Source organism: Pezoporus occidentalis, unplaced genomic scaffold, assembly GCF_034315485.1.
Source record: "Pezoporus occidentalis ecotype Australia unplaced genomic scaffold, CSIRO_AGI_Poc_V1 ctg64, whole genome shotgun sequence".
Classification (NCBI taxonomy): Eukaryota; Metazoa; Chordata; class Aves; order Psittaciformes; family Psittacidae; genus Pezoporus; species Pezoporus occidentalis.
The window spans coordinates 2,454,015-2,598,193 of NW_026915987.1; the positions used below are offsets into that span (position 1 = coordinate 2,454,015).

The following is a 144,179-nucleotide window of genomic DNA, read 5'->3' on the forward strand; positions in this document are numbered from 1 at the left end:
GCTGTAAGGAAAATATTCTGCTTTCTGAGTCATTTGCCCTGAGCTGACTTTCTTCTTGAATGGTTCAGGGGTTTCCTTCTTTAGCCATAAATTGCATGCAAATTCTTAGTGTGTGTGTGCCTGGGGATGACAGTGTGTGTGTATGTGAGTGTGCCTGTGTGTCTTTCAGAAGCTAAGCCAAAGAGAGGGGCTGTTCCTTTAAAGCAAAACTAGGGGGAAAAAAAAATGCCTTCAGGCGTCCTATTACAGTGGAATGAGCCAGGGACCGGGATTTGCAGCTCAGCTATATAAACCCTCAGAATCTGGCTGATCTGACCAGTTCCCTTCGCTGTCAAACGTTTCTGCCTCTCGCACACTCACCTGCACGTAACTTCGCCGAGTTTTTGACAGGACGGCCGCGAAGTCAGAAGCCAGCAGCTGACTTTAACATCCTATTTATTTCATGGAGACTGCTCACAGCGGGATCTGAGCTCCGTCAGTCTGTAAGGTAAGTCCCTCCTGAATGAAACCCTCTTCTCCCACACAAGTTTGAAATGCCATAGTCCTCTGTCATGGCACTTGTAGACACTGTCTGGATGGGCAGGGGTCTTACTAGGGGCTAGTTTTGAATTGGGGCACAGCTGTTTTTATTGCCTGGTGCAACAAGAAATGTCTCAGTGATATCAATCTGATCTAATGAATGAATGAAGGATGAGTTAGTTGGATGCTGGACACCTACAGAAATACAGGCAGAAACCTAATTGGCAGGAAAGGTAGAAAATCAGATCTGGGGCTTCCTCTTGGCTACTGAAGTGATGTAAACGTTTCCCTCATCCTTACCTCGTGTGCCAGACTAAGTTCACTCGCAGTTCTTACACCTCCCAGGTAAACTCTTCCTCCGCTGTTGCGTCTGACCCGAGAAGTCAGGCCCCTTCCCTTTGCAGTTTGCTGTCTGCACACTTAATTGCGCTGGAGCCTTTGTCACCTCCCTCCCTGCCCCCCACTGGGCTCCAGTTTCTTTTAAAGTATAGTTAACACCAGTCTGTAGTGGGGAGCAGAAGACAAAGGAAGATTCAGCTGGTATCTAATTACCGCTGCTTAAACGGGAGGGCTCTGGGAGCCGGGTGCGTGAAATTCTCCATCCTCTTGGAAAAACGGAGACCCTTTACGATGTGCCTTATCTACTTGCTGCCTTGTGCACAGAGATTTTCTGCATGACTGTGTCTGCACTTACCGGTTAGGCTCAAATTGGCTTAAAATAAAGAAGCGGATGGGGAGAAGGTGATCGCCCTCAGCTTCGTTTAGGAGCTAAGCCCACTTAAAACTTGATGTTACATCACCTCTGCAGAGTTGTTCCTGCCTGATTTGCTCTCTGGCTCCTAGAAGACAGAGGTCTGGGCAGTTATTCTAAACTTTGGAAAAGTATGTGTCATCCTATGCAAGAGAAGCTCGTGTTCAGATTGAAATGATGGGACATAACCTCCTGCACAGCGGAGACCTCATAAAATTAAGAAGCATAATGAAGATATTTACCAGATTTTCCTTCATGTAACACATAGAAACCAGTGAGGTACATGTAACTATGGACTGGGTAAAGCCTTATTGTCGTGATGCTGTCTTTGGTTTTGTCTCCCAGTTTATTTTTTCTTTTAAAATCATATTAAGTAATGGGAATTCATTTTACACTCTTCCTGATTATCATTATATGTGTTGGTGTTCTTTATTATGCTGGGGTTGTTCATTTGCCTTTCAAAGCTGTGAAATCGTAAAGGTGCTCTAGTCTGAAAATGAGTTTTCTTAATGGTTCAGGGACAGTGGGGGCTTGTGACAGCCCTTTGAATCCCAGGAAGACTGTCAGAAAAGTGTTATGATGCCTTTTAGTTTCTTTTCTTTTACTGCTGTTGGGAGCTTGGGAGCAAATGCTTGAGCAAATGAAATTGTTCAGCCAAAATTGAATCCATCTCTCTGCAGTTCACCCTTTCTGGCAGTGAATTTTGAAGGTACTTGGAAGAGTTCTCAGGGTATTCCCTTACACCTCTGCACCTTTACTCAGGAAAGGATGCACATCTAGGCTGAGCAGGACCACTGGCAGCTGGAAAGGGGCAGAGTAAGGGGGCTGCTGTACAGGGGATGCTGTACGGGGAGCTGGTTACCCCCACCCTCACGGACCCTCTCACAGTCACTATCCTCAGCACATTGCTACTCGTTTCCCATACTTTTTTGCTCATTAATTTTAACCTCTGGCTCCTTTCAGCCCAGGGAAAATTCTTTGCAAGTTCCAGTCCTTAATCCTATGCCTACAATTACTTTATCAGTGTTTCCAAAGCTGTAAAAGAGCCAACGGATCTGCTGAAAAGCATACAGCCTGCAGATGAGAATGTCATGTCTCATTTGGAGGGGAAACTGATTTTCTGCTAAAGAAACCTCATCGAGGTTCATTGGTAGTGATAGGCATGTGAAAAAAGAACCAGCCAGATCCAAACCGCCTTTTGAAATAATGATGTTTAATGATGCTTAGAATTTACTAGGAATATCCCTAAACTCAGATTAAAAGTCCACAAAAATTATGAGTAACTGTGTTAGCTGGAGACTTTTGTTAGTGCAAATTATATATATATATTTAATCCCAGCTCTTTAAGACTGGATCATTTCTCCTCAGTGTTCACTTAAACTTAATTATTATGTTGCTAGAACAGCATTTCTGAAGGTGTTTGAAGTTCAGGTCAGGTGGCTTATTTTTCATATTACTACTTATTATAAAATATCTAAAAAAATCCCAAACCTACTCAACTATGAAGATGTTCTGACATGTTCCACTCTAAAGGGACTGTCAAAATCTGCTCTTGACTATTGTTTCCCTTTTTGATAAGAAAATGAGACTAATGGCTGAGTCTGCTTCTTAGGACTTTTCTATCCTTTTTAAGATAGAAGTAGAACTGAGGAGTGTGGATTTGAAACACTTGAGAAGTGATGCTGCTTTGGAGCCTGGGTTTTAACCCTTTCATCCTTTCTGGTGATACTGTTTGAAATACTGGACTTGCTTGTGCAGTTCTCTGCCCCTTTCCTGGTACAACACAGCAGTACATCTGTTCATCCAGCTTTGTAGGCTGTGTTCAGAGGTTTGGGTGGTGCTAACTGGCAGTGAAGTGTACTGGGGTGTATAATGCTTGTCTGCTTTAAATTATGTCCCATATTAGCAAATCTATAAGGAAGAAACAGCGTTTATTCAGTTGGCCATTTCCATTATTGAACCCACATACCTTCTACCTTGAATTTGGAATCTAGCCTGAATTTAGCATTTGGAAGTAAGTGTAAATGCAGAGGGTGGTGTCTGCTTTATCAGCAGGGACACACACATCTGTCCTACCCTATTTACTGAAACATGAGAAATAAGAGTGGTTAAAAATTACCCTGGTTTGAAGCTTATGACTTGATATATTCATCCTTGGACATATGCCATCACAGTCTGCTAAACTGAAGGGCCATTGACAGTTTTAGGGTCCAGTTCCTCATAAAGCTCTAGCCTTAGGAGTGGATGATTTACATCACTGGAACGTAAGAAATTTCAGCTTTCCAGTAATAACAAGGTATTCGTTTTGAATTGTGGCAGTTTGAGATATTGGGCTTTAAAACTGTGCTCTGCTTTACCAATGTGCACTTTCTCAGGCTTAATTTCTGGCGTGAACTTAGCACACCCTTCTCAAAGACTGCTCTCTGTTATCAACCCCCACTATAGAAGCCTGAAACTACTGTAGAAGGTAATAGCTACCCTTAGTAGTTCTAAGGAAGTTGCTGATGTAATGTTGTGGAGGGATCTTTGTTATTGAAGAAGGAAACTATGGAAGGTAGCAGTCACAGTGAATTAAGTTTAGTAGATATTGTCATCACCCAGGCTCAGAGATATGCAAAACTGGTGCAAGCAGTTGTAGGGCTAGTAAGTTCTGGGCAGGAAACATTATAACCTGAAGTCAAGAGCTGAGAAATAAGGGATGTTATTAAGGAACTTATGATGAATTTACATAAGGTGTAATTTAATGCATTAAACTGTTTGATATCAAAGTGGGCTTGCTGGCCATGGCTTCTATTGGATTTCTGTAGGAGTTTATTAGAAGCTGATGATGCTGTTACTATTGCAGCAGTATTTTAGGCCTTCATTGTATTAGAAACGGTGAATAGACATAGTAAGCAATGCTCTCTGCCACAAACAACTTACAGTTGCTATTATTAGCTGTTCAAAACAGTTCTTTGTGTAGTAAAAAGAAAAAAGGAGGAGGAAGGCAACTCTGAGGAGCAGGACTACTGGAGGTAAGGACAATGAACAACCCCGAGAGACAATCTTGAGTCATCTCCATTTTCACTGAGCTGGGGGGTTTATACAAGTGTGAAACTTTCCCTAACTCGCCACTTACTGTCCACTCATGCGTTTGACCCTTTGTCCAAGCTGAGCTGAAGTTAAATGCCTTCCACATGTGGGAAAAGTTAAAACCTGGGCATTCTTCCAGGTAGTGAAATCTTTCTCTGTATGATGTAACTTACTGTGTGGAATGGGCGGGGTGGGGAGGAGGAGTCAGCCTGACGGGAGAACTGCCTGACAAGAGATGCTTCTTGATCCAGCAGAAAGTGTTTGGGCATTGAAAGGAGGAATATAATACAGAGTCTTCTTCTTTTTCTGCCAAAAGGGAAAAGTTTGAATAACTTAGTGTCTCCTTTTAACATTGACCAGAATGAGATACATGCCTTTATAACTAGGCATGGCCCTAATGAAATATTTTACTGGATTTCTATAGGCATCATTTGTCTGTCTCCTATATACTGCGCATCCTGTTAATGACAAAACATCGTCAACAGAAAAAAAACCAACCCTATAGCTTCAGTGAGTATATCTGGATACAAACTTTAAGAAATACGAGTTAATATACATGATATCCCATAAATTGCCCTTCACAAAGGTCAGGCTTTGCTACTCAAGGGTCGATGAGAATAACTTTCCATTTCTGTTTTTGTTTGGCTTATGCATGAGTCAGACATCAAAGATAAATTCATCCCGAGTAGCTCTTGTTGCAAGAAATGTCTCCAAATTCACATCCTTAATTGTCTTGCCACTGTAGTTTCAATTAAACTAAGGTGGGATGGTGCCAAGTTTTCAAAACCTCCAACTAGAGAGTGCCTGTATGCGAATAGCCTCTGGCATTTTGTATTCTTTGGGTAGCGGAGAACAACGTTGCCAAGTTTGCATTCAGTCATCCATCACACATTAGCCTACTGGAGGTCCATTCTTCCCTAGCAATAGGGGAGCTCTGCTTCCTACTTAGAAAGATTACTCACACAGAAAGCTCTTTCCCCGTAAGCAGAACCGCACAGGGAAGAGAAAGGAAGCTTTCTTCAGTTCACAGAAGTGCTTGGTTTCCAAACTCTCCACAAAAATGATATTGTTTCATGCCTAGAAAACATATTCTTTTTAGTAATTGAGTTGAAAGTGCAGGATGGTGGAACAGAAATCTTTAATACAGATTTTAAAAACAATTGCTTGAATCATAGGCACAACAAAGGGTTGTTGTAGCAGTCTGCCTCATCCCCATGCCAGGCTGTGGCATTGACTATATGTGTATAGATGTTGGCTGAAATTGGTGCCTGGGGAAATTCCACTGTAATGATTTTGCTTCAACTGCCTACTTGAGCATTTGCCTGTGCCTTATCCTCAGATGCACTAGAACATAATAAGATCAGAAATCTAAACTTACAAAAGCTAATTTTCTTATGGGATTAGGATATTAACCATAATTTAATGTAAACTGTCTTGATTCTTCTTTAATTTTATGCTCTTTCATACCATTCAGTCAGCACAAAGCTAAAAAGGGACATAAATATCTTCTTCAGAGCATACATAAAAGTTAAATTGAGATCGTTTCCCTGCTGGCCCATCAGAACAGGCTAAACAGTTATTTCCATCATTAAGGAGCTCCTGCTAGAAAGGGATTAAAAAAAAAAAAAGATATTTCCAGGAAAGGAGTTTTCACTTTTCATTCCCAAGAAATCAAAAGAACTGGAAACAGATTTTGTCCATCAGTTTCGGGCTTGCCTCAAAGACAGGATGCTGAGCAAGCAGGTAAGTGCCAATTGCAAGCTCAAATACTCTTGTGACTGTGGTTTTCTGCCTCTTTGGTTTGATGAAAAGCCTTTAGTCAGACAGGAAGGTTTCACTTTCAGTATGTGTTGTACACTTCAGTACAAGTCCTTAGTGGTTATCCTCATTCTTGGCCTGGCATGATCTCATTTAGTCAGAAGTCACTTTGTTAGGCTTTCAAAAGGAGCTCAGTGTCCACTTTGCACCGGTTCTTTGTTTTTACTGGTCCTTTTGGAAAGCCAGCTTCTTTTGGATATGCTGAATCCTCCTAAATAGTTTCCCTGTGCTGTGTGACAAAGGTCTATGCCAAGAAAGATATAAAGGTAACTTATGATGCGTAGGCTATCCATTCCTCTTAGTGAGACACAGTGTAATGCATATTTTTCCTTTACTTGTGGCTTGCACTTCCCTTCTGCATTGCTTGCACTACAGTAATTCACATCTGGCTCAGAATGAATGCTGCGCGTTGTACCCTACAAGTCAGAAGAGAACAGCATGCATATCAAAGGAAAGGTCTCAGATAATTTTTCTTCCTGAATTATTTTGGCAATATAAATAGCTTCCAGGGAAAAAAGGCTGGCATTTCCCATGGCGAGCACTCCTTATAAATGTCCTATCTATTTTTCCAGTTTGGTGGCCAAGTGCAATGTTTATAGGAGGATATGCCATCTACAAGCCAGGGGATTTATATTTCCACTGACAAGTGTTAATTATGATGTAGACTTATACACTTTATGGGTTAGCAAGTCAGTCACAGGGATCCAGCACTATCAGTGCTGCAGTTCCATGTTTGATGCAAAGAGTACAGGACCTAAAGGGAGCACTATTCTCAAATGCATTAACATGATTTGTACTTTGGCATTCTCAGGTGGTTATTTCATACACTGTTTATCTGCCTTAGCAGTACTACACTGGGATTTGTCAGGATTGCTGGTAGAAGTAAGGACATACAGTTTACTACCAGCCAGCCATGTGTCCCCTTTTCCATGCTTTCTCCAACACTGGTCTGTAGGCTCTTGCATCTCAAGGTGCTCAGAGCCACTGCCCCATCTGTGCCAGCAGAAGCCCCATGCCATGTCAGCACTGAGAAAGGTGACTTTGGACAGAGTTCATTTGCTTTGGTTTGGATCCCTCTAGATTTGTAGGGGATTACATTTTCACATTACTAATCATCCCTCTGGCACTATTCAAATGGGTGTAAGTCTCCTCTGTAAGAACAGGGAATTTATCCTGAATCAATACAGTGCTTTCCAGGCTGTGGCCTGACTCTATCTTGTACTGTTTATGTTGCTCAGAACATGTGCAGGAATCCTTAAATGATGTTTGTTTCTGTGTGTATACATAAACTTCACATTTGATGTAAGAAAAGTGCAATTTCTATCAACAGAAATATGCCCTATAAACCCTATAATCCTATGAATTTGCCCTACGACATTCGTTAAAGGGGGCCTTAGTGTAAATAAAAATTGAGTCTATGCAGTCTAACCAGTGGTTTCACATGGGCAAAGAGCTTTTTCTGCTAACATGAGCAATTATTTCACTTTGATACAAAGGGTTGAACATGCATATAGTACAGCTGCTTGATGTTGGCTTAATTATATAGCAGAGAAATCCTTTTTTGTAGAGGATGCCTTGTCCAGCTCCAATTTGGTTTGTGCTCATATAGGTCAGGAGTATTGCTCATGGAGTAACATGAGGATAAAACCAGACTGGCAGAGAGGAAATTAGAACCCACCAAGCACTTCTCATGCATGGAGCAGCACTTCATTGTCTGCATTATTCCCTGTCCGCTTCACTCCAGCTTGCATTTCTTAGGGGATGGATTCTCCCATACAGACCGCAAAGGCTGCCAGCCAAATTCTCATGTGACACAATTGCATTGATTTCACTGGAGATCTGTTGCTGGATAATTGAGCTCCACATCCCTTCTTGTATTCCACAGCTCAAATTGCTGCCAGCTAAGACTTTAACTCAGACAGGTCTCAAGTCACTGTGGGTTAAGAGAAGGAGGTCAGAACGCTGTTGGTGGAGGTCTCTCAAGTCTCCCATTAGTGTAACAGTGCCCAATTTGTTGACATTTGAAGCAGCAGTGCAGATTTTTGTCCGAGTTCAGTCACCATCACAACTAATCACTTGCTCAGGGCTGTGTATATGCCTGTATTTTCCATTCCATTACATAAGTGCTTCTGCTTTACATCAGAGCACTGAGAAACACTTTTTAGGAACGTTCTTCTCTCTTTTTCCACATGCCTTGCACTCAATTTGTTTCATATTTTGTGAATCTAATTTATCTTTTCCTTTGTCTTGCCAAGCCGTGGTTGATTTCACTCCATCTTCACTCTTCATTAGGTATATTGTTATAGCATGAGTTTGCTACCCTACCCTAGGTTGCCAAAGATGCACACTGATGCTACCACATCTGACAGAACCAGGCCAAGTACATATCTAGCCTGGGGGCTATTACTGGAAGTCGGGTTTCAAGGAACTCCTTCTGTGTTGAGGGGAGTTGGAAGAATGTGCACATTCCAGCACATTCCCAGTGCTAGTACCAAGGACAGAGGAGCTCTGGAGGGGAGGAAAAGCCACCCAAGTAAACTAATAGTTGTTTTAAAAACAGAGAATTGCCTGGTGAAGGGTTACCCCTGTGCTTCCCCAGCTTCTTTTCAGATGATGACCAAGGCTGCTAATGACAGGAGGCAAGTAATAACATTTCTGGTGGTCAAGAACAGCACAGGCTTTTATGCCCGAGTTCTGAGATGGTTTTAGAGATGTCATTTTTAGGGCTTGAATAGGTACATAGTTAACTGAAATTAAAATTGCAGACCGTATGTAAATAGTCACAGTGAGTTCTGAAAGCATCCTGCTGACCAACATAATCTGTAGCAATTCATGCTACTTAAACACTGTTATTCCAGATGAATATACATGTAAATTATTTGTGCTCTTAGTTGCAGCAAAGTCATTAAAACAGAAGAATCCCACATCACTTTTCTCTGTATGTGACTTTCATTTAACTAAAATCACTTTAAATATGGAAAAATGTGATGCTGGATGTATGGAGCAGGGTTTTGGCTCACCTCTTCCTCCTGACCTTCAGGAGGAAATGTGAAAAACAGCTTCATGAGAGATGCAGTACAAAGCAATGTGGCCTCAGTGTGTTTAGCTTATTCACTTGTGCACTATGTATTTGTTTAATACGTCAGTGTTTCGTGGTTCTTTAAATGCAAAGATCGTACTTTCTATTGCATAGTATTCACCAATATTTTTGTTAAACTTATTGATTTGGCACCTATTCACCTCCCCATATTGTATTTATTAAGAGTGTTGGTGACTCTTTTCTTACCTCTTATTATCTGTAGAATAGCTGGTGTGTGAATCAGCTGTGAATTTTAGAGACTAGTGAGACTAAGCTCCTATTTCCAGAACTGGCTGCTGCTTTGTTCTCAGAAACTCTTGTTCAATATGAAAGGAGTAGGAAGTAAGCTCAGAGCTCCTGAATTTCTGCTCTTCCCATCTCAGCACAAACCCATCTAGGACTTTATGAAATAGGCTTTGGAAAACCTATAGATGGTTTTGGAAGAAGCACTGTGGTGAAGGGTCTGGAAATGAAGCAGAGCTTGCTTTGTGGTTTGAACGTAAGCTGCTGTGATTCATGCAAAAAAGCACCCAAACCTCATAGTTTGAAACTGCATCAGCAAATCCCTCAGACTAATTCAAAGTGAAGTCTCCAGTGTCTACCCAGAAAATAATGAGCTCCTGACAAAGTGTAACTTGGCAAAGAAACTTTCCAAAGACAAGTTTAGAAAACTGTAGCTCCTTTCCAGCTATAGAAGCTCTGTAGAAGTTTTCCAGTCTTTGCTATGAGGAGGAAAAAGCCAAGAGACCAGACGAATGCTTTTGCTATTAGGAAAGGCTTCATTAAAAGGGACAGTATGTACATAGGAGGCAAGAATGATTTCTGATGAGAGATTATGTGCAAAAGTTGCTTTTGCTGTGAAAGGGGATTTTTATATTGAAGAAGGCACTGATCTAGGTTTCAGCGTCTGTGGTAGCTCTGCTATGGACCTGATTCAATTCTGCATTTAACAGTCCAAAGTTCTGCATGTGTCTTCAGAGACTAATGGGTAAAACTCACTTCTGAGCTGTCCATGTGAACAGGGGGTTTGGTGGGAAACTGTGCAAAAGGAAAGTGGGAACCCTTCTGCTTTCCATGGAGTCCTTTTGAGACGATCCATTTCTATAGTCCTGCTTCTGGATTTAGAACATGATGGTTTTTCTGAACCCATTGTCTTTGTTGCTGTTCACACCACTTGTGTCCTGCTGTTTCTAATCCAGTCTAGGTTGTAACTGCTAGTGGCTTTTTTCTTACAGCTCTGAAAGCTACAGTAAGAACAGAGGTTGCTTTGCAGACAGGAGGAAAAAAAGCACTTAGCAGATGCGTAGTCCTCTTTTTTTCTCTCAAGTTTGTAGCAAATTGCTCTACTTGGCTAGTTGCTGTGCACCCTGCCATTAGTCTGAATGCAGCTCAAAAGCATCCCGCTGACCTGCTTGTTTCGTTCCTTTTTTTCTGAGTTCCCATTTCCAGAAACCGGTGCTCAAGTGTCACAGCTCTTAAGAAAAAACAAGCTCCAAGGACAGATCGAATCCCCTGTTCACTTGTACCTCATCTCAGTCACTAGGAGCTGGACCAGATAGGGCTGGTGCTAGATCTTCCATAGTTACCTCTTCTAATTCTGTTTCTCTTTTCTAGTTTATATGCAACACATTTGAAAAACGTGCCCCATAAAATAACTAGCTTGTTTCTTGTGGCTCCTATGAAACTCTATCTGTGGTTTGAGCTGGACGTAGTATTCTTCTTTACATCCTGTCTGAAAGCATGAATCATTTCAATTGTATAACAGCAGAAGACGTTGCTACACAACGATGCATACAGCTCGTCATGGAGGAAGATTGTGTGTATGAATGATCCGTCTGAGTTCATAAAATGTCTGGAGGCTGTTAGAGATGAAAGGGCATTCTGTAGATAGAAGACCATTAGCTGCACCTAGGAATTCTGTTTCAGTTGCACATTTTTCTCCAGTTTTCTGGTGAGTTTCTGTGTGGGTTTTGTTAACCTTATCATTTATTTCCATGGATTCGTCCCCATATTCTGGTGATTGGCTTGCCTGTGCTTTGGCTTCAGAATAAGTCTTCAATTTTCTAGTGTTACCCTAGCATTTCAGGCAGTCCTGTAGTTATCTGCATATTTGCTGCACATCTCTGGTCAGACTTTGTTCTGCAGCGCAAAAGGCATTTCCCTGTTGGTGATTCTTCCTCCCTTACATTGCAGGAGATACCGATTCAGTTTTTTGCTTTATACTTATGTATTTTCTAGCCTTTTTCTAGCACTTTTCAGGAAGACTTTTAGTTATGGAAATGAGGGTTTAAAAATACTTTCCCTGTGAGCTCCTTGGAATACTGAATTCCCTGAGATGTACATTCTCCCTGTGAGGTTTTACCAGTGGATAAACTGAGACACGCCAAATGATTTATAAAATCATTTCAGTGCAGGATGTCTGACTTTCAGGCTTCAGTTCTAACCACAAGACCACACGATTAATCCTGAAGTTGTAAGCACTTTCTGGAGTCCCTGTTGAGAGTTTCTGTGGGAACTCCACAACTCCAGCCCTAACAACACAGCTCTATTTAGTTTCATTTCTGTCATTATGGTTCAGAAGACTCAGAGGTGACAGACTCTTGGTTGGGAAGCTTTTGTCTCAATTACTGCTGAGATGTAGTTGTTCTGGGCCTGGGGAATCCATTCATAGGGAGACCTCTTCATTTCTCAGTTCCTATAAGGTATCTTATGGGCTACGCCTCACCATTCCATTGAACAGGTAAACATACTCTTTGTCTACCCTATATATCAAACTTCATTTTGATTTTCCCATCAGTCAGCAGCAGACTGACTCCCTACTAACTCCATCTGGCAGTTTATGTTCCCAGTCTTTAGAAAGGAGTCTACTGTCTAGAAAGATCCATCCTCACGGTACCACAACCCAAGGCTCTGGTAGAGCAGAAGTGAGCCGCATTGTTCCTTTGCCTGCCATCATCTTCCACGTGTCCTTGCAGGACAAATCTGGAGGATATTGCTCCTTCTCTTATACTGTGTGAGTAGGAGGATCCAAATCAAACCAACATACAAGGCACTCTTGTAAATGTCACCTCATGTATATATATTAAAAACCTCACTCGAACATTTATTTGGCTTTTTCAACTCAACATTCACAGAAGAAAGGGAATAAACCTAATACGTAAGAAACCCTGTGCATTTTATGCAGGATTTTCATTTCCCAGGCTTTGCACCTCTTAAGAAGCAGCAGCGTAACCCATGTGAGACATTACTTCAGCCAGCCTACTACTGCTTGCATCATTCCCTTGAACTCATTCAGCAGCATCCTTCTTACATGCTCTTATCCTTATTCTGCCTCACCCCAAAACTGTATTTTTGAAAAAGTAATACAGAGACATATTTTTAGCTGCTGTGAATCACTGGAGTGCCCCAGGTCAAATTCACCAGCTGGTCTAACATGCTTTGTAGGCAAAGAGAATGTGGAGTTGGCTCATGCACCAGAAGAGCACTACAATCAGCAGTACTCAGTATCTGTCGTCTCTGCTCCCCCTCCAGGTCCCTCCTCAGCTTTTCTCTCTCTTTTCCCAGTCTTTCAAGCTGTTTGTTTCCTTGCCAAGATGATTTCCAGCCAAACATGCTTGCAGGGTGTAGGGGGAGTGTTACTTATCTGTAGTTACGATTTTTATATTATAAAGCAGTACTATATTTTTGTATTATAAAGCAGTATTATATTTTTGTATTATAGGCAGAACTTGCCTTGCAAACAGAAGAATCAGTGTCCGCAAAGAAACTGGTAAGAAACAGGAAGGTAATTGGGCACGGAGTCAGACCTCAGTAAAACCCTCTTTGCCTCTTGGACTGCTGTTTTGAAGTATTTTGCTGCCTGAAACTTTTGTTTAAAATGCATTGGCATGTCTTCCTCATGGATACATCTCTACACTCTTAAAGGTGTAAATGATCATAAGAGTCATTCTCCTCCTCCTCCTGTCCTGGGATGGAGGAGAGCATAAGTACTGTTGTTTCACTTTCATAAATGGAAGTCCAGCCTGGTCTGTGTTTTATCAAAAAGGAGGTTGAAGAAATGGTTGTGTGGGGTGTGTTTTCAGAAAGGCCATTTTGCTCACAGCAAGCCCTAGCAGAGAAACCTCTGGTTTCAAAAAGGTTTTTCTCAGAAGGTCTTTCAGGGCAGGCTGGATTTGTTTCTTGAGCAAAAGAACTCCTGAAATGCTGCTGACCATATTTTAGTTTTCTTCTTTCTGAGTTTTCAGACTTGAGCAAAGAATGGCACCTTTCAATGGCAAAACGTGTTAGGAAAAAAACTTTCAACCGGTTGTTACCTGTTAATTTATTATCACTCAGTCACAGTTCTTTTGTGTTCTTTTTATAGAGTCAGCCTTTATATGTCTGTCTGGTTGCTTGGACATCCAGTGGAGAGGACAGAGAAACACTGAACGAAACAATGCAGAATGAGAGGAACCGAGTTAATTGTTTTTTCTAATATAGGACATCACTGACACCACCAAGTAACTAATGTGGAACAATGTAATTCTGATGAGCACGGGTATTTAACCACACATATCTTAATGTTTATAAACATCTCTGAGTGCTTACAGACAAATCAGTGCAAACTAACTCAGGCTTTGCTGCTCTTAGACTTCCCAGTATAAGCTGACCTTGGGTGTGTGTCCTGCAGGGGAAATTAGTAATGGTGTAGTTACAACTCACTCTTTCCCTGCTGGTGTTCCTGCCACATCATAAGGGGTACTGCAAAGCACTACTGAAGTTGCTTGACCTGCAGGGTGATAAATATTCTCAGCCTAGGGCTAAGTCAAATAAAAACGGGGCACAGTTTACCTCCCCTGTAATGGCACAAAAGCCCAGTGTTTTTGGTAGTGGATTTCACTCCTGCAGAGGGTAGGTGCTGTGTGGGGAGAGGCAGAGGATGCCTTCTAGATGGCTTGTGCCATTGGGACAATGCACTGTGATACCTCAAGGTGCAATTTGCCCCGTGGATGTGTCTAACCAGTATCTGCCATGGTGCTGGGCTCTCTAGAAAATTTAGAAATAGATCAAGAAACTTTGTCCTGCAATGCGAGAACAATGAACCCCATTCTTGTGCCCCTTTCCCATCTTATTCCAATCTCCTTTTCCTGTTGGGGAAAATGAAAAGAAAAAACCCAACCCCAAACCCACCAATTTATTTATTCACTTCTCAATTCTGCCTCAGACTGTTTCTTAAAACCCCTTCTTTTGTGAGTTTAATCAGATGCTTGATAACAGAAAAAGCGTTGCTAACTAACCCAGGGTACAAAAAGCCCCTTCAGAGGAACACATGACCTCACCCAGGATTACTCTATCACATGAATTCAGACTCCACCGCACACCCAAAATAAATGTTAAGCTCCATTTGCAGTGAAGTGCTTCATTCACCTCCATTCGCAGGGCATATGCTTTGCCAATGTCTTCTTCAGTCACTGGGACTAAACGTGTATGGAAATACAGCACAAGAGGCAGATTTTCCTGGTCACAAATAGCCTGCTGTGCACTCAAAAGCTGCTGGCTGGATGGTGCCTTTGGGCCATTGCCCTCCTGGAACCAGCGAGCTCTGGCACAGGTTTGCAGTCGTGGAGCAAGCCTGGTTTTCACTCACAGCTCCTATTGTCTGTTGGTTTTGTTGGGTGCTGAGAGCCTTGGCAGCCAGGAGCTGCCTCTGGGAATGCTTGTGGGCTCACACACAGCACTCCCCAAAGTAACCCTTTGCCAGAAGGTGGCATGCAGCCCTCTAATACATACGAAGTGGCACTAATATATTGCCTCTGTGCTGTCAGGGTCTCTAGCACCTAATAATGGGCAGCATCAACATCCTTAAGATATCCTTTTTGTAGGCACTTTTCAGGGAGTGTGTGGATTTCTAGCCAGGTGCTTTGAAATCTCAGTCTGGGTGTAATAACAGCTTGTATGAAGAGGAAGGCGTGGAGAGCAGTGCAGCTTCCCACCCTGGCATGCTTTTGTTGGGTGAGGTATAGCAACAAAAACCGTAGGGTGCCCAAGAAAAGGCAGAAAAGACAGGAAAGGCTGATGAAGCTCTTTGAAGTAAAATAAACTACAAAGGCAAGATCCTGCCAAGTCGCAAGCTGGAGGCATATTTGGTATCAGCCACGTTATCCATAGGCGGGAGCCCACAAGCATGCTGGAGGGCAACACATCTGCAACTCAGGCTGAGATGTATCATTTGCTTCTAATTATGCACATTTAACAGTATATTACATGAGAGATTAAACACCCAGTTATGAGCATCGCCTGATTAATTCTGCATTGCACATCAATGCTCTCAGCAATTATCTTAATTCATTTTGAACTCGGATCATTTTATTAATTCTGGTGGTACCAAATATGGGTTGTTAAGAGCTTTTGATTCCTGTGTTTGGTAGGGGTCTCTTCCTGAGCCTGGTTGGCTCCATGTAACTTAACATAGTGCCGCACTGGACACTTTTCCTATAAACAACTGGGTTTAAACAGCCTTTAAACTCTGACACAGGCCAAGGGAAGCTGAGATGTTCTAGGATCCAGCAGATGCCATTTCCTTCAGGTCTGATCCTGTACATGTGAATTCTGTGTGACACTTGTGATACCTGTTGGTGGGAAAACTGATGTTGCAAACCCTATTTTTTTTTTTTTTGAGGTTTTCCAGTTGATATTTGTATTCCTTTTGAGGGTTCAAGCGTTTTGAATGTATCATGTAACAATACATACTGTGCCTTTACATTTCTTCAAGGGACAGAAGGCTGCTTATAGCGTGATGACCTGAATGTACAAGCTTGCGAAGTTTGCTGCAGGAAGCCACATGGAGGGGCTTGGTTTTTAATTTCCTCTGATGGTGGCTGGGCTCTGGAACAGCTCCAAAGGAAGCATTGAGTTTATTCTATAAATAATTGTGTAGGCACGGCCTTAACAAAAGTATCTTATACCTAGCAGCCCTAAACAGTATGGTAGTTGTTTCAGAGCAGCTCTGCTCTAGTCAGATGATTGTATAATTTCCAAAGGCATCTCACTTGTCCTTTCCACCATCAATCTTGTCTCCTGTCTATCTGTGGCCTATTTAGAAGATGGCTGTGATTAAAGCTTGTTAAGAACTGTAGCCACTTGGCCACTATTATTTAAAACAATTAGGGCTTCCTCTAATGTAGGTAGTATATAGAAGCATTAAGAGACAACCTCTAGCACAAAGTTAGGCAGAAAAATTGATGGCAGGGAAGGTCTTTATAGGGGGAAACTAAAGAATCTCTCTTGAGGAACAATTGGAAACATAAAAAGAATGAAGTAATTAAGTTCAGTTACTTGCATTTTGTTTAGGGTGCAAATCTCCCTATTAGAAATCAGGGTGGTAATTGTCTTGGCTAAAGTCATGCCAGAGATTAGGAATGATCCCAGCTCTCCCAGGTCCCAGCACAGTGTCATTTCCACACACCTGGCTCTTCTCTGAGGTCATTCTCCTTTGCTCTTGATGGACTCACAATAGCAGCAGCAGTGTGTTCAGGCAGAATTTCTTTACTTTTCTCCTTGCAGCCAGGTAACTACTAAGAAACATAAATCAAAAATGTCTTTAGGACTGTGAAACTGAAAGGCACCTCTTGGTTGTTGAGTTCAATATCCTGTCATTGCAGCCACCTCAAGCATAATCCGTTTGGCACTTCTGGTTAACTATTGCATGTGTTCAGCAGCCGTTTTCTCCTAGCTGACTTAATTTTTCCTTTAATTCATGAGATTCATGAAACACCCAAACTTACTGTTTCATTGGGAGAGGTCTGTTCTCGCTCTGAGATCCTGAACAAGGATAGACCTAGAGAGATTTGCCATGGGTAAGAGTACAAAACTTTCGAGACAAAGTCGTTTATAATGGAATAATTATGCTAATTTAACTCAAAATAGTCACTGTACTACAGAAGGTTTTGTCTCTCATGGGGCTCCTTTTTATGCTTATCATTCAGAATTTACCATAGCCCTTTCACATTTTTATGGATGTTGGCTTCAGTGGGTTATTTTTCCTTCTCCTTTTGTGGCACTGTCATGCTGATGGCTTTGAAATATGAGCCTTTGCTAAATTCTAAATTGTACACAAAGCAATTAATTAAAATTCTTTCCAAACAGCCTTGGTAAAGCTTTGCTATATTCAGTTTTTCAGCCAAGGTAGAATGGGCAGAGGTTAAAATGAAACCAGAAGGTTTTATTTAAAGATGATGTGCAGTAGAATCTTGTGAACCAGTAACCAGACATCTTCCCTGAAACAAAAACATCATCTAAGAGCTGAAGCCAAAAGTGATAAATTAGCTGGAGTGAAGAGTTCACCCTTAGCTGAGGGATGTTTAATGCAGGAACTCAGGGGCTAGATGGGGTAAAAAGTACCTATGTGTTTGTTTTAATTGCTGTTCTTTGAATCAATCTGAGGTATAAATGTCATTGCAATTCTAGTGATCACCAGGATGCTGTAGTATGGTAATCTATGGTAATCCGAAAGTTGTTTTGTGTTTATTGGTAATTCCAGCAGTGTGGGCAAGGCCCTCAGAATGTGTGATGGATACATTCTGCACATGAAAAACCTGATTTATGAGAGCTCAGAAATTAACTGTGCAAATCAGTGCCCGTCTCTGCATTTGGGTGCCCTTAGTTGTAAGTGCTCTCCCTCCCGCTAAGGGGGCTGATCTCAAACATGCAGGGCCAGCACTAGATGAAACACAGGTGGCTTCAGGGTGTATACAGAGCTCTGAGTTGTGAGTGCTTATCCACATCGAGCATACAGTGGCAGTTTGCCCTTAAATAAGAAGAGTTTAAGTGTTGAAGGCAGACTCATGAAAAGGACAGTATGGTATCAGGGTCTGGTGCTGTAAGGTGCTAAAACGCCTCTGAGAGGTGCTTGTGTTTGAACACCTCTGCATTCAAACACTGTGATGGGACTCAACAGAGATGATCAGCTTAATCAGTCTTGCAGTGGGTAGAAAACTTAGGTCCAAATGCAGAGGCTTCTAGGAGCTTGGGTGTCTCTATGATAGCTCTCTGTGTCTCAGTTTTCCATATTTAAAGTGGAGGAATGGCATTTGTCCATTATAATGACAAAATCCTCTTGGAGAAAAGGCTTTCTGCCACACCTACACCACACGTGGGTGTCATGGGGCCCTTCCTCTGGGGCTGTGGACATCACCAAATCCCTTCTGTAACAAGAAGGGATTTTAGTACCTGTACCAACTTGTATCTTTAGACATCACACTACTCTAGTTAAGCAAACATTGCTTAAAACTTCATTCCCAGTTGGTTCCTCCCTGCCTCTTTCTCCATGCATTTATTCCAGAGGGTACTTTCTCCCTCTTTTTCGCTGCTGTTGGGTATCCACAGACAGCAAGATCTTTTTTGGTTAATGCTTTTCTTTCCTTTTAGCTTCCAGCAAGAAGTTCAGTCAGCAAATCTGGAGCAGGGCAGGGTGGCAAAGGCCTTCAAATAAGTGCCTGTGCATTTTGATGGTTATTAAGTGGGGGTGTCACTGAGTCTGGATTCGTTGCTGTTTATGGGTTTTCCAGATGTGGGATTTCTTACATAGAAAACTGCAGAGTACATGCGGGATGCTTTTTCTTCGTCAACTGACCATAGAGTTAGAAACAAAGTTGTTTGAATATAGATTAGAGGTAAGCCTTCACAGTGAACTTGGAAGCTGGATGTAGTACAGCTTATCACACTGCATTTTAGCTGTTAGAAAGAGGGAATCGGGTTCTTTCTTTCTTCTTTGACAGTTACAACTCTCTTTTCCTCTCTTCATGAGGTCCATTAAAGACTATGAAGAAAAATTCTGAATTATGAGTATTTCCCTTTGGAGCTTCACATCCCAAGGTCCTGTTTGCATCTGTGATGTCTAAGTGGTGTTGAAAGAATCACACTGTGCACATGTTCTCTATGAACCTTGGGGAACACAATGCAGTTTTTGGAATTACTCTAGATTTGGCTGCCTTAAAACTCTTCTCCTTAGGATGAATACAATGTAAACAGAGAAGAAGAAACCAAAAAATAGCAACAAGTTGGCTTTGATTATTTCTGCTGGAAAGATTCAGTGCTGATGGTTTAGGAGTGTTATGAATTTTTGCTCTCCACTGTGATTTAATCTAGTTTGACCTACACTGAGCATCCCTGCTGTTTCCTTTTCCCTGTTGGAATTGGGAATGGAAAGAAAATGATTTTCTGCAGTTACAATTGTATGGAAACAGCAGCGAAAGATGAAGAGGTCAGAACTGTTTGTGTTTTTGCTTGCCATGTCAAAACTTTCACACTCCCTCAGTCTTATTGAGAGCATTTCCATTTACTTCAGTCTTAATCCGTTTGTGTTTGAGAAGATGCCTGGAGCCTCGAGAGTCGCATGCTCTTGGCAAATCTGCATTAGCACTTTTGGCTGCATCTTTTGAAAAGCCTTGTAAAAATGCACTCTGACAGACAGTTTCATTTTAGTAATCCTCTGTAAAAGCACCGCTTGTATTCCCTGTGGAAAATGCACATGCTCTCCATGTCTGCTCCAGGACAGAGCACATTCCTGACATCTTTTGTCTGTATGGCAATAGATAAAGAGAAGAGCACCATGATGCCAGTGCCCACACAAGTGTGTTGCTGGGTACCATGGTCTTGAGGGAGCAGATGACCAGGTCATGCCTTGGTGTGAATTCTTGAACCGTGAAGTTTCTTCACTTAACAGATCACACAAAACTCTCCTGGGATTAGCAATTCACCAACCCTAAAATGCCCCTTTCTGTGGTTCCTGTAGAGGGCTGTGGCTCTCAGCCCTCTCTCTGGCAGTACCTGCTGCTTTAACGCAGATTTGAACTGGAGGTGCTTGAATCCAATAGATGCTGACAGTAGTTGATCCCCTCCTGTAACATTGGAAGTACCTGATTAGAGAGGAATTGTTTCCTTTTTTATTTCCTGTTTTTCTTTCTCTGCCTTTTTAAAGTCTAATTTCCAAGTCATGGCATGTATGGGGTGTCTGAGCAACTCCCATCAGCCTTCTGCCTGCTTTAAGAAGGACAGCTGAGATACTTTTTAGCACCTCCATTGCTCCATTGCTGCAATCTGCTTTGATTAAAATCGCAGGGTTCTTATCTGCATATTTATCACTCCACATACCCACAAATCATCTCACAGCGCTGCCACTCCTGAATTTGCAACAGAGACTCGAGTGATTCACTAGGAAATTGAACTGTGCAAGTATTAATTTAGTTTCTCACACCTGCTGCTTTACAACAAATGTGTCTTGGGGCGGGGGGGGGGATATATTCTTATATTACCTTTGCTCAGTATTCCCCAGGAGTCAGGATTCCTGGGGGTTTTCAAGATGGATTGAAAATTTCCTATTAAGAAACACATTTCTAATTTAATGGAAATGTCCTGAAAAAGTTCTGATGTCTTGGGGTGGGAGGTGATGTCTAAACAAAAAAAAATAACTGTAATACTTTTTCAGCTTTTGACAGCCAGACCGTGATGAGCATTCAGGTCCTTGGATGAAAGGGCTGCAACAGAAGTGAAAATGATTCCTTTCCTTTGTGCTATTGACAGGCTAGCTTATTTCCATCATATAGCACCAAGAGCATTAGTAGCTAGTGATCAGGGACTTAACAGGGTTTTTCTAGAAACAGTCTCTTTTTTTTTCTCTTTGGAGAAGTGTTTCTACAAAAGAAGGAAAATGTTTGTTCTCCTGATTCTCTTTCTGCATCAGCTGGTGCTGCATAGAATTAGAATTAGCTTCTTAAGTGATAGTCTCTCATTCTTGTAGTAGGCCAGAAGACTCTAAAGTGAATAGTTACATGCTGTGAGCCAGTCAAGGTGGAGGAGTAGTGAGGATACAACAGTTCAGGCTGTGGCTAGGATGAAAAAATATGGATTATCTTCAGACTCTTCTGACTTGAACTGAACTCTCCTTGCAAAGATCCCAAACTTTCAACACCACTGCTGCCACGGTGGCTGAGTCATTGCCAGATGCCCTCTTCCCCTGTCACAGTGATACAGAAAGCACATGTGTCAGAGAGAGGGACTGACATCTCTATCCTGGGCACCTAGACCAGTTGTTTCAGATACATCACTCATGAAGTTAAGGTGCTGTAAGGAAGATCTTCCACAATTAAACAAACAAAAAGTGTTCTTAGGATGATAGCTGGTGCATCCAGTGTTAGTGGTCCAAGGTTTCATTACTCAGCCTGTACTTGCACAAGCTGTACTCAGGTTCTACTCAGATGGGTAAGGCTACCTAAGTGTTCTTGGAAACAAAGATAATGCACAGCAGACCTCAGATGACTCCAGGTGATATACCCTTGGATCTGTTTTTTGTCTGGTGCCGGCATGCAAGTCAGTAAGTGAGAGGACTGCAAAATGCAATCACTGCTGGTTAAGGAAATTAAAGACGTGAGAGACCATAGCACCTTCTGTTATCATTTATATAGTAACAGGGATCATACAGGAGCAAGAGAGAAGTAAAAGATAACTCTTGCCCAGTGAGGGTGATGGTTGTGGGAAGATGCCAGCGATCAGACTGGGAGAACATGAGCTCTAGACTTTATTGTTTTGCATGACAAGAAGAATATTTTGCAGATCAACCACCCAATCACTGCAAGATTTTTGGAGCAGTCATGTTGTAGTCAGGACAGCAGGGAGGCACAGTCCATTAAGATGAGTAATATTCTGTATTATACAAACTGCTTGTCAAAACTGGACACATTCTGAGTCATACAAGGTTCCTAATGTACCTGAGAGATATGGTACAAACATCACCCCTCTCCTTTTGTATGCATTACAGCAAGGTCAAACTCATGATAAGTGTCATCTTTTGCAAACTCCTGCTGCAAGACTTTTAGGTGCTTGTAAAGAGTCCCAGAGCTGATTCTGCAAAGCAGATATTGAGAGGATGTCTCCAATTAGCATGTTTAAAATACAACCTCCATGAACCATTCTGAAGGAAAGTAGATGAAGGAACAGTTGCTGTGGCTTCCATTTTTCTCTCTAACAGCCTCTCCTGGGTGGTCCCTTGTGGTCTGAACTGTTGTTTAGATACATTTGAGGAATGGAGTTGGAGAGAAGGATGTCACCTTTGCTCTTCCAGCCAAAAATATGGCTAATGTCTAAAATAATTGAATGAAGGTGTCTCATGTTGTAGATCTCAGATCTAGGAATGGAGCTCAGCTAGTCAGACAGGTCCTTAGCAGATCAGATGAGAATCTGATCTGGTTTATCTCAGGTATCACACTAGGTCAAAACACAGAGGTCAGATCAAATACTGGGGAATGCTTCTTCATAAATTTCAGCCACGGTACATTAAGTCTTCTAGTATCATCTGTAGGCTGAGAGGTTTGGCTGACTCTAACACAATGAGTTTCCAGTAGAAGTAATGGTGTTCATATTCCTTTCACCAATAGCGAAGGCAACAGTGACAGCAGCTCTTGTCAGAAGTAGGTTTTTCGTTTTGCTGGCATACTAACAAAACGACAGTTTGTACTGTCATGAAATGATGTGTAAACTCCCACCAGTCAGCAGAAAAACTACAATCAATTTTCTTGGTTTGGTCAAGGTCCAAGTTCTTGTAGGCTGGGATATTTAAAAAAGCCATAAGGAAATCGATGCTCGACTTCCACTAAAATTCAGTGAGAATTAGATGCAGACCTGCTTCCAGTTTGTTCCATTTTCCCTTGGTGGTGCATCTGTCAAGCAGCCTGTCCCCTAAATAACTACTTGAGGATTAGGCACTGATTTTAGCTATGTGACCTTGTCTCAGAGTAAGAAGTGGATAGCACATGGGATCTCATTGCATGGACAGCAGTGAGCAAACCTCATGTGGGAGTTCTCGAGAGTAAAATCCCACTTCAGATACTGTCCTGAATGTATTTCATGAACTTGCAACCCAATCTAGGGGTTGGTCTAAGTCACAGGTAAGATCTGGACTGTGTCTGTCTCTGTTATTCTTCATCAGTGACCTTGTGATTTCTTCTGGTGAAGACGGGGTTCTTGCAGACTACTTGATCAAATATGGTGTTAGAAATGGCTTAAAGCTGAATGTTTTTCCATGGCAAGAAAAAACCTCCACTGCTGCTTGTTTACTTCTGATTTATTCCCCAATAAAAAGGGGTGAAGTCCACTTTTTATGAGCTCAGCATTGTCTAAAAAAGCATTAACTTCAGTAAAGTGTCTGATGTATTATTGTCATCCTTCCACGAAGGCAGCTGGGGTAGCATGGGAAAATATTACCTCTGTGCTTTGGGGGAAGCAGAAGGGTGGAAGAAGCTGGTTTCTCATCTGAAAAATTAATTATCATCAAAAGAGTGTTGTTTGGAGAACAAAAGTTTTCTATGTTACTGGCATATCACTAACTTACAACTAGTGAAAGCACAGTCAGTGAGCTAACCGCTGAATGAAGCTGTTCTGGGAGTATAAGGGGAAACAAATGCTAAGGTGACATTTATAAGGTGTGCTTGTTTAGTCAGTCCATTTGCTATTTCTGGTTCTCTACCTGCTGAAGGGTTGACCCTGAACACAAGTCAATAGCTGTCCTTCAGCTCCCCTGGTTCGTATTTGAAAGGAACAGATACAGACTGAGGAGGAAGAGGAAGTATTGTAGTTAAGTGGAAAGAATGAGTTTCAGGAAGAGCTACTACAGTGCAGCCAGGTGCTTGTAACCTTAAGCAAACTATAGCTAATAGCTAATAACTAATAAATAAATAGCTAATAGCTAATAACTATAGCTAATAGCTGATGAAATATCAGACAGTGGGAAATACTGCCAAGTGAAAAGGTTGCTAAAAGGTGTTTTTACACCTGTATTGTTGTAAAGCTTCCTCTCTTGAAGGACTTAGATAATCAAAAGATTTCTTGTCCTCCTCCTCTCCCTTTTTTATGTATGTGTACACACTGCTGTTTCTTATAGTCTATCTCCTGTGCTGGAGTCTCCTGTTGTGTCTCACTACTTCTATGCTAAAATACTGGTAGCTATGATACAAGCACTGACTGTAGACCCTTCAACCAGCAGTGTTCTCCAGAGAACTCCATTTATCAACATGCTGTAGACAAATCATCAGTATAGTGAAACTTGCTACTGGGCTACAAGCCCTGGAGCTCAGATTCCCAAGAAACTGGAGTAATTTAAAGCATATGGAAAAGGGCTGCAGTGAGCTTTTAGGGTTGATATAACTTTTGACAATGTCTTGAACTTCTTTTGCGATCCAGCTTTCAATAACCTTCAAGCAGTGAACTAAGGAGTGAAGGAAATACAGACTTTTAATGTAATATACCTGAATTATGACAGAACACATTTATTTTACCTACCTCTGTCTGAAAATAGTTATTTTCAGTCGAGATGAGACTCAGCAAGCTTCCATGCCCTAGCCTTCTGCTTGAGGAAGCTAAACCTTCCGTTTTACACTATACTTGCTCTAAATTGGAAATAACAGTAGCTTCCTTTCAGATTCATGTCTTGTGGCGTTTAGTTCACAAGCACACTGAGATCCTGGAAAACAGGGTAATGTCTGTTGTTATATATGAGAGCAAGCTCAGCAGCTCAGGTGAGGTGAGATGGTACATTGAGTAGCACCCCAGTCAGGACACCAACACACATTCAGTGTCGTAGGCCTTTCAGTGCAGGGTGTAACTGTGGTTCATCCCTTATACTGCTCCTTCTTCTAGGGAACAAGTCTGCCAGGAAAGGAAAGGATATCCAACTTGGTTTGAACTGGCTCTCCAATTCCTGCTCCCGAATACAAAGGCCAAACGTATATAACACTCCATCAGCTTTGAAAAGGACCTAAACACCGCAATGGGACTCCCCACCCAGGTTTTAGCCTGTGCGATTTTGGCTTTGCTCTATCAGCATGTCAGTGGTGGGCTCATCAAGAGAATTATCCGGCAGAAACGGGAGACTGGGCTAAATGTGACCTTGCCAGAGGATAATCAGCCTGTGGTTTTTAACCACGTCTACAACATTAAGTTGCCTGTTGGCTCCCTTTGCTCTGTGGACCTGGATGGAGCGAGTGGTGATGCAGACCTGAAGGCGGAAATTGAGCCCGTCAAGAATTACGAGGAGCACACAGTGAATGAGGAGAACCAGATTGTCTTCACACACCGGATTAACATTCCCCGCCGAGCCTGCGGCTGTGCAGCTGCCCCAGACATTAAGGATCTGCTGAGCAGACTCGAGGAGCTGGAGGGGCTGGTATCCTCCTTACGAGAGCAGTGTGCCAGCGGGGCTGGATGCTGTCCCAATTCCCAGGCAGTAGAAGGTAAAGCAGACTGGGGGGAGCTGCTCTTGGGGAAATTCTTGTGCTGGCTGTGGGTCTTGTTTAGAGTAGATACCCAAATCTGTTTCAAGAATGAGCAAAAGTCAACCTGTTGAACTTGAAACATAATCAAAATCAGGAATGTATTTGGCCAGCTTGCAAGATCCATTCATTCACAGTTTTGCTGGTTTATGAATCTGTGGGTCAGAAGTCTGCCTGGGCTGCTTTGTAGCTGTGGCATTGAGCATGTACAGTACTTGGGCATGGTGACAATGTGTTGGAGTTGAGATTAAAACTCATGCAGTTCAAGCTCTTGGCTCCACATTTTGTCCCCTTGAGTAAGCTGCCAAGGTAACTGGTCTCGTTTCCAAGTTTTCTTTAAGAGAGACTGATAAAAATACAGCTGGACATAAGGCAATAGACAAGCCCAAGTAGTCAGGGAAGGGGGGAAAAAGGTAAGGGCTTGGTCATACAAGAGAGAAAAGTGGGTCTTCTCAGTATTAATTTGTCCCTCCGAGCACAGAGCTGGTCTCACAGCTGATGATACAATTGCTGCCTGGCTTTTTATGTTTGGGAGTGAGTTGGGGAATAATGATTCATGGTGCAAGCCCTAATGAAGCAGTCAGGAAAGCTGCTCAGCCAGTGGAAGAGGGATTTGGAGAAGGGCAGAGGAATCCAGCATCCTCATTTAACCAAGCAGTTGGCAGGGGCTCTTCCCTGGCATCAGTGTGAATTAAAGCACCCCATGTAAAGTGAATCTCACTGGAAAAAGAAGGATTTATTGTCATTTAGAAGCTTTGGTGATACTGGAAATTATATCTTGTACAGAGCTAGGAGCATTAGGCCACTTTCAGGTGGTCTGTGCCACACTGGCGTAGTGCATCCCAGAGAGAAGGGGAGTAATTGGTTTTCTGGATCATTGGTACAGGTCGCCTGGACACAACACCCTATTGCAGTGGACACGGCAACTACAGCATTGAGATCTGCGGCTGCGTTTGTGAGCCTGGCTGGAAAGGTCCCAACTGCTCTGAACCAGCCTGTCCACACAACTGCTTCAACCAGGGCCTCTGCGTCCAGGGCAGATGCATCTGCAACGAAGGCTTCACGGGTGAGGACTGCAGCCAGGTCTCCTGCCCGGCCGACTGTAACGACCAAGGCAAGTGCATCGATGGCGTTTGTGTGTGCTTTGAGGGGTACACAGGCACAGACTGCAGCGAAGAGCTCTGCTCCCAGGGGTGCAGTGTGCACGGGAGGTGCGTGAACGGGCGATGCGTGTGCCACGAGGGCTTCGCGGGCGATGACTGCAGTGAGCCCCTCTGCCCCAACAACTGCCACAACCGCGGGCGCTGTGTGGATAACGAATGCGTCTGCGATGAGGGTTACACCGGTGAGGACTGCAGTGAGCTCATCTGCCCCAACGACTGCTTCGACCGCGGGCGCTGTGTCAATGGGACCTGCTTCTGCGAGGAGGGCTTCACCGGGGAGGACTGCGGCGAGCTGACCTGCCCCAACAACTGCAACGGCAACGGGCGCTGCGAGAACGGGCTGTGCGTCTGCTATGAGGGCTTCGTGGGGGATGACTGCAGCGAGAAGAGGTGTCCCAACGACTGCCACAACCGCGGGCGCTGCGTCAACGGGCGCTGTGTGTGCCATGAGGGGTACCTGGGTGAGGACTGCGGTGAGCTGCGGTGTCCCAACGACTGTCACAACCGCGGGCGCTGCGTCAACGGGCAGTGCGTGTGCAACGAAGGGTTCATTGGGGAGGACTGCGGCGAGCTGCGGTGTCCCAACGACTGCAACAACCGCGGGCGCTGCATCAACGGGCAGTGTGTGTGCCATGAAGGGTTCATTGGGGAGGATTGTGGCCAGCTGAGGTGCCCCAACGACTGCCACAAACGAGGTCTCTGTGTCAATGGGCAGTGTGTGTGTGATGAAGGGTACACAGGGGAGGACTGCGGGGAGCTGCGGTGCCCCGAGGACTGCCACAACCGTGGACGCTGCGTGGAGGGGCGCTGTGAGTGTGACAATGGCTTCACAGGGGAGGACTGCGGCGAGCTGTCCTGCCCCAATGACTGCCACCAGCGCGGGCGCTGCATCAATGGGCGCTGCGTGTGCCACGAGGGCTTCAGGGGGGAGGACTGCCGAGAACAGTCCTGCCCCAAGGACTGCAGCAACGTGGGCCGCTGCATCGACGGACGGTGTGTCTGTGAAGATGGTTACATGGGGGATGACTGCTCCGATGGTAGGTTGCAATGTCTCTTTTGAACTGCTTCCCCATGGTAATTCCCTGTGCCCTTCCAGCAGCTTTGGAAGCTCTGTGAACCTTTTACATGTAGCCCAGCACTGTTGCCACTCTTATTTATCATCACCCAGACAGCTGAATTGGAGAAGTAACAACAACAGTAGCAAGATTTTGACCTCCCTAACCTTTCAGGGCTATATAGTCTAGAGCTTACTGGTGATTTTTAGTGGTCAGCAAGCCAGCAGGCTGACAACTGTGATGCAGTTTGCTCCCTCACAATGCCACTGGAGCCAGCACTGGTTGGGATTTGTCACCATGACCTTTCAGTTCCTCATAGCACCTCTTGATGCTTAAAAACCAAAATGCATCTGAAAGAAATTGTTCTAGATGTGGAGAAAAGGAAGATGCCTCCAGGGTCATCTTACTAGGAATTCAGCAGGATTAGTCAAAAGGATATGGGCCTAATTTTGACTAAAGAATAAGGCTTTGCAGGAAAGAGATAATATAGACAATGGATGCCAGTGAAAAAGGAGCCTGGATATCAAACATTTCTTGTAGCCAGGTTCTGGTTCCCAGTCTCATGCTGGATGGATAAGAAAGGGGTTTGGATTTATAATGCCATCACTACTGTAGGCAGCTGAAAATGAAACACACAGCCCTGACAACACTAACAGACCCACTCCAGGGGCTCAGTGGCCTTGTTCTGAAGACAGATCTCTGAGCTGGAGCCCTGGTGGAGGCAGAGGGTGTAGTTAGTGGAGACTGGGCACACATGGGAAATAATGTTGTCCCATCCGAGTGAGACAACTATCATAATGGAACTGCCAGATGGTGCAAATATTGCAGTTCAGGCTTTCAGGATTATCACAGGGGCCTTGGCTACCTCTCATTTTGGCCAGATAGATCTTTATAACTAAAGTAAATCTTGATTTTATATATATATATAATATATATATATGTGTGTGTGTGTGAATGTTAGACCTGATAAAAGCTTAGAGTAAAATCATGGAATCAGCTGGAGTGGAAACTTAGCTGTGAAGCCACATGCTTAGTTTCCCAATACCACTGACTTTATGGAAATTGATAGAAAATTTTGGCAGCTAGATAATGACAGGCATTATGCTATAAATGAGATTGTTTTCTTTAGTAGAGCCCAGGGGAGAAATTTTAGAACTAAGATCTTTGTAGAGTAATCAAAGAGTACTTTGGGGTTGGGAACATTATAAAAGACAATGAATACCCTTGAAAAGAAATCCTCATTTTTCATCTCCTCCTTCTGGAAGACTCCTAAGCCACATTTTGTGCTCTTGCACTTGCAATTTACAAAAATAATAATGTTTAATTTTACTTTGGAAAATCCATGCAAACCCCAGGACTTACAGCTATAAAACCATGTGCTGCTGGCAGTTGAATTGAATGTCTGAATCCCTAGGGACCCAGCTATAGTCTTGTGCAGTAGCTATGAGAGGAGGAGCTGGAACACAGTCAGCCATAGGCTGTGTGCAAGTGTGAACGTAGAAATTGGCCTTTTGGAAATGTCTGTAGTCTTCACCAGCTGAACATTCCTTTCTTCAAGCAGCTAATTTGTGGGACATGGCTTCCTCATTCCCTGTTTGTTAGATGATTCTTACAAACTGCTCCTGGGAAAATGGGGAACTGGGTAAGTCATTATTTTCTGAGCCTTGAAAACTTCTTACACGTTTGTTTTGGGTTTTCCCCTCCTTAGTGTCTCCTCCAACTGAGCTGACTGTGACAGACGTAACAGATAAAACCGTCAATCTGGAATGGAAGCATGAGAATGTTGTCAATGAGTACCTCATCACCTATGTCCCTACTGGCAGTGGTGGCTTAGACATGCAGTTCACTGTGCCAGGAAACCAGACAGCTGCCACTATTCACGAGCTGGAGCCGGGTGTGGAATACTTTATCCGTGTCTTTGCAATCCTTAAAAACAAGAAGAGCATTCCAGTCAGTGCCAGGGTAGCAACATGTGAGTTTTACACTCCCTGTCTTCTTTCTTTTGTCTATAATGTAGTATGTATTGATTTGCATCCCTTTGGAGGGGGGGGGGTATTATTTCTTTTGTATTTTCCATTTTCAATTCATCTTCTGCTCTGGACAAAGCCAGCTTTCTTCACTTTCATTTTCTATTATTTTCCAGTACCAATGACTGCATTCAAAGTTACAGCTCTCTCACTCTTCCACTCTCTGCGGTTCCTCCCAATGAATATCAGGGGGTCTTTGTAAATTAAGACCTTTGGCTCCTTCATAATTAGCTCCATTTTAAAATCTGGTAATGCTTCCTTTAAAACCAGGAAAATGTAACAGTGTATAAGAGGAATGTGAAATCACTTGATTCAAACTGTTTTGGCTGAAATTGAGATTTTATTTGTTTTGTATCTTCTGTGTGGTTTACCACAACTTACTTTCTATCTGCCTGTCCATTCATTTGTTGTTCATCTTCCTTTTTGTATTGTGCACATCACAGTCATAGCTAAACACCCCAGCCTCAAAAGATGCTCTTTGACTTCTGTCACTATGCTCATTCCTAGAGACCTGGGACAGGATTCATGTCACCTGTCTTTTAATGTCCATACTAGGCTTCCTTCAGGAGGGCAGAAAAAGAGTTTTTTTAGGGCAAAATTCATTTTACTCTGACATCTAAACCAGGTCAGAGGAGTGTCTCTCCAAAGACAGAACAACTGGCTGTGAAGAGGGTTTAAACATCTCAGATGCAGATAAATAGGAGGCAGATATTTATAGTGGTGGAAAGATGTCCCCCTCCCAGGGTCCTCTTTGAGAGACCTTGTCACCAGGTAATGATATCCTTCTATTGTCACAGATCTGCCTGCTCCAGAGGGTCTCAAATTCAAGTCTGTTAGAGAAACATCCGTCCAGGTGGAGTGGGATCCTCTAAACTTCTCATTTGACGGCTGGGAGCTGGTCTTCCGTAATATGGTAAGGGAGCATATGGTAAGAGGCCATATGCAAGTGGAAGAGCCTGGATTTTTTATGTTAATACTAACTGAGTGTTCCATGTGTTACAGAAAAAGGATGATAATGGAGATATAACCAGCAGCTTGAAAAGGCCAGAGACATCTTATATGCAGCCAGGTTTGGCACCAGGACAACAGTATAATGTGTCTCTTCATATAGTGAAAAACAATACCAGGGGACCAGGACTATCCAAAGTGATAACGACAAGTAAGCACAACCTGTACTTGGTGTAGGGTCACCAATAAAACAGCTGCTGTTTGGTGTAGGGAGCTTTTAAACAAAGAGAATGCCAAGTTCTCTATACTGTAAATCAATAGGGGGAAAAGAAGTAGTAGTGGAGCTGCTAATGAAGGATACATGAAAAGAAATTAATTCCTTTCCAAATTACCTGTTTGAAGAGGAAATGAATTATTTTTTAGCTAGAAGGTAGCAAGGAGCATTTTTATTCTATTTCCCATTGTACATCAACAGAAAATAGAATTTCTTTCATCCTAGTATTATTTGCATGAAGAAATTGGTTAAAGGAGAATCTGTATTGTGCAGGGGGAGAACCTCTTAGGGTTCCTGCTTGTCTTTGCTTGGCAGCTTCTGATGTTAATGAATTTTGATGAATCTGCTTCTGATGAATTGACTCCATTTTGCATTTTCTTCTGCAGCTATGGAAAGCGAAGTGAGAAAGTAGATGAAGATAAGCTTCAGTTGGTAGAAGCCACTCATTTTAATTTTGAATCATAAATTGAAAGCACAAGAATGTGTATGATTCTTATGGCAAGATTTCTTTAAAAACCACTTTTCTCTCTTTTTGTAACAGAGCTTGATGCCCCTAGCCAGATCGAGGCAAAAGATGTCACAGACACCACAGCTCTTATCACATGGTCCAAACCTTTGGCTGAAATTGAAGGCATAGAGCTCACTTATGGCCCCAAAGATATTCCAGGGGACAGGACAACCATTGACCTCTCTGAAGATGAAAACCAATATTCTATTGGAAACCTGAGGCCACACACAGAGTACGAAGTGACGCTCATCTCTCGTCGAGGGGACATGGAAAGCGATCCCGTGAAAGAAGTCTTTGTCACAGGTAAGAGGCTTGGATGCCAATTCCAACCTCTGGGAAGGTAATGCAATCACCATCAGTCTTCCTGTGCTGTTTGTGTTGTGTTGCTTGAGTTGATGAGTTACTTCATCAACACAGAATCAGCAGTACTATTATAGAGGTACATGAAAGTAGAGAATGTTTTTCTGTGCCTTATATACCCTACTGGCTCAACAAAATATACTCAAGTATCTAAATGTATTTTGAAAATGAGAATTATGCTATTAAGTCTCTTAAAAGCTTTTGCTCATCATATGCTGAATCTCCACTTCAGGAAACAAATATCCTCTAGGTTACTTATCTTCTATGGTTTCTATTCCATCTAAGACCTTATTTCTGTTTGTCTAAAGCATAACAGACTAGCAGAAAACTGCTTTGTTTTCATACTGCAGTTCTTCAAATGTTTTCTGTCATGTTTTTTATAAATTTACTTTGCTCTTTAGTGACCCTGAGAATGCTTTATGAAAGTGTGAGTCCTTTAGCATGTCATCAAGGTCTGATGCATTAAGGGAGCTGAGTAAATGGTACATAGGAAATAACTTCCCTTTTCATCCTGAAATGTAATTGTTCATCCAGAGCAGGATTTGAGCCTACTATAGGTGTGAACAGCAAAAGCCCATTGAACTTCTGTATAATATTCACCTTTTCTTTTAAGCCTTAGAGCTCCTTTCAGCTATGAATGCAAGATAATTACTGAACAGAAATCTAGACATGATCAGCAGCCTTGATCCTTTTGAAAGCTGATGTATTTATAGAGGAAGAGTAGTATTTTCATCCAAACGTGTTTTTCCACAAGCCTATTTTGTAAAGAAAATAATTGCTAAAGTTGAAATTGTTATTTTTGTCTTAGGAGATAAAAGTTTAATTTCTTCCACTGATCTTTTCTCCACAGCCAGTGAGCTCTCCACTTCGCGGTAAAAGAAATTGCTTGATGTAGTTAAGAACATAGATTTATCATGTGAGAGGACACTTAACTTCAGCTTGGTGGATCATTCCACCCTCTAAAAAGTACTGTTATAAGAGACTTCTGTCGTAAGAGAATTATTCCTATGTATTTATTTATTGGTTTATTGATTACAGACTTGGATGCTCCAAAAAACCTGAAGCGAGTGTCGCAGACAGACAGTAGCATTACTTTGGAGTGGAAGAACAGCCATGCAAATATTGATAACTACCGCATTAAGTTTGCTCCCATCTCCGGTGGGGACCATGCTGAGATCACAGTGCCAAAGGGCAACCAAGCAACAACCAGAGCTACACTCACAGGTAGGAGAATGGTGAGCTAGTCATCAATGTCATGCCGCTGCCATCACCGAGGGCACAGTAATGTAGCACAAAAGTACCCTTTTGGTCACTATACAGAAGAGGTACAAGCAGAGGTTGTGCATTTTGAGTATAGGCAAATATCACATGGATGTCTATGTGCTTTTCTTTGGCAAAAGTACCTGTACTGCAAGCTCTTGAAAATAGAAGCTATGTCTGATTATGCATTTGCACAGTGTCCAAAATGTGATCTCAGTCATAATCTTTATATTTAAGCATGTACATGGAAAAGGATTTATTAACATCAGGTCAGCTGGAGGGTCAACTGGAACCTCAATTCTCTGCATGCACAGGAAAGCATATATCTTAACTTGCATACATTCAGGCTTCTTTGTTTAAACAAATGCCTATAAGCATATTCTGTGGACAGAAACTCATGCTCCTATTTCTCTTCACTTAGGGTTGAGGCCTGGAACTGAATATGGCATTGGTGTGACAGCAGTGAGACAGGACAGGGAAAGCGCTCCTGCTACTATTAATGCTGGCACTGGTGAGTAACTTGATCCCCTTTTGCTCTGGAGGAAGCAGCAAATCAAGTGGATAAGCCTCTGAGCTGTTGCTAGACAGCCAGTATAGATGCTAATCTGTCAACTCTGCTTTTTTAACCTGTAGATCTTGATAACCCCAAGGACTTGGAAGTCAGTGACCCCACTGAAACCACCTTATCCCTTCGCTGGAGAAGACCAGTGGCCAAGTTTGATCACTATCGCCTCATTTTTGTTAACCCCTCTGGAAAGAAGAGTGAAGTGGAGATCCCCGTGGACAGCACCTCTTTTATCCTGCGAGGGTTGGATGCAGGGACAGAATACACCATCAGCCTGGTGGCGGAGAAAGGCAGACACAAAAGCAAACCCACAACTGTCAAGGGTTCTACTGGTGAGTGACAGCTTTTGATGAGTGCCGTGCACCAGGTCATTGGGCAATGACTAGCCCAAGTCTTCACCTCATTTTGTAAGCCATGCCTGGACAACTGCTTAGAAACATCAACTGCCTACAGAGCAGACTTAGCTCTGTCTAACATGATAGGCTTAACTGAGGGATAGCTGTGCATTTCCCTGCCTACCATGTCTAGCTCCATATTCTCAATGATTTCTTGCTTAACCTTTGAGAAGACTTGCAAAGAACACAGCTCTTTGTCCTGCATGAAATGCAGATCTCATCCTTTGTTTTAAATGAGGCTGTTCTTTGTGTATTATGTCTTGTAACTTGTTTTGTTTTCTACAGCCAAAACCAAAAAGGAAGAGCAACCAGAATGTATTTAACATTACTTGTTTCTGCCTAATGAATTCTCTTCACAGCATGCCTCCACTCATCACGCTTCAGCAGGGTCAACAGGGCTCTGATGCTGCCTTTTTTTTCAGTTTTGTCATCCAAAAGCTAGAAGGGCCTCCAAATCTGGTCACAGTCACCACTTCCATGGAGACCACGACTGTTACGTTTGTCTACAGAGAAAGGGGGCATTTCTGTCATCTTCATTTGTACAAACCACTCCGAATAACCATTATCAGTGGATTACTTACCACACAAGGTTTTATTCTTTGTGAGCCATTTTAACCCAAAGTTTGTTGCACACAGAATTGTATCTTGGTACAGAGCATAAATAAGTCTTGAATTTTTACAGGCATTCAGGCTAAATTCTGTGAGGCAAAGCCTGAAGTGCTGTGAGCAGAGACAGTGAAATCAGAATCAGCTGACAATTCCTGTCCTTAGCACTGATCAAAGGGTTTCTCTTTTTCTCCCCAAAGACCATCTATGAGGTAAACATGTGACAGAAGTTATGGATTTTACAAATTAATAACAGTTTAACAAATCAAAACTGGTTTCATATTCAGTGGTGGTGTCCATCCAAGCACAACCTCTGAGTGCTTTACAGATTTCACTGTAGTTTACAGATTTTTCTGTAGTTTATGCTATGATGCAAACTACAGAAAACCAGCAGTACTGAATTACTAGTTTGATGCAAGGCCTGTGTCCAGTGTTGGGAAATAACAGGAAGCCTTGAGGTATGCACATACAAATGGAAGCCGAAGGTTTATGTGGCAAGAGTGAGCTGACTTTGATTCTTCCCAAGTTACCAGATGCTTCCCTATCTGTCTGAAGACTGAGTGGTCTCAAAAGGAGTATGTATAGATGCTGAAACGGCAGAAACAACACGTTGTGGAATTTCACAGCCTGGCCTTTTCAGCACCAGCTTCCCAAGTCTCACAAGGTAGCTTCTTTTTCCTGATTTAGAGCTCTTATAAATCCATTCATCGGGCAGGGTATCTGTTTTACACCTTTACTCAGAGCAGACGGTAGAATTCTTTGTAGTGGGCTCTTTAGAAGCATCAGCAGTAGTTAACAGAGCCTGTCTCTATGACCTTCCTCCTGTGTAGGAATGGACAAATCCAAACACATGGGCATGGGGAGGCAGAAACGCTCTATAAGCCTGTGGGGTGTAAGAGACGAGGTCTTTCCTTCAGTTTACTTTTTTATCCACCCTCAATACCATACTCTTTATCTGTGTTCCCAGTACCTGGGAGGTCCTGAAGTCTTCAGGCTAAGCCAAACAAACTTGGTTTGCCCTCTCTTGCAGAGCTATGGGGGCTCTCACGTCCATTGCACTGCTGGGGTAAATACTTGGAGCAACAAGGGAGACAGAGGAATGATTGAAGTGGAAAATGCCAGTAGCACAGCTAGAACTGGACTAGCTCTTCTCAGAGGGTGGGGGAGGCAGTCCTGCTGTTTGGAGGGGCATGTGCCACCCCTGCTGAACAAGGGGGCCAGGGACTGCAGAATGGGTGAGAGCTTTTCTTCTCAAAGTTTCCTTTGCTTCTCCACGTTGCCAGTTTTTCATCTTACTTTCTTCCCAACCTCTTGATCAGAGTCAGGCATCCCTGCCAGCTGCTGTTCAGGAGCCTCTCACATGGTATTATTTATTTGTATAGTGGATTTTCTATTGCTGAGGGTAAAGCTTTTTTCAGCCCCAGGGCTGAAGATCTTCTGTCAGTACCTTCTCTCCCTTCTTGCATTCTTCTTACTATCTTTTTTTTGTATATCAACTCCCCACACAGAGCTGAAATGTTCAGAGCTCATGAACAAGGAACGTGTCCCAAAACCTTCCATAGTATAGGATGACAGCTTTCTGATGTTTCTGTCTCTTCTTATAGATGAAATGCAGCTCAAGTGACAAAGGTTTTTGCAACTGATGTCAACAATTCTGTATTCAAGGGATGAAAGGGATTATAAAGTGAACAGTTTGCTAAGGGTCATTTTATTGTACTGAAAAGGGAAGACTGAATATTTCACACTGCCATTTGCTTGTCTGTTTCTTCATGGCTTTATATAGGCAAAGCCAAATGCAGTCAATGACTCCTTACCCAGAGGAGCTTCCTGGCTCTGGGAGCTTTCATGCTCCAGAGGCCTCAGGGATGCAAGAGGATGCTCTGAGGGACCTTGTGGTCTCAAGGATGACTGACCACAGCTTTAGTGTCTCCTGGTATGCAAATACAGGAGTCACAGTAGTTCTGTGGTGGAATACAAGGATGTGCCATTGGCAGCTGAGCCCCCTGCAGAAACCTCCCTGCCCAGAGAATCCCTAAGTGCTGTGATTGATGGCCTCCAAGCTAAAACTTCCTATAAAATCAAGGTGTATGGACTGGTTGGAGAACAGCGCTCTTCTCTGGAAGGTGTGGCTACAACAGATACCTCCTTTCTGTTATTAACAAAGGTGTCACAAACTAGGGTACTACCTGTTTGTTAGAGGTCCCACCCAGCATCGCACTAAGGTTTTGGTTTAGAACTGTTTCTGAAATCAAAGAACATGAGCCATTTTACTAGTTGGAGGGACCGTTCTGGCAGCATGTCTTGAGGATGTTTCATCAGATTAATAACTAATTTGTAGGGTGAGCATGTAATCCTGCTCTGAGGAAGCTGAGCAGCCAGAGTCCAGCTTTGTTCTTGCTCTGGTTTGGAACCCTGCCTGCATAGCACAATAGTCCTGGAGGAGGATGGATGGTAACACATCAGCCACGAGAGGCCTGTGGAAATAAATGAGTGGACATTAGAGAAACCAAGCGCCAACCTCGAATTCCTCTGCTGAAGGACCCAGATTGTGCAGCAACTGCTGATGAATCGTGGTTGTGATACTGTCTTGCATCTGGAAGTGAGTTGCAATAGGAGCATGGCTCAGAGAAGTATCTTTTCCATTCTGTTGAATGTTTTTAAGATAATTTATGCTTTTACCAAAGACTGTTGTCTGCACTGTGCTTCAGTTCCCTCTTCCTCTCCTGGCTTCTACTTATCTTATATTGCTCCACCCATTTTTATGCAAACTCAAACATTAGGAAGAATGATTAGGTGAGGCAGTTCAATGGGAAACTGCCGTGCTGGTGACTGGCAAACTGAGTTTGCCAGTAAAGATTGTCCATTTATTCAGCTGATTCCTCTGCTGAAAATACCTGGAACCTGACTTCAGTAGGAGCTGCTGTAGCATTTCTGGCTTATTACTCACTGCAATGTTTTCTTTATGAAGTTCAGAGGGGCAGAGGCACTCTAAGCCCAGTTTAATCAGCTGCTTGGCAGAGGGGAAAGCTATTTAGCCAGAGAGATCTGAAAAGAACCAAAAAACCTTGATAAACCATCATATCTTACAGTGTGCTTGAGCTTATGAAAGACTCTGCAATGAAACCGGTTCACAGCTCCTCTTGGCAAATAATATAAAATCCAAAGAGCAAGAAATAATACAGAATACTGTATTATGAATACTGAATCCCAAGGAACTGGGGAAATGTCCTGGCAGGACATTAGCATTCTTTTTAGTAAAATTGCCAGTGAAGCATTGCGGTGGAATTCCTCAAAAGGCTATCAACAGCAGTATAGATGTATTTAGGCCATGTTCGGCTTGGAGATTTTACAAAGAGAATTAAACTAAGAAGTATTGCAGTCTGAGAAAGAGCATATGTTTGTTGTCCATTCAGTTTCCCCTCTACATTGCTTTCAGCTCTTTGGCATCAACTTTCATTCATCTTGCCACCACGAATCACTCTATCTGGTTGTCATCCACCCACCTAGGGCTCCTAGAGCTCTCTTCTCTCCATATATTCCCCTGGTTGCCAAGTCAAGTGTTTGAACTCCATTGGTCTTATCCTACAGTTCAATGGTTTTCCAGATTTTCTGTTATCTGTTATAGTATTCCATGTGCTAAACAATGAACACTGATACTGCCTGTGGTATCAGAGAATTTCCTATGTATTCCTATAATTTTCATTTTCCTATCTGTTGTTTGTACAAAAAGCCACATATTCCTCTATTACACGTGAACTTTATGTGGCTTATATGAGTGTTAATACATGTGTGTAGAGGGTAGACCACTCTCATCCACAAATTCATTTGTGGAGTCATTAAACCCAAGGTAGTATTCAGAATTAGGTCTGAAAAATAGTCAGAGGTAATGTAGTTACATATAATTTGATATGCTCCATGAGACAGGCTGTGCATGGCAACCTGCCATGTAGTTGGCAAAGTTGGCAGAATAAAATTAATCCACTTGTGACAGCGAACTTCAGAATTAAAGTGTCATTTAGGTAGTTGGTACCTCAGTTTTGGTATAATACAGTTGAACAGCTGCTGTATTTTCCATTCACATTAGAGTAACCAAGTTCTTGTGTGGTTATACTACAACTGGATCTGGGATAATGTCAGGAGGATGGTCTAGTAAAATGAGGGAAAATGGGGAGCCAGTTTTGACTCTCATTACACAGAGTTTTCTGATAGATCTTCAGTTTATCAGGAGTGTAATGTCAGCCTTTTATTTTTCTTTTCTATTTCTCTTGTATTCTTTGATGTTTTCCTTTTGTTTCCAAATCAGGGTGCATGCCAGTTTCCTAGTGGGACCATCCAGAGCATGAAGCTGTACCTGTACCAAGTACTGCTGCCCTGTCCTCCCCACTGGTCTGTTCACTCTACCTATGCATGTCTTCTGCAGAAACACTCCACAGTAAAGCCCAGCTACCACTGTGCATGTCAAGTAGACAGCCTCAAGGTTGAACAAGTACCAATTGCTTGATGCTTGATGGTTTTTAGCCTGTTCCCAGAATAGAAAAGAGCTGGTTGACATCTAATTGTGCACAAGCAGCTGAGAGTCCCAGGTGGCTAATGGTTCCTCACTGCATGTCTTCCTACTTCACTACATAAGCACAGTAACCCTGGTGCAGTCAGTTCTGACAGCTGTTTTACTGAGGAAGAAGGAATTATGCTAGTGGTTATATTGCAGGTAAGCTGGGGCGATGGTTTTTCAAGTTACAGCATAGAAAGGGCCTGTTTCAGACTCTGTGCTGAGGTAATTTAAAGCAGGCCCTCACCTAAGTCAAGAATATCAATGATATATGTAAACATAAATCACTGTTTGCCTCACCTGCTTCTGCTCACCTTCCTGGAGGTGAGCAGAAAACAACGTTTTTACATCTGCATTTGACCTGAGAGTATGTTTTCAAGGTAACATTTCTGCATTTACATTGACATACATTTTTAATTGATTTTTCTCCTCTGAAAACTTCTTTTTTTTCTGATACATGTGTGAATTTGGAGGCAGATATTGAATCCTGAGTATGTATTTGTGCTGATTTGATTGATGATGGAAGATGACTTGCTCTCTCTTAATTGAATGCAAGTGGAGCATGTAAGCAAGGAAGTCACTGAGGTGTGAAATGATGTGGTTTGCCACTAATGAGGAGATAATTCTGCATGTCAGAGAAATCACCTGCCTCTTGCCTTGCAGCTGTGATCAGGAGCACATTCTCTGTCACCTCCACGCTACTCAGATTCTCAGAATCTGACTGTGCTCCAGGATGCGTTCACAGATCATTCAGTATGTTGAAGGCCAAGTCTTTTTCCCTTCCATTCTTTTTGATCTCCTTAAAGAAAGATTGTTCAAGCTCTTTCTGTCCTAGTTTTTAGGTAAGGATGTGTGTCCCCCTCCGTTTTATGAAAATCCTATATATATCCATATGAATCACTCCTCCAAGCCTGTTTTTGCTTGGGTAGGATAAGATTTAGCATGCTTCTGCTGTGGCCGATTTCTCAGTCTGGACTTGGATCTGTTTGCAGTATTTGGCATGCATTCCACTTATGTTTTATATCAGAAGTAGTAACTTATGTGCTGTAGTAAAGATAAAAGGCATGTTCAAGAGATTTAGGGTTCAAATCCTCACCAGTGTGAATTAGCAAAGTTCTTTGGAGGTAACCAGAGTGTACTGATTTACATCAAGTGAGGGTGTGCCTGTTTCTCTGCTGGGACCCTTTCAGCTCACTGTAAAATGGTTGTTGCTCTGGATCTCCTAGTTAGTGTTGTCGCATGAGGATCACACTGTGCTTGGTGCTGCTACCTTTCCTTGTGGCTTGGATTCAGTCCCCAAAAAAGACAAACCCATCTGTGTTCTTAGAGCTCTTTAATGCAAAGCACACAAACTGTTTGTAGTGGATATTAGCTGGCTTTTGGTGTATTTGGGAGTTTATTATCAGGAAGTTCTAACTTGTAATTTACCTGTGTTTAACACTTCTAGTCACAACACCTGGAGGATCAATCAGTGAAGCACCATTTAATCCCACCAGTCCTGCACCTAAAGAGATAAGCTATTTAACAAACCCCAGCACTGATTTTCATGCTCTGCTTCTGGTGCCCACTGACTTTCCCATCTCAGAAGCCGCTGGTGCTCTTCATGACCTTAACATAACACACAAGGCTTTCAGTAGTCTCACCCTGTCTTGGGCAGCACAGGATGAGGTCTGGATCAGTTCTTTATCACTCTGAAAGACCTGCCCAGTTTAAATAGAACACAGGAAATCTTTTTGCTGAAAAACCATTGTGAAACAGAATTTACCAATCTCAGCACAAGCACACAAAACCAGATTATCCTCCATGGAAGCACTCAGAGTCAGCTCTCTTGGTCCCTGGAAGCCCTAGCTACTACAGGTATTTTCTATGGATTCGTTAGCCATATGTTTCTTTTCTGCTTTGAAATGCAGAACTTCATTTCGTACTGCTGTCCCACTGCAGAAATGCTGGGCTTTGTGAGTGATGCATCCTTCCTTAGTTGTTCTTTTCTTTCTTCCTTTTGCACGGGATAAATGTCTTATTGCTGTGGAATGAGAGCCTTGAGTGGTGCAGCACGGAAAATGCCTTTTATGCTTTTAAGGCGATGTAGCATCAATTCTCTCTTTCAAATTTCATGTAAAGAGATGTTGATGCATCTGCTATTTTCAAGGCACATGAAAATAGCAAGAGGCTGCAGGTTATCTGCATTGTGGTTCAAGCACAAGAAAGATTGCAAGGATGTTGTGGATTGCAGCATTGGCATGGAAGTGGTGATGTCAGAGAAAAAAAAAGACTGTAACGCATTGGGAGTATTCCTTTTATGTTTTATCCCTGTTACATAAATCTCATGAGGAAACAGGCCTATAGCAGCAAGGCTCACTTCGATAATAATCAAAGTGCCAGTGAGTAAGGTCATATTTGGAGAACCTAGCTGGAGCTTAATAACTTTACCTGCCCATCGTCAAACCCAAATTCACAGCATGAGATAAAATATGTACATAGAAACGCACAGATTATTTCACACATACTGCAAGGCTAGAGCACCTAATTTCTCAATGGTTGGTTCTCTCTTTTTTTCTTGTTTAAGCAAGAAACATCATCCCTTGATATTATTTACCATGAAACAGTTATTGTTTCATCATCTATATTGGATGCTTTATGTATGAGGCATTTGGAGTTTTCCAACAGTCCAAGTTGGTGCATGATCTTGTATGAGAATCTCTTGTTCCCTAAAAAGCATGATGGGGTTGTGTGCACTTCCATTGCAGACACGCATGAGAAAGGAACGGGACTCTGCATCTTGGAGATGAATGAAGCTGAGCACTCGTCAGAGTAATCTGAATTGCTTTTAAGCTGTGATGATTACTGCATTACTTATTATAATCAAGCTTTTACTTTTCATTTGAAGGCAATGTGTTTGCTTGATTTGTTTCTGTTGCCACCAAAAGATCATTATTTCTGATACAATTCTTTTCTGTCCTGCTTTCTCTTTTTCAGCTCAAGGGTGCTATTTCAACAGGATTCATCTTTTACCCCAATGAGTCTAATTTCTGTTCCTGATAAAGCAAACCAGCTCTGAATTCATGCTTTTATTTTTTTGGTAGAATATCACTGTTATTTCATGAAAAAATTATTCTTTCCAACAGGATGGGAAAAGCTCATAAAAACTTTTGTGTTCCTGAGTAGCTATTTACAATAGCAATTTATTATACATTAGCGAATCTCACTGCAGATAACTGACTGTGATCTGTGAGTGCTCCACCTCTGAAAATACAACCTCAGCTACATATATAAGGCTATGCAGCAGTCATACAATAAGCACTCTTTTTTTACAGGGGGGTAGTGATGTTGCTGAGTCTAAATTTCACTTATTCCAGGGCCACTTTATCTTCTGCCCTAGAATAGGCATGAAGCTTAACGCTGCAGTTTACAATTGACAAATCAGATCCATTTCCCTTCATGCATCATCTTATAAATTGTTAGGCGTTCAGATTGGGATGATTCAGATGGATTTTGTTCTTGTTATAATGCTGATGTGTCAAAAGTACAAATAAATAAGTGCTAAAATATCAGTAAAAACAAAGGCCAATGCTAGATCGTATAGGAAGTTTTTCCATGCAGAAAAATCCAGGTGTTACTCTGTCATTTTCCTGTATGACCACTAATTTGAAGGAACCAGTTGTATTTTCAAACAGAGGACTTTCTATTCTTGCTGAGAAAATGACCTCAACTTTCAGCTTTAACAGCATCAGAGTTAGTTCTGATGGTTGCCAGCTTCCTCTGCCACCCTTGTGGTGGCTTATGAGAATGGTCATTTCTATGAATGCAGATTTCAGTTTTAGGTTAATATCAGTAACACTGAAAATCCAAAGCACCCTGTCCCAGGAAGGTTTTGTGGACAGAATACTGTAATAAAAGGAAGACAAATCCATTAAACAAAAGATATGCAGACTTGGAAGAATTTTCCCCTTCTTTATATTTTTGGATTGGAAATAGTTTGGAAGAGTAGATAACGTCCTTCATGCGGACACAACTAAAATCATAAACACCTGAATTCCAACTGCTAAACTCGGTGTCTTCCTACCCTTACAACTGGGTGCAGTATTCACTTCATAATGACAAACACTGTGTTGTTACTAGTGCAGTACAGTAGTTACAGTAATACTTACTGATCTCATAGTGAGTTGTAATTAATGTTGGCAAGCCACTTGCAGCTGTAAGGTGGTCTAAAAGCTGCTTTCTGTAAGCAGTCTTTCAGCATTAATGTGGTTATTATTCATTATTACAGTTCTTTTCTTACAGTTCTGTTGTGCCATGCCTCTGAAGAGATTTTACAAGTTATCTGAGGCAGCTGAGAATGTAAATGTGTGTGTGCGGGTGCATCTTTGTGTCACTGATTATAAGTGACATTCTTTAACGTGGAACAGCATTAAATAATATGTCATCACCAGCAGTCTGTAATGTGAGTAACTGATTGACTCTCTGTCCTTATTCAGAGGAGGAACCTGAGCTTGGAAAATTGTCAGTATCAGAGACTGGCTGGGATGGTTTCCAGCTCACCTGGACAGCAGATGACGGGGCATATGAGAACTTTATCATTCAGGTGCAGGAGTCTGAGAATCCCGAAGAAACCCAGAATATCACAGTCCCAGGCGGACTGCGCTTTATGAATGTCACGGGCCTCAAGGCTAACACACCTTATAATATCACGCTTCACGGTGTGATTCGAGGCTACAGGACCAAACCCCTTTCTGTTGAAACCATGACAGGTATCTTTTCAAGTCACTCACCCAGCCTGGTGGTTCCCTTTCTTTGCAGACAGGAATGGGAGCCAGAGCTATTGCAACTGCTTGGCAAAGCTTGCTCGCTTTGCATGGGGAGCACTGAACTCATTAAAGCTTGGCTGAACATCTCTGGCATGGAAATGTCTCTTGGTCAGACTTTCCAATAAGAGTCTCAGTGCCCCCATGGAGCCTTTCACTTTTAGGACTGCTTTCCCCCCCACACCTCTGAATGCCTTGTTTTGTTCCCTTTACTTGCTTTTTGCTGGTTGACACTAACAGCAAACCCCAACTCACTGTTGTACATGCTTGCAAAAGCCCAGGTTGCCTTTTTAAAATTACAAAAATCCATTCATTATAGCCTAGAGAATTAAAACCGAAGATCAGGTCTAGTTTTTACCCTTTGGAAGCTACCTGTGAAATGATGCACTAGTTTCCATGTAAAGACAAACTTTGGTGCATAGTTTGTGCATCTAACTCAATGCAAGGCCAGACACCTTCTGTATGTTCTTATATAGAAAAGAACACAAATTAAGTCCTACCAAGAGCAGCGGCACATAATAAGCTGTATAAGGTTGTTAAACAACCTGGTTGGTCTGAAAAAGATACAATGCAAGAAGACCAACTTCAGCAGAAGTGCCTTGGCATAAAACTGACCTGAAGGAAGGAAGGTAAGCCCCACGTTATGGTTGCCCCACGTAAGGTTGCATGGAACTAATCATAAGCCACAAAAATCATTTTCTGGCTGATACTGTGAAAGATGTCAGTTTGAAATGAGAGCTTATCTTGAGCTTTGCGAGGGGTAAATACGTACCTCTGTCTATCCTGTATGGCTCAGTGGCTCTTCCTTCAAATAATTTTTGTTGGACAATATCTGATGCCTTTGGGCTTCCTTACAGACCTGTGCAGCCTCCTGTGATTCTGAGATAGCCTGAGCTGGCTCATATTTGATTTCCCCCAGCACAGAAGGGGATAAAAGTACACAATAAGAACTAAACAGAGTTAAAACAGTAGAGCTTGTTTCAATAATGCTTTAAGCAGCCTGGCTTAGGTAGAAACATGTCTGGCACAAGGCACTCCCCTTGGGCTGTGTCCTGCTGCAGAAGTCCTGTGCTTCGAGAGTCCTGAGTGTGAGCTGGTAGCAGACTGCCCATTGAAAACTGACAAATGTGGCTAGACAAAGGAGGCTGTACAGGGACAAACAAGAAAACAGACATCATGGGTGTCCTGCCTAGCTATGCAATGTGCTCTGCTCTTATTAACTTCATAAAAGCAGCAGAAGATGCCCTGCTGATGTTTTCCCTTCCCTTTCTGGGTCATGCTCAGCACCCGGCTTTTCAAAACTGTCCCTTCTGGGGATTTCTAATTGTCAGAAATTTTGGAGTCTTCCTGTAACATCCGAGGGATGTCTGCAGAAAGGAAGGAACCCCAAGGCAGCAATCACTGTTCTGCATTTTGGCCCCAGCTCCAAAACTTCATGCCAGCTTTCATAGGCTTAAGCTAAGAGGGAAAATAAGAAAGCAAACAAAACACAACCTTTCCCTTTGGATAAAGAAAGAGCTCTAGGTTTAGCTTCTAAAACTGGAAGCTGACTTTTCCAAATGCCCTGGGGGCATTCACAAAAGTTCTGCATCTGCTTTCATGCTCGGACCTCGAAAACACATGACTGCTCCTGGAGGAAAAGGGAAATAGCCATAGCTATTTCCTTATTTAACATGTTGAGATGCTTTTTGATTTCTTCCCCTTAGTAACTGTCTGCTTGTAGCAAGCTTTTACCCAAACCCTCTTCTCCAGCGGCAGCTGGGAGTGCTGCCAGCATGAGCAGAGAGTACAGTGTTTCTGAGCACGAGGAGGTCCAGGGCTGTTCCTTTCTGACCTGTGTTGTTTCCCTTCTCAGGAGCGCACCCAGAAGTTGGTGAGCTAACAGTTTCCGACATTACTCCTGAAAGCTTCAACCTTTCCTGGACAACCGCCCATGGGGACTTCGACGTCTTTACGATTGAAATTATTGATTCTAACAGGTTGCTGGAGCCCATGGAGCTCAACATCTCAGGCAACTCAAGGACTGCTCATATCTCGGGGCTTTCCCCCAGCACTGATTTTATTGTCTACCTCTATGGGATCTCTCATGATTTCCGCACACAGGCAATAAGTGCTGCAGCTACAACAGGTATACAAAACTACCTCAATGCTAACTCTCCTTTCTTCTAACTCTTCCTTACAGGTTGTGCCCCTTTCCCTGCCCTCAACTACCCCATCAGCCTACCCATTATCAAATCCTCTACCTCACTGTTTGAAACCTTCTAAGGAAGACCTGCTGGAGACATTTTGAACTGTGAATGTTAATCCACTACCCCATCCAGCGAAGTCAGTCTATCACATTATGATGCAATTTCATCAACACAATAGGTTTGCTCTTGTTTAAACATTCAGGCTGGGGCAACCTCTGCCACGGCAAAATACATTTCCCAAGAGCCAAGTGGGAGATGATGCATTGTGTTAGCCTTGTATCATGTGTTTGCGTCTGTCACCCACATACAGGAGACACTGTTCCTCTCAGATAAGCTGATTTCTAGATACAGCTTTTATCCTGATTCTTTAAATAGACTTCAGGCACATTTCCGTCTGTGGCGGCAGAATCCTATAAGGTAGATGCATTGCCTGAATTCAGCCTCAGAATTCAGGTTGCATTGGGTGAGAGATTGAAAGAGCTCATTTGTCTTGATGTTGGTGAAAGAAACAGGAAGGCATTTAGCTTCTTGGCACATTGCACATCTTCAGGTTTTACAGTTGGCAGTTTTTCTAGAAAAGATGGGGAAGTCAAACGTTCAATGTGCTCTAGGTAGTAAGAGTATGAAAGTGGAAGGAGAGGAGTAGACTACAGAAACAGAAGGTGCATTCTCATAGTAGGCAGATAATAGTTCATGTTGTGATCATTTAAGTTTTGCCTGCTCCTATGACAGTTTTTCCTAAGATCATGTCAATTTATCATAACAATGGATGAATGTGGCCCGTGACATTTAGCAGAATAGCAAATTTCAGTGATCAGATAATACAGAATTGCAGTTTCCAGCATCAGCGATGGGTTTACATGGGCAGGGCTGCCGGGGTAATGGCATGAACAACATTGAGAAACACAAAGCTAGATGATCTTTGTGACCCATGGCTCATGTGTATTCAGACTTCTATATTACTTTATTTTCTTGCTTTGGGTTTTAATGATTGCAATACATTTCCATTTGTTTTTCTTTCCATAGTAGAGGAACTTCTCCTTAGCAAACTCAGTGTATCAAATGCTACCTCAGACAGCATGTCACTGACGTGGGAAGCGCAGGACAATGCCTTTGACCATTTTATTCTAGAAGTCAGAAACTCTGACTTCCCTTTGGACTCCCTGGTGCACACAGTGCCAGGGGCCTCCCGGCGCTATGTAGTCACCAACCTCAAAGCTGCCACTAATTACACTGTCCAACTCCATGGTGTAATTGATGGGCAAGGTGGTCAGACCTTGACAGCACTGGCAACCACAGGTATTTCACCTTCCAGGTTTGCTTTTTGCTCTTCTTTCTTTTGCTGTCCACCGAACTGCTCTAAAACATGGCTCCAACTCATCGTCCTGCCTTTGGTAAATTGTAGGGAGATCACTATGAGGGGAAGCTGAAAATGCTGGGCTTGAGGGTGCTTGGAAAAAGATCTCAGACAATGGAAAAGGCTGAAGAAGTGCCCCCAGCATTAAGGGAGCCAGTAGTAAACCATGATTGGTTTCTTTATATATACACTTACTTGCAAGTTCTGTGTATATATAATTGACTTGCTCCAGAAGGTCAATGTTTTTCAGAGTATCTTTGCACTTGATCTGGTAAAAAGTTCTTGCTCATCCCATCCTCACATGCTTTGTTGTGGGTGGGAAGCCTTTGTGTCTTTATCAGCCTGGAGAGGCACCTGCATGCCACTTTTGTTCTTCATTCTTAAACCCAAATGTCTTCCATGACATTTGCGTCTCTTGTTGGAGTTTCATGCAGCATGCTAAATGACCAACCAGAACTGCATGGAGTGGTCTGATGTTCTGATGTTCTTCTCTGCCTGGTATTTTCATGTGTTCCCAGCAGAGAGCAGGGCTCAAGAAGCAGCTTCACCCTTTTGATGGTCAGTCCACCACTGTCACTTGCATTGCTGCCTTTGAGTCTCTATGACCTGTTTCACTGGATGTCAGAGCTTTTCCTGTGGTGGCGGTGATTCCAGGATGGCAGGAGATCACTAGGACTTGCCTTTTGCATGTAGTGTTCTTTGGAGTCTGGGTGTCTTGATGTTAACGTGCCTGACGGGATGTAAGCAGCATGTGAAGGAATGTGGCCATTTCAAGATGAGATTGGAAAGGACTGGTTTACCCTCTCTGACCTGCATGCAGGGCTGATGGCTCCATGCTTGGTTTCATGGGGTTTTACACCCAAGCCTGTTTGCTTTGGGGGTATTTTCTCATCTCCTCCCCTGTCTTCAGAAGTACCATGCTTACATGGTGACATCCTCACTGTCAGCCATGAAGGCATTGATGGTCACTGGTTGATAGCATGATGACAGCATGTGTCCTTAACTGGGGCCACTTGGATTCACCTGTTCCTAGTCAATCCCAGAGAAGAAGGTGGACTGTTTGAAAGTCTTGCAATGAGGGATGGGAGTAAAAGTTGGAACATCTCGCAGCAGTTCATGTTTTAGTTAAGAAAAGGATTTCATTCTGTCACTGTTCTCTCTGTCAGTGGGATACAGCTTTCTCACTTTTCTCCCAGCATGAATCACTTGCATCATTATTTTCCTGTATCTCACTGCATTTCCCAAGGTGTTCTTGGTTCATACTCGATTGGCAACAGGAAAAAGAGAAAATCAGCCCAGAGAGCAGACATGGGATTCTCTGACCCCTGACTGCTGGGTTGTGTTTGTGCTCTCTCTGGGCTTTAATGAATCTTTAATGATTTTATGCTGAATGGAATAGCTTTAAAACAGGATGGGCAAGGAGCTCTCCCCCTACTATAGCCTGAAGGCCAAGTTTGTCTCCTGGCAGGGGGAATATGTGATTCTGAACCTCCTATAGCAGACAAAGAGAGTCTTTGCTTCTTAAGGAAGTGCTCTGACCACTGAACAGTCAGGAAGGAGAGCAACAGCAGTGTGGTGGAGTTATTTTTGGTCAGTCTGTTAGATATTCTCTGATTGTGCCTAATCAGAGGATGAGGAACACCTTATCTGTGGAGTCCAGGGAGGTTTTGGCCTGAGATTAGTGCTGAGATAATAAGTTAGGATTAAAACTCCTCATAAACTTCAGGGTCCAAATAGAAAATGCATCTACAGCTCCAGGCAACAGAAATGCTAAACAGAAGCTGAACTGGGATTTCAAGATGTCTGGTTTGGACTCACCTAATTCCTGCCTGAATCCTACTTTATCTACTTTGGAATTGTTGTGGGTTTGTATTCCCATCAAATTCCCAATGTGAAGTTCCTGCAATTCCTATGGTTTTACCATTTTACCATAGGACCATATACTGCTGGTGCTTCTGTAAATCAGGCCCACATTTCATTAGGAAAATGGAGTTTATTTAAGAAAATGCAATGAAAAAAATCAAAGTCAGCACTAATTTCAGTGGCTTCTTTCCAAAACCTTACAAAACAGCTCTTGCAATGCTCCTTTTTTTAATTCTTCAACCACTGCAAAACAGAGCTGATACATTCAGCCTTAGCTTTAAGCTTCTATAGATCCCCAGTGCTATCCCCCAGCCCCGCGGAGTAACGCTGTGTCTTCACCTATGTTCCTTTCTCCTTCAGAGGCTGAGCCACAGCTGGGCACACTCACCCTCACAAACGTTACCCCCGACAGCTTCAACCTCTCATGGACCACGAGAGATGGGCCTTTTGCCAAGTTTGTTATACACATTAGAGATTCCTATGCAGCACATGAACCCCAGGAGCTCACGGTGTCAGGAGGTGCTCGCAGCGCTCACATCTCAGGCCTGCTAGATTACACTGGCTATGACATTAATATTAAGGGGACCACCAGTGCAGGTGTTCACACAGAGCCCCTCACTGCTTTTGTTATGACAGGTACCTGCTTAAAGGTTTGGAGTCTATTCATTGGCTCATAAAAATAGATATTCCAGCATGGATAAAAAGAAAGGCTCTCTACAGCACTGAATATCTTGTCCAGCAACAATGGTTTTGTTTGCAAACTTATGCAAGGATGGGTCAGACCAGTCATGTTGACCTTAAAAGAGATATCCAGTAGGAATACAAGTTTAAAGAGGTTTAAGAGCCTTCTGGAGTCATAGAACCATAGAATCATGGAATGGTTTGGGCTGGAAAGGACCTTAAGATCATCTAGTTCCAACCCCCTGCCATTTCTAATAACCTATTCCCATGTCTAATAATCTTGAATGCCTGAAGTTTGAGGGGGCAGTTTACCTAATAATGCAGCATTTGCATCTAAAGAATCCAGAGGGGTCTGGATTTTAGAACAGCTCCTGCCCTGTGATGTTATAGAATCACAGAATGCTTTGAGTTGGAAAGGACCTTCAGGTCATCCAGTTCCAACCCCCTGCCACAGGCAGGGATGCCTCACGCTAGGCTGTGTTGCCCAAGGCTCTGTTCAACCTGGGCTTGAACACTGCCAGGGATGGAGCATTCACAGCTTCCTTGAGCAGCCTGCGCCAGGGCCTCACCAACCTCACAGTAAAGAACTTCTTCCTTATCTCCAACCTGAACTTCCCCTGTTTCAGTTTGACCCCATCACCCCTAATCCTATCACTACAGTCCCTGATGAAGAGTCTCTCCCCAGCATCCTTGTCACCTCAATACACCCTTTATGTCTGAATATTTTGGTCAGATTTGAGTGGGATTGTCTGTACATTACATGCCTCCTAGATGACCAAATAAATGCCACAGAATTCATCTCCTATATGTATTATGTGGCCAGTATGTGCTACTAAGGCTTGTCACAGACACATGGATGGGACGCCCTAAATAGGATTAATGGAGAAACTGAGGCCTTATTCACCTCTCTTCACTAACATGCAGTGGAAACACCAGTTACAGCAGCTTTTCGTGGCTTCCTGTGAAAGGCAATATCCATGGTCATTTTCCTTAAGGCAAATGGTTGTTTTACACCAGCTCCAATCTGCTCCCTCCTGGCAGTCAGTCACATAGCCAGAAGTGAGCAACTACTTTCAACCCCCTGCTCTTTTGCTCCACCAGAGCCCAAATGCTTCCTTCCTGAAAATAAACCATGGACACTGGTATTTGGAGAGGAAGCTTCCCACAGCTAGGTAAACAGCAGAAGGATGTGCCAGCAGTTCACATAAATCTGCAGGGCTTAGTGTGTTGGTGTCACTCAACACCTATCCCAGGAAAGTAATTTCAGCTCACTATTTGTTTACCCACCCTCCCAAAGACCTAACCAAAATGTGAATCTTTGGGACTGCTTGATTAGAAGTAAGTAAGCTGCACAAATGACTCCAAATTGAGTAAATTTGAGCTGAATCTCTGGCACCCAAATGTGTAAACATCAAAACATAAGGACTTCCAAATTATAAAGCTTCAGGAGGGAATTTTCATACCAAGTTCTAACAGAGCATCGATTTCAGCTGTTATGAAATGTCAAAACCAAACCCAAAACCCTTTCCCAGAGAAAGTTCAGTGTTTAACCAACTGGTATTTTCTTAAGTGAGTGAGATGTGAATGATTGGAAGATGGGATGAGTTTAGCTCCTGCGCCAATGCATCAAGGTTTGATTAATAATGTAGAGAAATACTAGTAATGCCTTGGATTCAGGATCATGACCAGGGCTTAGCAGAACCAGTTGATCTTCCTATCTATCTGACTTGTCAGATTTTGAGTGAGCATTTGGCCTCTTTATTTAACTTTATGGGAAAGTTTTGAGGAGCTGATCCCCAGCTTTGACAAACGTCATGCTGATGGGAAACACAAGAACACAGCTCACTGGAATTTCTTGAAGTTGTCAACAATCCACACTAGCAGCTGCCTGTGAAGCTCTTTGGACACATTAGCTCTGTTCTGCCATCGTTAGCCCCTGCCCTTAGCCAGTGCAAACTGGCTTCTCTCCCATCCCCAGCAAAACCCAAAACATTTAGTGCTTGCACTGGCTATGACCCTGACTGATTAATGTCCTGCTTCTGGCAACTCTGACCCCTCCACCACTGAAATGAAAAGCTGGAGATATTCATGTGAAGTAGAGAGATAAAGAAGCAAAATACAGGAACCACAAATGCCAAAGTTGAGGCTTTGTCCCTAAAACACCAATGGTAGAGACAAGTGGAAGGAAATGACAGCTTTATGCATAGCATTTCTAAGCCAGTTTTGGTTATAACTGTCTTGCAGTGCATGTGTAACAGGAAAAATGGGCTAATACAGTGAGCTTGGAAGGAATTTCAGTAGAGCTTGTGAATTAATGGTGCCTAGTCACCCTTGATGAAAATTTAGCATCTAACTTCTGGAGGCTCCATTGAAAACCCTGGTCTTGTGGTCCTGGCTATGCACTTCTATTAAATCCATACTTGGGGGAAAATGTGATTTATGTTTGGTGAAATCTGTGACACTTTATAATTTGCAATGTTTTTCGCTTCTTTTTTTGTGTGTGTTTTTGCACCTTCCCTTCTTTCAGAGGCCATGCCCCAAGTGGAAAACCTCACTGTCTCTGATATTAACCCTTATGGGTTCACGGTGTCGTGGATGGCATCGGAGAATGCCTTTGACAACTTTCTAGTAGTCGTGGTGGATTCTGGCAAGCTGCTGGACCCACAGGAGTTCCTCCTTACGGGAGCCCAGCGGCAACTGAAGCTTAAAGGCCTTATAACTGGCATTGGCTATGAGGTTGTGCTTTATGGTTTTGCCAAGGGGCACCAAACAAAGCCCTTAAGCACTGTGGCTGTTACAGGTATTTTAATGCGAACAAATTGTTCTCTTCCACCCTTTTTTTCTTGCTTTTCTTCTCACACGGAAGATGTCTCATGCAATCCATTTGCAAAGCAAACCTTGGCTTTTGCATCCTTTTCTGCATCATGGCTACACTTAACTCCTTGTGATTGATAGGTTCACCAATGAAATTCCATTCCTTTTAACTCGATGTTTCCCTTTTCCCTTTACAAGGGATCCTGTAGAGGCGCATGAAATGGGTTGAGGGGTGAAAGTTTCTGCTGTGGTCATGCAGGTTCTTCTAACTGAAGTCTTTAAAGATAAAGGGCTGCATGTGGGAGCTCGTCTTGTTAATAGCTGTTGGGCACGTCAGCATTCTCCAACTTACAACCATCAGGACCTTCAGAAAGAGTCATGGGTTTCTTGCCCATGGCCTCCTTTCTACCACTCTCTGCGTGGGTTCCACCCAAAGACCATCAATGTGTGATCAGTGCCACCTTTAAGGTTGGCTGGCATCTCTCTCCAGAAGCTCATGTGTTCACCTTCATCACAGCTACTGTTTTCCAGCAGCATTTGAGCTTTCTTGAACAATCATAGCAGACCTATTCTCTAGCCCCATAACCATCCGGTCTCATCTGCATGACACTGTCTATGCAGTAGTAAAGCTGGGGTTTACCTCATTAGAGGTTCTTCTGTAGAAGAAAAAAGTGCTTTGGAGATGCTTTAAGACAGTAACGACTCCAGTAGCATTTCTCTAGGTAATGATGCTTGACCATACCGCGCTAAAGATATTTTGCAGGTAATGAATAACTTACAGCTCCTGGGATCCTCTTGAATGGGTTCTTTCATTAAAGACAGTCTTGCATTTGGATTTAAGCGTGTGGTTTAAGGGATATGAGTTTTATGATTCCCCTTGCTGCTTCGGCATTTGTTTAATATTGACGTAAAGGGTCCATCTGCTATGAAACATCACAGATGCCAGAAGTGCATGAAACAAGGGGTTTGCATGAAGTAAAAGACTCTTTGAAGTTGCTTCTGTATTGTCCTCCTAACAGAGAGAGATCTGACAACATTCAGGCATGCCTTCTATAACAAGAGCTTGGGTTTATTATACATGAAGGTTTCACAGAGGTAGCAAGGGAGAAACGCACCTGAAACTTACTATTAGCATGTGTAACTTTGCATGTCAGAGGCAAATGGTGCATGTCCATGCAGTGGGTTTGCTATTAGAGTGGAAGTTTGAATGAGCCTGCACACACTCACATGTATCTTCTTCAGTATGTGTGTAACTCTAACAGTCTTTTTACTTGGTTTTTTTTTTCAATAGCTGGCAGATTGTTTCCCTTTCTTTGAACTGTGGTTGGATTCTTGCAGTGTGCTACAGCCAGACCTTAAAGGTCTCTCATGAACTGATTAAAAAGTCATTTCTTTTCCCTACTGTTATCTTCTCCTTTTTTAGAAGCAGAACCCGAGGTCGACAACCTTCTGGTTTCAGATGCTACTCCAGATGGCTTCCGTCTGTCCTGGACTGCAGACGATGGGGTTTTCACCAGTTTTGTTCTCAAAATCAGGGATACCAAAAGGAAATCTGATCCACTGGAACTAATAGTACCAGGCCATGAGCGCACCCAGGATATAACAGGGCTGAAAGAGGGTACTGAATATGAGATTGAGCTCTATGGATTTAGCAGTGGACGACGTTCCCAACCCATAAATGCAGTAGCAACCACAGGTATTGTCTTTGCAGTAGGAAATATATAACAGGCTCATGCCTGTTTCTTTCAGCATCTCCTTTTCATGCCTGCTTGAGCTGTTACAAATTGTCTCCTGCATGTCCCTTATCCAAGTTACTGGTTCTGTGTGGTGTAGTTACCTGTAATCAGTCATCTCAGATTCCTTAGCTTCATCACTGTCTATTTAATGTGGTTTGATTTAATTACTTTTTAATATGGTTTGATTTAATGACTTTTACGATCTGGAATTAGGTAGCAGATTATAGCAATTAAAGCACAGGCTCTGAGGGACAGAAATATTGTCTCTGTATCAGCCTTTTTCTGTGACTCCTGACACTGATTACATATCAGCACTGCACAACACTTTACCTCCTTAGAAAAGAGGCATGACAAAACGAATGTACCAGAGCTATTGAGAAGTTTATTTATGGCTTGATCAGCAAAGGACTAAGCACCATTAACTTAGATCTTAACAGCAGCAACATGGGCTTGATAATCCAAAATCAACTTGAGTTTCTTGCAGAATCAAAGCTTTGAACTCCCTCAGCAGAAGTTGCTATGTATTCTCCTTCTCATCTGTCAGAAACCTTGGTGGGAATGAAGAAACATTGTAAACATAATTGTAAATGGCTTCTGTTTGAAGTTAGCCTAAGCCTATTTGTACTCCTGAAAAACCTCCACCAGAACAGAGCTTCATATTCTCAGTGTCACGGAGAAGGACATTTTTGCTTTTGTAATGAGAATATTTTCTTCTTCCTTTATTTTTCTATGAATATATGCAGATATTAGGCAAGTAAAAAGTTCTCGAGGCTTAGGTTGAATTCTTTAGCTTAATTATACAAAGAAAAGTTTCATACTTTGAAGCATTTCATTTTGGTACTTTTGAATGAAGCTTTTCTTTTTTTTTTGCCCACCAAAACATGGTTTCATTTGGAAACCTTTAAATCCAAAGCAAATGAAGCAATGACCCACGTTCACTCTCTTAAAAATGCTCATCTGCTGTAAAAACACAGTAATTTCAAGTCAACCTAGTTTCGTGCGGGGAATGAGAAGGGACCAGGTGAGTTCAGTGTGTGAGGAAGCCAAGAGAAATGCATAAAAGAGACATTTGCCCAGTTGCAGCAGTGTACTCCAGACAACAGTAACTCAGCGCTGAACAGCTTTTCCTGAAACACCATGGACTCATGATTCACTCTAATGTCTGTGGTGCCAGTTGTTAGCATGGAAAAGTGCATTTCTGACCATCTCTACTGATTGCCATCACATCCCTTGAATAAACAACAAGGGCATGTTTACCCTAACCCGGACATTTACATGAAGCAGAACATGCATCCATCACAAGCCCCTATTCTCCAGGCTCATGTGGGTTGTCTTGTAATGGAGAGGGATGTTTAAAGTCAGCTGCACTTGTTAGCAACATGCCCCCATTTTCACTGACTTCCAGAATATTTATGGTAAACCACTAAGAGTTCCCATTTTCCTCATGACAACATTCTTCACTTCTTTCAGGGAGATTTAGCACATGTCACCTACTGAAACCAATAGCCCAGAAGGTGTTTGTCAGATACAAATAGCCTGTGGATAATTGTTAATAGAGCTGGCGCCACAAAAATCCAGCTAAGTAATTCGAACTGCAGGTTACACCAGTTGGGAAGCTGGGCCACTGAGACATCTAACTAATTTCTGTTCTTAGGAGTGGATTATTACACAAACATATGTGTATTTATAGCATGTCCAGTCTGGTGGCAAAGAAATATTTCTGCTCCTGAAAGGTGTAGCTCACCCAGGCTTATATTCAGCCTTGCTTTGTTCTGGCCTGTGCACAAGTTACAAGGAATATATTAGTTAGAAAGTCTTTAGGTTTAGTAGAGGAGATGATAGTAAAACAACAGTTGGAACAAAGCTAGCAAATGGAGCAGCAAACCTAAACCAGACACTACCTGGAAATGAAGGCAGAAGAATGTAGATTGAAAATCCTTCTCTGTACTTACCACTCCAGCTTCTCCCTTTTTCCCCACCTGGGCATGTGCCCTTGTACACACAGATGTTGTCTTCAGGGATCAGGTCCAAGCAATCTTCCCACACCATCACAAGTAGTTCTTCCTCCATTGTTTACTTATATGTGAATACACATACAAGTGAAGAGCAGTTTCCCCCCAGGTCCTGGTAATGGCATTGTTAAAAGGTTAACTTCTTTGGGCTGATGACGGTACCCTACTCTGCATTTATCTGTTATTTTACCCTCATCGCTTCTGCTGTGGTCGAAGTCATCAGTTATAAAAACACTGTAGTGCAAGGCAGCACCATGCAGATCTGCAGTGTCCAATCAAGCTGGCTCAAGGGAGTTTGTCCACTGCTGCTTTCAGAGGGACAGTCAGTGTCTTTTGGAAATTCATCTGGATAATGTTTGTTAAGATGCAGTTCAGCCCCCACTGGGGACCCCAACCTGGCTATGTGCCACTTCGTGTCCTTGGTAGGAAATGTTGGTCTTATGCTGCTGCTTTCCTTTCTCCTAATCATGTTCTGCCACACCATGAAGTATTTTCCAGCTGAGAGGATCACCAAATACTTCACATGCTCTTTATACATGATAAAAGTCACCTGATGCTTCCTGTTGCCTAGGAGAAGAACACACTCCTGTAGCCTGTTAGGAATGGGAGAACAAGCTCCTGGAAAAAAATCCCCAAAGAATAGCAGCTACTCAGATTTCATGGGTGCTTCAGCAACCTCACAAGGAAGTTCTCTGTCTCTCATACAGCTCATGGGGAATGATGCTGGAGGGTAATGCCCATTACCTGTATCTGCCCAACAGATGAACTGGGGTTTTGTGAGTGACAAGACATGCTGGACATTTTTATGCCTGCTTAATTTTGGCTTTCAGGTACCTCCAGAAGATGGTTTCATTTGCTGCTTTTTAATTTCCCTGTGCTCAAAGGTACCACTCATGCATCTCTGGGACTCATTCCAGGACTGATGCTTGTTGTCATTGTCCGCTGTACTTCCTTTGCTAGGCTTGCTTCCTGGAAAGTACCTGCAGTTGTGGCACCTGGGGCTGTGGAACTCAAATAGTCAAGGCTTTTCTTACTACTGTTTGTTATACAGTTTACCTGCTGCAGAAAACAAGTGTTAAGCACAAAGAAGTGTGCACAGCAGAATCCAAGTGGGATGGGTTGGGTACTTTATTTGCTGGGAAAGGATGGAATTCTTCATGTCTATGAAAATTGAGTCCTGGCTCATCTCTTTGGTTTCCAGAGTCAACACTAGCACTTTTCACCAGTCACAAAGTGCACTTACGATGTGAAGCGAAATCCATGCGATATTCACTTCTCTCTCCTTCCCAGTTTCTCTTTATGCTCCTCTGTTTCCTTCAGACTGTGCCTAAATCAGTAGCAATTTCATGTGCTGTGTACTTTTACCAACCCCACCCTACTTTCTTAGTTATCTTTAATTCTTTCCTTTTTTTGGCTTTTCCATGAGAGCAAACCCTTCAAACTCAACTTGTCTCATGAGCTCCAGATGAATAATTTACATTTCTCTTGAGAGCTTCATTGTTTTTCCTTCCTTGCCTTTCACTTGATTTAGTGCCTTGCTGCTACAGCTTTGGGGACACATGGAACAACCAACCTTTTGACTTCTTGCCCACAGGCACATTCTTTCCAAGCTATTTCAAGCCCAGTCACTTTTTTTCTCCTCTTATCCCCTGCCCCTGCCCTCAACCTGTCTTCACTGCTCTTAATGTGGCTCGATATCCCCACTGTGCTTAATGGCCTACTGTGTGTGGGCTGTTGAATTTTTTTCATAACTAGTCAGGGTTGTTTTGGTTACAGTCAAAAGAGTGGATTGGAAGTGAGATGCCCAAGGTGAACTTTGAAGTGGCAGGGCTCTTTAGCATGTCCTTCCAGAAGCCCTTTCCATGCCTGTTTTATAGTAGCTGAATTCTGCTTTAAACTGGAACGTTTCACCTTAAGCGTTGGTTTGCATATTAAGGTTGGGTCATTTTGGCAAAACTTGGGCTTTGTTTACCCAGCTGGCTGATCTAATTTGGAGGGGCAATGTAGTGCTCAGCTTTATAAAAGGAGAGGCTGTGTTGTATGACAAAGAGCTGCAGTGGATCCACAAAGTGCCTTCCTCATGATGGTTGTACTTGGATGTCCTCTGGATGGATGTGCTTGAATGCACCTAAGAAAATCACGGTCTCAGATAGAGATTCCAAGAAGACAATCTTATCACTTCTAGTTTGAAGCCAGCAGAAGCTACAGCCAGTCAGTACTGGAGAGAACGGACCCTTGATGAACACCTGCACCTGAGTCCTGGTCTTTTTTAGGCATCATATAGTAGAAACCTTATGCTCAAGCAGAGATCTCTCTGCTGTTAAGGGCTGCCATTGCTGTGCGTCACAGACAGGGTTCTGAGACCCAACGGAATGTCTAAAAATCATTCAAGGAAACTGGGGTGGAAAAAATATAAGTACGATGACTCCTGAGTAATAGAAGTATATTCCTGTAAGTGTTCTTCCACACTCTTCTATCACACTGAAATCTCTGTTACTTCTAGGTACATGATATGTTGGCATATGTCTGGGGTATTTTTAAGCTATGCACTACTGTAATGTTACTGAAAAAGGAGAACTTAGACCACATGGATAGTTGCTGTCAATATGTGCTAAAACCATTAGCTGTTTGGTACTCCCTGCATTATTGTTGTTCAGGACCAAATGTTGATAGCATCAGCTCTTGGGATAGAAGGCTAAGACAAATCAGTGTTCCAGCACTAAGGACTGATAAGCAAATGATTTAACTTTTCTTTCTATGTGGTGTGTTTTTTCTCTCTTCTCCATTGACAGTTGTTGGATCTCCCAAGGGAATTTCTTTCTCTGACATCACGGAAAACTCTGCTACAGTCAGCTGGACACCCCCTCGCACCCGCGTGGAGAGCTACCGCATCTCCTATGTCCCTGTCACAGGAGGTGAGAACTTGGAGGAGGGACAGAGAGGGAAATGATAAAGGGAGAGCAGAAGGGGTTTCTTCTGTTGATATCCATCTCTCAGAGCAGCTCCAGACGATCTTAAATCCCCTTTTTCTTCAACATGCTGACCAGGACCATGGGTGTGCATGCACGGTCCCAATAGTCAACCTCTGTCTGAACATAGTCCCACATCCCATGGGCAAGCCTTTTAAGTCTGCTCGGAGCTAGATGTTGGGTGATCGTACCCCTAATAGGGCCCTGTTCACAAAACTCTCTACTGCTGCTGAGCCTCCTAAGTAAGGCTTTATTTCCAAATTGTCTCATTATTTTGCTCTCACTTTATGAGCTAAACATATCTGAAAAGATGGCCCTTGGAAATAATAATCGTGATCTATGATTATAATAGTTTTCCAAGGCAGTGATTTTTCTTAGTACTCCCCAATGTTGTTTCATTCCAGCCATTATATCGCTGTTTTAGTGTTCAGCTTAAAAAACTTCCTATACTTACACAGATTTTTAGCATAACTTAGGGACATCTCTGAAAGGAAATAGCTAAGGAGCAAACACTGCAGACATCAGGACCATAAAAGACTTGCTGTTGACTCAGACAAGAAAACACATAGGCCTTTAGACAATGCAGTATGTAAGCACACACATAACTAAATATACAGTGATACCACCACAAAGGAAAAGGAGCAATCCACAAGCATAATGTTAGGCACCTGTCCAAGTGCCTTCCTGGAATAAATTGAGAACATGAAACAAACACATATTGTGTTCTCACCCACATACGCAGCACCTCTTAAAATAACATATACTATATCTTGGTTTGAAATGAGGTGGGTGAAGAAGAAACCTCCAGCCCTTGCCAGAAACAAAGCAGATCTAAACTGCAACTCGTGTCCTCACAGGTGTAGGAACTTCCATGTACAAAGCGCTGTGTTTTCACCTTACATCTCATTTGTAAAATGAGATTTTTCTGAGCAGAAATGATGATTTTTCCTTACTGTTGGCATATACTAGGAATGAATCAAACCAATGTCTTAGAGGTAGGTGTTACGGCAGCAATATTTTTTCCTGAGGCTGCCCTTTGACATTGGTGGTTGTAGCCAAGTGGAGAAAATTCACCTCCTCCTGCACAAGTGCATCCATGTTGGTCATAAAGTCTTTAACTTGGAACACATCTTTCTAGCATTTACTGAAGTATTGTGTCACTAATCCCTTGGCATTTGGCTTCCTCCTAGGTACTCCAAATGTTGTTACGGTCGATGGAAGCAAGACAAGGACCAAGTTGGTGAAGTTAGTCCCAGGTGTAGACTACAATGTTAGTATCATCTCTGTGAAAGGCTTTGAAGAGAGTGAACCCATCTCTGGCATTCTGAAAACAGGTAATATATAAAGAGGAAACGGGAGGTTTTCAAATGCATTGTCTGTGCTGTAGGAAAGACTCAGAAACTGGAGCTGTAGACCCACTGAGATCCCATTTTTGCTGTCCGCACAAGCTGTAGGAAGATTTGTGGCCAGTCTTTCTTTGAGTCCAAAACCTCTAAGTTTCATCAGGCTCTCATTTGCTAACGGCTGAACCAACTTGCAGTGAGACATTCGTGTATTTACAGTCCTAATACATCAGAAAGAAAGAAACAGTTTAATTAACACCGTTTTACAGATGAGGTAGTGAAGGGCCAGCTCAGCTGAGCAGTTCAGACCGATTTTGTTGTGTACTCAAACTCCACATCTCCCAGGTTCTAGACTGTTCTAAGCATGAAAGCAGTCTTCCTCATCGTTTTTCTTCAATACAGCCTTAAATATCCCTGCAGGAAATGAGGGTCCACCACACTCCTGCTGACCACCTCCCACTGTCTCGTTCATTCATTCTTTTTTTGTGGGGGATAATAGATATTCAGAGAACTAAGGCAAGGAAGAAGATGCTGAGTATTGGAGAATATAGAATCATAGAATGGTTTAGGTTGGAAAGAACCTTAAGATCCTTAAGTTTCAACTCCCTGCCATGGGCAGGGACACCTCACACTAGCTAATGTCACCCAAGACTCCATTCACACTGGCCTTCAACACTGCCAGGGATGGAGCATTTATCACTTCTTTTGGGCAATCTGTTCCAGTGCCTCATCACCCTCACAGTAAATAACTTCTTCCTTATATCTACCCTGAACTTCCTCTATTTAAACCGATCACCCCCTATTATATCCCTTGATATAATGAAATCTGTAGCACATTCCAGCTGTTCTGGAGGCAGGTATCTATCCTAATTGAGGGAAAGCATAAACCTGTGTGCAAAATAGAGTCCCATGAGGAAGCAAAGCAGGATGTGTGGGGATTTTGGATGGTTGCTAGCTGTTTGATTGGTTTATTTTTAAACATGAAGGGCAAGCTGGTGGAAGGTCACAGTGCCTATCAGTGATCACATTAGTTGTTTTTCCCAGCTCTGTCGCCTGAGTTTGCTTCAAAAAGCAGTCAGATTGGAGGGTGCTGAGAGAAATATGTCACCTCTGACAGAGCCATTAAGATTGGTGATATCAAGACTGATCTGAGAACATAGTGATGTCTGTTCCCGGTGCTGAATCTTTTCACACATTGACCTCCCTTTCCAGTGGAGGCATTTGATGTCTCTTTATAGGCACTGAAGTCTTTTCTGTGGAGCTCCACTATTCTGAAGGGGTTTATAAAAGCTGCATCAAGCAGCGCTGTTTGCACATTTTGTACCGTATATTTTCAACAGAGCATTGCACAGAGCTGCAGAGTGTTTGTCGAATTCCCTGAATCTGTTACTCTCTTTCTTGCAGCTTTGGACAGCCCATCAGGCCTAATAGTGGTGAACATCACAGACTCTGAGGCCCTGGCAACCTGGCAGCCAGCAATTGCTGCTGTGGATAATTACGTTGTGTCCTATGCTTCTGAGGATGGTAAGAAGAGTTAGTGATGGGTCAGGGAGCTGACAGCATTACAGTCTTGAGACCGCCTCAGAAATGGGTGCAGCAGTGTGACACCAGGAAGATGGCAGGGGGTGTTACTTGAAGGAGATGCTTCCTTGCTGGAAGCAGTTTAATAATGATGCTCTTAGTTAAACATCCCCAATTGAGGCACGAGCAGAGATAAGTGAATCTTGGAAAGAAAAGCTGGTGTTATTATTCATACGAACACTAGAGAGTGCTAATACTTTTAGATAAAGGACTCTGGTGTTAATTCATGTTCAGTATAGATATGACCAGAGAGAAGCGCTCTGGGCTTTTACAGTTTTCACCTTGCTTGCAGCTAGCACAAAAACCATCAGAGTGGAGCAGGGGGCTGAGTCCATCCTGACATGAGTGAACAATGCTGAGACCTCTTCTCTTTTGTGGTCTCTTCTTAGAGCCAGAAGTTACTCAGATGGTGTCAGGAAACACGGTGGAGTACGACCTGAAGGGCCTTCAACCTGCAACTGAGTATACGCTGAGTGTCCATGCGCTGAAGGACACACAGAAGAGTGAGACCCTCTCCACCCAGTTTACTACAGGTGCTGTGTCCCACCTCAGTGCGGGGAGACCTGCCATCTCTTTTAGTCCCTCTGGGCTTTCATTCCTCGGATACTTGAAAGTCAACCAGCACATTGTGACTTTTTTGTTAGAAACCTGGATTTTCATAGTATTTTCACCAACTTTTCTCTGGTGGAAGGCTGGTGTGATCCAGATGGAGGTTTTCTGTTGTTAGTTCTACAGAGTCTCAAAGCAGGACTTCTTTGGGGTCCATATGTTGGGGTACCAATGCTGAAGATATCCAGTTGGTTTCATACTCTGGCTTCCCATGAGCATCAATGAAATCATGGAGATTTCTCATTTTCTTGACTGGTCCCAGGGGGTTAACTAGAGAGCCAAGAACTAAGCCACACAAATTCAGTGTTATAATTCCAGTGGAGAAGGGAAGCTATAGCCAGACCAAGTCTGAAAAGTTTTCCTATTCAAAAGAGGCGTATCAGAACCAGAGTTTTTTCCTGGGAATATGTAAATATTGATCTGTCTTGTAGGAAATAATAAAAGGCACAATATTGTTTCAAAAGACATTTCAATGCAGCTGCTTGCAAACTGAAGTGCCTGGGACAAGCCAATATTTTAACTTGGATAAAATGAATGCCTTTATTTTAAAACCTTCAATGGGGAATTTCTTTTTTTGTCACAAAATTTAGGTTGAAGCATTTTTCAACTTCAAATTTCTGTGGGGAAAAAGTTTGCTTTCCTGGCCTGTTTTAATATACTGCCCATAATATAGCCTGTGTACTAAACTCCACATAGACGTGATTGTGAGTGATCTGTTGTCTCCTTCAGGACTGGATGCTCCAAGAGATTTAAGTACTGCTGAGGTCCAGTCAGAAACAGCTGTGATAACTTGGAGGCCTCCACGTGCTCCTGTCACTGGTTATCTCCTGATCTACGAGTCCATTGATGGCAGAGTCAAGGTATAGCATTTGTAACCAAAGCAGAAGAACTGTGCCTCAAAACAGCAATAGAACATGGTCATGTGCCTTAAGTTAAACATGCTAAAATGCTAAGTACCTGTTTCAGTGCTAGCTTGAACACAAATGCATTTAAAACCTGCTTAAGTACTTTCCTGTCTTTTATCCTGAAACAGAAGCTCAATTGCAGCCTGAGTTTTGGCAGTTATCTCTCCACAATACAGATAAAAGCACAAGCAAGCATTTTGCCTCTTTCCAAACCAGTATCATGGAATAAACTCATACCCCCCAAGGAATGTGATTTCTCTTTCTAATCTCAGGAGAATCCATCCTCCATGTGAGATCTCTAAGGCAGGATGAATCACCTTTGAAAGTGCCTTGTGCTCTCCAATAATTGTATTATGTTCGTCCATAAGTAGATTACAGTAGATGCTTAAATAGAAATGAGGTGAACCCCAGCAAAATTGACAGACAATTCCGGATGCCCAGCCTGGTACATCAAGAAAGGTTCTGATTTTCAAGAAGGAAAATTCCTTAAGCGGACTTAAAGTCTTTTAAAGCTACAGAAAAACAGCCTTTCAAAGACTGGAGTATAATATTTCTTTGTTGTAAAGAGTGCTTCTCTATTTTTTATGAGTTTCATAGACATCTATATAATGTATAGTTCAGAGCATGCACACATTTATGCTAACTTGCTTTTAAATCACACAGCTTACACATTCTGATGGTCATGATGGTCATAAACATTTATTTCAAGTCAACTACTGAAGAAAGTGTAGCTTGATACAAATCTTAGCGAAATAGAGCTTTTGTATTAAATAATTTAGATGGTTAAAATGGCCCTAAATAATTACCACAAAAATAATGTGACAGACTAAAATATGTAGCAGTTACCAGTCATTCTGGTTTTCTCTCTGAGGTTTTCCTGCATTGTTTCTTCTCCCCATAGGAAGTCATCCTAAACCCTGAGACTACTTCCTACAGCCTGACAGAGCTGAGCCCATCTACCCAGTACACAGTGAGACTCCAGGCGCTGAAAGGATCCCTGAAGAGCAAAACAATCCAGACGATTTTCACCACAAGTAAGGACATTAAAGCACAGGCACAGTGGAAATAATCCATGAGCTGAGCTCTGCAATAGGCAGACATAGACCTCATAGAAGATTTTCAATCCAATTGTCAGTATGCACTTCATTTGCTTGTAGTGTCAGTGCCAAAGTCCCCGTCCCCCCCCCCAAGATGTCATCTGCTTTCCCCAGACTGGCAGGATGAAATTCTTTTCTTTGCATCCATCCACATTGCCCCTATTGCCCTTTCTCTGAGGAAACATCCTGTGTAAAACATCAAAAGGAACATTACTCTAAAATCCAAACTGATGCTCTGATTTGCCTCTGTATTGATGCATAGCAAGCTGTTAAAAAAAATCAGTGTTTTGAGCTGAAATGAAGCGAGCCACACACACAGACACACACACGAATCAGTTCAGTCCAAGGAGATGAATTTTAGGGCAATTTTTTTTCTCCTTCTTCCAAGATCAGTTTTCACAAAGCCACGTGGCATGTCTGTTTCAGCTCTGGCAGGACAGCTCTGCAGTGAGCTGAATGTAAGAATAGATTGGGATCTCTGAAGGTCACTTTACAGCTGACATTCAAAGAGAGGTTGTTCAGTATTAACTGTGAAACCTTGCCTGTCATTAGTCACACTCTTCACAGTTTGGAGCCTTTCAGGAAGGACCTTCAGCCGTTTCCATTCTCCTTTCTGCTGCTTGTATCAACTTCAGCCCAAGGACGCGCAGAAGTGCTAATAAAGATCACACAGCTCCGAGGCTGCTCACAATCACTCCTTTGGTGGAACAGGATGAACTCCACCAGTAGGTGACAATCCACGTCCAGACATAAGAGAAGAATTAAATCTGGGTTTATTTAAGCTATTTTTAGCAGATTGACTATAAGCAGGACTGAATGGGGTGGCTTCACCCATACGAACACAAAGGCAGCCTCAGTCAGGTGGATATTTAAGCCTGGCCTTAATTCTAAACATACATTTGTGTGCTATTTAGTGAGAGGAAACACTGAAATAGCTCCCTGCAAAGTGATGCTTTTCTCCAAATCCCAAAGCTGATGAAATTCTCTGTAGCTGAGGTGTTGACGCAGGAGTCACGGACAACGCAGAGACGATCAATGTGATCAAGTGATTGCCAAATTTATTCACACACATCACAACTTTTATAGTTTCTAGGATTAGCTGATGTAACTAATATAGATTCTGATTGGCCCAAAAGTGCTGTTCACACATTTTCGAAACAACAAAGCAGATAACAGGCTAGCTGAAAATTTGTTCGTTACTCATTGCACACATCTGACATCCCATCCCACTTCTACATCTTGTTAACCTTGAGCAAACGCCAAGTTCCCTGTTCTACTGCACGTAGCTGTTCTTTAGTAACCTAAGGTTAGGCCTTGCAGCCTGGGTAACTTGAGTTCAGGCTTTACAACTTAACTAAGTTGAGTTTGGCTAAGACCACACAGCTGGAATGGCTCACATGTCCATTGTTCAACTGTATTCTTCATAGCCACCATCTCCTAAGGCTAAGACATCTGGGTTGGTCACGAAATGTCCACGGTTCCTTGGCCTATCCACACTGAGGCACAGGCAGGGATGTGCATCACGCTGCAAAGGGAGCAACAGCCACTCTGTGGGCAGCCAGAGTCAAACACTCTACTGTGGATACACCTAGAACATCACTTCATTAGACCATTGGCTGAAATAGTTAATGGCCTAAGAGAACTTGAAAAGAAAAGAAGAAAAGCTTTTTTGGGGTTGAAATTGTTCTGACTGCAGTGATCCCACTGTGATGTTGTCAGAAAGAAATGATTAACAATATTTCCCTGTACTTTCAACTGTTATTGTTTGCTTTCATTTTTAAAAGCCTCTATTTATAACATTTAATATTACACTTGCTAGCAAAATATTCCCAGTTTCTTTTAGGTTGTAGTCCTGTATTTGTGTTTTCCCTTCCCATTTCTGTCATATCATGAGATGTTGGTAGATTTGGTTTTATCCAGAAGTTGCTCATGCCATTTAGATACTTAGCTGGAGGATGCACTCCCATCATAGCAGGAGTAGTTACCTGCATTCACAGCACTTCCAGAAGTGTAGGCAGATGTGCAAAAGCATATTCAAAAGAAAAATTTGCATCATCTGCTGTTGACTGTGAATCTTTTCTATGTAGGAGGGGAATTACAAGCCCATTCCTGGGCTCTGTACCTGGCTGTGCCATTGACCTACAACAGATTTTCATGAGTCATCTGTATTCAACAAGTTCCTTGTAACTGCCGATTTCCTAAGGACTGCTTTCTCTCTTTCTGTGTGCGTGCAGCTGGTCTTCTCTATCCTTACCCTAAAGACTGCTCCCAGGCTCTCCTGAATGGAGAAACCACCTCTGGGCTCTACACGATTTACCTGAATGGGGACAAGGCTCAGCCTCTGCAGGTCTTCTGTGACATGGGCGAGGACGGCGGTGGATGGATTGTGAGTAACAGGGAGAGGGCCCACACCACCTTTACATGCATCTGCCTGTGCTAAGAGCACCTGCTCATCTATGGGATCCCTCATAGTGCTCTACTGTCAGAGTAGGGCTGACTTGTCTATAAATTTGGGGAATTCAATCTTGGGTAGCACACGTGAGTGCCTAGAACAAGGTTGCCGGATGTCCCTGTAGCTGGAGGAAAGAGAGGTGTCTCCACAGGATGGGTCACATCAGTGGTTTCACTACTATACAAAGCACAGATCTCTCTCCCCTGGCTATAAGGGGTGCTGAAATGACCAGCTTAGATCAGATACATGCCTTCTAAAGAGCTAATTAGGTGACAGGAGAATAGACTGACTCTATTTGAATGAGGGAAGCAATGGAGGAGGTTAAAGCACAGGCCAGAGAAATATTGCTTCAGCAGCCATGTGGTGTGATGGCCAGCCAGGCTTCCCAGGCCATTATACAAGGAACACAACCCACCCAGACAACAAATGAATGGAAATAATAATGTCAGCTCTCTGTACTGACATCCTCCAATCTGAACATGCCAGAGGAACCTGAGGAACAGAAGGGAAGTTGGAGCTGGAGAAATACATGGCTAGAGGACTAGGGCATGTAGAAAGTCTTGGCTGAGAAATACAGAGTTGCAATGGGCTGTTAAAAAGGCAGAAAGGCCGTATCATGAAGCCTGGGAACCCAACAGAGAAACTAGAGGCTTTCAAAAAGGAAAGCAGTCTTGGTACCATTCAGTAGTTGCAGTGAGACTGTTGCTTTGGCTGGTAAAGGCAGGGGAGCTGCAATGCCAAGCTGTGCATTTCTAAAAGCCACATTACTAGTCCCTTTCTGCCAAAGGCAGTGTGTCCATAACTCTTCTTGCACGTGGTGGTTGTAGGTGTTCCTGAGGCGTCAAAATGGGAAGGAAGATTTCTACAGGAACTGGAAGACTTACGTGGCTGGCTTTGGAGATCCTAAGGATGAATTCTGGATAGGTAAGTGGCAAGAATTTGTCTTTTTTAAAAGAAAACATGAACACAGCCCAAAAGACCAGAAGCCCCTTTGAACCCTCCGTTTAGTTGTCAAAAGTCTGGGCAAAGGAGGTTAGGGAGAGCATGCTCTGAGGGAGATTGAAATTGCCAGGTCCATGCCAGTCCCTCTAGTCACAGCTCATAGATGTCACGGTTCTTGGCTCACCGTACATACCAAATCAGTGCTCACTGGCGCTCTCTATAAGAAGTCAGAAGCTAAGCTGAGAAGCAACTGCAAACCTTCTTCTTCCTGTGCTCCTAGTACACCCCAGCAGCAAAAGCATACAACTCAAAGCAGCGAAGTGGGGAAAATAGCAGTAAAAATCAATTTTTCAAAGCTTGTACTACATTGCATTAGGTTGTAAGTGAATGACAGTAATGATCACGCAGCGCAACTTTGCTTTTCCCAAAGGGCTACCGGCTACTGCGATCAGTCAGCCTGTTCTTACCTATTTGGTTTCGTGCTGACATTACCCTATGGCAAAAATAGCTTTTCCCTCATTAGTGTTTATGCTCGGGTGTAACAGACCACTGTAACTCTTTAATGGGACAGCACGATGGTGCAGAAGTAAACACAGGGAGACAAATCAATTGCTCTTTTATGCCCACAGGTCTGGAGAACCTCCACAAAATCACTTCTCAGGGCCAGTATGAGCTGCGTGTGGATCTGCAGGACAAAGGTGAGACAGCTTATGCTGTCTACGACAGGTTCAGCGTTGGAGATTCCAAGACCAGATACCGGCTAAGAGTGGATGGCTACAGTGGCACAGCAGGTGAGGGGTGTATGTTTGCCTTCTGATTTGCAATTTCCTCCCACTTGCCTCGAGATAACTGAATATTGCAGATGAGCATCACAGAGGGTACTTTATGTATGTTAGGTGCTTGAAAATAGGAACATATCAGTATATTTTATGTTTCCATTCTAAATCCTCCAGTCATTTAGGTGCCACATTTTATGGCATGCTTATGGTGGAATATAAACTAGTATATTAAACAGCCATCTATCTCATTTGTTCAACACTTGACTGTCATTTATACAGCTAATAATAGCTTGGCACAGCCTCCTGTCTTGTCAGTGGAATGTGTAGCAATGTCCTGCTATAACATGATTTGTAATCAAATTGTATGCCTTTTGTCATCATGCTGGGGCAAACCCTGCAGCTCTTATCAGGGCTTCAAAGGATTAAGAGATAAATTCAGCTTCACAGGATGTCTTAATGGGAGATAATTTCATGCTGCTAGGGGCATAAAACACCACAGAGATATGTGTGTATGGACTCTGCCCTGTGACCATCACACAGACTTTATGCACAGCCTATAGGGATACAGACAAAGTATATGCAGCAGTAGTAGAATTGTCTATTTGAGGCAAACACATTGGTGCAGAGCAGTAGTAGCTGCTACATCTAGTAAGATTCAGGCTTACAGGTCTAAGATTTATGGATAGAGCAACACAGATACTAAGACATGAATGAGAGCTCTGCTTCAGGCATACACTGAAAGCCACTCCTATGGCACCCACCTGTAAATGGGCACCCAGACCCTGGGAATGGGAAGTCAGTGGCAGGCAGACAGATCTCTGTTTCCAGCTAAAGAAGATGGGCAGATTTACTGCATGGACCAGCTAAGTGAGGAGACTTCTTTGGTCTTGCAGATTCAGTCCTTTTGGAGGTCTCTTTGGTCTGCACTGCCTTCTGTACAGAGCCAAAATCCACCTCTGAGCAAGAAGTGCAGAAACTGAGCTGCATAAAAATACTGCTAATAAGTTGAGGAGAATTTGCTGCAGAATTGTCACTCCCATATTATCTAAAGTAGGCAAAACATTGACCTTGCTTTCTTTTGTCTTCCCCATCCAGGTGACTCCATGACGTACCATAATGGGAGGTCCTTCTCCACTTTTGACAAAGACAATGATTCTGCCATCACCAACTGTGCTTTGTCATACAAGGGGGCATTCTGGTACAAGAATTGTCACCGAGTCAATCTGATGGGCAGATATGGTGACAACAGCCACAGTCAGGTGAGTTTGGTGTTTAAAGTCTTCCTTAATGCATTAAAAGAAGGGGAACTGCAGTTACGGATATGTCTTGCTGTTCAGCTAGCAGGACATCAGAGCACCAACCAAGCCTACCTTCTAGACCCATAGGGAAAGATACGGGCAGTTGCTCCCAAAACAGGAATTTAAAGTCAGCTGGTGAAATGGGATGTTTTTGTATGATTTTCCAAGGGAATATCCCAAGTGTGGAGGAAGCAACTGTAATTTTCAACATGTGAAACAGAATGTTCTTCCTGCCATGAAAGTCAGGCAAAGAGTTACAGTTCCGAGAGACAGCACGTGGTTTGTTTATCCAGGTTGTGCATGCTGGTGCCCAGAGCCCTGTGCTTTCCTAAGCCCCCCCCAATTTGTTGTGCTTCTGTTCCCGTTACAAAAGAGCCTGCAGTCTGAAACGAGAGCAGTAAAGGCTGACAACAGGAGAAGAAGTGGATGTATAATCTCCCATACACCAACCATCTTTTCCTTTGCAGGGTGTTAACTGGTTCCACTGGAAGGGCCACGAATATTCCATCCAGTTTGCAGAGATGAAGCTGAGACCCTCCAGCTTCCGGAACCTGGAAGGAAGGAGAAAGAGAGCGTAAAACCCCGGAGGTGGCAATGGGGCTATGGGCATGGTGATGGGGGGAGGGATATTGAGTGTGGGTGTGGGCAGAGGTGTGGGGAGATCCTCTAGCATCACTGGGTGGTGGGGTGTGAGGAGCTGGTACTTGCACCAAAGCATCAGTGCACCTTGGCCCAACAGAGGCTTCGGCAGCATTCCAAACAATAAGCCTTAAGCATCCCAGCTTTTCCAGCAGAGCCGCTCCAGTTGCCCACCAGTAACGTCCTCCACACCAAAGACAACGACCTCAAGGGTTGTCGGGTTGCTAATTCTTATCTATCTTCTCAGAAAGCCTGTGGGATAAGGTTCTTCCACAGTCTGACTGTCTCTTGGGTGGCCCAGGGGAGGGGAGGGAGAACAGCTTTGTACATTGGTAGTTTGTTTTAGAACCAGGCATACTTTACACACAGAAATGTGTACGATTAATTATCATTATTATTATTATTAGCTAGAATTGAAATTTGTTGGTCATTGGAAAGCCTGGGTTTATATATATATCAAGTACTAGAGAGAAGGAGGGGGTGGGAAGGGGAAAGCAGTATGGTTTTAAACTTAAGCGTAAGATTAATATTATTAATATAATGACAAAGTAATAATAATAATAATGATAATAATAAGCTAAGTTTTGGTCATTTTGAAGAGAACCATGCTTGGGAAACACAGCAGGACAGTGTCTGATTGTAAATTTTTTTGTTTTTATAAATAAAAGCACAATTACTTCTAAATAAATTTCTACCTTTTTGTCATACATGTTGAGTTTGTGCATGGCCAGGGTATACTTGTTTAGATGGGGAAATAAAAGGAAGGCTGAGAGTGATGAGGCTGCTGTGCCCCTTCTGAAATCTGTCCCTTTTGTGACTGATTGGTTGTAAGTATTCTGCTGGGTTTGTTACAATGAAATGCCTGTAAGGAGTTGGTTTCTTAGAGAATATATTTCTGATTTTTCCTGCCCAAAAGCTTCTTACATGTTTTTTTAAGCATTACTGACCAGTGCTTGCTCCATCTAGGTGGGAATAACTAACAAAAATACAAAGAAAATACAGATGTTGTTAGGTACCAATGGCAACTTTGAACACATGTAAATAAAGGGCTCTTTTTTTTATATGAATGAAATCTATGTGTAGTTCCTCTGTATCATACGTGTTGAAGACAATAAAAGATCTGTTGTTTTAATCCAGTCTCTCTGCCCTACTTCAAGCTTGCACTTTTCAAACAGAACAAATGTTTCCACCTCCTCCTTGGCAATCCCTGGGAGGTGGCTGGGAAAGAAGATGCTGTCAGCGAGAGCAGATGTGATCAGCTCTGTGAATGAGACTTACTGTGAAGTGGCAGCAATGAGGTAAGGTCAGACAGTGTTGATTCGACACAGGAGTAAAAGGTGTGTGTGCCTGGGAAACATCACTAAAAACCATCAAAATCATGAAGGAGGAAAGGAAAGAGCGAGGGAATCACTTCCCTTCACCCTTAGCTCCTGGCTTCCTAATTATTTCTTCTTGTTATTATTTTCAATTGTCATCCTTCCGTTAATGCAATTCTGAGCTTTAGCTGAGCAATAGACCTTGGGAATGGCAATGTCCCAGGGCTACCTTGCTCATGGTCTTGACTCAGGTGCTCACTGGGACCAGCTTTACTGTGAGAGAGCCTCAGCGCAACAGGAGTTGCTGTATGGAGAGAGGGAAGGTTCTGAGGCAGAAGCCCCACACCTGCTCTGCTTTATTAATAATCAGTCTCAGCAGATACATTTCATAAATGTCTCATTTCTGTAGGTATTTATAAAGCATCTCCAGGAACACATCCATCTCACACAGTGCGCAGCTCTCATCACTAGGCAGACTTTAGGACCACAAAGTGAATGCTCAGGGATGGTGCAGAGGATTTACTGTTTGAGAGCAGAGAAGGCCATGCTGGGGAAGTGGGAGAAGTTCCTCTTCAGCATGAGTAAAACATTGGAGGTCTTCTGTTCATGCAGTTTCTATTCCAGCATCCCTTGGCAGCCCTGCTCGCTCTCCTCATCCATCACAAGCCAGGCTGCCGGCAGATGGCACAAGGAGTCTGTCTGCCTTGGTCAGTGCCTGCTCTGCTCCGCAGCACTAGGGAAGTCCTGCGGATATCCAGCATCTGCTTCACGATGGTCTTCTTGTGCACTGACATCCAGCACTCTGAGCTTCCCAGCTGCTGTTGGTGTCCCTGCAGCTGTGGTCTTTGTTAGGAAAACTGACTGCAGGTAGTAAAGCATATCCCTGTGGTCTCACAGCAGGAACTTTGCAGGGACACTGTGAGAAGAAGCTTACTTGTGGCTTGCAAGGGCAGGAATAGGTCACAGCAAAAGCACATGTCAAAGGGGAACTTACTTCATTAGTATTATTGTATGTACTCTGAATTTCCTTCTCCTTCGCCACCCCTCCAAATGGAAGTTGTACTAGTGAATACTGTTTGTTTTACCCAAGGAACACAAATGTCCTTTGACCTTCCAGAGCACTGGCAAGGGGCTGAGATGGAGCACTATATTAAAATTCATTCTCTGTAATTAATAGCCCTTCTTTGGTGTTTGGCAGTATAAAGAAGAGAAAATCCAGTAATGAAGAAATATGCTCCACTCTCAAGATGCTTTCAAAGTTATTAGGAAGTGGCACTCAATCTGTATAACTGGGAGCTTGAAAGCTCTTAGACTCTGTTTGCAGACATTCAGAGGAAGAATTGACATTTATGAAATCATTTCCCCATTCCAGTAACTTCACTAGGCTGAATGTATCTGGCTGCGATGCCATTTAGCTTGGCAGAACCAAAGAGGGCTGCTGGAGAAGGGCTCAGCTTGGTACCTCGCTCCAGAAAGGATGCAAGCACACTGCACAGAAGATGCTGTTTCCTGTAATTACTCACTGACAGATGCCCTGATGGATATCTTTCATGATTACTACTGCGGAAGAGAAACTGGCAACTCCTTGAGGTAACACACGCCAACCCTTGGGAGCTGACACAAGCTTGGTTCACTACCAAGCAGCTCCACCGTTGGCCGTTGTAAGGGATATTCACTTTCTGGTTTTTCTCTCCTTCCTTTCCTGACTATAACTTGTGAGAATAGCTTGAAAGCACTCCCAGTTTTGAAATCTTTATAAGCCTGCCAAGGGTGAATCAAATTGCTGACTAGTTGGTTATTCAACTTAAAAACCCAGAAGCCACCTTACTGCTGGTGTTAATACTTAACATGATGAAGCAGTTTAGGAAAGGAAGGGTTTCCAAACTGTTCAAGCAGCAAGATTTAAGATCTCAAAAGCACTGAAGAAGGTATCTGGGGAAGTGAGTGGGATTTATGGGGTTAGGACTGTATCCATAAGGGGTATTTTTGAGACAAGTACATGGAAAGCATCTTCTCCAGTGCCACAGAACCACTTCTCCTTCCTTTTGTCAGTGCACAAGCCAAGCCCTGCATACCCTTATTCATACTGCAGTCCTAGCAAGATCTCAGACTTGGATTTCTTACTTAAGTTTGAGTGAGGTGAGTGCTATGAGCTGGTTGGGCAAAACACAGCTGAATAGATAGTTTTGGAGCACTGAGGCTTAAGTTGATGGCTTTTAGGTTATTAAATCCTCTGGCTTTTTGTGGGATTTGGAGCACTAAATGATGTTTATTTCTGAATTCAGTTTTGAGTGTGCAGCCACCCTGACCAAGTGGATCACTCTAGTGTGATGTAGGAGATGAGAGATGCTTGAAATTCTTCCTTCTGCCTGAACCAGAGTAAGACCTTGATGTGGGCTCAGTTTAATTGTTAATCAAGAGTCTAAATGGAACCACAATACCAGGGCATCGTGCCGGAGTATTAGTGAAAAAGTAGCCCAAACTGCTGCAGTGATTGAAGTGACAGAAGACACTTTCTATTTCCCATCTTTCCTGCACAAGGATGTCACTTCATTCAAAATCACAAGTTTCACTTGCTTTGCTTTAACAGGAGTTGGCATGACTGGGGTTAAAGAGCATTTAAAACTAGGAATCCTGCATAAAGCGATCCAGTGGCTGGCCCCATACCCATTTGGACTCAATCTTCGATACCTGAATCCAAAATTGCAGCCTTGAAAAACCTCACAGCTGCCTTCTTCCTTTTTCGTTTTTATTTCTTCCTTCTTTGTTCTCCTTCCTCTTTTCTTCTTAAAAATACAGAAGACATGAGCCCTTCAGCAGCTTTAATGCTCCAGCTGGGGTTATCCCCTATTCCCCTCTATTGCCTTAGCATTTTCTTTGGAAAAAGTCTCCTTAGAAATCCTCCTGACTATAGCCTTTGTTTTATGCCTTTTTTTCCTGGGTATTTCCCCAGCACCATGTAAAGAAATCTCAACCTGGAGTATCTTAGCAACTTTGTGTGGGTACAACATCTGTTTGCCTTGATAAACAAGGTGTGGTTTGTCCCCAAGAAACTGCAAGTAAATATCAGCAAAAGCTTCACATATGACTTCTGTTCATGGAAGGCTGACAGCCTCACTGTGAAAAAGCACATCTTAATCAGAGCTCCAATCTAGAGAATAACGTGATCTCTCTGTGGTGAAGAAACTGGTTTAGGTGAGAGGGAAAGACAGTTGAATGGTACGATGATGTAAGAACACCTCTGGTTTTCTGGGTCATCCTCAGCTGCTCACAAACTGTTCCTGGCTCCAGCCCAAGAAGTTTAGGATGATGATTGTATGGTTTTCACTTGACTGGCAACCTTGGTGAGGAATTTCCACTTGGTCGAGAATGAGTCTCCATCCGGGCTCATATCAATCATGTTCCTTCGGCAAAATGAATCAGTCCTATTTCATTTTGCAGTGGAAATGACATCCCAAGTGGAGGATGGAGCTGTAATACAACCACATGCAAGCCTTTCAACACCCCTGCAATTAAAGGAAGGTTTTCTAATAGTAGTAGGAGTTGGAAAAGAAAGGCAGAGGAAGTTATTGCATTATAGTTAAAAATGAGGCTGATGTTCTACCCAAGTACATGATCTCTGTCTGTTTTTTATCCCTTCTACTCCTACGTTGACACACATGCACACTGAAAAACCCACTGCCATTTTAGTCACCTTTAAAGTATGGGGAACTCATGGTCTCATTGAGATATCTGATGATATCCGATGAGTTACTCACTCGTACCCTTTTAGCTGACATTGAGGATAAGTTTTCCCTAGGGTAGAAGTCCCTCTTCAGGACCTCTGAAACTGCAGGTGTTTGACCTGAGCTTAGAAAAGGGGTCTTGCAATGCAGGAGGCCCAAGTCACATTCCTTAGTGCTGATACTTTGGCTTCAGAAGAGCAGAGCAGATTTGGAACAGCAGCTATGGCTATGCCATACAGCAAGAGCTTGCAAACTGCCTCTCTGCTCCTGCTCTCCTCATTGCAGCTCTCAAGACTCAACCTCATACTTTTCCATCTCTGGAGATAGAGAGGAGCCTCCAAAGCCCAGGTGCTGTGTGCAGAATGAGCACTAGTCACAGTGTGTTGGTGGTTTAGAGGTTTTTCGGTGTACAACATGCAGCATAACTCATAGTTAAAGGACTTCAGGACTTCCTGTGTTTGGATTGCCAGAGGGAAAGATTCAAGCCTTGTGTCCCTCCGGCACTGGCAAAGCCATTTCAAAGGTGTCTCATTGCATGATCCTGTCTCTGCCTGACACAGCTGAGGATGCACGCATAGCGATGAAGTCGAAGGACCTGATGATTTCACTCCTTCACCTCTTTGTCAGGTACTTTCCTCAGAGGAAATCATTCAGCTTCCTGTGTTTTTACTGTAAATTATGCGCTGCAAAGAGGAAAGACAGACAGATTAGGAGGGAAAAAAAAACAAGAGACGATGGTTTCAGTACAGATAACCCCTTTCACTGCCACTTTTGTGGCACCCTTTGCACCCCCATTTTAACCTACAGAAAAGGTTAAACCTAACAGCTGAAAGTTTGTCTACTGCTTAAACTGAAACTACTTCAAGTACCCAAAGTGCCCATTTCCTCCCCACCCTCCCCCTGCCTCTTTACTTTTACTTTACTTAGTGCCTTGTCCTTCTATTTCTGTAACTGAGAGAGAGAAGAAATAACGTGGAAAAGACTGTTTGTCTGTTTGTCCTTTGTCCAAATGGAACACAAAAATATCCTGGCTATGTCACCAGAGAGCACAACTGCTCAGATTTGTTCTCAAAGATAATTTCCACTCTTTCATCAAATCAATTGTAAAAGTCTCAGCTTTAGGAAGAGTTGGGACTCTTTTATGAACAAGATGTTCTATGTTTCCATGCCAATAGGATGCTGCTTGTAAAGAAGGTGCTTAGCCAAAAAAGAAGCCATTTTCCCTAGAAAAGGGGTTTGATGGGGAATTTTAAAGCAGCTTCCATGGAGATGTTTCAAGTGTGAGAGACCAAAGGAGTGCAACTAGCTGAAATAAACTGAAGTAAACCCCCCCACAGAACAACACAATCCATCATATTCTGAGTATATGTACACACTGAATGAGTAAAAATGAGATAGCTCCCCCCCCCATGCCAATTTTTATGTATTTTAAGTGCAAGCTCTGTGGATGCTCTACCTTATAGTAACCAGACTACCTGGAAATAGCACACCCCACTGCAGGGCTGGCACATCAGCCTAATTAATTGCAGATGCCTTTTTAATCGGTTCGTCAGACTAAAGATACAGGCAGCAGCTCTGTGTTTTGACAGTCTCCTACTAAACCAAAGGAGTCTCCTCTGGAGCCTTGTGTGTGAGTTTCTTCCAGCCATGGTTATACATGGATACCTGGGGTGTCTTAGAGGAGGGAATGGCTTTCACATTTGTGATTGCATCTGACCAGCCTGATCTTTGCTTTCCAAAAGGCTTTTCAAACACTTGCAGCTCCAGTTGCTGCTTTGAAATCTTCTCACTGAAATAATGGATTAAGGTCTCTGCTACAAAAGTGTCAGTGCCCCTGGGCAAAACTTCAGTTCTAAGCCCTGCTTCACTCCAAACCATCTCCCCTGTTGCAAATCTTTGTCATCTCACTTGGCTATGGAGCTGAAAAACAGCTCTTTGATGAGGATCTGCTTCCACGTGGTAGCAAGTGACCCTGTCTTTGCTGCAAGATGAAACAGGATTGCTCTGCATAAGGAGAGCGTCACTCACACGTACCAGTGCAGACAGAGGTGTGTCTGTGTTCGTGTCTGTGTGGTTTTGTAAGTGCAAGCGCCCTTTAGCTGTGCTGCCTTACAACTGCCATCAGACCAAGGGAAGAATTCAGACAAGAAACTCCCCTTGTAAAATTCCATGTGCTGGAGAATGTAATAAGTCAATTTAGGTGACACATCCCTGGTCACTTCTGCACCTCCCACACTGCGGTGCTACAGGGTGCAGTCCCTTTAGCTTGTTTTCTTCCTGTTTGCCTTGCACAGGCTCATGTGGGTTGCTGTGGGTTTGTAGAGGCCCTTGGGCTATGGCTCTGCAGGGGAGAAGGCTCTCCCCACTACTTCTGGTGCTGGGTTAACATCCTGCACCCTGCCAGCATGGGAGCTTCCAGATAGTTTCATCCTTCAGTGAGTCAGCTGTGCTCCTATAGCAAGTAGGTAGATTGAGATGAGATACACAGAAGAAATGCTTCCCTGTGAGGGTGCTGAGATGCTGGCACAGGGTGCCCAGAGAAGCTGTGGCTGCCCCATCCCTGGCAGTGTTCAAGGCCAGGTTGGACACAGGGGCTTGGAGCAAGCTGCTCTAGTGGAAGGGGTCCCTGCCCGTGGCAGGGGTTGGAGCTGGAGGAGCTTGAAGGTCCCTTCTAACACAAACCATTCTAGGATTCTATGATACGTATGCATTTATGGGTATACCTATGCATATGTAGAAAACATCCATGTCTGCATATGCATTTGCCCACAAATATTCATTTGTACTAAGATCTATTCATTGCACATTAAAGAGAGTGCAAGAGAGCGTATGTGTACACATGAACAGCATGCACACACACGCAAATGCACAGATTAGGCAGATATATAGATCTAGATACAGATATAGATCTAGATACATAGATTTAGATCTATAGATATATATAGATATAGATTAGATAAATATAGATATAGGTATAGATATAGATTTAGATTTATAGATAGAGATATATAGATACAGATTAGATAAATATAGATATATAGGTACGGATACAGATTACAGTTGTTTAAAGGCTGGGAGCACCACTGGTCCAGAGCCCCTGAAGTGCTACCAGCTCAGCATAATTGTCAGTACTTGCAGTTTACAAAGGGAACAGAAACCACTGAGTTTTCAGGTGGCTGCAGGTACCAGGACCTCAGCATCAGCCCTGGTGAGCTGACAGCAACTGCCTGGTGCAGCCAAGCTCCACCAGCCCCACACTGCAGGCAAGCTCCAATGCTCCAGAACATTTTGATGGATTTCCCTTTCCACTGCTCTGTTAGAGTGTGATACAAGCACATTTGCTGCTCTTGTTACAGCATGTTTATGAGTAGGAGTGCCCTGATTCCTGTAGCAATTGGTTCATTCACTTACGTTCATGCTTCAAAGTGCATTACAGAGAAAGAACCAGAGAAAGAACCAAAGGGATGTCTGGGAGGGATTCATCCTTAATGGGAGCTTGCTTTGTGTGCCTCAGGCACGAGCAGGTGGGGAGGTAATCAAAGCAAAGGAACAGTGACTGCGTACTTGCAGCTTTGTTTAATGCTCCTATCAGGGAAGTTTCACCTCTCCCAGGGAAGGATTTTGACAATCTGTTCCTTTATAGCTTCTCTCCTTGCTGCAGTTTGGCAATTCTCATCAAACTTCCCAGCTCAACAAAGTGTTGATCTGGGAGGCTTTGCCACACAGTGGGTTCTGGAGAAGTCTCTTTGCTTTGTCTTAGTTGGACACTGAACAAACACCACCTGATCACGTTACCTATGTGGGTGCCCAGGGAACAGCAAAAATGGAGACACGTGGTCTCTCTGAGATGAGAGACCAACTTTGCATCTAAATGGGAGGTAGTAAAAATGAGTCTATCCCCTCAAAGGCACCTGCAACTGATGGGCTCTCTGGAGTTAGAACATGGCAAGAGTTGGCATGCTCAGCTATCTGCACAGTTAGTGCCCAAGTGAGAAGTGGTAACTTGTGTGTATATTTCATCAGACCATGGATGTGGAGGAGAAATAGCAGAAAGGGTACACTCGGCCACCAAGAGCCTTTTATTCCAACTGCAAAGCAAACAACATGTGATGAGAGTTTAAGGTTGCTGTGTCGAAGAAACCTCTGAGCTTTGCATATGTTATCGGCCAAAGAAACATCGGCTGCTGTATTTTCCAGTTAAAGGCTGCATGATCAGCTGCAAACCAGCTCTTCTGAGGGTCACGTTTTCCAAAGGGCTGCAGGTTTTGGGTTGCCTGAGCTGCCCTTAGTGTTCTGGAAGAAAGATCACCTTGTCCTGGCCATCTAGAGATGTTAAAACCCTCACTGAGAATCCCATTTATGGCAGTTTAGTCCTGAACTAAGTGTCTACGTGTATACAGATTAGGAATCAGATGAAGAGTGTATGTAAAGTGAATATACGATAATAGTGTGAAAGTGAATATGTGACAATAGTGTGTGCTATTTCTGCTAGGAAATCACTTCTTTTTCAGATAACTTGGTGTATAGTGATAGTTTTGAAGTCTTTTATTGATGATCTGTATATGTGAATGTGTGTGGGTGTATCTTTTTTTTAATGTATATATGTATCACAGAAAGATGTTACCTATCTCCTGTAAACAGCACGGCGAGAAATGTCCCATCAGCACAAATGTATCGTGTGTGTGATCTTTCAGAGCTAACAACAGTGTCTAAAAGCAAGAACAGTCTGTGGAGTTTGATGTTTCAGTGCTAACTTTTCACAGGAGACTCAGTTACTATTGCTGTTATTTCATAAAATCCCAGCCTGGTTTGTGTTGGAAGGACCTTAAAACTCCTCCAGCTCCAACCCCTGCCACGGGCAGGGACACCTCCCACTAGAGCAGCTTGCTCCAAGCCTCTGTGTCCAGCCTGGCCTTGAACACTGCCAGGGATGGGGCAGCCACAGCTTCTCTGGGCACCCTGTGCCAGCGCCTCAGCACCCTCACAGGGAAGAGCTTCTGCCTTAGATCTAACCTGAACTTCCCCTGTTTAAGTTTGAACCCACTAATCTTTTGCCATGCAGTACTTCCTAGAACCTCCAGTTGAGAAGACGAAGCTTTTTAGGGGGGACCATCGTGTGAGCATCCCACTTGTTGGAATAGGACCTTGGGACAATGAAGGCAACGTACCCAGGGCACACCAGCCCTTAGCATAGGAGAACATCTGCCTGCAGATGTTTTTCCACTGACAAATCAACTGAACATCCAAGCTGACACGTCTGTGAAAAACAACCTCTCCCTCCTGGGAAGACAACTGATGTTGGGGCTCACACAGTCGGATAGGTCAACCCTCTGAGGGTGGCAGGAGTGCTCCCGTTTGTGGTGCTCACAGCTTACCCCAGGAGAAATCAATAGAGAAGCTGGCAGACATTGGCATCTGCAATGGGCAAAGAGAGAAAATAATAAGGGCAGGCAGGCTGTCAAAGAGGATTTTTAGCAACCAGTATGTGTGTTAATACTCTGACCTAGTTTCTGAAAGGCCTATATAAGGAAGAATATTCTCCACTGAGCAAGCAGCTAGTAAGCAGTGCCAGCAATTAAGAGTTTGGAGTGCATCAGTTCTGAGATTCAGTTATCTCTTCCTGGAAAGAAATAAAGCACAGAAAACAAACACTCTTCAAAAAGCATTAATCCACCCCCCCTCCATTTCTAATAAAAGCTTTGCACCTCAGCAGTGGTGTGAGTTGGCACCGTGAACCCAAAGACATTGCTGTGCTTGCCCACTTGTGGCTAAACTGCCAGAGGAACTTCATGAGAAAGGAAAATCCCTTCCCTCAAGTTACCACAGCTTATTTTAATGGAGTTTCTGCAAACACACATCCCTTTGAACCACATGTACAAGTGGTCTGGAGTGCAGCCTTGGCACCGTATTCTCTTTTGTCTTTACCGTTTAAGCCTTAAGCCTACAACCTGCGTGGGTAGGTCCAAGTGGGGCAGAAAGGCCTCTTACATCAGCCAGGGTGCCTACTCTCTTGAAGCCACCCATGACTTTAGGAGCTTTTGTTTCTCCTTGGCCAGTGCGAGATGTTTCAAGGCTTCTTTCTTTGGTCAGGCTTACTTGCAGGGGCCTTCCCTTTGCCTTCCAGTGGGGCTGAAGGTGCTCAGCAAATTATTAGGAAGTTTGTAAAGTCTGGACATCAGAAAGAAGGAAACCCAGAGCTGTTGCCCAAATCTGATCATCTGGGACCAGTTCTCGCATCTGGCAGCACTTGTTTCACTGCTTGCATTGGTTTTAGCTGTGTGTACAATAATAAATGGTGTTATTTCTAATTTACTAAGTTGAAGGCTACACAGTTAGTCCTCGTAAGAGTTACAAGATTATTTTGCATGTCACTATCCTTTCAAGAGATGCTTCATCTGTTGTAGCATAAGAGATATTGTAGTGCTTCACTGATTCTCATAAAGAAATAAACATACCAGAAATTATACAGAAGTGCCTTCCCTTTTTGAGAGCACCAAGTGCTTTTCTATTGATTGAAGTACATAAACATCAAAACAGCCTGCTCCTCAGGATGAGGAGGTTTTCAAGACCACTAGGAGAAAGTAAAACCCCATTGTGGTTGGGGAAGAGAGACGTTCTGTTTCATTAACCATGGAGTATCACTGATTCTATGACTTCCTTGCTTTCTTAGGTGAACACTTATGGGAGAAGACTTTCTTTTGCTTCTTTAATTTCCTTTGTTTCTATAATTGGAAGAAAGCATAGCCAGATATAGATGTTCTCCATGGACATGGGAGGACTGGGGAGAGGGCAAAATAAGAGCTACTTACTGTCATTCTGTACTTTACATGCTTTCCTAATCTTACTTCTTCTTCTATTAAATATTTCTTCTTATAGAGAAATCTGCTATTAAACACTTCCTATTGGAACTTCTCAAACACACTGAGACAGCAGCCCCACAACAGATCTTCTCACTCCTGGGGATTTCCACTTTATCTGTGTCAAAACCCCATCACAGAGGCATGAAACACCCAGTTCAATACATACAGCAAATCACTGCCAGAGCCAATAGCATCATCACCTTCCATCATCATCCTCATTGCTTCAGCCATGCAAGCATCTGCTCTTGTCTTCAGCTCTCTCCTCCTTGAAGCATAGGGGTTGGAATGAGCTCAGCACGCAGACAGCGGGCTGCCTGGATCCTTCCTATGATGCTGCTGTAATATTTTCCACTGCGAAAAACGAAGAACAAGGACTCTAAAGCTTGCTTTCTTTTCCCCCAAAACATATAAAATAGCGGGCCCCAGGGGAACATATGACACAAGCATCTCCCTCCTCCTGTTCTTTCTGCATCATCTTGTACAGCACACGCTGCCTGGTGGGAGGACCTCTGAGAGGAATTTGCTGCAGGTGAAACTAGCCACATTTATCATGCAGCTCCATAACCATCCACCTTATCAGTGTGTCAAGCCCCTCAGTGTAGCATGATCACTGGTGCTACACACAGACAAGCTGACCATGGCAGTGCTACAACTGCCCCTTGCTAACCTTTCGTAACACCTACCTGTTTGTTAACTCTTTAAAGCCCCTGTGGGTTTCTGTAACAGTGCAAAACAAGAACTGTCCCTCGGTTCTCAGAAAAACATAGAAAACCACAGAAAACCACACCAGGAGTCTGTCAGCCAGTCTCAAGTGTGTTCTCACTGCACCTGCCTCTATAGGGATTGGGGCACTGACACAAATCAAAAGAAAAACTGACCTGGCATGAGCTGAAATGACACCAAAACCCATGCCTCGGCTCTTTTGATGAATAAATATTGTTTCATTTTAATTTTGCTTCATAATTTGCTGAAATTTCAATTAATTCAGCAGATTTACTGCCATTCAAAGACTGCATTCAAAACACTTCGGGATTTCCTGTTTTGGATAAGCCTCTTAAAGCAAAGAGGGGATGCTCGATGGCTCCCGCAGGGTGTGGAGGGCTGCATCCTTCCCAGCTCTCCGTGCTCTGGTCCCCCATTGGGACAGGCAGGGAGTCCTATGCTACTTCCTCCTAGGAACTCCTGGAACAGATACATACAATAAGGCAGAAGAGTGTCCATTTCTTCCTCTTGATTGAAAAGAGGTTGGAAAGAGCACTATGAAATACTGAATGCTTGGAGGCAGCAAGCCAGAGATGGATCTAATTCTTTATCTAACAGCTATAAGGGGCACCCCAGGAAAACAAACCTTCAAAGCATTTAAGATAAATGAAAAGAACATTTGCTTTATACATAGTGTGATGAAATTATGGATCTCATTGTCACAGTGCCCAAGTGTGCTCAGATAGGAATTAAATGGTAACTTAGGTAATGCCCACTATATCTTGCCTGTTGCTTATACTTTCTCCCAAAGCATCTTTGACTTGATTACTGTGCTTGCAGGTGGTTGGGCTGGATGGGACTTGCTCTAACTCAGTACAGTGCTCTGACTCACTGCAGGGACCAAAGGCAGTGGGTGGTGACATACCTGTTTCTTCATTAAGCAGCTCTTGACAATCTGCATCCACCAGCTCCAGAAGGGTTTTATTTTACACCTTTCTAGTGCCTAATTCTTGCTGTTTCCAGCATATAAATGGAACTACAGCTCTCTCTTTCTCCAACTAATATGGAAAGGGCTGTTGAGCTCCTAAGGAGACCAGATCATAAGTGATTGAATATCTGGTGGGTACTCATCCTGTAAAAGTGAGAGCCAGGGAGGGAATCTTAACTTGCAGTTTTCAGGAAATGGTTATCAGGTATTTTCCTACCCTTTCATTCGTTTTATGGTATTCTGGTTTGTGGATACTATTTAATAATAATGATTTCTTGAGTACGGGAGAAGGTTGTTCAAATCTGTGGTCTGAATTACTCAGAGAGGGAGATCATATCTACACTCATTATGGTGTGCATTGTTACCTTAACCATCCAGTTAATGGATGAGGAACATCTCCATCACTTAGCTCAGGTTTTGGCATGAACAGAACCCATCAGAAGTGCAACTATTCCTGAGTTGTCTAAACCGCTGTTTACCCTTGTCTAATTGGAGGGTTTCAGCACTCCAAAAATTTTCAGCATTTGTGGTTTTGGAGTACAATTCATCTCAAATTCATGAACCAGCTTAGCCAACCCCAAAGTGCCTTTTCCAATGAACTGATGACTCATTGAACAATTTTCTCCCACCTTTAGAGTCACACCATTTCATGGACGTGGGTTCTTTGCTCAGAGAGATGGCTATTGCATCCGACTCCACCATAGGAGTGTTGAAAGCGCAGGCTGTGGGCTGTGGAACTGTCTAGGAGTAGCTTCTGTGGTAACTTAAGCACTTGTGGTACCTCCTCCTCTATTCCCTTTCAATTAATTCAGCAGATTTATTACCATTCAAAGACTGCATTCAGCAAACTATTTCCCAAGGTTAAGTTTACCAGATGTTGCAGTCGCCTTATGATTAGGATGTGCTTTGATTTGTGGGTCCATCGTGTGCTTTGTCATTTTGCTTTCCACATGACTTACTTCCCTTCTGTTACACAGCTGTCAGGATAAACATTTAGATTTTAACATTATAAAAGAGGTAATAAGTTTTCCAGACATTTTCTCCACCCCAAAGTGTAGCAAATGGAGATCAAAAGGCTATTTTTCCCCATAGTTTCAAGTTGAATAAATTCATTGAATAAATAAAATCATACCGAGTAGAGTGTTCCAAAACAAAATATCATTTTAATAGAAAAATAGTACCAAATTGCTGAGCTTGTGGCTTTCAATGTTACTGAAGTGCAAGGATTGTTTTCATTTTCTGGGAAGTTGTATCAGAATGGCCATCTTTCTGAAAAATGGTGTTGCTTTTAAAGAAACAGTAGTTTTGAGAGGAGGGGAATCCACTGGGATATTTCCATCTATCTGCATGCCGTTTTGGACTCAAAAGACTAGAGCCCCGAGGTAGGAACTGACACAGACCTGCAGTATGACTGTTACAGTATGACCTGCAGTATGACAGTTCAGGTTGCTCTGAAGGTGACTCTTAAGCCTGCACTGGCCACATATCACAGACTCATAGAATCATAGAATGGTTTGGGTTGGAAAGGACCTTAAGATCATCCAGTTCCAGCCCCCTGCCATGGGCAGGGACAACTCACACTAGACCGTGTCACCCAAGGCTCTGTCTAACCTGGCCTTGAAGAATATTCATAGTAAACACCAAATATGCCATGGCACCCATAGCATTAATGTTACCTTGTGTTTGGTGAACATACTGGCACATACGGAATCATAGAATAGTTAGGGTTGGAAAGGACCTTAAGATCATCCAGTTCCAACCCCCCTGCCATGGGCAGGGACACCTCACACTAAATCGTATCACCTAAGGCCTCGTCCTGGCCTTGTTCAACCTGGCCTTGAACACTGCCAGGGATGGAGCATTCACAACTTCCCTGGGCAACCCATTCCAGTGCCTCACCACCCTCACAGTAAAGAACTTCCTCCTCTTATCCAATCTAAACTTCCCCTGTTTAAGTTTTAACCCGTTACCCCTTGTCCTATCACTACAGTCCCTAATGAAGAGTCCTTCCCCAGCATCCCTATAGGCCCCCTTCAGACACTGGAAGCTGCTATGAGGTCTCCACGCAGCCTTCTCTTCTCCAGGCTGAACAGCCCCAACTTTCTCAGCCTGTCTTCATACAGGAGGTGCTCCAGCCCCTGATCATCCTCGTGGCCTCCTCTGGACTTGTTCCAACAGCTCCATGTCCTTTTTATGTTGAGGACACCAGAACTGCACACAATACTCCAGGTGAGGTCTCACGAGAGTAGAGTAGAGGGGCAGGATCAATCTATCTACTAGCAATCACTTGCTGAGACTCTCCCCTATACCTGGAGCACACCTGGGGATGCAGAAATGCTGTGGGTCCCCCAGGAGCCCCATCTGAGAGTCTCCGCTCCTGCTGGTCCTCCCTTTCCATCTCCCCAAAGCCAGACCTGCTCCCTGAAGCACCATCCTTGATGCACCAGCACTTCAGAGCATTGCTGCCCATCTCTGGGCTGCTCCAGGCAAGCAAGGTGTCCTGGGTTCAGCAGTAGCAGTCATGTTTCTCCTTCTTGGTAGCTGGTGCAGTGCAGTGTTTTGACTTTCCGCCTGGGAACAGAGCTGATAACAAGGGTGTTTTGGTCTGGCCAAGAACTTTGTGAGCCTCATGCTCTGCCAGGGAGGAGGGGAGGCTGGGAGGAAGCAGAGACAGGACACCTGACCCAAACTGACCAAAGAGGTATTCCATACCACAGCACGTCATGCCCAGGATGTAGCTGGGAGTGAGCCGGAAGGGCTGGGACTGCAGGGTTGGAGGAGGTATTGGTCGGTGCTTGGTCGGGCTGGGGGGACGAGTTATCGGTCGGCTGGTGCTGAGGTGTTGTATTCTCTTCCCTTGTTATTCCCTTTATCATTGTTACTATTGGTGGTAGCAGCAGTGATTTGTGTTATACCTTAGTTACTAAACTGTTCTTATCTCAACCCGTGGGAGTTGCATTCTTTTTGATTCTCCTCTCCGTCCCTCTGGGAGTAGGGGGAGGGAAAGAAAGGGGTGAGTGAGTGAACGACCTGTCTGGCTGGGTTTAAACCACGACTCAGGGGCAGTTCATGCACTTTTAGGCTGGAAGGCAGAGCCTTAAAGATGAGAAAACCAGTGCTCTGAGCTTTTGCTTCCTATCAGACTTTGCATCTCCTGTTCAGGCTGCACAAGACAGCTTTGTAATATGTAGACCAACCAATACTGTGTGTTTCCATTGCTAGCTGTTACCACGACACAAGCAAGGCTCTGTCAAGGCTAAAAGGCTTCCTTAAATAAGTGCACTGATAAGCCTGTCTAACTAACTGCTTACTGCTGATTTTATGCCTTGTTGCTAGTTTTTAGACTTTAAGGTCTTCGTGTCTTTGCCTAATCTGCTTTTTGGCAACAAAACCACTTATAGGAGTGTTGATAGTATAGCAAAGCAATGATAAACACAGCCACAGAATAGTGGCTTGGTTGTGCTGTCCCTCCTTCCCCCTAGATGAGTGGAAGACCTATATTTGGGTTGCGGCTAACCTATACCTGGTACGTCACAGCCCAGCCCCTGCCCTCCTGCACTTCATATTGACTAATAATAACAAAAACTACTTTGCGAGCTGCTTACCACCCACATGTATCTATCCCCCCTAGAAAGCCCCAGAGGAAATAACAAGAACTAAGAGGCTTTTCCTATTTATAAACAGAAAAAAGCATGATTCCTAGTAGTAAAACAGGCAGATGTTTATCTGCTACGTCAGAAATGTTGAGTTGGTTTTTTTTGAAATTCCAAATGTGAAGTTTCCTTTGCTTGTGTCAAAAGCTGTTTCATGTTCACTCGCAACCTTCACCACCACCACCTCCTCTTTCTCATTATCTTCACCTCACTTCTTCCCTCATTCCTTACCTTGCCTGGCTACATGCTAAAGGACTGTTCAGGCTCAGCCAGCATGACAGCAAAAACCCATGGACACAAGGGCTCGTGGAGCTTTTCGTTGGCCCATGATGCTTCTGCGAAGTGTTTAAGTTCACGGTAGAAACTCACTGCAGCTGCATGGATCTCACTTGTCCAGTGCATCTGGCAAAGGTTTTGGAAAGAAGCAGGGTCTCTTTGCTTTCTCCATCCTCTGCCCCATGTTGTGTGCCTGTAAAATGGTAGGAATCAGGTAGACCTTTCTTGTAAAAGGTTTTGAGCTCTGGGGTGGGAGAAGTATATTGAGCTCTGAGGTTCAAGTATTTTGGAATAGATCCAAAGGCATTAGCAGGTGCTTTTGCTCAGTGCTGGCTTCAAACATTTCTCTTCCCAAAGCATTTACAGAAGCAGCAAACAAGTGCAGAGCAAGGGTTGGTGGCTTCCCTTGCAGAGCAGTCAAGCGCTCCCCTCCCACCCTCTTCTCTTGAGCTTTGGCCTAAGGAACTCCAGACAAAGCCATTATTGTCTCATCTAAAATTACCCTCCACTTCCAAGGGATGCTGACAGATGGTGAGGCCGTATGTTCACACAGCTCCCACCCGGGTGACTGCGCTGCTTCCCTCACAGAGCTGCTGGGAAAGTGGGACACAGCAGGTGCCATGGCACTGGTCAGGCGGGATGGCTGTGGCAGAGACCAGACCTGAGGCCTGATTTCCTTTCAGTCTGTTTTACCCACAGGCCAACATCATCTAGAAAACACGCAAAGAAAATAAAACAAACCAGCCTGTCGAGACACATCCTGAAACTGCCTCAGTACCTTTGACAGAGGCCACAGAGCAATAAGACATTATTCTATCTGAGTGAGTGCCTCTATCTTTCTATTGTTTTCTATGTTTCTATTCATTCAGAGCACTGTTTGTGGCTGCACTTTGCAGTTTCCCATCCTGCATGTTCTGAGAAACATCCTTTGTTGAACATTTTCCCTGTTAAACCATAGCAGTGGCAGAGTAATGAAATGATTTGGGCTCTAGAAAATAACTTTAACATGAGAAATCTGAGCTATTTTGTTTATTTCATTTATTAACTTTATTATTATTTTATTTTTATTATTGTATTATATATATTATATATTATTGTCTTTATTAACTTTATTCATTCAAACTGAGGAAAGAAAATTCGAACCTGCGTTCATATGGATTTAAGGAAAGAGTTCTGACTAGTGGAAATGAGTTAATGACAGATGAGGTGAAAGAAAAAAAAACAGCACAAGGCTTTCCACTTTTCTATTTTTCTGTCTGATTCTCTGGCAGTCCAATAGAAAAGGAAAGCGAATCCGTGAGACTGAAGTTAGTTAAACATTACCATGGCACCTTGAAGGAAATGGCAGGTCCATCATGACTTGAAGTCTTTGAAATGCAAGCTAGCTGTCTTTTAAAATTAAATCTTTCAGTCTATTTGAATTTCTTGGTTCAGTAGTGCTCAGTAAGGTAATTTCTAAGGAATTCAGCAAGAGAATGAGTACTGATGTATCCTGGGTGACAGAATTGGCTCAGTAGGTGAGACGCAGCCTTTGGTAATGTATCCAGCATAAATACACATATTTACTTATATATCACTAAAAATGCATTAAGATTCAAGACAAACTGTCCACAGTATAATATGTCTGCAGTGCTACCCATTCTTCATCTCACTCCTATTTTAATTCATCTACTATTTGACTGTCATGAATTCAAGGCTGAAGCTATCTTTTATGTGCGCAGCCCTTGCACAGCCTCAGCTACCAAGTGCTTGATGAGCTCCCTGTCCTGACTTAGAAATGATCCAAACTTTATTCTCTAGGGAATAAGCCACCTTTAATCAATGAGAACAAGACTAGAGTATCAGTATTTTCCCAGTCTCTTTAAACCCTGAGAAATAAAAGATGTATACTTGTGTATGCTGTGCCTGCACCACGATTTCCCCTCACGACAAAGAAAATCCTTGTTTTCCATCTTCTGGGTACATGTTCAAGGCTGAAACTATACTAACACAACCAATATAAAGGCCAAAACCAAGCCCAAAGCTCAAGGGCAATAAACTAATCTATTTTCACTTAAATTGGGGATTCACACAGTGCAGAGAACTGTCTCAGTGCAACCAAGTACCTAATAGCCAAGGCTGGTGTTGTCAACCATTATATTCCCAGTAGATAAAAGTGCATAGATGATAGCAATTCACAGTGCTTAAACTTCATGCTTACCTTTTTTTCAGACTCCATGAAACTTTCATAATGAAACCCCAAAAAACAGGGGGAAATGTATGGTTTGGTCTGGAAACCATGAGCAATTCTGTGGTTTTGCTTAGGTTTGGACTGAAACTAGCCCAAAGTAGGTAGTTTCTTCTAGCTGAATTTCATCTAAAGATTTTGAATTCATTCATACGTGAAACTGAGAGCGAAATGTAGGGGGCATGAATCCACATAGCTTAAAAGAAGGAAAAAGGGTGAAACCACAAGTCAGGTTTGCTGAGTTTAGCACGACTTTGAATTGCTTTGCATGGTATTGGCTGCTGACTTGTTAAACTATAGACCCCATGACTCTTTGGCTATTTGTGAGTTGTCAAGTTCTTGTACAGGTACCCATCTTTGAAGGCATGGCTAATGTTTGCCTTGTGGCATTCTTTCTGCTTTGCCCAAATAAGCTAGAAATCCAAGTGTAGGCTGGCATGCCTCCAGCATGGAAAAATCTAAGGAAAAAGTATGGAGAAGTAGTATTGCTAGAAAACCCCTTGCTATTTGCTACAGTGGTTCACGTTGATGGTTACTTTTGATTGTCATTTGGGCATCTCAGTGTCCAACTCTCCTGTGTAGGGTGAAAAACCTGTTTTTCCAACAGTAAAACTTGCTGTGTGTTGTATGCCTATGAAAGTACTAAGACATTTGCACAAAGGCATCAAAGAAAGACATAAAGGAAACTGTGGAGGTGGGATTCAAGAACAGACAAAATAAAATTTATCAGTTTGCATAAATTGAGACTAACATTGCTAAGATTCCTGGGTTACATTAATTCAAGAGAAGATGAAGTAGAAATGATATGAATATCAATGGGGACGCTGTGATTGGAATTCAAGACAGAAACACCCAATTTAATTCAATGGAGAGCAAACAAAACAGGATCCATGGTGAACAAATCCTTCTTGTGGGTAAGAAATCCAGCTTTCATAAAACCTTTGTGCTTTTTCAGGGTAACTGTTCTAGTGAAAATGCTGTCAGGTACAGTATTTTTCCAGACAGTTTTGTTCGTAAGGACAAAGAGGAACTGTCACTCAAGCCTGATTGTATTGATTTTGCTTTTTCATTCTCCTGTCACTTCTACATCTTATCTGGCTTATGTAAATGAATAGCCAGTTTTTCCAGAGGTGATCATGCCCTGGCAGTCACAGCTGTTGTGATGCAGTGATGCCTCGATTTTCTTATCCCACCGTTACCACTCCTCCTGGATGCACCAAAATAAGATAGCTCTCAATCCCTGGATCATCTCTGCTTGATGATGGCCTTGTGTAGTTTCACTCACAGACATGGTGTGTTATGCTTATTTGGTGGCTGCTATCCTTGAAAGGGTGATATAACAGGTGGGTGTGATTTTTCACATGAACAACAGTGATCAATCTCCAGCCCTCTGCCTGCTAATGAGGGTCATAAATCACAAGCATGCCCAGTCACTTCTCTGCCTTCAGCTATCTGAAAGATATCTAGACCAAGCAAATTATCTGTTTCTATAACATAGGCTGGGAACATAAGCATTACCAAACTCATTCACCCCACTTAACTATTTTAAGCTAGACTGAATCACTTGCCAAGAAAGCACAGTCTAGCTAACAGTGATGCCTGCCTTAGAATTGGTGTGGGGAGCTGAGAAAGATTCCATCCAACACATTTATGAAGATCTTGCTCCTTTTCAGTGAGTAAAGCTTGTGAGAAGCCAAGCAGCTCGGAAAATTCACTGCAGAAAAATGCTCATCCTGAGCTGTACGTTTTTGCACAACTGTAGACCAGTGTAACCATAAATTGCATAGGGCTGGGATCTAAACAGCTCTGTTTGGAGATGCTGATTGCAGCCAAGGGCTACCCAGCTCCAAGGAGGGAACTTGCAGTACTCTTATGGTGATTTTTGTCTTTAACTGTGGTTGTGGGAGACTATAAAGAAGCTACTGCTTGAAGGTGTCCCAACCCCGAAAGTTCAACACACTAACGGAATACAAATAATATTGAAGCTTTTGACATATATCAGCCCAACTAGCCTTTAGTTCAGGATTCCACTTCTTATTATGGCCAGTTATTTAAACTTTCATATTCACACACAGGAAATCCCTTATTATTACAACCTAACGTTTCCAGAACAGTGTCCTTATATCTATGTCCCCAAAGACAACTGAGTTCCCCTTTCCATTTAAGAGGCACTGTCATCCTTTCCAACACTATTGTTCATCTGCATCCCCCCCATGCCTCACACTCTTCCTTAGATGAAGTGGGAGGGCCACGCACAGATGCAGAATGCTGCTCGAGTCTGATCCTGTCCCACAGCTCAGACCCCACCTGATGTTTCTTTGCCCGGCTCATCACCATTATAATTTTCCAGGTTTTCTGAGTCAAAACATGGGCCCTTTTCCTGCATAGCAAGTCAGATCATACAATCTGAAGACCCCTTTCAGACTTACAACATGCAAATCTCCTACACCTAGTAAGTGTAAGATCCTTTTCAGGATTGAACCTTGCTCACCCTGCTGCATTTCTCTGCTAACCCTGGCTATACCTGGATACAGCTGGATTTGGTGTGTCTTCCCCTTCACACAAGACATGGTCCTGGTGTGTTCTCTGCAACGTTCATCCAAAGTCCAGCACAATGGAATGGAGCTGTTCCCTTCCTTGCACTGGGTTTCGATGCTCATGGTTATTTTTTCCTGCTACCCAAATCCATTTATTAGAACTTGCTCCTGCTGACCCAAAACCACCTCACAGATTTACCAAGATATTCAGCTGTGTCCAGAGACTTCAAGAACCGCATTCAGATGAACAAATGCCCTTTTTCTCTCTCTTAATGTTTGAAATTGATATAATCTTCTTTTTTTTTGATTGTAGACCCCAAAGTAGGCACCAGAGTCTGAATATGCTTCTAGGTGGCTCAACTATTTATTATGCTGCTTGAACCACACAGAAAGAGCCTGGTTTTCAAGAAATTATGAGAATATTATGAAAATAGAATAACTGGAATTTCAGGTATCTGAAATCTCTGGATGTGCCTAAAAAATCATATGAAGAAGTGCTTTATTATTAAAGTTATTTAATGATACCATTTCTTCCAGCTTTGTGATTCATGCATTGTCTTCTTCATCCTACTCCCAAGTCATTAATCAGAATACAAAGGGTTTTAATACCCAGAAAAGAACTTTTCTATTCGGATTGACTCTTACCAGCAAAGCTCCCTGCTTTGAGAAGCATGCTGCATGGGAAGAACTGTTACTGTTTGGGCAGACAACAACTCCTACTGAGCAAAAGCACTCTCTGACACATCTGTGGAAGTTACTGCACTTTTAAAACTGTTCTATTTGTACTGCTTTAATATTGCATTTTATTATCTACCCTAATATCTCTGGTTTCTATCTGCTTTTCAAAAGAGAGGGATGGTGCCTATCACCTACAGTAACAAAAGGTGGTTTTCTCCCTATAGCCAATTTTCAGCTAATTTAATATAACTGTTTTTCTATTGATTTACAAGTCTGACTGATATAATTCTTTTGAATAAGGAAGATGGTTGCACAGCATGAATAAATGCTATTAGCTTCCCAAGGAGATAATACAGCGCAGTGGCAGCAGTAAACTTTCCTTTTTTCTTGTTTTGCTCCCATATGATATCTATTTTTATTGAATAATTTTATTTGAGAAACAAAATGGAAAAAGAGCATTGCTATTTGTGGAACCTTTCCAATATGCTGCAGGAGCAGAAGGCTTGGATGGAAGATACGCAGCATCTCAAAAGACTGTTTTGTGGTGGCAGACATCATCACAACAGTGTTAGCAGTGTGATATTGGAATGTCATTTACTTCCTTCTGTGACCAGCCTTGGATTAGCACCACATTAGAATGCATTCTAATAAATGCAATTTAAAACAAACAATGTTGTCAGCTCTGGCCCAGGCACCCAACTCCCTTGTCTTGGGCTGAGATGTGGAGTACCAACATCATGCTGAAGTGCAATAGGAGAGTGATTCATCTGAGTGAACTTAAAAGCCTCCAACAACAAGGTGATTCATGCTTCAAATGCTAATGGTTTTTTGCAGTAACTTCATTTTACTGATTTTGCATTTCCATATCAACTTCCATATCAACTGATTTACAAGCATCTGCATGAGCTCACATGTTTATATGTGAGCAGTCAGGTGCGACTCAGCTGAAGTTAAATAAGACTCTATTTAATGGGGTCTCTCTCTGAAGATAAGCTCAAGGCATCTCTCTAGATAAGACCCTTAAGCAGGAGGGGACTCCAAATCACTTGTTGTAATAAAATATAATGGTGCATCTTCTTTGAGCTCTCTTAGGTCTTGAAAAGCTAAGGATGAGGTTCTGGTAGCAAACTAATGCATGTAAACATGAATGATGTCTTTGATGAGAAATGGACCCAGTTCCCATCGAGGATAAAACCAAAAACTTCCAAAACTTCATTTCTGCACTTCACACCCCTGTGGCAGCTGGTACCTACACATCTCTGAAGAACTGGCCATTAATGTCTTTCAGAAAGGTTTTCAGTTCTCACACACTTCAGTCAAGGATGAATTTCCATTGACTGTGTGGATGGGTTTTCAGTTCTCAGCAAGTTTATTCAGAGCAGCCCTGCAGAAAAGGACTTGGGGGTGATGGTCAATGAGAAACTGAACATGACCCAGGAGTATGTGCTGGCAGCCTAGAAACCAACCGTATCCTGGGCTTCATCAAAAGGAGTATGTCCAGCAGGTTGAAGGAGGTGATCCTGCTCCTCTACTCTGCTTTTGTGGGACCTCACTTGCAGCACTGTGTGCAGTTCTGGGAGCAACAACATAAGAAGGACATGGAGCTGTTGGAACAAGTCCAGAGGAGGCCATGAGGATGATCAGGGGCTAAAGCAACTCCTACATGAAGACAGGCTGAGAACATTGGGGCTGTTCAGCCTGGCAAAGCTGTGAGGAGACCTCATAGCAACCTTCCAATATCTGAAGGGGGCCTACAAGGATGCTGGAGAGGGACTCTTCAATAGGGACTGTAGTGGTAGGACAAGGGGTGATGGGTTCAAACTGAAACAGGGAAAGTTCAGGTTAAGTGTAAGGAACAAGTTCTTTACTGTGATGGTGGTGAAGCAGTGGCACAGAATATATCTTGCCTGTTTCCATGGTGATGACAGATGCTCTGAAAAACACTACTTTGAAAATCTATATAAGCCTTTGTAGTGCTGTGATTTGATTAAAGATAGCAGTAATAACAATAAAATCCCAGGACTCCATAATGCCAGAGGGGTAAAGAAGAATTGGATTAAAATAGAAAGGTACTACCTCTGGTTTTGAAGTCCACAAGCCCAAATCAGAGGAAACTGGAGAATTACACCAACAAATACCTATTTTTCTGTTCTGATGTTCTTCCCAAGGCATCCCTTGTTACTCTCTACTGAAAATAAGATGTTGAGGCAGGTGAACCATGGCTAAAATCCTGTTTGGCCTCTCTGATGCCCTTTTATTACCAAAGCAGGAATAGCTGAGACAAATGATACTCCCAGTCATTTTGATCATGTTATACAAGAGAACACACATCTAATTGTGGAAGTTTTCAGAAACACCAGGAGTGTCTTTCATGTTTGACTGGCCAGAAGGCAAGGAGTCATCTCACATAGGAATGACTGCTCCTTCCATACTGGAAACAAGTAGGAATGAAAGCAGTCTCATTTCAGTTCTATGAGAAGTCCAGTGGCTCAGTGATAGTCCCAGGCTAGGACAGAGGAGAGGCTTGTGGACAGGATAGAAATGAGCATTAATTTGCTAGCTGCAAATAAGCCAGGGCAGGAAGGTGAATACAGAGACCCTCTGCAGACACATCCTAACATCATCGCTTTCAGCCACTTTGGTGTGACCGCTTTCCTCCTATGCCTCTGCCTAGAAAATGCTTCCTGCTTCAGAAACATCTTCCTGACACTCTTCAAAGAAAATCCCACCCAACATCTCCAGACCTTCACAGGCACCAGTCACCAAACTCAAAACCTGGGTTACCTCTGAGCATAGAGCTCGGGAGATCACAGCTCTGGGACGCTGCTAGGAATAAGAAGAGATCACCCTGTGCAACAGAAAGGCAGAGCTCCAGGGTGATTCAGTGTACTGAATTGTAGCTGCACTGGGTAGAAAATGAAACAGGATTTGCACAGCTCTCTGTTTCACAGAAAGCCAGTGGTGGGGCGGGGGACGGCAGATCTGGGTAACTGCTCACCCTCTGACATCAGAAACCTCCGATGCAGCACCCGAGAACGCAGCTGCAAAATCCCTGATCAAGAACATGAAGCTCCTTCCCGTCTTCACAGCTGCATCCTGCTTCACGCCCCCAGGTCCCCCTTTTTTTGTACTACGAGTGATGAAGATTTTTTTCCGGATCACATGAGCCAGGATGAAGGGGGAAAATCCTGCCAGGAAAAGAGATGGGCTGCAACTTGAACCTGATCAAGGGGAGATACAGAGCAGTACCCTGAGGGCTATATAAGAATGTGCTCGGCACAAGAGCAAACACTTTTTCAGGCGAAGGACTTGCATGAGTCAGCCATGCATGTGAAGGAAGACTCCGTTTCAAGGAGGCTTGGAGCCACTAACAGAACATGTTTGTATTTCATCATCGCTACCCTTGCTGCGTTACTCATCTTTGCATTAGCCACCATCATGGTCTTAGTCGTTCAGAGGATGGTAAGAAATTTCTTACTTTATTCATTCTCCCTTTCTACCCCTTTCTCTCCCCCCCCCCCCTTCCCCGTAGTGCTGTCCCAAAATTATCCTGTGGCCAGAAAACCAGCCACTGCCTCCTCTTATAAATGCACACCCATGAAACAAAGAGGGAAAGAAAAGAACTTTCAACGTTCCTCCATGGGCAACATTAATTTCTAGCACGCAATTCCTCCTCTGTAAATGGAAGTGGAAAACTCACAATGTGAGATGCAAGTGACCCTCTATCCTGCCTAGTTAGGACAAGAGGTGGAGAGAAGATGTAGTGCCTCAGTGTTTGCTACCTCTTTCTACATGTGTCTCAGTTCACTTCTTTGGAGAATGACCATTTTCTGAGGTGGTCTGGTCTGGTTTCTAGAGTCTACATGAATTCCTTTGAAATACTGATGAATTTCAGTAATGGATATAACAAGAGACATCTGTGTGTGTGACACTGTGGATGCACCATGCTGTGGTGTGGCAGAACTCTCTTGAACTACCCAGGGCAGTGGATGTGGGCAGAGTAGCTCCCTTCTGCTCTCTTTTTTTTGTCAGTCCCATTCTGGGGTGGGATTTTTAACGCAAAACTAAAGCTATAGCAGGGATGACTGAGGATGTAAGTGAGGCAAGATCTCACAGGGTCTCACAAAAACAGCTGTTACCTCTGCCTACGGACATCTTTTCCTTCTTAAAATGAGGAAAATGGGTCTCAAGTGCACCTGGGGTTAAATGAGGAATCAGTGAGAAGTTACAGCCAGAGAAGAGGCACAGGTGGTTGTGAATATAAAAAAAACTCATTTCTAATCTTACCAGGAACATTGCCATGAACTTTACTGGAATGAAATGCCAGGTTAAACAATTTACAGGCTTTGAAATCTTACTGCAAATATCTAAGTGCTAAAGTATCACAACTATTCATAGGCTAAAAGCACCAGTGTGGGGCTGCTGGAGGAAGTTGGCCAAGGAAAACAAAATACGATCTTTCAGCTCAGTGTTTTCTCTTCATAAATTAACTCTGTGCAATTTGTGTGCCTCTGTATGCACATTACCCAGAAATGAAACCATGAAGGCCTGACTGATATTTCTTTGTTGCACCTGAGAGGAGACATTTACCTGAAATCAGTGCTCTTCCAAAAGAGAAGCAGTTTGGGCACAGTGAAAATGAGACGTGGGGGTTTTCAAGTGACAAATAGTGGGACATTAAGGGAGCTCTTTAACATAACAGGCTGGATAATTACAGAATTGCCAAAGCTTCCCTATATAATGAGACTTTCATTTATACTTATTATGAAAGTAAGCATTAAATTACCTCTCCATCAGGATAAACACAGTTACACTATAGTTGCCAGAGGAACAATATTACTGAAAGAGTCAAGCTTTTCATTTAAAAGAGTAATGACATTATCGCAGCTGCTTTGGTAATGAGTTTGGCTGAAGGAGAAAGCAGGAAGCTGAGGTGTGTGAGGAACACAAATAAAATCAAGCATCAATTTTACACTGTGAGAGGAATTTGGCAGTAAAAGTATAACTTGTGTTCTTGCTCTCAGGGAGCTGAAAGACCCCCAGGTTCTGAAGCACCATAGTCATTCTCCATCCGTGCCTGGTTTTAAACTTCCAGACCTGGGAGCAAGTGTTGGTTCTGTGAGACAGGTTCCTCAAGAAACTCCAGGGCTTACTCCAAAACTACTTTAGCTCATGGTCACAATGTCAGTGTAAGGCTAGGCACAAACTCTTTTGGTAAATACAGTTGTGGCTGGGCTAAGCATTGTGTAGTATTGACTTCAGTAGTTCCACGACATGGAGTTTGGATGGTTCTTGTACCTGGAGCCCTGTAGACATTGAGTCTTACTGATGAAGGGATTAGAACATCATCAATTGGCTTAATTTTCTTTGTAACTTCTAAAGAGAGGACCAACATTTTGTGTGATCTGTTTTACTCTCCAGATGTTGTCAGCTGGATTATGTGAGTGGTCTTTGACCATGGGAGCAATGGTGGCAACTTCATGCCCTCCCTATGCTGAGCTAGCAACTTTTCCTCTGCTCAAAGGAGTGTTAGGTTAATGGGTCTTAGAGACAATGCAGGCCCTTGTGACCCATGCCTCAGGTACCACTGCATTAAGAGAAGGCTTCTGGTGGCAAGCAGTTCATACAGTCTCCTACTCCCACTGCAGGTATATGCAAGTCACTGCTTGTCTTCCTTTTGATGAATTTACACTTGCCTAGTTTAAGATGAAGGATGATGCATTAGAAAGTGAAAATCAAACCGTGTAGAAACAAGGCAATGGCCTCATCCAATATCTGGGTGCTCTCAATAAAAGGAAATCCAACATGAAAGACCAAAACAAAAAAAAAGCAGCTATGATTCCAGAGAGTCTCTGAATTGAACAGCATTGAAAATACACATTAACACCCTCACAAACACACCCCCATTTTCCAGTACGCCAAGAACTTTCCTTTACACCTTGTTTTTCAGACCTCAGCAAATCTTACACTGTGCTGCAAGGAACGCTGTATCAGACACCTAAGCCACCTACCTCTATGAACAAATTCTGTGTGAACGTCCAAAGTCTGTAATCTGGGACAGTCCATCACTGCTCTGGATCTTGTAAACTTCATATTTTTAACCTCCAAACTGAATGGGCAAATCTTTTCAGCACCATTAAGGCACCAGGGTGGCAAATGCCAAGAGCCAGTGCAGTTACTTCCATTTGCTGATCCAGTTTTCAAGGCTGCTGGAGTTAAAAATGTCAAATCCTTTTAGCAGTGGGGCTGTTGTAACCAGAAATTGCTCCCAGAGCACCCAGCATGATACAACCTATAGCACCTAGTATGATAACCACGCTATCAGTGATTTATGTCTGCTCAAAGATAACTGTCACGCACTGCCCCACTCGGTGCCTATTGGCCCCCTCTGGCGGGCAACCCTGACAAGTAGGAAAAGGTGAAAACCCCAAACACCAGCTATCGCCCCGAAAGCAGATTTCCACTCGCTGAACACCACAGGAAAACCACTGAGGCATTTTAGATAAGAAAATGCATTGTTCCAACGCTTGCTGTCGGTGTTGTGTACAGTGACAGTCACCTGCTGCATGGAGGGGGGACTTTAATAGGGTTTGTCAGGACTGGAAAAGCTGCATTTCACACAGGGCTCTGTTTCACAGAATCAGTGAGGTTGGAAAAGGCCTTTAAGACTATGAAGTCAAACTGCTCCCCAGCACTGCCAAGGCCACCACTAACCCATGGCTCTGAGGCCTCGTCTCCACGCTGTGTGAACACTTGCAGGGACGGTGACTGCAGCCCTGCCCTGGGCAGCCTGTTCCAATGCCTGAGCACCCTCTGGGGCAGGAATTGTTCCTCAGCTCCATCTAAACCTGCCCTGGTGCAGCTTGAGGCCGTTTCCTCTTGTCTCATCCCTTGCTCCTTGCAAAAACGGAGCAGCCACCTCCCGTCTCCATCCTGCAGTGATGTGATGCTCGTTACGAGATCAGCTGTGGGGACAGTGCTCCACTTCCTGGTGTTTTCAGTGTCAAGTTTCTAGCTTTTCCTCTTGGACAACCACCTCAAGTGCCACCTCCTGCCTTCCCCCTCAGCCAGAGATGTGTAATGATGGCTGGAGGCTGAGCAAGAGACACAGGAGATCCTTGAGGCTCTTCTTCAAGTGGCAAAACTTCCTTTGAGGGCAGCAGCCCAAAAAGCTTGTTCCCACAGAGCCACTGAGTGGACATGCTCTTGGGAGAGCCCTAGACCTTGTTCAGCTGACCCCAGGCCAGTTTTTAGGGGCTGTGATTTGGAGGTGTGTTTTCTTGGGCTTTCTAGAAGCAGATACATACTCCAGTATGTTAAATGGTTAAATGACTACTCAGGGTTCTAACACGGAATACGTCCCTTTAGCAGCACCAATCTGACTCAGCCTGGGAAAAGTTCTTGTAAAATAAGGCAAAAGAAGAATGAAATAACCTTCACTGGCACCTGATTATCATTTTCTCTAACAAAGCAAACTCAAACCATGCTACTTGCTGAGAAAAGACTGAGATCCTTCAGCAGCAGCACCCAGCTCACTCCACACAGGGGGAAATTCATTGTCATGCACCCTTGCCTGATCTGGCACTGTAGAACTGAATTTCTCTAGGTTCCTGCTGCATGCCGCTTTGCATTCCAAATCACAGCATTGCAAGCAAAGTTTTTGCTGTCAGAAAAGGAAGAAGTAGTGCCAGTAATATTTCAAAGCAATCTGTAAAGCTCTATTTGAATATCTATTCAATTGTCACTAAAATAAATTGCATTAGTATCTGCTGTTTCCACCCCCTGGGAGACTTCCCAGGTGAGAACACAATACATTAGTTCGTTTCTGTTGTCCTGACTCCAACGCAAGCTGCGAGCCATCAGCCTTGTCCTGCAGGCCACCTCCAAGGGAGGTGCAAGATGAACACCTCATTGATGAAAAGGGTTCAATCAGTTTACCAAACACTTCTCTGCTGCCTGCTTTCATTTAGCATAATGTATCTGGGGACAGAGCGTCTCCATGCAGAAATGCCTTTAGCTCTCTGCAGAGGGCAGACATGCTCATACATAGCATTGAGAAGCAAGGCTTCCCTTCGCCCTGAGCACATGTGAGAGGGATGCTCCAGTGCAAGAGTCCAAGACAGGAGCTGAGATGCTCCTTGGGAGCATTTTCAGCAGTCTGTTCTCAGTCCCACATTTGATGATATGTGTGCATAGGATCCATAAAAGTTTGCAAGGGAGGAGGGCATGTAAAGGACCAAAAAGCTTGGAAATGCCTGGTTTTCAAACTACAGCTTCAGGTTCCTATTCTAACCCAAAGACCTTCCTGCACAGTTTAGGAAGATAACCTGGAGAATTATTATCTCCACAAATAACTTCTCCCCTGTCGTACATGGGTGTGGGGAGAGAAAATGAACAAATCACGTATTACAGATACCCGCATCATGAAGCACCTATGCCATCTGTCTGCAGGACACAGCATTTTGGTATTAAACCGAAAGATAGTGTTGCTTTGCTGAAAGCAGATGCAGCTTGACACTTCAGCCATGGTTGAAAACATAGCCACGTTAGGCCAATGTCTAATTAAAATACTGAAGGCTAGAACATTAAATACAACAACTACACAGAATCTGACTTCTCTCACTGTCCAACCATCTTCCTTCTCCGTGTGTTACCCTATTTACACACGGAAATAGTGCTTATGGACCACTACGAAGTTGTCTCCCACCACATACATGGTGTGCCTCATTTCTCTAAGGAGATATTACTGTTCTGCTAAATCTGGTACCAGATTCCCAAATTTCTTCTTGGGCATATAGATGCCACTGAAACAGGCTCCCCAGGAGAGTGTTCACAGCACCAAGCTTGTCAGAGCTCAGGGAACACCTGTACAATGCTTTTAGTCATTTAGCTTAATTTTAGGTAGTCCTGTGAGGAGCAGAAAGTTGGACTTGATCCTTCAGGGTCCCTTCCAACTCCAGATATCATACGAATCTATGATTCCATGCTAAATAAGGCCTGGCCTCATTAGATTACACAACTAGCCCAGGTAATTGGTATCCACATAAGAGGAGCTGGTTTAGGCTAGCCTGAGGAAAAACCTCTCCCTGATACTGAAGTCACCATGGGACTGCCTGCGTTAGTGAGTGCAGGAATATGACAGAGTTTCAAGCACTCAGGCACTCTCAGTATCTTTCCTCAGTATCTTTTCTTCCTGTTGGAAGAATTTCTTTGCTCCCTGAGGGCAATTGCTGGGTGTTTACAAGCTGTCAGTGACTTCACTTGTGTGGAGGTAATACGCAAGCGAGCACAGGTTTCAGGGTTGTACCTTTGGATGGCACAGAGGTGTGATGAAATAGAAGCAAGACCACAATGAAGCCTACCATATTCCTCACTTGGAGCTTGTTTCCTGAGATGTTCTCAGGCCACGCTGACTGAGGACAACTGCCTATTCTGAACAGTGGGTTTGCATCCCAGCAAGAAGTAGGAGGGAGGTGAAGCAGGACAACACCATCACTCTCCCACCTTGGGCTCTACATCTTTTACTTTCATCCAGCTACTGGCTTCCTGGGGGCAGATATTGACTTTCTAGGGTTACAAGTCCCATTCTGTCCTGCTCTCTTCAAGCTTTGCAAGCCACAGAGTGAGGTTTTCAGGGCTTCAAAAACCCAACTGCACTGAGAGAATTGCTTTCTCTGTTAGAAATTTAGATTTTCTACATTAGAAATAAAGGGCTGTGATGAGGTACACCTGAGGGTAATTTTTGGAGGATCGGCAGAGAGCTTCCCAGAGCTGTTTGCTCCACAGGAATCCCTCACTCACCTGTGAGGCCTTATAGGACCCATAAGCTCTGTAGCAGCTGGCACTGGCTCCCTGCACATCAGGCCCTGTATTGCCTACATGGCATGCAATAGAAACTCTTACAATCCACTTTTAAAGCAAGGTTGTACTTGAAGATGGATGTAACTCATGGAATAACCATCCTTTCTTTGCTTCTTTTTCAGGTAGTGGATCCTGCCACAGAGGGCATTGCAAAACCATTCAAGACAGGTAAGATACCTAAACAGTACATGTGATCTGTCTCATCTGTAAGGCAAATATTGCCCAGCATCCCAAATAAGCCAATTACTCACATTTTAACATTTCAGCCTTGGATAATCTTTTAATCTGAGACTCTTCTGTATTGGGCTTGTTTCATAGCTCACAAGTCTCAAGGTAGTCGCTGCATGTCCTTCCTGAGAACTTCCCATCGTGCCTGACCATCCTTTTTTCTGTTTTAAAATTCCTGTAATCTGGAGGGATTTTCTTTTCCCCAGGACATCCTAAGCACATATTGCTTTCTATCAACCAAAGTAGCTCCTTACAACTTTGTAAGTCTTTCTTAAGTTTTTTAGTGGTTTATTGTGCATGAAAAGTTCCTCAGAAATAAAGCAGCTTCTGAACACAGCCCTACTCTAATGCATCCCAAAAGGTGCCCAAAAAGGCTCTTTGCAAACCCAGTGGGCTGCAAGACATCACCCTCTCTGCCCTTGGTCCCCCGAGATGGTGGAAAGTCCCCAGCGCTGGAAGGTGGACCCCGGAGCAGAGCCTCTCTCTTTAAACCAGCATAAACTCAGAGATGTCTCCAGAACTGTGCTGGTTTTCATGGCTGTTTTACCACCAGTTAGGAGGAGATAGTGAAAGCTGTGGGTGTGAAGTCTGGTCGGTGACAGAGGAAGAGCCACAGATACTGTATCTGTAGGTCAGTGTTTTTCAAAGCAAAGCATTGACCAGCGATACTGGTATTCCCAGGGCAGGGAGGAATGATCTCACTAACCCAAAAGTGCATTGCAATATACATACACATATACATGTACGTGTTTCATACCATGCAACCTATGCCAATTGCTTTTTCTCCTCATCACTAGTGGGCAGGTGCCAGGCAGGAGGAACGTGTTTTTTCCAGGAATGTACAAGATGCTGTTTTCATTAGCCAGAAACCTTTCTGTCTTCGGGTCAATATCAGTACAGACACCCTCTTGCTCTGAAAGCAGCTGTTACATCTGAGATGATGCCATTAGTGAGAGACAAAGGAGAGAACGATAGAGAAACCTCACAAGACAGGAACAGTTGAAAGCCGTTTGCAATGTGTATAAGGGCTCTATCAGCCTCCCCCTCGCTGCCTATCAGTGTTTACTGTATGTCTCTGGCAGGGTAATAGAGCACTGAAGTGAGGGAATTACAACGGCCTTTGATTTTCCTCTTAAAATGTATGGAGCAGGGCTAATGGGTTAATACATCCCAGTGAGTACTTTACTGAGGTCCCATTAGCAGGGAGCTCTACCATGTGCTGCCAGGCACTGCTTGCTGACTTCTAAGCAAGGAGCTGTGGTGACCATTGCAAGGTCCCAAACCAGCAGTTGTGGAATAGGAAGAAACAGAAGCATAAGAGATATTGCAGGGAACTGTGGTGAGGCTGAAGTTGCTGTGGATTTAGGTTTGGATTTGGGTCTGCCTCTCAGGCAGCCCTGATGCTTGTGGAGTGGTTTGGATGTATTTTGTACCTACCCCGTTCAAACCAGGGCTTCCAAGCCCTGCATTGTAAAAACTGGCAAGCTAGCAAAAAGTTAGTGTTGCTGAGTTGCCAGCTGGGTGCTCAGCCTTGCTCCAGCCCTGTGTTGGTACCTGCTGGTGTGAAACATCTCAAAGATGCTAGTGGAGGATGCAGGACTGCGCTAGTGGGAACAGCTAGGGTTCACTAAGGCAGAGATTGCTTTGTAGCACAAAGGGACGGTGGTCCGAACACAGCTACATCGTGGAGTTAATCCTGTAATATTAAAGCAGGAAACCCACAATGATTTCATTTAAATCCCCAATGAGATTATGTTGCATGAATAGCTAAATGCCAGTGGGCACTAAAGCAGATCTACAGGTTTACATTCCTGACTCATCGTTTAGTCCTCAATGGATGGGTTTGTAGGTACCCCCAAGCACAATGCAGTATCACCTAATTAAATGTCTGTGTGAAAAAAGGCACGTCTCCTCCGATCCTCTGTGCTGTTGTCAGTGGAGTACCTGAGCAACAGGGGGAAAGACTGAAATTCATCATGAATTTTGTTTGTGAAATGTTCTTCCTGTGGAAAATATTTCTGTCATCCACATTTGGATGAGAGATGGAACTCATCCACATTTCATAAATATCAAATCATACATTAATATGGGAGAGACAGGTGTTATTGTAGGGTTCATTTTTTAGAGGGAAATCTAAGTCACAGAGAAATTTATCACCTGACAACATCTGGAGAGGTTCAGCCTTCATCAGCTCCTTGCTGTCTTCTCCAAGCCTCATTTCCCTATAAATGTAATCCTGCCCTGATGGCTTTTCTTGTTATTTTGAGCTGCAAAGACAAAATATCAAAACATCTTATTTATAAAAGGAAAACCCTGCAGCTACATAAGCACACGCTCACACACTCTTTACAGGTATCTTTTTCTGGTGGTAAGATCCATTGGCAGTTGGTAGGCAGAGCAGGAAAGGAAACCCCACACCCCATTCACAGTTTCAATGGGAAATCGGTTCCCAAATAAAACTCTGGCTTTGAGAAAGTACTGTAATACAGGTGCCATTCCCATCCTTGCTACCCTGGAGTGAACCAGGCTAAAGCCGGTGAAGCAAACAAGCCCTTCCAGATTTGCAGCTCTATCTGACTGCAGTTTGGCCTTCTGCAACTAAATCTGGTCTCTTCCAGCTTGGAACTGTCCCAGTGCAACACTAATGAAACTGTGGGTTGTTAGTCACAAGTGGTGACAAGATGGTGGGTTCTTCAGAAGTAGATATTTCATGTTTAGACTGTAGAGATTTTTGCTTTCTCAGCTTCAGTATACGTATGTGTTTGTGTGCATGTATGTGGAACTGTATGAGGTTCCGTCTGCTCTGAGATAAGGGCAATGAGCTGTTTCTCAGTTTGAAACATTTTGCCAAGCCTGGGTTTGCAAATGCTAGAAAGAGAGCACAGGCAACCTCTGGGGCCAGCATCCAGAGCAAACTGCAGCTAGGCAGATTCCAGGTAGTCATAAAGGGGGCTGTTTGCTTTCTTAATTCATAATGAGATTATCAGTATTGCTCAAGATGCAGAATGTTAGATCTTCCACCTCTCCAATACTTAAAATGCAAGTTAGAGATTAATACATATATGGAGAGATTAACAGCTCATGAAATTATGTGGCCTTAGGCTACAGAAGCCTGAATAATTTTGGCCTTTAACTCTACATGTTTTGTGGTATGGGGTGTGCAGTGATGAGATTGTACTGAGTGCTTCCTAAATTTGGAGGACAGAAACGGATACTTCTAAAGTTTATGACTTTTGGAAGAAGATAAAATTGGCAGTGAGTTCAGCGCCATTTCAATGCACAGGATCAGAGTGACAGTCCTTGGGCTCTCAAGGACCAACGGCACTTGGTACATGTGTGACAGCATCTCTCAGCTGGCACAGTCCATCAGTGCCAACAAACAGCTGTTTGCAGGACACTGAACTGGAAGGAGAGAGCTTAAGATAGCTACAGGGACTTCTTACAACAGCTGCTGAGACACAGCATTAAGCAAGTTCTGCTAGCTCTAGTGTGATGACAGAGGTGTGAAATCATCTTGACTAATTTTACAAGCACTTAAATCAATGCGGGGTATGGAGGAATTGAAAGCTGTTTGTTGCCAGCCTGTACTTCTTTACTTCATAAAATAAGTTCAGGTTCTTGTCCTGCTTTTGTGCCTGCTCACACTCAGCCTCCAGCTAGCTGTAATGACATAGATGCTGCAGAGGAATCCCATAGTAAGAGATGACAGCTACTAAGACAAGGTTCAGAAATCACATTTGAGGGGCTTTCCGTGTCAGAGTAGCAAGTTCTTGCACTCTGGCATGCCACTTTCAGCTGCTGGTTTCACCGCCCTTTGTCTGTGCTCCCATTATACTCAACTGAAAGTTGGGAAAACTGAGGCAGTGAGGAGATTTCCACAGGCATCACAGGGATGGTGGCATCAGGCATCAGGAGTGCAACATCTTGCACCTGGCTGGCAGTAGCCCATAGATCCACGTGTCCCACAGACCTTGGGTTCCTCCTGGCTGGACAGGGTCCTGCTGTGTTTTGATGTTTCTTGTTTGTCTACAGGAAAGCTGGAGAGGGGCTTTGGACAAGGGCCTGTAGGGACAGGCCAAGGGGAATGGCTTTAACCTGCCAGAGGGGAGACTGAGCTGAGCTCTTAGGCAGAAGCTCTTCCCTGTGAGGGTGCTGAGGCGCTGGCACAGGGTGCCCAGAGAAGCTGTGGCTGCCCCATCCCTGGCAGTGTTCAAGGCCAGGTTGGACACAGGGGCTTGGAGCAAGCTGCTCTAGTGGAAGGTGTCCCTGCCTGTGGCAGGGGTTGGAGCTGGAGGAGCTTTAAGGTCCCTTCAACCCTGTCCATTCCATGGTTCTATGATGAGGCTCCTTCCATTTTGCAGTGCAGGTGAGGCTGCAGCTCCTCTGAGTCCCATTTCAAAGTCCCCTTTGGCTCAGTGGGAAAAAGCTGCACTAAGCTCACAGAAATAGTCTGGGCCTTTTCCTCATGGTTGCACCCTCTGGATGCTCATCCTACGGTAAAGGGATGAGGAAGACAAGAGTGAATTATCTCCTGGTACTTTCTTTAGGGCAAAATAGTCTAAATGGCTTTCTACTAAGACTCCTTCCTTACTAGCAGGCTTCCTTAAAACAGCTTAATCTACACTGTCAGACAACAAAACCAGTGAGGTCTCCTTGGTATTTCATCCTAAATGTGACTTTACTTTTCCTCTTCCTCTTGGTTTTTTTAAAGTCATATAATCCTATTGACTTCAGTGGGATTACTTCAGATTTACAATTACCAGTGCAAAGCAAATTAGAGGATATGATTGAACATATGCATCAATCAGGCCTGAAACTGGAGTAATTTCTGCCTCTCTTGGCTGGTGCCAAAATGCTACTTTGCTCCTTGAGAAATAAAACAAGAAAATAGTTATTAGCTGCCTTAGCAAAGTGAGAGCCGGAAATGTCACATCTTTTTCCATAACTTGCCTTCTCAGAAACACAGCTGATGTCATCAAATAAGTGCTTTATACACACACACACACACACACAACTTGCTGACATCAATAAATGTAAGTACAGCTTTGGAAACACAAAGCGCGGCTAGCTCAGTGAGGGGCGAGTCTTGAGTGATGCCAAGACTCTCCCGAGACAGCTCATGACTGATGGGGCTCTGGTTACACCAGGCTGTTTGTAGAAAGTACTGTAATACAGGTGCCATTCCCATCCTTGCTACCCTGGAGTAAACCAGGCTAAAGGCGGTGAAGCAAACAAGCCCTTCCAGATTTGCAGCTCTATCTGACTGCAGTTTGGCCTTCTGCAACTAAATCTGGTCTCTTCCAGCTTGGAACTGTCCCAGTGCAACACTAATGAAACTGTGGGTTGTTAGTCACAAGTGCCATGATGGTGGGCTCTTCAGAAGTAGATATTTCATGTTTAGACTGTAGAGATTTTTGCCTTCTCAGCTTCAGTACATGTATGTACAGCATTTTGCTTGCTTCAGGAGACACTGCAAGGCTCCAACTCCCAAAGGCTGCTTGAGCAGCAGGGGATTTTCTGTTTTAGAGGGTGAACTCTCTAAATACCACTGAGTTTCTGTCCTTCTTGCAGGACGCTTGTAGTGGGAGCGGGCTCAGGGTGCTGATTATGCATGACCAGAGACTGCTGTTACCACCCTAACAGCTTCAGTTGGAAATAAGGGCCAGAAGGGTTTTCTCCTACCCTATGACCTCTCTCCACATCACTACAACACTACATTGACATGACTAATATCAGGAAAGTTGGCTTTGGTTTTTCTTTGGGGATTTCCAGCATGGTCAAGGGACTTTGATATGTGACTTGCTCAATCTTGGAGTGCAGTGACAACCTGTTTCCCTCTAAAGTTTTTAAACTGCTAAAAACAGAGACAGATTGCAATTCTTTCAAGGCATCCTCAGCCTCCTTCTCCAACAGTGAGTGCAGAGGGTGCAACTTTACAAATCACCAACAAGGGGGGCTTGAGGGGACCAGCTTCTCCCTGATCTATCCCTCCTGACCAAGTGCTTCTTAGAAATCTGGCCATGCAGATAATGCAAGGGTCTAGAGATCTGAATTCTTTTTTTGACCCTTAGTTTAAGGAATCCTGTAAAACTTCAGATCCTTGCCTCACTGCGTTTAGTTGACTCCTTCTCATTCATGTAAGGAACATGAAATATGTTATCTGATGTCATGGAGTAGCACCAAGATGTACTAGAACTTAGTTCGGTGTATTAACCCATCCTTCAGAGATGCTGGAGATGAGTGACTCTAATAGTGATGTTATCAACTGAGTCACAGGATTTCCACAGTCATTGTATACCATGGGAGAGGGAGTTGCAAGCACAGCCGGGAGATGTAAGGAAGAGCCAGAGCAATGAGAAATAACCATCCACCCTGTCTGGTTGCAAACACTGGGATATACACTGCTTTTCTGAGCCTGTATCTTGTCCCTGTATCCGTGTGCCTGTGGGCTGCACAGGACAGGGCAAACTGCTCTATACAATCACAAAATAACAGAGGAATAATCAGCCCTCCTGCATGCTACTCAAGCTGCTGTTGCTTGTTGCTTTGGAGCTGCTGCTGTGGGATTTGTCCATAGCACAGTTCTAGCAAACACATGAGATGCCAAACGCTGACAGCTTTTTACAGTACAAAACCAGCAGGAGTGGTCATTTAATCTGTTGTTTCCCTCAGGGAACACCTCCGAAGACTATTTAAGAATCCTACAGAACGTCCCGACCAAGGGAGCGGCTGCGTACATGAGAGGTCAGTGGGGAGTTCAGTGTTGGTAAGGAGAGGTCGCAGAGGTGGTTGAAGAGCAGGCTGTTTGCTATTCAAACTGGGCTTAGTGGCAAGTGGCTTTTTGACCCAATGGATATTTTATGGGTAAAAACGTTCTTAGCGTTCCTGAAATGCGGGTGTCTTGGGTAAAGCCCCTCTCTGGCCACAGAAACTCTGGTTTTTAACTTGATAAGGAAAAATCGGTAAGTAGATACCTTCTGCACACAAACACATGAATACACCTCTGTTATTTCCATTCAAGTATTGCAGAAGGCCATTTTAACTGCATCTCCCTGGGTTTCCCAAGGGCTCTGTAGGTCCTTGGAACTCTCTAACACCCCACTTCCATGTGTGAACTCCCAGTCATCTGGCCAGGGCCTTTTTTTGGAGCTTCCTATGGGAAAACCACTGAAGAGGTATCTGTTTATCAGGAAACACACTGCTGCAGGTCACCTAAGGCTGAATTCAGGTCAGTAGAGTTCAGCAGCTCATTTTAAAGTTTGTTTACTTTCCTTTCTAGTGTTCAAGCAAGTAAACAGTTCAAAACTGAGCTTGGTTGAGAAGGGCATTTGTGAAGACATCCAGTGCAAGAGAGAAGAGCTGGTGATAAAGAAACAAGGCCTCTACTTGATCTATTGCCACTTGAACTTCTATTTCCCCAGCTGGTCAAACAGTCCCACCGACCTCAAGATAGAGCTCCTTGTGAATGACCAAGTCAACAGGCAAACGTTATCCACATGGTGCGCCTCCGAAACGTGCCACAAAAAGACTTTTAAGACCTTGTTCCAGCTCCATTTGACACCCCTGAATGTGAAGGACCGAGTATCAGTAACACTCAATCATCCTAAATTCTTAAATGAAATTTTTCTTCCCAATGAAAACGTTCTTGGGGTCTTGAGGTACAGTGATGACATGTGAGCAGCTCTCTGACTTCCTACTGCTGCCCAGATTGATCTTTCCCTGAACGAGAGTAGTCTGTTTTTATTAGGCAACACCTTTAGGAACTTTGTGAGTATCCCAGAACAAACCCTAAAACACTGCAAAACCCACACCTGACAGATTCTTCTGGTGTGATTTGGGGTTGGATTGTTGTTGGACTACCCAGCATATAACCCACATACCTGACAATGGTTCCTCAAAGCAATCCTGTGTAAACCCAGATTAAACATAACCAGATTATGGGAAGAATACACAATATTGAGACTTGTTGGGTAATGGACCATTGGCAAGGTGCCTGCGCTCAGGAGATGGGGGAATCTTTTTAACTGAATTTTATGGAGTAGTATTTTGACATGGACTTACCAAAAAACTAACAATCAAAGCTTGTAATCTGGGTTTTCTTTACAACAACCTTGCAACCGTAACTCTGGAGTAGGTTTATGGATAGAATGTATGAAAGCAAAGGCAATGGTATTATTGACTTTCAAGCTAAAACTCTGGGACAAAACACAGAAGATAGGGGATTTACAGGATATTTCTGTGCTGCATCCTGCTATGGACTTTGTGCAATTTATTTCCAAGTGTCTTCTTTTTCACTATTTAACCATCTTTTCTATTTAAATATTAAGCTGTTTGGGGCAGAGACTGTGTATATGCACAATGCTCAGTCTCTGGTCTCACCTGGGGTTGCTAGACCTTTTCATAACAAATATTAGAACAGTAATCTAGTTGCAGATCTAGCCACATAGCTAAGCTCATCACTGTATGTTTTCCTTGAATCCTGTCCTGCCTGTTTGACAGAGCCCTGCATGACAGCAGGCCACACTGGTGTGGAAAGACACCTCTAATGCTTTCACCTTCTGAAAAGCCAAGATTTAGATCTGAGGTCCAGACTTTCCCAGAAACAATTTCAGGCTTGGCCCTCAGCCAGGAGCTGTGGAGTTTGCGCAGTCCAGAGGACAGATATTATCTGAGCTTCTTTGGTTTAGTTGAATCCTTAGATAATGAAGGATTAAAGAGTAATCTCAGGCTCTCTTAGTCTATGAATTGCAGTAACACAGGTGTGTATTTGAGATTTAATTATTACAGTGTGAAGATAGGATCAAAAAGCTGGTACCAGTTCACTGCTTTCTTTTTTCCCTTCATCCCTAAGATCCTACTAAGGTCTATTTTCACTAGTATTCAAGTTTTTCCCCTTGTGTTCTTGTATCTTCTTTCCTTTACACATCTAGAGCTCAGTGGATTGTTCACATCAAAATATTTAGTCACAGATTTAGTTTCTAGCTTCAGAAACGCAGTGTCTTCTTATTCAAGCTTAGTTGATGTTGTCAACTGAGGTAGTTTAGTTTGCATGAGCACACTCAAAAACACTCCTAATAGCAGTAATCTGTTAACTGTGCTATGTCACCAGAAACTGATGGTACAGAGTGGTGAGGTTTCATCCCATTGACCAGGTGACTTCAAAATACACAAGAAACTTTCAAAGCGCTCATGAGCAATTGGCAGGATTCATTGCTAGAGGTACTGTTTTGATGCACATAGAATTATAGAATGGTTAGGGTTGGGAAGGACAAAAATTCTTTTTGCTATTAATGTGGGGAAAAAAGGAAACCAGAAAACTAAATCCATGTTTTCTTTCTTTCTTTTCCCCTTACAGAAAAGGCTTATCTTGCCTATGACATTATAACCTCCACTGAGGTCTTCTCACCTCCCTAGGCCCTATAAATCTTTCAAGTCTATGAATAAGGTTTTTAACCTTTGTCTGCCTTCACCTCGATGCACACAGTGGGTGCCCAGAGAAGTTTAAGCGAGCCCAGCAGCCAGGAATCATAGCTCCTGAATATAGAAAAGGCAGCTAATGAATGAAGATATGCATTTACTCATATGTAACGACCCACTCCCTTTTCCTAACAGCTTTGAATAGAAAAAGAAAGACCATTCTTAAAAAAAAAAAAATAAAAAAAATCAGTGCTCTGCATAGGATGATTTTATTCTATTATTTTACCAGATGGAGAAAATCCTAACAAAGCAGTGCTAAGCTTCTCAGCCCCAGGCTTTTTAATACCACAGGATAAAGCAATCTGGCCTCTACTCTGTTGTCTCTGAGAAATAAGAATAAATTATAGCCATAAAGAGAGCCCATTAATAGTGTGCAATTTTGCCATCAGTTAGACAATGTTAAATTCCTTCCAGTGAAACAAGACCCTGAGCCAGCAGCAGCCTCCATGCTTCCTGGCAGACTCCAAGACACTTCACTCTTTCATCCTTTTGCCTTTGCTTATTTCCTAGTGTTTTGAAGAAGGTCATTTTGAACAAAAATCCTGTACTACAAAGGAGTCCAAACTGACTCTTCACACAGTGTGGTCCTTTCAGCAACATCAGCAGCAATTCACTTTGGGGAACAACCCATTTCCACGGTCTTATCTTCACCATATGCAGCAGATAAGCTTTTCTACAGGAGGGTCCTCACTCTTCTGAGTAGCACCTCAGCCCTAGAAACCCTGCTCTGGTTTCCCACCACGGGGCTCAGCCCATGAGAAAAGGGGCACTACTGAAAGCCCTGAAGTCATGGAGAAACTCTGAAAACCCCTCCCCTTGCCCTCAGATGTGGCAAACGTGTGGCTTTCTGAGCATAAGCTCTATTGCTAACTTGACCAGAAACAGGAAGCATCGGCAATCTCACAAGCAAGTCTGCTCTGTTGAGGTTTCTTGGCCCATTGCAGACACCAAAAAAGCTGCATCGTTAAACTGTTTTCTGCCTGGCTAAGGAGTATCTGTAGGTGTTAATGTAAGCCATTGTTTGTATATTGGAGGGTAGGAAAGAATGTGTGGTGTTGGCTTAATTCTGGCTGTTGTTAATTGCTAGAGAATATTTTTCATAGGGACCTAAATGGAAGATAAGTCAATGCAGTTCACTTCCAGCCAAGCTCACCCGGGGGCAGCAAATCAAAATCAGATCAAGTTTAGTTTAGATGATAGAGTCGGATCCGAAGTTCGCCCGAACTGTCAAGACTTTGAAACCAGGATTGCAATTAAACTTCACAAGGCTTGGTGACACCTCCCATGAAATTAGTCTGACCCCAGACTCCTCAAAGCTCAGATCTGAAAACCCGTCACAGCTTATCTGACACAGATTCATTATTTAGGCTGTGCAACTGCCTGCTGAGGGACTCGGGAGTTTTGCACTCACTTCAAGTCTGGTTTAGTTTCATTTCACTCTCCTCAGCACTTCCTACAGGCAGGAAATATCACAGTCACTGAGAGAGAAATCCTTCACTGCGCCATGGGCTAACCAGGGGCTCTGTGTTGCCTAAAAATGCACAGGAGTCCTATTTTAAAGATCCCACTCAGATCAATAGTGTATCAGCCTTCTTCTGCAAGGCAACTACCTGACTCAGCAGTCCTCTAATGCACTCAGATTCCTTTGGAGAGCAAACACCATTCTGCAGAACCTTTGCCACTTGCTCTTAAATTCCAGTTATTATTCTTTGTAATGTAATAGCATTACAAAGATACAAAAATTACAAGCAGCTATATTTTTCCCTAAGTGAAAGTAAGAAAGAGATTCTACAGCTCAACTAACCAACCAAAAAGTGAAATAAGTAAGAAGCCTTCACTCTGGGGGAGCTCTAGCTGGGCCTTACTCTCTGGTCTTCAAAGACTGGAAAAGGTACAACTTGTGTTTGGCATGAATAGCAAGGGAAAAACTCAAAGCAAATGCAGCTTCTGTCAGAGGAATAACTGTAAATATTCAAAGTCTCACAAACACTTGTGATACCAGGAGTTGCTCTCAGTGACCTCAAAATGTCATCCAGCCTCTGCTTTTTATGCTTATAATAGGTTCAATTTCAAGAGAGTATTATAGATTGCGAGGATACAGGGAAATATGTTTTGGAAGACAGCATTCTGCTGCCAGCCCCCCAGCCCAGGAGCTCAGCTAAAGCAGTTTAAATTCCCAGTTTCCCTTTCCAGTACTGATCCCAGGAGCTTGAAGATGTGGGATGGAGGACGGTAGAGACGAAAGAAGTGATCCAGGTGCTTCCAAGGAGAATGGAAGTGGTGAGCACCCAGAGCCCAACATTTGCATCAGGGCCACATGCAACCCCTCCACAATCAGCATCCCCTTTGGGCTGCAAAGAGCTCACTGCAGGCAGCAGCCACCCTCCTCTGCTGTAAGATGAAGCTGTTGTACACCATGGGTAAAGTCATCAGTTCTTCCCAAGATGCTGTATTCCACAGTATTGGCACATACCATTTCCCTTCAACCATGTTGACAGAGTCTAAATTTAGTATCCCTATTTCTCTCTATAGCCTGTGTGATGCAAGAGCTTCCAGGAGATGAGTCAGAGAACCACAAATAGCTGTCTAGATAAAAGTCAGCTGCTGAGTCTTTACACAGACCTGTCCTTGGAGTCCTCAGTTTTCATTCAGTTAACACAAAACCCCAGAACGGTTGGGGTTGGATGGGACCTCCTCAGATCCTGTAGTCCAACTCCCTTGCTAAAGCAGGTTCACCCAGAGTAGGTTGCAGAGATCATGTCCAGGTGGGTTTTGAATACTTCCACAACCTTTCTGGGCAGCCTGAGATGCTCTAGTACCCCAATCATCTCTGTGGCCTCCACTGGTGAGGCCACATTCAGCCAGTTCTCAATCCACCTCGCTGTCCACTCATCTAACTCACACTTCTGAGCTTACATCCATGAGGATGTTATGGGAGACAGTGTCAAAAGCCTTGCTGAAGTCAAGGTAGACAACATCCCCTGCTCTCTCTCTTCTATCCAGCCAATCGCTCCATCATAGGCGGCTATCAGATTGGTCAAGCAAAGATGATGAATTCAAGACAAATAAAAGATCATTTAATCTGTGGATTGATAATTTATGGACTCTTTCTACTAATAATTTATGGGCCCTTTCTACAGCTTCTCCAGCAAGATTTGTATGGAAAAACACAAATGGCAAGTAAAAAACTGATAAATTTATGGATGCAAAAGAATAACATTTGTTTGCTTAGGTCATTTTCGTTCCCACCAGCATCTATTGCTTTGCTTGGACATGTCCAGACCTAATAGAGGGAAAGCAAGATTTTGGAATCAGGCACCAATTCAGTACTTTGGGTTTGAAGTGACTGTTTTCTCACCTAAAACTGTTTAAATATTTGACAGTTTCATTCCTTCAGCTTATGTATTTTTAATGTCCTTGGGTTTCTATGATTCTGCTTCTTCCTCTCTTTGCATCTATTTTTCAGTTTCTATTTCTGCATAAAAGTGGATAAGAAAAAGCAACTAAATTGTAAAGTAAAGGAGGGAAAAGGAAGGAAACCAAAGCAGCATGAAGAATTGGAAAAAAACCCTGAACCTGTTTCACAGTTAAATGAACTCTACAGAAATTCTAACTCAAAGGGTGTTAGTGGTGATTGGCATATGCAACAACCTGAAAATAGGTATTTCTACAGCTGACGTTTTAGAGGAAAAATAAGTTTAATGCTTAAAAATAAGAATTTTATGCATTTTCTTAATACTTTCTATGAATGTAATTCCAGGGGCTTCAAGCAAGCTCCTGAAGCTTGACAGTGGTAGAAGAACATAACTTTTGCCTCCGGCAAGCAGAATTGTGGGCAGTATAGCAGAACCTTTATATTTAAAGGGTATTTCTTTCATGTATAAACCCGACTGTGTTGTGAGACAATTCACTGGGGGCTTTAGCAATAGAAAATGAAAGGTTAAAATAATTATGTCATGTAAAATGAAATGGTTCTGTGTTAATTATTGTAGTTTAAATACGGGGGGCATCGGTTTTCCTCAATAAATACATCTGATTCATAACACAGTGGGGAGTGTGTCTTGTATTATCTTCAGAGCACCACAGAGCATGTCTCCAGGTACATGTGTACAGAACTGATCCTGCAGCCTCGTCAATCCCAAACCTATTCCTTATGGGTGAGTTCACCTGGTGCTGGGTCACAACAGCCCTTTCAACTGTGTGCTCAAGGCAGAGGTCTGCAGAGAGCATCCATCCTACTCCAGCAGCAGGGACCCCCATAGCAGCTCTAGCAACATGAATGCATGGGTCTAGTTGACCTTTTACGCACTGAGGTCCTCAGGTTAGAGAAGTGGTTATGAAATTTGGCTGGGTTTTTCTTTTTTCTCAGATGAGAATGAAATGTCTGTAGAGAGAGCTAGGAATTTCAGCATTTTAGTTAAACGCTAATTCAAGTTTCGGAATTCAGTCCTGTAATGTGCTCAGTGCTTTTGCTCTGACTCAGAGGAACACTTCAGGGTAGACTTCACTTCAATAGGTATTTAATTGGAACCAAGATGCTCTAAAAATACATGGCCCCTTCAATACTTGAGTGTTTATAAGCAAGAGCAGTCATAATGCATGAGTTTAGGTGTCTCAGTAATTCTGGGTCATGGCATTGTATGAACTGTCAGTAACGTACGTTTGGCTAGTATCAATATTTTTAACAAGTCACTTGAGCTTTTCCGCTTTTCCTTAGACTTTGATCCTTCATTACCTCATAGGTTAGGGCTTTTGAAGCTTCAGATAACTTCAATTAAACTTGAAGGTTGTAAAACGCAATAAGCAACAAGGACTTCAGTGCACGTTTTGTTTAGGTATTGCATAAAGTCACTTAAAGCATAACAGGAATTGAAAGGCCAAAGATCAAAAAAAAATTAAGCTGTAATTTTTTTCCCTCAAATTTTAAATAAAATAAATAAAGGAAGCTATAGTAACTATAAGTTTGCATAAGAAAACACAACAGATATGACTCATTTTACAAGTTTTCCTCTGTTATAAGCAGATAAGACAAAGTCACTTTCTTACTGTGAAAGATAAAGAAATTAGAAAATAGCTTTATAAATAATCCACCCCATGAGGTACATGCCATGTACAATTCTCAAAGTCATTTTTCTTGCTTTACTGAAGTCTAAGATTTACAAGCAGTAGGACTCTAATGAAGCAAAATGATGATTTATTGTAGCAGATTCACTAGGATGTTATTAATTGTCAAGGATTTTCATTAGCAGCACTGCCAGCTAGAAGACTGATCCTTTTGAAAAGGTGAGGTAAAGCCAGTTTGTGTATTGCAGAGGAAAGCAAAACCGAGTCAAAACCAAGAGCCACTATCCTGATATCCATAGTGGCCAGCATGGCTATGCCAGATAAAAGGGCAATATCTGTCTCCATAGAATCACAGGTTAGGGTTGGGAAGGACATTAAGATGATCCAGTTCCAACCCTGTGTCAGGGGCAAGGATGCCTCACACTAGACCATGTTGCCCAAGGCCCTGTCCAACCTGGCCTTGAACACTGCCAGGGATGGGGCAGCCACAGCTTCTCTGGGTACCCTGTGCCAGTGCCTCATCACCGGCACAGTAAAGAACTTCTTCCTTATATCCAACCTGAACTTTGCCCTGTTATACTTTGAAGCCATCACCCCTTGTTTTATCACTACAGCCCCTGATGAAGATTCCCTCTCTGGCATCCTTGTAAGCCCCTTTCAGATATTGGAAGGCTGCTGTGAGGTCCATATTATGCACCATCCCATCCACCAGGAAATCCTGGAGATCACCCGGACCTCTGACATGGGATTTTTCAGTTATTCTTAACACGCTGTATGTATATGAACACCCCATAGCTCTTAATGATCACATTAAAATCTTGTAACTCACAAACCTGCTTCAAGTGCAATAACCACAGATTGGTTATTCAGAAATAAGAGGGGGAAATAAATCAGGGGTTTTTAATTTATGCCCTTTACATGAGGGTAAGACATTATTGACTGGTTTTCCTTAATGTGTTCCCAAAGTAGAAATCACTCACACATTCCCTCACTTGAGGTGTCATAGCTAATTTTGTTCAATCAACAGTCCATTTCACATTACACATTTTCTCTCCCGTTGCAATCAGAGCCATCCACAAAAACAAAGTGGGGAAATGCAGGGATGTGTAACTAAACTGAACACAGAGGAAACTAAAGAATGAAAGAGAAGACAGTGTAACTAGGTGGGAATAAAACCACAAATCATACACTCCCCTACTGAATTTGTGAGCTAATTCAGGAAATCTGCTTTTATACATCTTAAAGCTTTCATAGAAACTATCTGGTTTTACCATACAAGCCAAATCCTGTCGAATGGACATAATGAATGCATTGAACAACAGTAATAGCAACACATAATCCAAGAAATTAAACTCAAACCCATGCCTGTCCATTAACAAAAATTCTAGCTTCTATCAGCAAGGAAGATTTTGCCTTAATGGCTTTTAGAAATTCATATGCTACAGTTGATTTATCCTCCAAGATTCTAAATATTCTGAGCCTTCTCAGATTGAATATGCATCCCTATTTGATGGGGACCTGTATCACTGAATGCATAAGCTCACATCATTCAGGATGCTATTGTTTTTAGGAAAGGAGGAGTCTGTTTCTCAACTCTACATCAGCATTTGCCCACCAGAGAATCAAAATGAACAGATTATGTTAAAGGAAAAGGGAATATCACATTAAAGAAACTGAAGTACATGTCTTTTTTCTCCCTTTTTTTGCCAAAGCTTGCAGGGCTCAGCTCCACAAGGAAAACCAATGTCCCAGACAATACAAGGCATACTTCTTTTAACAAAGCCACATTTTTCCTCCTTTTTTTTTCTCTGTGAAATACCAGTCTCAGTGAAACATCTATCAGCAGAAGTTGCTAAAACCACAATGGAATTTCTGGTCAAAAACACAGAAAGACCAAGACACTCTCACAAAACATCCAGGGGATCTGGTTCTTCTCAGAGGCAGGAGGATGCCCCAGCAAAGCCTTATGCCAGGTCCCTCTGATGGAGGAGTGCCCAGCAGACAGCCCCAGTCCCCAGTGCTATGCTCCCCTTTACCACCACCACCACATATTTCTGTTAGTTAATACATGAAATTGATTGTGGCTCATAATATCCTGTTGTGGTATCCCTTGGCTGCAGAGTATATGGTTCCTTGATAATGACAAATTATGTCTGAAAATCCCCAAAGCATTAAACAAAGAGCTAAGTACGGAAGATCGAATCTGGAAGCCACTGCTCAGGATGGCCTAATACAACTCCTCTGCTGGAAGGGTTGGTGGTGCAAAAAGTACTAATTTTACCCAAGGCAACCAGAATGCCTTACCCCTGTATCAAAAGTCTAGCAAATGGGTTTCAGCTATTTGGTTTGGGATTTTGAAGGTAATGGGAGAAGCTCTCCGTAGAGCCCTGGAGAACTGCAAATACTTGCAACACACTGGAGCAATCCAGATTCAGCATTAGGAGTCTACAGTTGCTGAGTCTTCTGGAAAATCCATCACTCTGTAAGTCTCCAAAGAAGGCAGTACCTACCCATCCCTTATGGATTTTGTGTATCGTCCCCTTGGAAGAACACCTGGAACAGCACTGAGAGTACCTACCCTCATTCAAATGCTTATTTTCCAGCTGTGCCTCGCTGTCTGCTTGTCAAGAGGCTCTTACTGCCCTCTTAAAACAGGAAAATATGGGCTAGGCCTTTTCTTTGTATTTTCTTTTACCATACAGAAAGGCAGAAAGTACAAGATATTGTCCAGCACTTCCTCTTTCCATGTCCTCAAGTACGTTTCTCTCCTATGCTGATTTGCTTTGTGCCAGTCACAGCCTCTGCTACCTTCCTCTCCAGCTTCTTATGTCATGTAACTGAGAGGTATCCTGCCTCGATGATGTAGGTAGACAGAAACCCCTTGTGGAGAAGGGCACTGAGACACAGCTGCCTGCTTCCTATTAGGAGAAACTCTCTGGGAGTTGAGGAAGGAAATAGTTTTGCATGTTGAAAAGAATAATCTTTGCACTTGCCAGAGCTCAGGATGGAATCTGGCTGGGGTTTTCCAAGGAGTCCAAAAAAGTGAATGTACAGCTTGCTTAGAAATTCACTGACATTTGAATAGGAGCATTTTAAAAACATCACATTCCTGTTTGTTCCCAGCACTGCCAATGACTCAGCATAGCTATGCCTACACTGACCTGAGGGGAGGGTTTGTTTTGGGCTTGGTGATGGCATTGAGCAATCACAGTGCTGGATGCTGGCAGTACAACACTGTGGAAGGGTCAAGGTATGACAAATCCCACACCCTGCACGAAGCTGGGGCCATCCCAGGAAGGGACCAGTGATGCTGCTACAAGGCAGGCAGTGTGGCTGGCCAGGCTCACCTGTAGGCTGATGTTTTCCTGGCCCATGTTAAGGCTCACTTTTCCTTCCCACCCCTTAGCAAATCTCACACTGTATGCTGCTGCTTGTTTCTGGGTTTTCTCAGTCCATGCACTGGCAGCACAGGACAGCAAAGCTGGACTCAGGATCCAAGTGAAATCCACCTTCATCTTGTAAATGCATCCCCTGCAATCTCTGGCGAGTCAAGGGCAACCATTTTAGGCCATCTCCATTTTCACAAGTCCTGCTTGAGGTATGTCCTTGCCATCACCATCCTCCAAAAGCACTGCACAAAATGAACTATCATCTATGAGAACATTTGCCCATATCCTATCTGACGTTTATGTTTCCTAATCCACAATGAATTGTACCTAATGTTACTTTAGTTCTGCACCATCAGATAGATGCTCCAAAATCACAGCCATGATGTCAACAGAGGAACGTATAACAATGACAGATGAATTTGTAGAAGGGCAAGTTTCCACTATTGCATATATACGAACCACCCCCGTGGGACACAGCCCCTGGGACTGAAGTGGTATAAGGCAGTTCCCACAGTAACATTGATCTGGATCCAAATACTATAGTACAAAAGCAGAATCAGTTCAGAATGGCAGCCTTAAACTTTAAATAGTTTGGAGAAATTTTAAACATCTTATATCAGATTATGCTCTTCAACCACAAATAAAGAGGTGTCTTCAAAAGCCCAAATCATAAGGAAAAGTTTTGGAAAGAAAGAAGTTAAATTCTGCTAATCTCTGCTATTCTTCTTAGGCTGAAAGTTAAACAGCAGTGCATCCCCCTGCTCAAAGTGAGGCTATTTAAACAGGATCTCTGATATGCAGAATATTTCCATTTACTTGAAATAATTTGGTGTGGACATGTGGGGTATCAGAAGTTAGGACTCTATAATGAGATAGAAGGAATGGTCAAAAAAAATCTAACTTTATGCTGGGAAATAATTATCTGTATCATATAATAGAAAGTCTTTCAAACTCTCTTCTAGAGAGTATTTCTAGAAAATAGTAATTAAAAACAGGTTTTAAGCAATCAGAAACACTGAAAACCTTCATCAGCTTCCCTTGGAACTCCTGAATGCCCTAAGCTTTGCAAACAACACTTATGCATTCATTCACATGCTCATTACAAACAGTACTCTCCTTGCCCTTTGGTTTCCCTTTTTCTTTGCAGTTACTAGACATCAGGCAAAGTTGCTCAGCTCATAGAATAGTTGGGGTTGGAAAGGACCTTAAGATCATCCAGTTCCAACCCCCCTGCCATGGGCAGGGACACCTCACACTAAACCATGGCACCCAAGACTCCATCCAACCCGGCCTTGAACACTGCCAGGGATGGAGCATTCACAGCTTCCCTGGGCAACCCATTCCAGTGCCTCACCACCCTCACAGTAAAAAAATTCTTCCTTATATCCAATCTAAACTTACCCTGTTTCACTTTGAATCCATCACCCCTTGTCCTATTGCTACAGTCCCTGATGAAGAGTCCCTCTCCAGCATCCTTGTAGCCTGGAAGCCTTCAGACACTGGAAGGCTGCTCTGAGGTCTCCAAGCAGCTTCTTTTCTCCAGCTGAGCACCCCCAACTTTCTCAGCCTGTCTCCATACAAGAGGTGCTCTCTGCAATAGGAGAGCTGCCCTGTAGCACTTTATCTCATAGAACCTCACTCAGCAGGTTCCTGAAGAGGCCAAAGTCCAAAGTCTGCTCTCTTGAAGTCCAGGGCAGTGAGCTTGCTGCACGCTCTTCTCACTGTCCTGAGGATCTAGAACTCAACCATCTCATGATCACTACAGCCAAGGCTGCCCTGGAACGTCACATTCCCAATCAACCCCTCCCTGTTGATGAGCACAAGGTCAAGCATGGCACCTCTCCTGGTCGGCTCCTCTATTGCTTGCAGAAGGAAGTTGTCTTCCACACAATTGAGGAACCTCCTGGATTGCTTGTGCTGGGCCATACCGTTGTTCCAACAGATGTCAGGCTGGTTGAAGTCCCTCATGAGGACAAGGGCCTGCGAGCGTGAGGCTTTTCCTATCTGTCTGTAGAGCACTTTGTCCACAGAGTCCTCCTGATCAGGCAGTCTGTAACAGATCCCCACAGTAATGTCTCCCATCGCTGTTCTCCCTTTGGCCCTCACCCACAAACTCTCTGTTGACTGCTCACCTGTCCCCAGACAGAGTTCCATGCTCTCCAGCCTATCACCGACATAAATAGCAACTCCCCTTCCCTGTTTGCCTGGCCTGTCTTTTCTAGCAAGCCTGTAACCTTCCATTCCAACACTCCAGTCATTGGAGCCATCCCACCATGTTTCTGTGATTCCAGCAATGTCATATTGAGCAACGCACTTACCTCTAATTCCTCTTGTTTATTCCCCATACTACAGGCATTTGTATAGAGGCATCTGACCTGAGCTTCACATAAAGCCAGCTCATTGGCTGGTGCAGCTGAAGTAGCTCTGCATCTCTCCAAGCATTTATTACAGGTGCTGGCAACTGACTGGGAGTGTTGGGGTGGATCAATGTCCCTCTTTCCCAACATACCTAGTTCAAAGCTGCTTTGACCAGCCTGGCAAGCCTCCTGCCAAAGCAGCTCTACAGGCTCCAGCAGCCTCCAGTAGACCTGGCCTCCCAAGCTGAGTCTGCGATTAAAGTAACTAAACCTCTGCCTATGGTACCAGCCCTCTGAACTCCAGAGCCCCTAACTACCTCTCCCAGGGCTCTGTAATCCTTCTTAACGATTCCCAGCTCAAGAACCACTTCAGTTTTACACCCTCACACAAAGTCCTCAGCCTCCCTGAGTGCCACAGCACTGTGTGAAACCATCCCAATGCAGCACGTAATTGAATCTAGAAAGCAATTCTTTCCCAGACAATTCTTGGCTGCGACACAAGCTCAGCACATCTCTAGTTTGTGGCAAGGCACTAATGAAGTCTTACAGTCTGATTTTCATTACAGTCAGGCCTGGATACACCAAGGACATGGAAAGGAGAGGAAAACCCCTAAATCTGTGCCTTTCCCTTCACCTGATGAGCCAGATGCCACCACCCAGGGAATTTCTCTGGGACAGCTGGCATTTCTGTTATTAATAATGTTTGTGGCTTTTCACAGAGACAAGGAAAGAACATTTTGCACCCTGGTGCCTGTACACGCTGGCACAGTGAGTCAATTGGAATCAGAATGTTAAGTGGCAAATCTTAATATAGCAATGCAAGGCTCAAAAAGAGACCCCATAGGTTTCCTGATAAACCAACCGAAAACCAGGTTCATACAGCAAATCATTTCAGTGAGGAATGGGAGGAAATCCCTCAAGGCAGACCACTGAGCAGTGATTTTATAGACATTTTACCAGGCACCAAGGTGTTGTAGCCTACCACAATTCAACAGCAAGGCTTTTGTGCCAACTTAAACACCATGCAGGAGAGGATACTGTGAATCTGTGATGGAAAGAGGCCTATGACCAAGTCTTGTGCAAGTGGAAGATGAAGAACCGTGTAGTAACATTTGACGTTACCAGCAAAAAGTGACGAGACAATGACTTCATCTTATAAGATACAAGCCAGCAATTGCTATTTACTCTGATGATAGGTGGTTTAAATAGGTGGGTCAGTCTTCTTCAGGCTTTATTTTGTAACGGAAGAGGCAATGATATAATCTTTACCAATTCTGAAACTGAGCAAGGAGCCCATTATGAAGAAAGTGGGGTGAGAAGCATCACAAGCCCAGGAGCTAAATCAATTTGTGTTACATTTTCCGCTCTCCTTTCATATGCCTTGGCTTCTTGCTCAGGATCGACCGAAACAGCTTGCATAATCTAGTGACGTCCTCATCGTGCTGACATTGCTTATTCCCTGTTCACATGTGTTTAGACATGCCTGTACAGCATGGAACGTCTGCTGCCTTCCACCATAGCCACAGTGCCCTGAAACAGCTTCTTCCCTTTTCAAAGGGCCTGATATATTAAATCGAGAAGAATCTTCATTTTTATTAAAGATGCAGAAGAATAGATAACAACTCGCTTGACATGGGTTTTCATTAATATATTAACTGCCTGTGCAAGACCTATTACATTTCCCATCATAGTTTCTTTCATTTGTGCCTACACTGTGAACATTAAAGAACCCTGCACGTTTTCTGCTACTCTTACTCTTTTTCTGCAACGCATAGATGCTGGATTCTTTAATCAGAAAGAGACCATTTGACAAAGCACTACCAGACGTTGCAACATGAACGGGATCTTGCCAGGGATCTGAATGATTCAGGTCTTGGACCAATCCAGCCTGGGTTTGGCAGGAAGGGAAGATTGGCTTTGAGAGAAAAAACTTCAAGAAAAGAAAGAATAAATATAGTGAAATAAATTATTTAACACAGTCCTTGAGTCCAGATCTATCCTAAGCAGCTGAACATAGCTCAGCATGCCCCCACACTGCACATACCAAAAAGGAGGGTGAAAAAGCAAAAGGGTATTTCAGCTCTGGAGACATAGGCTTGCTGCCTTACTGGATCCTAGTGCCCCTGATGAGCTGCCAGAAGTGGCTGGCCTTTTCCATGCTTGCTTTCCTGCTGAAGGGAGTTTGATTTGTGGGCAACCATGGATCTGGAAGCACTGCAGTAAGGACTGGGCTTTCCCTGCCCCAGTGAACACCCCAACCCACGGCACCTCAGCTCCACTGTGCTGTTGGTGACAATCCATTCCCACACATTTCCTGGAAGCCTTCCAGGTCCTCACTCTCATGTGCCTGGGCTGCTGCCAGCCATATCTGGTATGTGGGTTCCTATGGCAGGGAAGTCCAATGGCCATCACACAGCTCACATGTTAGGTGAAGCCTCCTGGCTCCCTGGAGCTGTACCATCCTTGGGGAAGCCTGAGTGTGCTCTATGTGTGAATAACTCCCTTGACCCAAACGAGGGGTAGGTACCCCCAGCCTTCTCAGCAGCTCTGCCCAACACGCACTGCCAAAGGCAGAGAAAAATAGCTTGGTCTCTGGGCATCCTCTGTGTGTGCCCATGGGTCTCTGCTAGCAAGCTATGCAGGCAAGTCTCCACTAAATCCATGCTTCAGGTGACTTACAACAGCTGCTGTTACTCTTCCTTCTGCTTTCTCCATTTCTTCTCATGCTTGTCATATCATAATTAGAAAAATGAAATGATGATGTGTATAATGTTCTGTATTGCTGCCTACCCTGCAATCAGTATTGCTTCATTGTCATCCTTGCTCTCTCTTTATGGCATGCGGCCATCTCTCCTCTTACGCTGAGCCAGAGTTAACCACTGCATCTTTATCTTAAAAGGACACCAAAACATCTCCCCCGAAAATCTCAGCTAAAGCAAGTTATTTGGTATATAAACTCCTGTGCAATGATAACCAGACCCATCACAAACCAATAAACACAACTATGTGTTGAAAAAGTGAGTTTTGCTGGTGACTTCTCACAGTTAAGCAAAGCAAATCTGGAGGAAATTAACTCAGGAAATAACAGGAATTTAGCACATTCCCCTTGTGCAATATCTGAGGAAAGAGAAAATTGATACTACAATTCTGCTATTTGAATTACAGAATCACAAACTGGTTTGGGTTGAAGGTACCTTAAAGCTCATCCAGTTCCAGTCCCTGCCATGGGCAGGGACACCTTCCACTAGGGCAGCTTGCTCCAAGCCCCTGTGTCCAACCTGCCCTTGAACACTGCCAGGGATGGGGCAGCCACAGCTTCTCTGGGCATCCTGTGCCAGCGCCTCAGCACCCTCACAGGGAAGAGCTTCTGCCTAAGAGCTCATCTCAGTCTCCCCTCGGGCAGGTTAAAGCCATTCCCCTTGGCCTGTCCCTACATCCCTTGTCCCAAGCCCCTCTCCAGCTTTCCTGCAGCCCCTTCAGGCACTGGAGCTGCTCTCAGGTCTCCCCTTCAGGAGCCTTCTCTTGTCCAGGCTGCCCCAGCCCAGCTCTCTCAGCCTGGCTCCAGAGCAGAGCTGCTCCAGCCCTCGCAGCACCTCCATGGCATCCTCCGGACTCACTTCAACAGCTCCACGTCCCTCTTGTGTTTCTGGATACAGGACTGCTGGGGGGGGGGGGGGGGGGGGAAGGGATGTCTCATGATCATTAACAACACTCCCTTCTTTAATTAATCTAAGTCCTTGGCTGAAAGAGCTGTATTCATATATGTGTGTTTTCTGGCTGACCTGGATCTCTGGGGACGCTAGCACTGGCCTGCTCAGATCAAGACTGTCACTAGCACTAGGTCAGGCAGGCAGTGGCTTTCTCCAGCCAAGTTTTGACAGCTTGCCAGGGAAGGGATTCAGGCACCTCTCCAACGGCCCATTCCTGTGCTGTATCAAAAGCTGAGTGAAAAAGGTCATCCAAACATCCAGCAACAAGTTCCTAAAATACAGTTGATGGCTGTGAATTATATCTGGCATTACCAAGGCTTTTTAACTCCCCTTTTTGACAAACTAAACCAGCCCAGCTTTTTCAGGCTCTCCTCAGAAGTCATGTTGCTCAGGACCCTGAGCATCTCTGTGGTCCCCATAAGAAGTAAAGAAGGAGGCAATGACCCCTTCTCTCTGGTATCCAGTGACAGGACACATGGGAATGGCTCAAAGTTGCACCAGGGGAGGTTTAGACTTGACCTTAAGAAGCATTTCCTTACAGACTGTGAACACTGAGCAGGCTTCCTAGAAGGTGGTCAATGCCTCATGCCTGTCAGTGTTTAAGAGGCATTTGGTCAATGCCCTTAATAATAATTTGCTTTACCTTTTGATTAGTCCTGAAGCAGTCATGCAGTTGGACTGGATGATCCTTGTAGGTCCCTTCCAAATGAAATGCCTATTCTATTCTAGTCTAAGCTATCCTACCCTCCTGAGCCAAAAATGGACACCATATTCCAGATGCAGTCTCATAATGCCTCTTGGTCTGCTGGTTACTTTCCTGCTGACATTTCTCAAGATATAAAGAAACCATCTTGATTTGCCATCCATACCTAAGCTGGTGTAACGAGGCCTGAGTCAAGTCTTCATCAAAAGCTGTAGAACACTCTTCATTTACTTCACTGGATTGGGTACCTGGTTTATCAGCCCTGTCACAAACCTGACAGCCCTGCCAGCTGCGTGGGTTTGAATTTGTCTTCTCTGGATTCCGGTAGTTTCCTCTCCTGAGACAAATGAAGAGAGCCACCCTACTGGGACTATGGAAAACACTGTCTCCCACTGCGTTCCTTTCAAGTGCAGGTATGTAGAAAGAAGCTTATTTTACATTCCTTTCTGCTTTGGCAGCTACCAAGCTCCCTGCAGCTGCAAAACCCACATCATTTGCCAAGGAAATGAAGAGGAGTTTCTCTGCATGGAGGTGGCCTCCTTGGCAGCCTCTGGACATGGTGGAGGAGGAGAGGAAACACTCTGCAGAGGGTGTGTTGAGGCAGGCCATGGGACTTTTATCCTGCGTGGTCACATGTGTGGGATTCCAGGCTTTTACTCTTGGTTTTATTCTTTTCTGGCAGCTTTGTAGCTGCCAAAGGAGAAAGGAATGTGAAATAAGTTCCTTTCTACATACCTGCACTTGAAAGGAATGCAGCAGGAAATCATTTTATGTTTTGCTGTTGCTTTTTGTTTCCCCCAGCTTCCTCTTTACACAAACAACATATATAGATAGAAGCAGGTATTTTTCACTGGAAATGTGAATAACAGTGCAAGAACATAAAGCTTTGCCGTATTTCTGGAACATTCCTGTCCTCCTTTAGTATTTTTACGTCATGGCTAAAGAACTTTATGAATCAAACAGGGTTGCTCCTCCTTCCTAGCCTCTGCTCCACCAACAATGTCAGCAAACTGAAAGCAGTCTTTCAACCAAAAGAAAAGATGAAATAGCAATATTCCCTATGCATCCTCTGAGTTTACCAATGCTCTGATATGTGTTAATCATAGACTGCGTCCTCACTAGACACCAGACAATGTCCTCGCACACTGTGCCCATCGGTTTGGTCTCCACAGCATTGCCCTCAGGAAATGTGAATAAGCAGCTGTCATGAAGTGTCCTCCCTGTAAAGTTCAGGCTGCTCACAGGGACATTTCTGAGGCACTGAAGCTTCTGATTGAGTTCAGACATAACCCACCCCTTAGAGGGTGCTGAATGGTGGGCGACGAGTGTTGACGTGGACTCGTGGCACCTCTATGAAGGCAGTTGAAGGGTGCTGTGACACTGACCTGAGACACCATACCATAGTCTCAAATGGTCTCAAAGCTAAAGTGACAAGATGCAATTTGCTTCAACACAAGATGGCAACCAAGAGGTCTTGGCACTCCTGGGTTCCCTCAGGAGCAGTGCGGGCTACAGCTATGAAAGGAGGAAGCCAACACTCCGCACAAGGCAGAAAAGGGCAGGTTTTTTCTCAGATTTCTCAATAAAAGCCCTGTTGAGGACCACTACACAACAACCAGCACTTACTGGCATCAGCAGATGTACTGAGACAGCAAGCTGTGCAGCTCTCAGAGTGCAGACCTCAGGCCAAGAGATTGTCCCCAGCTTTGCTTGCTGCAAGCACATACTGGAGGAGCCTTCAGGCTGTTGCAGCTTGCCAAGGGAAGCAGATCTGCTCCAAATGGTGCAGGGGGAAGTATCAAAAGGTAAAGCAATCTACCTGTGCAAAATCTGATGTGTGTGGAGAACACCTGATCTCAGACCTCAGCTTTCACAGGTTAATATTTAGTAGTTTCTAATTTTGGCTTTTCTGAAAGAAGGGATGGAAGGCAAGAGGAGAGGTTAAGGATTAGAAGTCAGGGTGTTCACTGGGGTCTAGTCCAGTTCTCTCTGGCAACCTTACAGAATATTCAGAATAGCACAAAATTACAAATAGGAATTAAGATCCATAGAAAAGAACATCACAGGAGCATAGACGTGACTGTACCATTGGGTTCATCTCACAAATATTCTGCTGGTTGCACAATATTAATTCTAAATTTATCATGGAAAAGCCTAAAATTCTGCTTCTATTTTTGGCACATCCCTTTTCTAAATGAATTAAATGAAGATACTGCGCAGGAACGTATTGCACCAACTCTTTGTGCCCAGTGAAATCAAGCCAGAGCAGACAACTCCGGAAATGTGCTTGTGCGTATTGTGAACAAAATACTTTTTGCATCACATCAAATGCTCTTTTTCTTGTGGGAACTTATCTCATGCTATGGCAGCCCTACTTTTTATTTCATCTCTGCTAAACTGAGATGATGTTTGAAATATCCTTTCTATGGGAAATATTCAAATGTTTCACTTTGTTTTCTTCCAGCACAAACTGAAAAGCTGAAAGCTTTTTCCTGAATAGAATTCCTTAATTTGTGTAAGATTTAACTTCAGAGGAGTGGAGGTGTTTCTTTACAATTTTGGCCGAAACAGAGAAAAGAACTTGATTAGATTTGTTTGTAATTAAGTCAAATTAAGTTGAAACAGGGCCACCAAACATCATTACAATGAATCTTATGGATGACTATCCTTGACAAAGGCAGTGTCATCCCTCCAAGAGCTTTTAGTTCATTCACACAAAATTCCCTTCCAGGAGACAAATATTCCTATCAGAAATAGTGTGGTCAGACCTGACACTGCTGGAAGTGAAGTGTCAAGGGATGAATGTGCCATGGGGTTGAAGTTTCGCATCTCACCCTCTTTGCCCTAACCCAGTTTAGCTCTCTGAACTACCAGAGCAGGCTGGGCTGTGCCTCATTCTGTAGTGCTCATTTTCTGTACCATTTCCTGGTTTTCAGTTGGGTGTCAGAGGAGCTGAACATTCCAGCACATGGCACAGGCAGCAAGTGTCCTGCTTGGAGCCAGGCACAGTATTGACTCCAGTGAAGCTAACTCAGACTAACAGAAGGGATCATGAGCTAATTGATCTTAAGTTGCAAGTAAGTTCCCTTATCATTGCCAGCTTGATTTTCCTTTCAATTACTACCACCCCTCTGTCCCGGACAGTTCTCCTTCCCTTCCATCCTGGCACCTTGTTATTTCCATGTCATAACTACACTGATCTCAGTATAACCCTTCAGTGCTGCATGATTTGCGTGCACAGCATGAAAGAACTGTTCATCAAACGCTCTTGCAATGGACCTGAGAGGTGATATATCCATTTTTTGAAGCTGGGTATTGAGGCAGAGACCACTGTGTGGCAAACAGATTTTAAACAGCATTTCAGCACTTAATTGCACTGTCAGGAGTCAAGCAGTTTCCAAAAGCAACTAAATATGTGACTTAAGAACCATTTTACATGAGTGTCACTTCATCAGCACCAAGGAGCAGCATCACATTAACATGGCTGGTTTCCCAATAACCATAAAAAAGAAGAGTCCTCTAAAAAAGTTGTGCTGGTTCCTTTCTCTGCAATCATGGTAGATAGTGTAAGTTTTGCTTTTTGACCTAGGAAGACTTGGAAAGTATTTCTATACTACAGCAGAAACATTAAAAAGTACAGAGATTAATCTAAGCAACACTGATATTATAGGTGAAAACAGTATTAGCAGTTAAGAAATGCTTATTACTGAAAAAAAACCCTACTTTAATAATAATGATAGCAATACTAGCAGTGATGGAAAAACTAGACAGGCTGAGAGAGCTGGGCTGGGGCAGCCTGGAGAAGAGAAGGCTCCTGAAGGGGAGACCTGAGAGCAGCTCCAGTGCCTAAAGGGGCTGCAGGAAAGCTGGAGAGGGGCTTGGGACAAGGGATGTAGGGACAGGCCAAGGGGAATGGCTTTAACCTGCCAGAGGGGAGACTGAGATGAGCTCTTAGGCAGAAGCTCTTCCCTGGGAGGGTGCTGAGGCGCTGGCACAGGGTGCCCAGAGAAGCTGTGGCTGCCCCATCCCTGGCAGTGTTCAAGGCCAGGTTGGACACAGGGGCTTGGAGCAAGCTGCTCTAGTGGAAGGGGTCCCTGCCCGTGGCAGGGATTGGAGCTGGAGGAGTTTTAATGTTCTTTCTCAGCCAAACCAGTTTCTGATTCTATGATTCTATGATAATTGTAGTAATAATAATAATTTCTGCTGAATTCCCAAAGTGCTTCACAAATAAGCCCAATACACATTTTTTACCTGTATTTCATTCTCTGTCCTTTTCCTCCTCTTGAGAACATTTTTACATAGTATCAGTAGCAAGCTTTCAAAGAAGCCTAAAATCTTCTTTTAACCAGGCCCTTCATCTGTGTTTATGTCTCCTGCTGCTTGCATTCTCCACACCTCTTGTAATCATCACTGAGTTTTCCTAGAAAACCTCCAAATGGACATGCTGCTACAGAGATGCTGGAGGCATACGTACATACATGACAGCACTTCATGCTGTTATTTCATAGTCTCTTCACTGGGGAGGGGGAATAAAAGCCCTTTGAGACCAAGTGCTCAGGGCCTTGAAGCACACAGAGCTGTCTAGCCATTTCTGAAAGTCTTTTCCAAAGACCATGGTGCCTTAAAAGACAATGCCCCAGCATGGAGGTGAATTGCACACCCCAAGTGCACAAGCTGGCCTCAGGCCTGCTAGGGACCCATAGTTATCCCAGCATGGGAGGGCTGCTCTTGGCTTCCAGGCTTGCTGCATAGCTGTGCCCTTGGCACTTCAGCAAGAGGTGGCTCATGGCACATCACTATGTGCAATGGGTGCCAGGGGTTGTGCAACCTCATTGGTGGTGATTTCCAGGAGCAAGATTGACTTCCCTGCCACGAGAACAGCCACTACAATGAGAGCTATTCACCCCGTTTCTACTAGCAGGATGCTGTGAGCAGTCCAGCACAGTTCAAACCTATGAATGAGGAAAGAGATGAATGGCTTGGCACCTGCAAGAACCCCTCTTTGTACCTGTCGTGGTTTAAACCCAGTCAGGTAGCTTGTTCACTCACTCCCAGTGAGTGGTGCCGAGCTGACAACAATCGAGGTCCGTGTCCGTCTCCCCCCCCCTGCCTCCCCGCACCGGGGCTCTCCCCTTCCCCGCTCCCGGAGGAACGGGGAGGAGGATCGAGAGAGTGCAACTCCTACGGGTTGAGACAAAAACAGTCCAGCAACAAATCACCACCGCTACTATCAGCTACAACAATGATAAAGGAAAATAACAAGGGAAGAGAATACGATACCACCGGCCAAGAGAAACGAGCTCCACCCGGAAGCCCCTGTCCTTCCGGGTAACTCCCAGTTACCCCTCACCCCGGGCATGACGTGCTGTGGTATGGAATACCTCCCCGGCTAGCCCGGGTCAGGCGCCCCGTCTCTGCTTCCTCACAGCCTCCCCTCCTCCCTGGCAGAGCATGAGCCTCACAGAGTCCTTGGTCAGGGTAAACATCACTTAGCAACAACCGAGAACATCGGCTTCACCAACACTGTTCTCAAACTGGAAGTCAAAACACAGCACTGTACCAGTTAACACAAAGGAAAAACATGACTGCTACTGCGGAACCCAGGACATTATCCACCCCTTATTCCATACCATTCACGTCGTACTCAGATCCCACATTTTCAATACACCATCGCTCTCCCACATATATACATCCATATACATACAGACCAAGAGGAAAAATCATTTTCTTAGTGCATGGACCAATCCCTATAATGCTGCCGAGTCCATTCGGTCCATGATGTTCAAAGTTCATTCTCTGTTGGGATGATGGCTGGAGGGAAGTCAGGGCCAGTCGCTGGTGACCTGGAGACATCTAGTTGATGGGCTATAAAAGCATTACACAGCAGGCAACAGCATACAATTGAGTTCACTGGCTGTTTTCCCCTAAAATCAAATCCCCTTGAGGTATACATCGGACTTCCCCATCTTCCCGCATTACCCACCAAGTATATCCAGGTCCCTGAGCAAAAGCAATCCCACGAGTGGGTTTGCCTTTACCTGAAGCAGGAATTACCCAGACTGTCTTCCCCAGCAAATTCTTCATATGCACCACGGGAACTTTGTCCCCCTCTACAATATGTAACAGTTCTGACTGGGCTGGGCCAGCCCTGTTGGCAGATCCTCTGGTGTTGACCAACCAGGTGGCCTTTGGTAAGTGTGTATCCCAATGCTTGAAAGTTCCCCCACCCATTGCTCTCAGTGTAGTTTTTAACAGCCCATTGTACCGTTCGATTTTCCCAGAGGCTGGTGCATGGTAGGGGATGTGATATACCCACTCAATGCCATGCTCTTTGGCCCAAATATCTATAAGGTTATTCCGGAAATGAGTCCCATTGTCTGACTCAATTCTCTCTGGGGTGCCGTGTCGCCACAAAATCTGTTTCTCAAGGCCCAGGATGGTGTTCCGGGCAGTGGCATGGGGCACGGCGTATGTTTCCAGCCACCCGGTGGTTGCTTCCACCATGGTAAGCACATGGCGCTTGCCTTGGCGGGTTGGTGGCAGTGTGATATAGTCAGTCTGCCAGGCCTCCCCATATTTATACTTCAACCATCGTCCTCCATACCAAAGAGGCTTTAACCGCTTGGCTTGTTTAATTGCAGCACATGTTTCACACTCATGAATAACCTGGGCAATAGTGTCCATTGTTAAGTCCACCCCTCGATCACGGGCCCATCTATATGTTGCATCTCTGCCCTGATGGCCTGAAGTGTCATGGGCCCACCGGGCCAAAAATAATTCACCTTTACGTTGCCAATCTAAGTCCATCTGAGCCACTTCAATCTTAGCCGCTTTATCCACTTGTTGGTTGTTCTGGTGTTCCTCAGTGGCCCGACTCTTGGGTACATGGGCATCTACATGACGTACCTTCACCACCAGGTTCTGCACCCTGGCAGCAATATCTTTCCACAGTGCAGCAGCCCAGATGGGTTTACCTTTGCGTTGCCAGTTGCTCTGCTTCCACTGCTTCAACCACCCCCACAGGGCATTTGCCACCATCCATGAGTCAGTATAGAGATAAAGTACTGGCCACTTTTCTCGTTCAGCAATGTCCAGGGCCAGCTGGATGGCTTTCACCTCGGCAAACTGACTCGATTCACCCTCTCCGTCAGCAGTTTCTGCAACTTGTCGTCCAGGACTCCATACAGCTGCCTTCCATCTCCGATGCTTTCCCACAATACGGCAAGAGCCATCAGTAAACAAGGCATACTGCTTTTCACTTTCTGACAGTTTATTATATGGTGGGGCCTCTTCAGCGCGCATCACCTCCTCCTCTGGTGACATTCCGAAATCTTTGCCCTCTGGCCAGTCCATGATGACTTCTAGAATGCCTGGACGACTGGGATTTCCTATTCGAGTTCGTTGTGTAATTAGTGCAGCCCATTTACTCCATGTAGCATCGGTTGCATGATGTGTAGAGGAGACCCTGCCTTTGAACATCCAGCCCAGCACGGGCAGCCGGGGTGCCAGAAGGAGCTGTGCTTCAGTGCCAATCACTTCCGAAGCAGCTCGAACCCCTTCATAGGCTGCCAGTATCTCTTTCTCAGTTGGGGTATAGCTGGCCTCAGATCCTTTATATCCCCGACTCCAAAAGCCGAGGGGTCGACCTCGAGTCTCCCCTGGAGCTTTCTGCCAGAGGCTCCAGGTAGGACCGTTCTCCCCAGCTGCAGTGTACAGTACATTTTTTACATCTGGTCCGGTCCGGACTGCTCCAAGGGCTACTGCATGAACTATCTCGCGTTTAATTTGCTCAAAGGCTTGTTGCTGCTCAGGGCCCCATTTAAAATCATTCTTCTTCCGGGTCACATGATAGAGAGGGCTTACAATCGAACTGTAATTTGGGATGTGCATTCTCCAGAACCCCACTGCACCCAAGAAAGCTTGCGTTTCTTTCTTATTAGTTGGTGGAGACATTGCTGTTATCTTGTTGATCACATCTGTGGGGATCTGTCTACGTCCATCTTGCCATTTTATTCCCAAAAATTGAATCTCCTGTGCAGGTCCCTTGACCTTACTCCGTTTTATGGCAAAACCGGCTTTCAGCAGGATTTGGATTATTTTCCTCCCTTTCTCAAAGACTTCTTCCACTGTATCGCCCCACACAATAATGTCATCAATGTATTGCAGGTGTTCTGGAGCTTGCCCCTGTTCCAGCGCATTCTGGATCAGTCCATGGCAAATGGTAGGGCTGTGTTTCCACCCCTGGGGCAGTCGGTTCCAAGTGAACTGGACACCCCTCCAAGTAAAAGCAAACTGTGGCCTGCACTCTGCTGCCAAAGGGATTGAGAAAAATGCATTGGCAATATCAATCGTGGCATACCACTTGGCTGCCTTTGACTCTAGTTCATACTGAAGTTCTAGCATGTCCGGTACGGCAGCACTCAATGGTGGTGTGACTTCATTCAGGCCACGATAGTCTACTGTTAGTCTCCATTCTCCATTAGACTTTCGCACTGGCCATATGGGGCTATTGAAGGGTGAGCGGGTCCTGCTGATCACCCCCTGACTCTCCAGTCTACGGATCAGCTGATGGATGGGAATCAGGGAGTCTCGGTTGGTGCGATATTGCCGCCGGTGCACTGTTGTGGTCGCAATTGGCACTTGTTGTTCTTCAACTTTCAGCAACCCCACAGCAGAGGGATCTTCTGAGAGACCAGGCAAGGTGGACAGCTGCTCAATTTCCTCAGTCTCCAAAGCAGCAATACCAAAAGCCCACCGGTACCCTTTTGGGTCTTTGAAGTACCCTCTCTTGAGGTAGTCTATGCCAAGAATGCATGGAGCCTCTGGACCAGTCACAATAGGGTGCTTTTGCCATTCCCTCCCAGTCAGGCTGATTTCAGCCTCCAGCACAGTCAACTCTTGGGATCCTCCTGTCACTCCAGAAATATAGATGGGTTCCACCCCTTGACAGCTTGATGGCATCAGGGTACACTGTGCACCGGTATCTACTAGAGCCTTATACTTCTGTGGGACTGATGTGCCAGGCCATCTGATCCACACAGTCCAGTAAATCCAATTGTCCCCTACCTCCACCTGGCTGGAGGCAGGGCCCCTCTAACAGTCATCACAGCATTGGACACTTAAGTCGTGTTGAAAGGGATTATTCTTCGTTATCACAGGAGCTGGAGTAAAATCAGCTCTTCCACTCCATCTGGGAAACTGATCACCAGAGACTGAAGCCGTAGCTCTCATGGGACGACCAGTCTTGGCCCTTGCTCCCCTCTTCAGTTCACTCACCCATTCCTCCAAAGCTGAAGTAGGTTTTCCATCCCACTTTGTCATGTCTTCTCCATGATCCAGCAGGTAAAACCATAGGGTACCCCGTGGCGTATACCTCCTGTATCTCCTCTCTTGAACAATAGGACGCCTTTTGTTAATAGCTGAGACGCGTGTTGGTACACGTGAGGAGCCAGATAAATCAGATAGATTGTCCTTCAATTGTTCGATGTCCTGGGACAGTTTTTTCACAGCTGAGATGATGGAAGGGGTGAGGTTGTCTTCGAACTCTCGGAGTTTATGAACCATTTCATCCACTGTTAGTGGTACTATGTCATTCCAGGTTACTGTTGCCAATGAATGGGCATATGATGACGGTGCATTCCGTGTAAGTTTTCGCCACATGGGTCGTGTACATTCAACTTCATCTGGATCTATAGGTGTATCCCCGTTATTCGGCTTGATGTGATAGATCATCTCTACGATGGCCGATTCCCTCAGAGACTGGATGCCTTTGTCTATAGTATTCCACTTGGCCGAACGACTCGTAACATCGTCCTTGTACGGAAACCTTTCTTTCACAGCTGCCAAGAGCCTCCTCCAAAGGCTGAGGGACTTTTTCTCTCTTGCAATTGCTTTGTCAATTCCCCCTTCTCTAGCAAGTGATCCCAGCTGCTTGGCTTCTGTACCTTCTAGTTCGTGACCATCAGCCCCATTGTCCCAGCATCGGAGTAACCAGGTGATGATGTGCTCCCCTGGTTGACGGGTAAAATCTTTTCGCATATTCCGCAGCTCGGTTGAGGTCCGAGGTCGAGAAGTTACCTCTTCTTCTTCTTCTTCGTCATGTGATGATGACTCCTGATCAGATTCTGGACCGGGTGGTGAATTCATTGGTTCTTCATCTCGCTTCACCCTTTTTGCCTCCTTTTTGCTTGTTCTCTTGCGTACAGGGGCAACTGATATTGGTACGAATTGGTCCTCTGGTTTGGCTGCAGTGATTATCACTGTGGTTTGAGTAGCAACTGTACTTGTTACTGGGGGTGGTGTAGCTACTGTGCTTGGAGCTGGGGTAACCGCGCTGTCTGTTGCAGTTGAAGTTTGAGCAGCTGCTGTACTTGCCACTGGGACAGCTGTGCTGTTCATTGCAGCCAAAGTTTGAGTAGCGACTGTTGCTTTGCCCTCAGATCCGCCGACATTCTTTTCCTTTTGAAGGTGCTGGATAGTGTTGAACAAGGCCCTGTAAGCATAGGCCAAGCCCCAGCACGTTGCCGTGATTTGTCCATCTCTGGTATGGCCAGAATGACCACACACCTCATTTAAGTGTTTTACTAATTCTTCTGGATTTTGCAGTTGTTCGGTAGTGAAATTCCAAAGTACTGGAGGGGCCCACTGACCTAGATACTTGCCCATACTATCCCACACACCCTGCCACTCATGGCTGTCCAGCCTCAGGGAAAATCTCTCGGTCCTCCTACATCGTCGTTTGACCCCAGACAAGACCCAAACCTGAATCTGCTTAACTCTTGAAATCAGTAGTGGGTAAAACACACTCTGTATGCGTGTTAGCATGGTGATTCCCATCACCATCAGCAAACAAGTCTCAACAGCATTAAAAGGCCATTCAAAAAATTCAAAACTCTCAAATGTAAATGGTCTGGGGGGACGACTAGGAGGGTAAAAGGATGTCTCCTTCCCAGGTTGAGCACCTGAGAAGGAGAAAAAAAATGTGTAATTGCTAAGCACCTCCATCATATACCTCCCAAAGTATAAAGGTGGTGACCACACTGGGAACATAAGCCAGATCAATTTCATGATCAATGATTCTATTGTATTACAAGTCATTACCATAAAGTACAATGGGATAAAAACCTTAGCCCAAGCCCCACACTTGAAAAACACTAATACAGCAAGTACCGGATGGACGTAAGATATCATATACTGAAACTGTGAGATCAAGAGGAACAACCTTGAGAGCCAATAAATCAGCATTGTGACGAGTGACTATCAATCCAGTCAGATCTGTTCTTATCTCAACCCTTCGTGCCCCACGTTGGGCGCCAAAAAGAACTGTCGTGGTTTAAACCCAGTCAGGTAGCTTGTTCACTCACTCCCAGTGAGTGGTGCCGAGCTGACAACAATCGAGGTCCGTGTCCGTCTCCCCCTCCCTGCCTCCCCGCACCGGGGCTCTCCCCTTCCCCGCTCCCGGAGGAACGGGGAGGAGGATCGAGAGAGTGCAACTCCTACGGGTTGAGACAAAAACAGTCCAGCAACAAATCACCACCGCTACTATCAGCTACAACAATGATAAGGGAAAATAACAAGGGAAGAGAATACGATACCACCGGCCAAGAGAAACGAGCTCCACCCGGAAGCCCCTGTCCTTCCGGGTAACTCCCAGTTACCCCTCACCCCGGGCATGACGTGCTGTGGTATGGAATACCTCCCCGGCTAGCCCGGGTCAGGCGCCCCGTCTCTGCTTCCTCACAGCCTCCCCTCCTCCCTGGCAGAGCATGAGCCTCACAGAGTCCTTGGTCAGGGTAAACATCACTTAGCAACAACCGAGAACATCGGCTTCACCAACACTGTTCTCAAACTGGAAGTCAAAACACAGCACTGTACCAGTTAACACAAAGGAAAAACATGACTGCTACTGCGGAACCCAGGACAGTACCGCAGTTGAGACATGAGGCAGAACAGAGGTGCTGTAGCCTCCCTGTTCGTACCTGTGGCAACACAATTTGAGAAGAACATGGAGCAAAATGAAAGAACAAAGCAGACCTAGATTTGAGAGAAGTCCTTCTACCTTAGCTTACTAATTTTCTCTCTACCAAAGCTCTGTAGTTTCCATTAAAGACAGTAGTTACTCATTCTTTGTACTGATATCATTTGACCCCAAATGCCCTTTCATTACTCATTCTAAAAACCAGTGCTAAATGATTCATGAAGGGAGATTTTTCCCTTGAATCCCCAAGACTAGGTAGCTCCTGCAAAATCCAGAGGGCTCAGTGGTGAGACATCATACCGGGAGTGATGGGTTGAGGACTGAAGGACAGTGAAAGAACATTCAGCGGTCTAAAAAGATGTTACTCTAATGACCCAGAGAGTAGGAGGGAGAAACAGGAAAGTGAGGAATTTGGGAAGATGAGGGAAATGGTGCGACTTAAAAACCTGGTGGAAAGTTCCAAGGAAAAACAAAATAGAGGAGCCTGCTAGCTTAGGCAGGGAGGCAAGAATAGCTTCATGATGCAAGCTCATTCCTTTCTTCCCATGAGGTGGGGAGGCCTGCTGTGCTAAAATCTCAGTGGAACAGGATAAAAGAAGAACAAGGGTATTTTTCATCCAGCATCTGCTCTATATGAACATACAAAGACGGTTTATTTCTGTCAAGGTTGTTTTGCTGAAAGCTCTGGAAGTCACTACGATGACGCTCCTATAGTTTCATATAGCTTTCACTACCTGAAGATCATCGCTTTTCACAGCAGATGAGATGATTTAGGATGTTTCGCCCCACTTGTTATACTTCACAATTTCAGATGACAGGTAAAGTTTCTAGGAATGACATGGCAGCCTGCATGGTATTTCTGCAAATGGAAGAGTTTTGTTATACATTACAGACAATAGTGTCCAAGGACAGATTGGGCAGAGCCTTGGGTGTTATGGTGTAGTGTGAGGTGTCCCTGCCCATGGCAGGGGCTTGGAACTGGATGATCTTAAGGTCCTTCCCAACCCTAACTATTCTATGGTTCCATAGCAGATGTTAAAGCTTTCCATAAAAATTCGCCTACTAGCAACTAAAGAGGAGAGTTTAAAGACTGATAATTACAAATGAATTACCATTAGTCCTTTAGGTACAACCAGTTGTACATGAGAAAGAGACTAGAACACAGGGCATCACTATATTGAAAATTTTGGAGAACCTATGGCATTCTTGATCCACTTACGATAGCATGAAGGATGGAGAGAGGGTGTGTTTTGTGCCAGTTCTCTCATTCAAAGTTGTTCTCAAAGTCTTACACAACAAATCCTTTCCAAGTGCTTCAAACTGACTCCCTAAGGCAGTGTTGCTTAGATTCTCCAGGTATTTCTGAAAGTCCTGGTCCACATTCTTTAACTTGGTTGTTGTGAGCCTTAAGGAGAGAAAAGAGGAGGCTGGGGAAAAGAGGCTAAAATCCTTCTGCCGTCACCCTGTTTAATTTACCATGGCAGCTCTACAGCCCATTGGTAGTCCAACTGCACTTCCTTCCAACCTTCCCTGGACCTGTCCCCTTCCCGCTTGAGGAGCTGGGTGCAATAGGGTCCACCACACAACTGAAAGGGAAATATATGTCCCTAGGAAGTCACTTCTGTGCATGGAGGAGCACATGCTTGGGTCTTGGGTGCCTTCTGGAAGACAGCGTCACTGCTGTCTTATACTATGGCCAGAATACTTTTAAGTATCAGTGTGTAAGTTAGAATCATAGAATGGTTAGGGTTGGAAAGGACCTTAAGATCATCCAGTTCCAACCCCCCTGCCATAGTCATATGTAGCAAGGGGCAATCAGATGAACAACATAAAATATTTCAATCGTGTTTCTTCCCTCACACCCCAGGATGTTTTGGTGAATTGAATTATTTCCCCAAGCCTACAATCTTACTTTGCTTCTGTTTTCAGATTACCAAAGCCAGAACTTTATTGATCAACATAAAACCAGAAGTGATTTGTGTTTAACAATAGAAGGGGAGGGAGTATCAGGAAACAGCCTTTCTTTATAAGAGACCTACATGAACCCATGCGATATCCACCTCCGCTCTGGCATGCCTCCTGCAAGCCTACTTTCTCTACACTTAAAGACTCAGAAATGAAAGATTCTTCCTATTGTCAGTGGCAGTGTGTTGATTTATAGGGCTCAAATTCCATAAGATTAGCTAATAAAACATTCCAGAGGCTGAACATTTCGGCAAGAATTATGTCATTATATTGACATATGTAAATAACAATGACTTTAAATGAAAGTATAAAAACAAGCTGGGAAATGATACGCACTTACAGACATGATGTATGACTAGATACAATTTTGTGATAAGGCACAGACTGTGTTATTTGGTTGCTTCTCAGCATGTCCCCCATATAATCCCCTTATAGAATCATGCAATAGCTAGGGTTAAAAAGGACCTTAAGATCATCTAGTTCCATCCCCCTTGCCATGGGCAGGGATGCTTCACACTAGACCATGCTGCCAGAGGCTCTGTCCAACTACGTCAGAGGCTGCAAGCGGGAAAACCCAACAAGCTGTGAATTTTGTTTTTCAGATAATTTTTTGATGTCAGTCTTTAAAAAAATGTAACTGCTGTTGCTCGATTTCTGTATACGTTAACCTAGAGCAACTTTTAGCAACGGCAAGAGTTCCTCTCTACAACAGCAGTGAGCTTTAATTAGTTCCAATCAGTCTCATCAGGTAGTCGAGTCAAAGTGTTGACTACGGTGTAGTCATATCCTGTGTGAAGAGATAGGGATCCTTCAAAAAGCCACCGCTGTAGTCCAGTAAACCCATTATTTCATCCACCGGAAATCTCAGCTCCAATGCTCAGTGCAAATCATTTCAACTCTTTCCCAAAGGTCATTGACTCACTGGCTTTGCCCACACAACAGGACTGGGACATGAGGACTGTTGAATCACTCTTCCAGGCTCACGGACATACTGGCACACATGATGGCTCTATCTCCCCATTTGCATGCCCACACTTGAACATCCCATCAGAGGATGGTGTGGTCCCAGCTCTTGCTCTGGCCTGCATGGTCATGGACTGAGAACACACCCACAAACCAGGAATGGTGCGTGTAGCAGAGGGCTCCTTATCCCACAAGTGAGATTCTGCCA

At 43.7% G+C, this 144,179-nt stretch overlaps 2 protein-coding genes and 1 long non-coding RNA gene across 7 annotated transcripts; 2 read left to right on the forward strand and 1 right to left on the reverse strand.

Annotated features, from left to right (window-relative positions):
• The first annotated feature begins 240 nt into the window (after positions 1 to 240).
• On the forward strand, positions 241 to 72,447 carry TNC (tenascin C). 5 transcript variants are annotated; one of them, XM_062640338.1, is made up of 27 exons: positions 241 to 487; positions 24,906 to 25,498; positions 26,424 to 27,737; positions 29,464 to 29,727; positions 30,580 to 30,695; positions 30,785 to 30,941; positions 31,546 to 31,815; positions 32,911 to 33,096; positions 33,554 to 33,643; positions 33,766 to 34,029; positions 43,723 to 43,995; positions 45,905 to 46,177; positions 47,268 to 47,537; positions 49,819 to 50,094; positions 52,667 to 52,939; positions 54,377 to 54,649; positions 59,494 to 59,616; positions 60,861 to 61,004; positions 62,418 to 62,537; positions 62,984 to 63,127; positions 63,933 to 64,063; positions 65,010 to 65,142; positions 67,440 to 67,591; positions 68,485 to 68,581; positions 69,229 to 69,390; positions 70,474 to 70,637; positions 71,144 to 72,447. In XM_062640338.1, exons 2-27 carry the CDS (start codon positions 25,036 to 25,038, stop codon positions 71,252 to 71,254), a joined length of 6,243 nt encoding a protein of 2,080 aa, XP_062496322.1. In that variant the 5' UTR covers positions 241 to 487; positions 24,906 to 25,035; the 3' UTR covers positions 71,255 to 72,447. The 5 variants fall into 5 exon arrangements, with proteins under 5 accessions (XP_062496322.1, XP_062496317.1, XP_062496319.1 ...); XM_062640333.1 differs by lacking the exons at positions 47,268 to 47,537; positions 49,819 to 50,094; positions 52,667 to 52,939 and having other exon boundaries at positions 254 to 487; XM_062640335.1 differs by lacking the exons at positions 43,723 to 43,995; positions 47,268 to 47,537; positions 49,819 to 50,094; positions 52,667 to 52,939 and having other exon boundaries at positions 256 to 487.
• Positions 31,162 to 34,510, reverse strand: LOC134174947 (uncharacterized). Its single transcript, XR_009968850.1, has 3 exons — positions 34,422 to 34,510; positions 32,473 to 32,627; positions 31,162 to 31,390 (listed from the first exon to the last, which is right to left on the reverse strand). It is a non-coding gene; the product is annotated as an uncharacterized LOC134174947 (long non-coding RNA).
• A 24,802-nt stretch (positions 72,448 to 97,249) lies between the features above and the next one.
• On the forward strand, positions 97,250 to 113,087 carry TNFSF8 (TNF superfamily member 8). The gene is made up of 4 exons (XM_062640252.1): positions 97,250 to 97,739; positions 104,261 to 104,306; positions 111,039 to 111,110; positions 111,646 to 113,087. Exons 1-4 carry the CDS (start codon positions 97,545 to 97,547, stop codon positions 112,041 to 112,043), a joined length of 711 nt encoding a protein of 236 aa, XP_062496236.1. The 5' UTR covers positions 97,250 to 97,544; the 3' UTR covers positions 112,044 to 113,087.
• The last annotated feature ends 31,092 nt before the right edge of the window (positions 113,088 to 144,179 follow it).

Coding starts and splice junctions, on each gene's coding strand:
- TNC (XM_062640338.1), top strand. CDS start 25,036: ATGGGACTCCCCACCCAGGTTTTAGCCTGTGCGATTTTGGCTTTGCTC. Junction 33,644..33,765: donor TACTATTAATGCTGGCACTG/GTGAGTAACTTG, acceptor TTTAACCTGTAG/ATCTTGATAACCCCAAGGAC. Junction 54,650..59,493: donor AAATGCAGTAGCAACCACAG/GTATTGTCTTTG, acceptor CTCCATTGACAG/TTGTTGGATCTCCCAAGGGA.
- TNFSF8 (XM_062640252.1), top strand. CDS start 97,545: ATGTGCTCGGCACAAGAGCAAACACTTTTTCAGGCGAAGGACTTGCAT. Junction 97,740..104,260: donor TCTTAGTCGTTCAGAGGATG/GTAAGAAATTTC, acceptor CTTCTTTTTCAG/GTAGTGGATCCTGCCACAGA. Junction 104,307..111,038: donor TGCAAAACCATTCAAGACAG/GTAAGATACCTA, acceptor TGTTTCCCTCAG/GGAACACCTCCGAAGACTAT.